The following is a 144179-nucleotide window of genomic DNA, read 5'->3' as shown; positions in this document are numbered from 1 at the left end:
TTAAATTAATCTCACAAATATTAAACAGGCACAAACCATCACCAACTCATGACTACCAGGCGTAAGTACCCCAGGAATCACCCTGCCATACAAACCTAACTGAAATAATCATAGACGGCCCCAAGCATACGTCATATACCCCACACGTATTAATATTTATAGTGGTGTCACCCACGATATTAACCTAGCCGACATGACGCAAGAGTAACCTAGGCATCCCCAAATTACTCAAGAGGGGAAAATAATATTCTTAAAGAGGACTTAAAATATATTCTCATGACATCCCTCTTGCTTGAGTTTGCAATTGCCCTCAATTGCAGGTTTGTTGGGTTTGAAAAGAACGAAGGATCTCAGGATAAGCTCGGAAAAATTTCTCGGGCATCCATTTTGCATCTTCTTGAGGATGGTTTTTGAATATCAAAAGATATTTGATGTATTGGTTCCCAGTTCTTGTTGTCGTCGTCTCTTGATCAATAATAGCATCAGTTACTAAGACTTCTTCCTCTCCTTCAACAAGAGGTGGTTCCTCATAAATTGGGTGAGAAAGAAGTGTTCCGCGAAAGGGTTTCGAGATGAATATGGAAAGAGTTGTGGATATTCCAATTAGATGGCAACTCTAGTCTATAGGCCACATCGTTAATCTTTTCAATAATTTTAAATGGTCCATAGTATCTAGGTGCAAGTTTAACTGTAGGGAATTTTTCCACACTCTTTAATCGTCTCTTTTCAATTCTCAAAAGTACATAATCACCTTCTTGAAATGAAAAATCTTTACGCTTCCTATTTGCTTGAAATGTATACTTCTCTTGAGCTCTTGCAATACAATCACGCACTTCAGATAAAATGCGATCAAAGTCTCGAGTATATTGGTTAGCAGCTTCAATCTTATGGGAGAGTCTAGTAGCCGGAATAGGCAAAGCTCTACCATAGATAATCTCAAATGGTGCTCGACCAGTAGCAGAATGAGGAGTATTATTATAAGCAAATTGGAGTAGATGTATGTACTTATCCCATGAACTAGGTTGCTGGGAAACATAGGCTCTAAGCATATCCAAGATAGTGCTATTCGTAACTTCGGTTTGTCCATTTGATTCAGGATGAAAAGCCGTAGAAAAATCTAACTTAGTGCCTAAGTTTGAGAAAAGAGCAATCCAAAAGTGACTACAAAATTTAGAATCTCTATCAAAAACTATCACTTTGGGTAGACCATGATGAACAAAGATTTGCTTGACAAATATGGTCGCAGCTTGCTGAGAAGTCAGTGTCTTTTTACATGAAATGAAATAGGCTTGCTTACTAAACCTGTCCACTATTGTCCAAATCATGTCATGATGACTGGAAGTAGTAGGAAAGCCTGTAATGAAGTCCATAGACACTTGTTTCCCATGGTCGGTTTGGAATGGGTAAAGGCATAAGCAATCCCAAAGCTTTGCCTTTGTAGCTTTTAATTGCTTGACAAATGTTACACTTAGCTACAAATTTTGCTACATCATTTTTCAAATGAGGCCGAAAGAATTCTCGAGAAACTACTTGAAGTGTTGCGGAAACTCCTCTATGTCCCATGAATGGTGGTTGGTGCATCTCTTCCAAGACAAGTTGTCTATAGGGTTGAGTAACACATAATCTTTTCTCAAAGAAAAGATAGCCATCATTATGAGAATAATTTCCTTGAGGTGTCCAATTGTTTTCACGCAATTTGATCCATATCTCAGAAAAATCTGGATCTACTTCATAAGTACAAATGGTTCACTTTCAATAGCGAAAATGTTGTTGATATGTGGCTTCTACTTAAAGCATCGGCAACAACATTTTCCTTTCCAGGTTGGTATTGAATCATGGGTTGGAAACTTTGTATGAAAGATGCCCATTTGATGTGCCTATCTGAAATAAGGGGTTGCGAAAGCAAATGCCTAATGCTTTGATCAGTCTTGATAAGAAATTCGGAACCCATTAGGTAATGCTTCCAAATCTTCAAGGCATGCACAACTGCTGCTAATTCCTTGTCATATGTACTATAATTTGTTTCAGTAGGTTTTAGCTTTCGACTTTCATAGGCAATAGGATGGTTGTCTTGCATAAGCATAGCACCAAAACCTTTGCCACTAGCATCAGTTACTACCACAAAGAATGGTCTTTGAAAGTCAGGTAGTGTAAGAACCGGTGCATGAGTTAATGCATCCTTGAGTAGTAGAAAAGATTTATCTTGACTTTCGGTCCAATGAAAAAATGTAGTTTTCTTGAGAAGTTCCGTCAAAGGATGTGCAATATAAGCGAAATTCTTGACAAACTTCCTATAGTAACTACATAGACCTAGAAAAGATCTAAGGTCATGAATGTCTCGAGGTGTAGGCCAAGAGGCTATACACTCAATCTTCTTAGGATCCACACGGATTCCTTCAGCTGACACTATATGGCCTAAGTATTCAATCTCTTTTTAAAAGAAAGAACTCTTTTCAAGATTGACATACAATTCATTTTCTCTCAAAAGGTTAAACACTTGCTCCAAGTGTTGCTCATGCTCTTGACGATTCTCGCTGAAAACAAGAATATCATCAAAGAACACCACAACAAAGCTTTGAAACTTTAGGAAAATGCGATTCATCATACGACTGAATGTAGCTGGAGCATTGGTCAAACCAAATGGCATAACCAAAAACTCATAATGGCCAGTCTGGGTTTTAAATGTAGTTTTGAATATGTCTGACTCAGTCATGCATACTTGATGATAACCAGACTTTAAGTCAATTTTGCTAAAGACCTTTGAACCTCTAAGCTTATAAGGTAAGTCATCTACCCTAGGGATAGGGTATCTGTTCTTGACAGTGATTTTGTTCAATGCTTGGTAGTCAACACACATTCGGAAAGTTCCATTCTTCTTCTTAACAAGAAGGACTGGAGCTCCAAAGGGTGAACTACTAGGTCTAATAAGGTCTCTTTCTAACAAATCCTCGATTTGTTTTTGGATTTCTTTTTGCTCTAAATTGTTGACTCTATAAGGAGCTTTACAAGGTGGAGAGTTGCCTGGCAATAAGTCAATACTATGGTCTTCAGGCCTAGACTTAGGTAATCCTGGAGGTAAATCTTCCATAAAACAATCCCTGAATTTGGGGATATAAGGATCAAGTTGTGTTAAACTCAGCGCTAAGCTGGTTAACCCAAACCATATAAGTCTTCTCCCTTTTCCTAAGAGCTCGCTTTGCTTGAGTATGACTCAATAAAGGGCTCATCTCTCCTTTGACTGGAGGAAAATATTTTCATTGTCCTTCCTTACACAAATTCTATGTGTATCATAGTCTATAATAGGGTTGTACATATGTCTCCAAGGCATACCCAATATTACATCTACGCCTTGTAAAGGTGCAACTAAGAAATCCTTTTTTTCTGTTAAGGAATTGATGCTTAAAGTTAAACCTTTCACCTCTTGCATGCAATTATGCTTGGTTCCAGTAAATGCAGCTTTGACTCTATAATGTGTAGGTGACTCTAATTGTCTTTTCAGAAATAAAGTCATGAGTGCTACCATCGTCATGCAAAACAATAACTTCATGCTCATTAATTTTTCCTTTTATTTTGAGTAGCGAATGAGCTTGAGGATTACCTTCTGCTTCTGAATAGTCGGGGTCAGAGTTACCCTCTTGCTTGAGCGATTCATCTTCATTGTCGTCCCCTTCAAGCATATTGACTCATGCCGCAGGTGTCGGATTCTTTGCACATTCTGGGCAATTTGGTGCTATATGTTCTTCTTTATGACATCGAAAACATTTGATTGGAGGACCTTTGCCACCGTTGACTTTCTTTGAATTTGATTCGCCTTTGACCATCTCGTTGCCTTTGTCAAACCCTGGCTTATGAAAATTTCTTGAAGCATGAAAAGGTTTAGAAAAAGGTTTAGAGTGGTTACTCTCAAATGACTTGGCTTCTCTAGGAAAACCATTTTTGCGTTCGGAATTTGTTACCAAAGATATAGCTGTAGAAAGTGAATGAGGTCTAAACATATTCACATCGGCCCTAATTGTAGACTTAAGGCCCGAAATGAATTTCCTCTTTTGGTCCTTCTCATTGACTTTCTCCACAACCTGTACCTGTAGTAATGTATTCCAAAACTTCTCCACATACTGAGACATGCTTTCTTTTTCAAGTTGATGCAATGTATCCCATTGATGCCTAGCTTTAGATTTAAATTGTGAAGGTAAGAAATGCTTTTTCACTAGCCTTTGAAACCTTTTCCATGAATCCGGTTTGTCACGTCCTTGCTTGATGACGCTCCACCACATAAAGCTGCGCTATCCACCATGTGATTAGCCGCACATTTGATCTTGTCCTTCTCGAAAAATTTCTCCCCCGAAAAGTAATCCAATTGACTAAGCCATGCCAAAAGGACTTGAGCATCTTTCTTGCCATCATAATTCTGAAATGAAAAAGCTTTACGACGACTGATTTTAGAATCTTTCCGTGAATTTTGTGCTTGAAGTGTAGCATTGACAGCTCTTTGGATGATGTCGTCTTCGTCATCATAAGATGACAGAGTCATGCTTACGCCTTCGACTCGTGAGCTGTCGCTCCAATTCAATTCGCATCTCTCTCTCTTCTACAATTTGTTGTTGTAGAGATTGGAGTTGCTCTTGAATTGAAGGTAAAATAGAAAAATTTGCCATAGTGCTCATGCATGTAAATAAGTAAAATTGATATTATTTGATGTATGTAAATAAAGCAAATGATTGTACTTATCTCAATTCTCCCGTAATTCGATTTGTGTTGAAACTAAACAAAGACTTTGGTTCAATGGTTGGGTCGAATTCCATTCGTTTCGCACAAGTCCCGAGGAATTCCGAGTGATTTAGGAGACTTGGGCAAATCGAAATGCTGAAGAAATAATTTTCTACATCTTGAACACTGCTCAAACAATTCTAAAAACTTGACCAAACCTCTGTAATAATTTTTGAGAATTTTTAGAATTTTTTAGAAATTATTTTAGAATTTTTTGGCATTTATTTGGCCTTTTTACCTCTTTGAGTCCTGAAAAATAAATTTTCTGCACCCAAAAATCTGAAAAATGCAATTCTTTGGAATTTTCCTTGAAATAGGAAAATAGATAGTGTGAAAGCTCCAAAAGTTGATGTGACATGCATTGGGCTTGGGAAAAGTAGAATTGGGTTAAGTTGAGGATTTGGCTTAATTGAGATTAAGTAATTAGTAGCAATTGATTTTTGGTGGTCTTCTTCTCACGTTTTTTCGCCCGTGAGGCTGCAAATCGGCACATCGCTTTGGCTTCTTTTTTATTAATTTACAAAGCTAGTTGCTCACAAACATGCAGACCGCCAATTATAGGATTTTTGCAGCTTAAACCTCTTCTAATTCTGAGCAGGGCAGGTGAGGTTTTTGGCCATGGGGAATCCATCTGTACGATCAGATTTGAAATTCATGGAGCCTTGAGCAAAACCACTTTTTGATGAAGAAGAATGGTTTTGGGAAGAGGTTAGTGGGTTTGAGAAGTAGAGCTAGTTTGAGAATTTGAATTTTTGGTTAAAGACCACAAACCCTTCTTTTCCCACCGGTTAAAAGCCTGCAACTTTCTTAAGAGTTGTGTTGATGAAGTCCTTTCCCACCTTTCCACAAATCTCCTAGCCCAAGCTCTGATACCACTAAAAACGGAATCGTTCTCTAGGATAGCTTGTGGAACACTTGAGAAATTCAACACATAAATTCAACCATGAAAACACATGCTTTACAGGTTTCAACAAAATCAAATAAATTGAACAAAAACATAGTAAACATAATACTTAGCTCCAAGACAAATACGCTGGGTGCAATCTTCCCCCCCCCCCCTTGTGCGTGGCCTTCCCCCACACAAGAGTATTTTTATTAGCTTTCAACCAAAAAATAGGCCATAGCCCCAAAAATATACAAAGTGTGCTTTTAGAGAGCATGACACTCTTCCACAACAAAAATAGAGTGTCCCAAAAATTGGGGCTAGGGTAAAGCCTTTAGGCTTTAATAAATTCAACATTATAAATGTATTTTTTCCAATGTATCAAAATGGAAAAATCAACTACTAAGGTTACAAGCTACGCTTGTAAAAATAAATATGAGGCGCATAAAAAACATTTTCCTCGACATTATTCATCAATCCTCGTAATCTTCATCACCTGAAAATATAAGCTCAATTAATAATTAAATTAATCCCATAAATATTAAACAGGCACAAACCATCACCAACTCATGACTACCAGGCGGCGTAAGTACCCCAGGAATCACCGTGTCATACAAACCTAACTGAAATAATCATAGACGGCCCCAAGCATACGTCATATACCGCACGTATTAATATTTATAGTGGTGTCACCCACGATATTAACCTAGCCGGCATGACGCAAGAGTAACCTAGGCGTCCCCAAATTACTCAAGAGGGAAAAATAATATTCTTAAAGAGGACTTAAAATATATTCTCATGACACATACATGTGAAGATGTTATTGTTGAGAGGGTTGATCACTTTATCGAAGAGGATGGGTTGTCAAATAGAATGGAAATGGAACCATTAATGACAACATTGGTGCATGTACCTATTAAGGGAATTTAGGTTGATTGGTCATACCATGAACTGGAATTTCACCCAACATGGTCCCCCCATCCAAAGATGTACGTAGATTTTTGTTAATGATGAGGATGTTCGATTTTGGCAACCATATGATTGAATTACCATCATAGTAACCTTGTTGTTGAAGCACATTGACAGGCACCCATCTTTGATGAACATTGTAAATCGGTGGCCGATGTGCTTGGTGTTGAGGCTTTCTTATTTGTGTAAGCTTAGGGGACTTTGTGATGCGCTTGGGCGGCTTTGGTATTTCTTTGGTAGTACCCTTGTGTGTGCAGTATTGCTTTTGGTACCCACACTTGTTGCATTGGTGGAGTTCTTTGAGGAACTCACATAGGCTTTTGTGGACGGTGTTGTGGAGTACTTTTCTTTTTCCTTGGCCTCTGAGTGTTGCGTGAGCAAGAAGAGGTTTTGAGTGTCGAGGCACCCAAATTTGATTGGCACCTTCATAGTAGCCTTGAGCTACAAGTAGCTGTGCTTCTCCACCCACATTTTGATACTATTAAGATATCGTGATTGTGGTAGTCTTGGTGGAGTTTTCTTTTGGGTTGATGTGAAAGGTTTGGGACCCTCCTTGACTTTGGTTTGGCACTGAGGTTGTAAGTTTGAGACTCATGGGCATTGTTGATGATGATGAGATTAGAGTCTCTTGTGGAGTGGCTATTGATGAGACGAGGCCTTTGAGCATGTGGTTGTCTCCTTTGGTGAGGTTTGTCGATGAAGATGCATAGGTTCTAGGGTCTTTCCTTTGAGTTCCTTGTTAGAGATAGATGGCGTGGCTGTGGGAACTTCTTCTGGAATAACTGCTAATTGCGAGGTTTTGGCATCGAATTTCATAGGTGAGGATGGGGTTGAAGGAGTAGATGCTTTATCGGAGTCGGTTGACGACGTAGATGGTAGGTCATTGTGTAGAGGGGCTTTTGTGGAAAGGCGTGTATCCTTTTGCATTCAGCATCATAGATGTCCATTAAAGTTGGATCCTCTTTCTTGCAGTATGGTATTGTCAACTTTTTGTCATTGACCATCATGATGACTCTATCACTAGAGCAAAGCACAGTGGTGCTTAGGCAGCAATAGTCCATTTATGCCCCAAGATCAAATCTGCTTCCAACACATACTCAACCACAAAAAACTTGCAAGTAAGGGGGTTAGTTTCAATATACATTGTATGTTCAAAGTACCCTAAACATGGCATGTTCAAGTCTTGTGTAAAGGTAATCCTTTCAGGATGGGCCGTGAGTGTTGTTGACCTAACAAATCCCATAGCTCTAGGGTCATGAGATTGTGTTCTCGTGTTGGATAAAGCTGTGCTTGAGCTGTGGTGATTTTATTTACAATTTCCAATCCAACCAAAATCCTAGGGGTCTTTTCAGTAAGATACGTTGGAAGTTCCAGCTTTGGCAAGGTTTCTTCCTCCCGTTAATAGCAATTGTACATTGCCTGCTCTGCAGGAGTGTTCAAGGTGACTGTTTGCATGGATTCATCTAGTGAATACAACGATTCACCTATCTAAGTTCCGCCAAGGATGACATCATACTCAAGGGAATCTAGGGTAACATGGAATGTAAATTCCATATCGCCATATTAAATCTGATTTTTTTTTTTAAAAAACCGTGAAACCTTAGGTTTTCATGCCGTGAAACGTTAAATAGTTTACGTCATGAACTGGACTTCACGGAATATTAAATCCGATTATTAAAAAAAACGCTATGAAACCTTAAGGTTTCACGCTGTGAAAGCAGTCTTCATGGAATATTAAATTTGATTTTGTTTTTCACGTCTGACTTTTCACACGGCCTGAACTTTCACGTCCGGACTTTTTCATGACCTGAGCTTTCACGTTCTAAACTTTCACGGCCGGACTTTCACGTCGAACTTTTTCACACCAGAATTTTTCACGGCCTGAGCTTTCACGGCCTGGACTTTCACGGTCGATCGGACTTTCACGGCCTGGCTTTTCACAACCTGGCTTTTTACGGTCCACCCTTTTTTTTTGGGAGTCTAGTGAGAAATACGAATTTTTCTTTTTTGGGGGAAATATTTTTGAATTTAAAATGAAAGGGGTATGGGAATTTCCCCAAAAAAGTAAGTGGGAATAAAAAAAGTCAACCTTTTAAAATGACACCCCTTACACCCTTCATAATGACCCCCAAAATGGACAATTTTGACAACTCATGAGCATCTACTCATTGAATGCTCTCATTAGCCTTAATGAGTTATATAAAAAAAGGATTAAAGATTAATCCTTTCACTAATCTTTCTCTCTTTTACACTAATCAAGGACTCTAATTAACCACTAATGCCTAATTAATTCACACAATTGAGCACATCATTGGATAGGGCAAGGGAATGCTAATCTTTGTATATCAAAAATTGTGTAAATTAATCTAAAATAGGAGATTAATTAGACTCTTAATTATGGTCTCCTCTTTTAAGGTAAAATTAAGCAAAGAGAGTCAAATTTCTCCAATTGATGAAAAATTAATGTGATTAGGTATTTTGGCCTAAATTTTTGGCCATTTGAACAAGATTAATCACCCGTAATGACAAAAACCAGTCCATTAAGAGAAATTAGTCAAATTCAAGGTTTTTTTGATGGTTTAAATTTTTTTTGAAAGATTAAGCTACTCCTAATGCTTGCTAACACTCTATTCCAAACAATTTCAACAACAAATACATAATTAAACTAAAATTAATGATCTTAATTCTATGTTTAACACTAAAGAGAGCTAACATTCACTAAAAATTATATTCTCTTACATTGTTTGATGTACTGGATGCAAACTAAGCCTAATACAAACTATGTGTAAGCCCTAAGAACATGAAAAAACCACAAAAGCAACAAAAACAATAAATTAATCTAAAAGTTAAGCAAAAAACATTCTTTTCAAAAATAAAAAAGAGAGCTATTCTACATCAAATCTCACACAAATCACCATCAAATCCACATCTTTTTCATGGGAAACCGTTAATCAAGATAATGGGCAATGGGTTATGCGTAGATTAGAGGCAAAACGATGGAAAAAGCTAAGGGATGGCTCCCCGACAACGGTGCAAAAAATGTTATGGCTCACCCTAACCCTCCTTGAAACACATCCAAAAAGAGATTACCTGGTGAACCTGTCATGAGGATCTTTCCAATGGCCGAGCTCATAACCCTTGAGGTCTCCAAGCTCTACAACTCCTTGAGAAGCAATTCCACAGTGTCTCCCACGAGTGTTGTCACACAGTCACGTTGCACTACGGGTCCTCGTCCCTCCTCTCACCTCACTTCACTCACACACACTAGTACTTGGATTGAAGCCTTTAAAAGCCTTTAATGTACTTGGATTGAAGCCTTTAAAAGCCTTTAATGTACTTGGATTGAAGCCTTTAAAAGCCTTTTAATAACCTTAAATAAGGTTAATTAAACTCAATGAAGCCTTTTAATAACCTTAAATAAGGTTAATTAAACTCAATGAAGCAAGATCATTACACCTATCTTGAAGTCACAAGGCCAGATCTAAGAAGACAAAGCCTAGGCAAGTAGTGACAGATATTCAAAGGTGATGCCCACGAGACGTGGATGGCATGGACGATCATAATGCGCTTTCTAGAAGGCTCCAAAGTAGAAGGCTCCATCACATGTGTATGCATGAAGGGGTGGGCAAGTGTGTGTGTGTGTGCATGAGTGGTTAGGCAAGTGCCAGTGTATGAGAGCATGTGTGGGGAAATCGACAAACATGTGTGTGAGTGTGTGTATGCATGAATGAGTGAGCAAGTGCGTGTGTGTGTGTGTGTGTGTGTGTGTGTGTGTGTGTGTGTGTGTGTGAGAGAGAGAGAGAGAGAGAGAGAGAGAGAGAGAGAGAGAGAGGTAGAGTGGGGTGTGTGTGTGTGTGTGTGTGAGAGAGAGAGAGAGAGAGAGAGAGAGAAAGTATGTGTACACGCATGCATGTGGACACATACGTGTGTGTGGATGAGTGGACAAATAATTATGCATGTGTGATCGGGTGTAACCATGTGTGTGTGGGTGCGGGCAAGTGTGTGTGGGCACAGGCAATAGGTGCATGCAACTGAGTGTGTGGTATACATATGGCCTTTTTTTGTTAAAGTTATAAATTCCTTTTCAAAAAAATTTGTTTGAAAATAAAATAAAATATTATAATTAATTAATAATAAATATTAATAATGATAAATAAAAGAAAAAATGAGCTTGGGTTTTTTTAAAGCGAGTTTTAGGAGGGTAGGGAGGGAGGGGATTATTGATTAACTAAGGATAGATGAGGGGTTTAAAAATGGGGAGTAAGGGCCACTTGGGTTAAGGAAAAGGAGCTCACGGGTAGGCTGAGAAGTGGGGTTAGATAGAAATAGGGGGTTGGGTGAAAAAGTGGGGCACTAAAAGCAAGGAAAAAATTGGACCACATGGGGCTAAAAAATAGCAAGGGATTAAGAATTTGGGGGGGGGGGGGGATGGTGGGAATGGAAAGAGGTTTAAATATGAGGAGAGGGGTTAAAAATAGGAGATAGGGGAAAATTTTAAAAAGGGGTTAGAGGGGATTAGTGAGAGGGTGCCTGAGCATGAGTGCAACAAGTGTGTAGACAGCCCCTATCTTTTTAAATTTAGATAGGGGTGTGTGTGTGCGGTTTTATGTGGTTTTATGTGTGTGTGTGTGTGCATGTGTGGACATAGAGAGAGGTTTTATTTTGATTCCCAAGTATAAGTATGTATAGTTGATAGGGATTGCTATGTTGCATACGTATAAATAAGGCTATGGCTTCTGTGATTACCATGTGAGCTCATTGAGCAAGGGTTGAACATTACTTGCTCTTCAATGACGAAGGCCGCCAACTTTATTGGTACACTTGGTCGTGAACCTTGGCTTGGTAAGTTGGTGTTGCTTGGCTTGGTAATTTGGTGTTTCACAAAGGTGTTGTGGGACCTTGGTGATCCCTTTATGCCTTAAGTTTTCATGGTGGTCACATAAGGAAGTTGGTGCATAGATCTCTTGGGGGTTTAGAACCATGAGTGGCTCTTCTTTGATGAAAGTGAAAAAAGGTAGGGCCACTGCACATGCACTTGGTGTTTCCTCTTGTTTCTTTGTGTCTAGAGGATCTTTCAACTTATTTGGAGGTGGTGTTGGCTCATGTGAGTAGAGGTTAGCCCACTACTTGGTGTGTCCAGGGGATCTTTCAACTTCTTTAGAGGGCGATGATGGCTAATGAGTAGAGGGTAGCCCACTACTTGGTGTCTAGGGGATCTTTCAACTTCTTTGGAGGTGGTGTAGAGGCGGTTAGCCATTACTCTCCACTCTTTTTTAGGATTTGGGGATGACGTTGGTGCAGAGGATTTGTGGTGTGGGTTCTTTTAACCTTGGGACCAAAATGTAGGGGTTCCCTTTATAGAAGCCTTGAGCTTCTAGCGCTTGACTTTCTTTAGCTTAGGATATTGGACTTCTTTCACTCACTCCCTTTCTGGTTGGGATACTCTTTTAGTTTTTGAGGGAGTTAGTGTTATTCGGTGTCTTCTCTTCATGAAGAGCTAGCTTGAGCAATAGACAAATTTTGCAAGAGAGGTAACATTGGAGCTCTCGTTCAAACTACTTTCTATGGTCACATGACATCATTGTCCTTGACAGTTGATCATACATTGTTGTGCTCTTTGATGTCTTCTTCTTTTGGATAGTTGATCATACATTGTTGTGCTCTTTGATGCCTTCTTCTTTTGGATAGTTGATCGTACATTGTTATGCTCTTTGATGTATTCTTTTTTTGGACCTCTATTTCTTGTCCTTTAGCCTTTTTACGGGCTACACTAGCCTTTGGGGCTCACACCTCTAGATTCTTAGCTACTTGCTTCAAGGTTGAAGCATGATCTTTTTGCTTGCGCAGCCTTGAATGTTCCCTTGGTTGTTTCCTTGTAATGGCATTAACGGCGGGGAATTAGTCCTCCCTATACACTCAACAAATTAAGACTCATTTGGAATGGTTTTTTGCTCCTATTAGTACACACTCTCTTTTCCTACCTATATTTTCAGGAGAATTCTACGAATAGGATTCATGGCGGCTAACTTCAAAATGTTCAAGTGATGCTTTTGTCACACTGGGGAAATTGTCATCATTGTCTTGGGACAATACTTGTAAGCATGCTCGAATCTACACTTGAGCATGTGCCACTATAAGGAATGACAATCTTGACATGTAGCATGTGTCACTATAAGGAATGACATTGGGATTGAGATGGGTTAGGTACAAGATTCGAAGTGATGTGGGTTTGGTAACCTCCCTTCCCCTTTCAAACGATATTAGCCCCATGCTTAGATAGGGTTGGTGAACAATTACTAAGAATAATTAGGCCTTAATGCTCAATATTAAAAATGACAAGAAATATCCTTAGAAAATGAGGTAGGTATATATTTTATGAAAAGAAAATCTTCTGGGAACATGGGTATGACCTTACAAATCTTCAAGGTAGTTTAATTCGCTCATTATAATATTAGGTGCAACAACCCTTAGGCTCATGTCACATCTCGTAGGTTTCTCATGTTGCATCTCTGGCTTATGTCCTAAGGCTAGGGACGTAGGTGAGGGTGGTGCCAAATATCTTCAAGAACTAGAGCTTTCATTACCTATGTCAAAATATGTGTCATTGGGATCTTTGCAAAATGTAACTCCTTGATGTGGGTGAGCTAGCCCATCCTTCACATCCTCACTTTGTTGTCACACTAGAATGCTCCATCACCATTTGTGTGGAGAAGGAGATCTATCCACCTAGATGGATGCAAAGTGAAGATCCCTACACTATGAAGATCCCCACACTATGGATGAATCTCCCAAGGGGTGAATAGAGGGAAGAAGCTCAAGCGAGAGAGATCCTTCAATCAAACCTACCTATGCATGTACCATCTAGCTATGGAAGGATTTAATAAACACAAGCAAGAGAGTAGGGAGAGATCATAAGTATTCTATCTCGCAAGGGCATGATTGTGTATCACTTAAAGTGTCATAATTATAAATGACTAATGTTTACACTTGATGGTCTATGGCCACTATTTGTAGCCTTAAGCAAGTATATACATGAAGTTTATGACTTCCCTATTTAGCATTAAGCACGGGGTAAGGACACTTCATAGATTCCAGTGCCATCTTACAAAGAATACGTTTTGATTACATGTGGGTAAGCGCCTTACGTAGGACAGGTGGGCGAAACCATGTGGGTAAGATGGTGAAGCACCTTACAGTAGGACGGGTGGGTAAGCGCCTTACGTAGGACAGGTGGGCGAAACCATGTGGGTAAGATGGTGAAGCACCTTACAGTAGGACGGGTGGGCGAAACCATGTTAATTGGCAGAGTGGTTAACAATATTCTACTTATAACCTATCGGTACATTAGTGTAGCTACTCTCATGTGTGGCAATGCCACTTGCCCCTTTATTGATCATGTTAACAATACGTCTTATTGTGGCTTGTTATTTTATGAATCAAGTTACAATATATCTTGTTGTGACTTCTTGCCATTTTATGAAACACTTAAAACTATGTAGTGCCCCTATATTGACCAGGTTAATAATATGTCTTATTGTGACTTATCATTTTATGAATCTCATGGCATTCTCAAGAATTTGGAATTACAGATGCACCATTCCTGAAGTTGGATGCAAGTTGTCAAGGATAAATTATACTATTACAAGTGTCATGATAATAAATAGACACTCAAATATAATGCTCTATAGATGGTGAGACAAGGCTTTTGAATAATGAGTGAATACTATGAAGCTATAATTCTTGGATGTGTGATGATATGAGGGTAAGATAGAGGCAGGGAAGGAAACATTGGAAAGAACTCAAAGGAGGCTGAAATGATAGGGAAGAAAGTATAAATGTGAGAAAATAAAATCTTGTTAAGCTTAGTAATAATTACACTTGAGTACGAATGGTAGAATGACTAGATAAATGATGGTTTTAAAAGTAAGATGTAATGATTCATGTAATAGTCCAAAAAGGTTTTCTCTTACATAAGGTGAGCCCATCAAACAATATGAAAAATTGGTTAAAAAGTTTGTGTGAATGATATAAGTTTACAAGATTATCTCTCTCTCTCTCTCTCTCTCTCTCTCTCTCTCTCTCTCTACTTGGAGTAAGCATATATCATTTCAATTTGGTGACTTGAAACATAAGAACTAATAGCCCACTAGCATAAATAAGAAAGATAATCATTTTCTTTCATGTGATGTGTTCTTAAGGATTAGTACCTTGTGCTTAAGGATTAGTAATAATGAGAAAGAGCCTTTACTTCCCATCTACAATTGCTAGGGACAAATTTTCATCATAATGAAAAAGGAACTTTTCCTAAGAATGATGTAACATTCTTCTCCCTTTTGTTAGGAAGAGATCTACACCCAATACTTTTTTAATTTTTATACACATAAAACACCCTTTTTTTTTAATGTACTGTTTTAGATCTAACATTGCATCAGGCTGCTACACTTTCATTTGATCAACAATAACACTGTCAAGGGTTGGCCCTTGATGTGATGGACCCTTTGTGCACATGAAATGCTTTCTACCAACTACTTATCAAGAAGGACAAACCTTTGGGTGTGATGGAGAGCCTTCTTTGTGTGGGGGAAAGGGTGGGGTGGGTGTTGGTGACCATATTGCCATGCAGTTAAAAGCAAAATAAAAAACATGATGCAAGGAAATTTGAATTGAATTTTAAACTTTTCAGGTATGTGATTCAAACATGTATACCCAACAAGTTTGTTCGCATAAAGCTTGATGAAATAATAATATACAAAATTTTATGGGTCACAAACTTCACGTTTCCTACCCTACCTCGAGTAAGGAGAGCTGATTAACAAAATCCCATTAAGTGTACACTATAAACCTTTATAAAAAGGGAAATAATCTAGGTTATCTTCTTCTTCTTCTTTTGTTTCTTCTTACTTTGTCTGTGTGTGTGTGTGTGTGTGTGTGTGTGTGTGCACGGATGCACGCATGATCCTGCACACATGTACAAGGGGAAAGGGGGGTCCCCTTGGATATGTTGTTGCAAAATGAAGGATGTGATGGGGAACCCTATGTTGTGCACATGAAATGCTTTCTAGTAACTTATCTCACAAGGAAAAATATTTGATCTTATAGAGAACCTTCTTTGCGTGGGTGAAATGGTGGGGTGACAATAATGCTATGAGATTAAAAGCAAAATACAAAACATGGTGTAAGGAGGTGGGAGTTGATTTTTAAATTTTTGCGTTATATAATTCAAGAATGTATTCCAACAAACAACCCTTTTGACAAAAAGCTCGATTGATCAGTAGCACACAAAATTCAATGGATCAAAGTTTGCCGTTCCTATCATATCTTGGAGATGGAAATTTATTTATTTATTTATCTACAAAATTGGTCCCATCAAGTGTAAACTATAAAACCTATATAAAAAGGGAGAAGAAGTGAGGTTGGATATGTCCATCTTCTTCTTTCTTGACTTGAGCACGTGCCTCCCATCCCCTCTTCCCCCTCCTCTATGTGCACTTGCATGCAAGGGAGAGGAGACCCCAAGGACAACCTTGTTAAATGCAATGTGTTGCGAAGAATAAGGATTTAGTAGTAGATGCTTTTCATGACACACTCATTTTATGTGATCATATTGCATTTAACAAGGTCTCATTCATCTTTTTGAATGGGGAATAATTAGCTATGCTTGCAAAGTCATGTAAGAGATCCCTAGTAAAAGGAGCCAATTATGTGGCACTTTTGGTGCTATCCCCTAGCTAAATTCACATGTTTATCGTTTCAACAAATAGGAGATTATGGCCCGAATGAGTTGAAATTTGGTGGGTTGGTAGGAATAGCAACTTGAGTCTCTCTCTCTCTCTCTCTCTCTCTCTCTCTCTCTCTCTCATGCACAACACACACACACACCGTGTTTATGTCTCTCACGCACATGCTGTGTGTGTGCGCACTTACATACACACACACTTTTACTTGCTTCTTGGTAAAACATGCTCTCTCTTTGTCCCTCCCTCTCTTTATCAATCACTTTGACAGAAACTTCCTTTCTCTTTTTGTCCCATGCTATCCTTTTTTTAAAAGTTATGTTAGTATATTTAGATGCTAGTAGGGCTTCCACTGGTATGTGAGCAATAACTTCCTTGCAAAGGAAGAAGAAGATACAATCCACATAGTAGTACATAAAAAAGCAGGACTATAATGATAAAAGCACAATAGGACCGTTTGGAATACAATGATAAAAGCACAAAAAAAGGACCATTTAAGGCCATGGAATATTACATTATTAAAGGCTTCTAGAAGCGTCGAAAAGAATCAAGGTCATCACTTAGCTGAACGACCACTAACTTGGCGGGACCTCTAGATTTGGGGTCCTGCGATCCTGGGAAATTTCAAAAGGACGTCGATGCCAAAATTAGCAAAGGCAATATTCTATTCATGAACAAGGATGGCTTAATATAGCCGGCATCGTGGAAAGAGCGTGAGATTAGAGGTGATTGGCTGCGTTTAACGATTAACTTGAGTTTAAAACCATGCGTTTGTGAAGGTCAGTTTATTAATTTGGGTGTAATTTTTGGATTTGGAAAAAGCAACCAGGTCACCGGTATAATTAATATATAAAAATATATATATACATGCAGCATTGAGAATAGAAAGCTGGAGAACAGTGCATGAAGTCTCTCTCATGCTGTTGTGCGTGTGAGTACGCGCGCGCGCACGCGTGTGCTTGTGTGTAACATCTACCCACCGCATTCCTGCAAGCTGCGGGCAGTCCGAACACCACGCACAGAGAGTAGAAAGCACAGGTCCTTGTAGCTGGCCTTCAAATTTGCAGTCCCAAGAAGGGCGCAGGGTTTCAAAATCCAGCCAGCCTTGGCCATGGCTCTCCTCACCACTCTCCCGACGGAGATTCTCATCCCCATCGCAGCTCTCATCGGCATCGCCTTTGCGCTCTTCCAGTGGTACCTCGTATCATTCGTATCCGTCTCCCCTTACAAGAGTAATAGCAGCGACAATGGGCATGGCGACTACCTCCTCCACCAGGATGATGAAGACAACGAAGAAGGCGTGGATGCAGTCCAAGTGGTTTCCAAGTGCGCCGAGATACAGCAGGCCATCTCTGTTGGTAGGTCTCTTCCTCCCTTAATACCCATTTTTGTCTTCCGCGCGCGCGCGCGTGTGATAGATAATAACTCTTAAGACTTCATTTCTCAATCACGACTAGCGATTGGGTTTATTTAGGATTATGATAATTAACTTATTCATATTTCCACACGACCTTATGCTCAATACCACGCAAAGAAAGGTAATCGCTCGGTGATCTACGCTTCCTTACTTCCTGAAGTGCAAGCTACCACCCCTTCAGTAAAGGGTGGTGCTGTCTCCCTTTGATATTTTGCGATCCTTAACATTGGATAATGACGTCTTTTAGATGTTAATGATCTAGGTGTTGGCGTGAAACACCTTGCTAGGCTGCTGGTCGCTCTGTCTTGTGGAAAAGTTTGCCTTTTCCGTGTCTACATTTGCCTTGGGACATGTTCTTGCATATTCTTCCACGCTACTTTGTGGTAATTTTTGTTTTGCTGCATGTCTGTTCCTCAGATCTAACGCCTGCTTTTGTTGCAGGTGCCAGTTCGTTTCTTTTGACAGAATACAAGTACCTTGGTATCTTCTTGGGAATTTTTGCTGTTATCATCTTCTTGTTTCTGGGATCCGTTGAGAATTTCAGTCTGTCTTCACAGCCTTGTGAATACGATTCAACACAGCAATGTACTCCGGCCCTTATCACTGCTGCATTCACAACGGCTGCCTTTGTTCTCGGAGTCTTGACATCTGTGTTGTCTGGATTCCTTGGAATGAAAATTGCCACTTACGCTAATGCACGGACTACTTTAGAGGCCAGGAAGGGGGTCGGCAAGGCTTTTATCACTGCATTCAGATCTGGATCAGTCATGGGCTTCTTGCTTGCTGCTAATGGGCTCTTGGTTCTCTACATTGCTATCAACCTGTTCAAAGTGTACTACCAGACTGAGTGGGAAGGTCTTTTTGAAGCAATCACTGGTTACGGGCTCGGTGGATCTTCAGTTGCCCTCTTTGGAAGAGTGGGTGGAGGAATCTATACAAAGGCTGCCGATGTGGGTGCAGATCTGGTTGGAAAGGTGGAGAGGAACATTCCGGAAGACGACCCTAGAAATCCGGCGGTATGGATTACACGTTTTCTTTGCATCCTCTTAGTTGGGGTTGATTTAAATTTTGATGTTGTCGTTGATTTTTCTTAGTTGGGGTTGATTTTTCTTGATCATGCAGGTTATTGCTGACAATGTAGGTGACAATGTTGGAGACATTGCAGGAATGGGTTCTGACCTGTTTGGCTCATTTGCTGAGTCTTCTTGTGCAGCTCTGGTTGTAGCTTCCATCTCGTCCTTTGGGACCAATCATGATTTCACGGCTATGTGCTTTCCTCTACTCATCAGCTCCATGGGCATTATTGTCTGCTTGATCACCACTTTGTTTGCTACTGACTTCTTTGAGATTACTGATGTCAAGCAAATTGAGCCTGCATTAAAGAAACAGCTAATTATCTCAACTGTTCTGATGACACTCGGCATCCTCCTTATTTGCTGGCTTGCACTTCCAACTTCATTCCACATTTATGACTTGGGCGGCACTCCCAAGCTGGTGCAGTGGTGGTAATGTTTCATTATCTTTTTCCTTAAATCATCAAATATCGTGTTGGAAATTCACGAGAAATGTAATGCGATGTTTTTCCTTGCGGTTGTTGATTTCAGGCAACTGTTTTTCTGTGTTGGTGTTGGACTCTGGGCTGGCTTGATCATTGGCTACACGACGGAATACTTCACAAGTAATGCATACAGGTACTGCTAATTGTGGTCCTTTTGTGTAGGAAAGATTAAGATGTTCATATCCGCATTGTAATACAATGGTTTTTGGGGTGCTTGCAGACCTGTGCAAGATGTGGCAGATTCCTGCAGAACAGGAGCGGCCACTAATGTTATTTTTGGACTAGCCTTGGGCTATAAGTCTGTTATCATTCCCATTTTTGCAATAGCAGTTGCTATCTATGTGAGCTATGCATTGGCTGTCTTTTATGGAATCGCAGTAGCAGCGCTTGGTATGCTCAGCACTATTGCTACAGGCCTTGCGATTGACGCATATGGCCCAATAAGCGATAATGCTGGTGGCATAGCTGAGATGGCTGGTATGAGCCATAAAATTCGTGAGAGAACTGATGCTCTTGATGCTGCTGGCAACACTACTGCTGCTATTGGAAAGGTATGTATTGGTATAGCCGCTTACACCTTTTAGTTTGCCAGTCTTCCTGTCAGGGCCAAACCCAGTTGAATCACCTAATCATAGAGCCCCTCAGGCTCACCCCCGAGCTGGAGATCTAGAGGCATCTAGAGACAACTCACACATTAGCCCTAGCATCTCATGAGGATGTCATCACACCGAGCAGTCCCTTGGGGTGTGTTGCATGGAGCAGTCTCTGCTGGGCTTCACGAGTCCACGATGGAATGTTTGATTCTCATAACTGAGCCTTAGACTGACTTATATAGTCACCCGATGACTAGGTGCTAAAGTCAACTTAATTCCTCTATTAATGACAACCTCCCCTTTGAGATGCCTTAACCCAGCTCTTAGGTTAACTGGTTCCCACACTAAATACCACACTAAAGATCTAACCCTTCCTTCCGCATTAATCTTGGCAATCCGACAATTTGCATATGCTGTATTGTGCAGGGATTCGCAATTGGGTCAGCTGCACTTGTCTCCTTGGCATTGTTCGGAGCCTATGTAAGCCGTGCTTCCCTCTCCACAGTGGACGTTTTGTCAGCTAGAGTTTTTATTGGTCTGCTTGTGGGGGGAATGTTACCCTATTGGTTTTCTGCTATGACAATGAAAAGTGTGGGCAAGGCAGCTTTGAGTATGGTGGAGGAGGTGCGGAGGCAGTTCAACACGATTCCTGGCCTCATGGAGGGTCTGACCAAGCCTGATTATGCAACTTGTGTAAAGATATCGACGGATGCTTCCATCAAGGAGATGATTCCTCCTGGGGCACTGGTCATGCTGACACCACTGATTGTGGGCATTCTGTTTGGAGTAGAAACTCTTGCAGGACTTTTGGCTGGTGCCTTAATCTCAGGCGTGCAGGTACCAATTGCTGCCTATAATGTTTTTCCCTTATGTTTTGGATCCTGTTTATCTGAAAGGTTCATTGCATTGTAGGTGGCTATTTCTGCATCAAACACTGGAGGTGCATGGGACAATGCAAAGAAGTACATTGAGGTCGGTTCTTGTTTTAGCGTTGTTTTTAGCGTTGTTTTTAGCGTTGTTTCCTTTGGCATAAAGTACATCCACGTGATGATGCATACTTCCATGCTTGGCATTTGTGAATGCAGGCAGGGGCTTCAGATCATGCAAGGTCCCTAGGTCCGAAGGGCTCAGATGCACACAAAGCTGCGGTGATTGGAGACACGGTGGGTGACCCTCTCAAGGACACGTCCGGACCGTCCCTCAACATCCTCATCAAGCTTATGGCTGTGGAGTCCCTTGTATTTGCTCCTTTCTTTGCTGCTCACGGTGGCTTGCTCTTTAAGATCTAGATTCCCCCCCCCCCCCCCCCCCCCCCCCCCCCGCGCCCGCCCCTTTACCCCTCTTCTCGCATCTCCAACTTAGACCAGATTTACTGTGCTCTAGGTAGTTTTCAGTAGGCATTACATGAGGATGAAACAATCAAAGATGTTTTTTTTTTTTTTGGATATGAGGTGGGAGCAGTCTTCCCCAAAAGGTGTATGTTGCCAGTAATTTAATGGTACATGTTTGTACGGAAATTTAATCAAGCAAAAAATAATAATTTTATTCAAGTGCCACATCATTTCTCTCGTATGGCTTACTTGATTCATCAAGAGTTGGGTTACCTGGGCTTTGAGATCGGGCATGATGCCTCCTGCTTCAGCGTGTGCCTGTATGAAGCTTTCCCTGCTGGGCGCCCACTTCTTCTGTTCTCACCGACCTAAAAAAACTCCAGCCTCTTGTTGCTGAAGAGATTGGTGACGCAGAGCTGCTGCATGAGCCTCCAATAGGAGTTGGGCGGGGGGGAACATGATGGCTGTGCAGCCGCTGGTGAGGTGAATTGCCGCAGCTTTTCTTCTAGTAAGCTTTTCTCTTTTTTGGCAATCATTGGACTTCCGAATTTGAGGGGATTATGCAGGGGGGAGATGGGGGTTTTTGAGTGCCCTGGGGTTTATTGGTGGCTTCGTCACCTTATGTCCTCATGAGAGATCCCAGGTTGACAGTGTTCATCCCCTCTGACATCTGATCGATTTTCTATAAGATTTCCTCCCCTCCTGTTGTAGTTGGCACCTGCGCAACTCCATGATGCCTAAGTTTTTTTTTTTTTTTTTTTTGCTTCTTGAGTGGTGGCTCCTCCGCTCTCTAGGAGTCCTTGCGAGGGGGTGGGATCTCTGGCCATTCTCAGCAGGATAGTAAAGAACCTTTGTGAGGATTTGCTAGCTCGGGCCTCTGAATGCTCATGCTCATTGTCTTAGCAGGGTCCAAGACTTCTTGCACGCGTGGCCTTATGGTTTTGTATTGTTTGTAGGGGGCGTTGACTTTTGGAAAATTGAGGGCTTCCCTGATAAGGTCATGTCCCAGCTTCACTTTGACCTCTTCATTATTGGGCCCCTTAATGGTTTTCGTGTCGAAAGAGGTGATATACTGAGCAATGAACACATCTTGCCAAATTTGTGCTGACACAAAAAAATCAAAAAATTGTTTTGAGATGTGATGTAAGAGTAAGTCATTTATAAAATTAACTAGAATTTTTGGGTAGCTTTATCCACTTGTACAAGTGCACAAGTGTGCGCGAACAAACATGAAGTTGAATTCATATTAACATAGAACATTCAAAGATAAAGCGTCGTTCAAAATCAATAAATCTTTTCTCAAATTTTAAAACGGACATTTCCTTGGTAGTTTCCATGTTAGAAGGGAAAAAGAAAAGAAAAAACAACAGTTTCAACAGAGATCAACAAATTCAGATCAATTGGAAGGTAGGCCATTATATTTAAATGTTGCAATGCGCTATGTTAATGTTGCAACATCACGCAATTGTATCGAAAACGAACTCGTGGTTGTCGGATGTATATAATGCTCTTTGTTTTGAAGGCTTCACTAAATTTTGTTGCAGTGATAGTTCACTATGTGTCTTCGCTTCTGTCATTAGCTGAAATGGGTCATCTTGTTCGTGGTTCTTGATGATGTTGGTTACAGCATCTCGCAAACGTACACAAGCCCAGCCTTGCATGAGCACGTTCTGTGAGTGTGTTGTACTTCTTTATAATTGAATTGTTCAACATTATATTATATGTAAGTATGCTTGCAACTGGTTCGGAGGCCAAGTCTTTTGATATGCGAGCCTCGTCAAAATCAATCAACCAATAGATTAGGGGGTTGCCTCTTGAGATGGCATTCATTGTGGAAGTGACGTTCATTGACACAACTATGATGCTAAGAAGTTGAGAATGGAGTTGGTTGCCTATTTAGCAGTCAAAGAATGTAATCTGGACGTAGGGGCGCTATACTTGCTTGCCTAGTCATATTCTTTTGGCACTTGTACCAAGCACACCAGTGTACTTTTAACACTGTATTTGTTTGCAACATCCAATGATAGTGCACTTGCTAGCTTCACATTATCGTCCGAATTTCACTTTCAGTACGATGTCGTCTTCTCAGAAATGAACACATGCCACATCTAGGACATAGTGCAATGTTGCTGGCAATAATATCACGCTTAGAACGTCATTGCTCATATAACATCTCCACGTTATACCACGTGGAAGCGTTTGGCATCACCAGTTCTTTTCTTTTCCTGGAAGTCCTAATTTTTGCAACACGTCTCCATGTTACCTATAGCAAATTTTTTTGTGGTTTTGATTGACATATCTCGTAGGCAAAGTTCAAAATTAAGAAACATATAGCCGTACAATTTTACTTATAAATATCTTGAAGTGATCGAACAAACATGAATCTGTAAACAACTTGGAAAGGGTGCTAGAGGCATGCCCGCTATCAATCAACTGCATGCTTACGCGTATGATCGATGGAGATCTACGTCGTTAAAAAAGGATAATTACAAATTGGTTAGTACATCTGAATTTGAGTTACACGACGTCGTTCAAGTCATACGAATTTTGTGTGAGTGAAAAAAAAAACCACATAAAGTATGGCGGGAAGTTGGCACAGTCCTCTCCAAAATTTTATACACATAAGGGAACGTGCCCTTCCCTAATTTCCCAAATAATACTCTCGGTATTGAAAGTAAATCAAAGATACATCTTCAGTGTTGAAAGTGGCATTAGTTTGCTTGAATATAAAAGAGACAAAAATAGGAATACCTTTGTCAGTCTACGATATTGAAGTCAATGATGTGACAACGTGTGATATTGTTTCACGAACGTTGATTAATGTAGAGCTATAACCGTAATCCGATGTGCATGAGTTATCTTCGACCTGGTAACCAAAGCCGCAATCTGCAGAAAAAAAACGTTCAAATCAAGAACCAAATTAAGATGCAGGCAAAGTTTCTCCTACAAGTGGTTATCGAGGCAACTTGATTAAACTTTTCACTACCATGTTAAGTGCCAGTGATTCTAAAAATGGACACCTCTGTTCTTTGTGATATTCATTGTAGGTTGATCTCTTTTAAGGTCGTGGGCTTTCATGCTTGATGAAAGAACTTTGGATAAGCCTATCTTCTACTATATTTTGTAAAGGGCTCAAGTCCTTTATGAACTTGACAGCCAGCTCTTGTGTTTGGTGGTTAGAGAGAACTCAAAAGCCCGCTCCTACACGTGATCGTACATTCTTCACAACTGCATGGGCCCTTGAGAGCATGACCTTACTATCCCTTTTCTAAGAATTGAAGAAGATAATAAAGCAAGCGAAATTGTACTCGTAGCCTAGCAAGTACTAGATTATGGGGTTGAGAAGGTGAATTGGGTAACATAGCACATTTTTTTTTTTGGAACATGTGAAAGTTGAGACTCTTTAACAAAGTGGAGCGTTGTTGTTTGTGGCGGAGGATTTGAAGTTGAGTAGGAGGTGTTGGTGGGGAGCTTGAGCTTGCTGTCGATGGTGGGCGGAGCTACGGGGCAGGCAGGCTTTCGGATGCTATCGGACGGAGGATGACGATGGCTTTGGCGTCGGCAATCTTCTTTGCGAGGTCACTATTAATGGGCTTCTCTCCTTCTTATGGGGTTCGGATGGCCGGCCGTGTTCTGTCCGGCGTCGCCCGTGAGCCTTGCCCTCATGATTGCCCCTGTCTACTCCGCCGAGCTTTCGCGGTGCTGCCGGAATCACACTACACTTTTATTTATAGTGTAGTACTATCTAACACTATAGTACTCAATCTTGTCTTGTTACATAGTACTAAATAGAGAGAGAGAGAGAGAGAGAGAGAGAGAATGCATTGATGTCCAAGCGCTAATAGTACTCACAGTACTATTAGTTTTAATAGTGCTCATAGTAATATTAGTACTAAATAGTGCAATTATATTATCGATAGTACTAATAGCACTAAGAGTACTACTAATTATAGTCTTAATAGTACTCACAGTACTATTAGTGCTAATGCTACTCACAGTACTATTAGTAATATTAGTACTAAATAGTGCAATTACAGTACATATGGTACTACATTATACTATGTAACTAGTACTAAATAGTGTTGCATAGTATTGGACAGTATTGATGCTTTGAGATAGTAGTACATAACACTATAGTAATCTGGACAGTACAGATAGTACTCATAGCACTGGGAGTATTAATAGTACTAATCGAACTCATACTACTAATAATTCTCATAGTGTTGTTAGTACTAATAGTACTCATAGTGCTATTAGTCCTCATTATGATTCATACTACTTGATATATGGCTATGAAAGTCTTGAGGTGCTCTAAGAATTGTGGAATGATGACGGATGGAGTTGTTTCCTTGTATAAGAGTTTTATCCTCTGCTTCCATTTGTGAAAGTCATAAGAGTTTTATCCTCTGCTTCCATTTGTGAAAGTCATAAGAGTTTTATCCTCTCCTTGAAAGCCATTCCCCATCTGCTTCCAGTAGCATATATGAATCAAGATGCTATCAAGATACAACTGATGGCGTGGTATCAGTTGTAGACTTCACTAAAAATTGTACATTTAAAGTACAGATGGAATCCAATCAATGTGTTGGCATAATGACCAATGTAGCATCTTGATTCAACATTTTCGCTACTGAAAGTGAACCATTTGTACTTATGAAAGAAACTTATGAAGTAGATCCAGATTTTTCTGAGATATGGATCAAATTGCGTGAAAACAATTGGACACCTCAAGGAAATTATTCTCATAATGATGGCTATCTTTTCTTTGAGAAAAGATTATGTGTTACTCAACCCTATAGACAACTTGTCTTGGAAGAGATGCACCAACCACCATTCATGGGACATAGAGGAGTTTCCGCAACACTTCAAGTAGTTTCTCGAGAATTCTTTTGGCCTCATTTGAAAAATGATGTAGCAAAATTTGTAGCTAAGTGTAACATTTGTCAAGCAATTAAAAGCTACAAAGGCAAAGCTTTGGGATTGCTTATACCTTTACTCATTCCAGACCGCCCATGGGAACAAGTGTCTATGGACTTCATTACAGGCTTTCCTACTACTTCCAATCATCATGACATGATTTGGACAATAGTGGACAGGTTTAGTAAGCAAGCCTATTTCATTCCATGTAAAAAGTGGACAATAGTGGACAGGTTTAGTAAGCAAGCCTATTTCATTCCATGTAAAAAGACACTGACTTCTCAGCAAGCTGCGACCATATTTGTCAAGCAAATCTTTATCATGGTCTACCCAAAGTGATAGTTTCTGATAGAGATTCCAAATTTTGTAGTCACTTTTGGATTGCTCTTTTCTCAAACTTAGGCACTAAGTTAGATTTTTCTACGGCTTTTCATCCTGAATCAAATGGACAGACCGAAGTCACGAATAGCACTATCTTGGATATGCTTAGAGCCTATGTTTCCCCCAGCAACCTAGTTCATGGGATAAGTACATACATCTACTCCAATTTGCTTATAATAATACTCCTCATTCTGCTACTGTGGTCGAGCACCATTTGAGATTATCTATGGTAGAGCTTTGCCTATTCCGGCTACTAGACCAATATACTCGAGACTTTGATCGTATTGCAAGAGCTCAAGAGAAGTATACATTTTAAGCAAATAAGAAGCGTAAAGATTTTTCATTCCAAGAAGGTGATTATGTACTTTTGAGAATTGAGAAGAGACGATTGAAGAGTGTGGAAAAATTCCCTACAGTTAAACATGCACCTAGATACTATGGACCATTTAAAATTATTGAAAAGATTAACGATATGGCCTATAGACTAGAGTTGCCATCTAATTGGAATATCCACAACTCTTTCCATATTCATCTCTTGAAACCCTTTCGAGGAACACTTCCTTCTCACCCAATTTATGAGGAACCACCTCTTGTTGAAGGAGAGGAAGAAGTCTTAGTTCCTGATGCTATTATTGATCAAGAGACGACAACAACAAGAACTGGAAACCAATACATCAAATATCTTTTGACATTCAAAAACCATCCTCAAGAAGATGCAAAATGGATGCCCGAGAAATTTTTCCGAGCTTATCCTGAGATCCTTCGTTCTTTTCAAACCCAGCAAACCCGCAATTGAGGGCAATTGCAAACTCAAGCAAGAGGGATGTCATGAGAATATATTTTAAGTCCTCTTTAAGAATATTATTTTTCCCTCGAGTAATTTGGGGACGCCTAGGTTACTCTTGCGTCATGCCGGCTAGGTTAATATCGTGGGGACACCACTATAAATATTAATACGTGCGGTATATGACGTATGCTTGGGGCCGTCTATGATTATTTTAGTTGGATTTGTATGGCAGGGTGATTCCTGGGATACTTACACCTGGTAGTCATGAGTTGGTGATGGTTTGTGCTTGTTTAATATTTGCGGGATTAATTTAATTATTAATTGGGCTTATATTTTCAGGTGATGAAGATTACGAGGATTGATGAATAATGTCGAGGAGAATGTTTCTTATGCGCATCATATTTAGTAACCTTAGTAGTTGATTTTTTCATTTTGATACATTGGGAAAAATACATTTATAATGTTGAATTTATTAAAGCCTAAAGGCTTTACCCTAGCCCCAATTTTGGGACACTCTATTTTTGTTTGTGGAAGAGTGTCGTGCTCTCTAAAAAGCACACTTTGTATATTTTTGGGGGCTATGGCCTATTTTTGATAAAAAGCTAATAAAAATACTCTTGTGTGGGAAAGGCCACGCACAAGGGGGGGAAAGATTGCACCCAGCATGTTTGTCTTGGAGCTAAGTATTATGTTTGCTATGCTTTTGTTCAATTTATTTGATTTTATTGAAACTTGCAAAGCATGTGTTTTCATGGTTGAATTTATGTGTTGAATTTCTCAAATGTTCCACAAGCTATCCTAGAGAACGATTCCGTTTTCATTCGTGGTCCTTAACCAAGCTAAAACCCATTAGTGGCCAAGATGGCACACCCATTGAGCAAGATGATGTAATGTACTAGGATGATAAGGAGCAACTTGCTGACATGGTTGAGATGGGGGGCCACTTTTCTATTATCATTGCACCCATAAATGTAGATAATTAAGACTACTATGTGGTACTCTGTAAGAAACCAAAAATAGTCCCATCGAAGGAGGTGAAAGATGGCTAGGTAATGTGTTCTCAGCATCGGTAATGAAGTGCTATATGGTGTATATTGTGAAAAACTCTGGCTGGGTAATGTGTTCTCAGCATTGGTAATGAAGTGCTATATGGTGTATATTGTGAAAAACTCTTTTTAGGCACAAGCAGTTATGTCCTTTTAAAGGATGCACCAACTGCTATAGTGCATGCTGATGTAGTGGCGATAAAATTTCCAATTCTACGTGGTGAAGGGATACAAAACTATGTTCCGTGTGTTAAGGATCTTGGAGGGCATTTCATTTCCCCATTTAATCCCATGCTCAAGAGCATAATTGCTTACTTAGATTTGAAGAAAGGAGAGAGAGTAAGGTTTTGAATATTGCTGCTAATATGATCAAGAAAGACATAGCTTTATGCTGATTTTAACTTACCAGTTGTAAATCTTCCACTTTAATTAACATAACTTCTCTTCTTTGCATTTAAAAAACTTTTTAGAGTAATGTTCCTTTTCAATAACTTCGCACAATGTTCCTTTTGAATAATAGATTACAAGTTTCCAAGCTTCATGGTGGGGCTATTCAACTGAAAATGTACACAAAGAAAGTCTACTACTACTGTTTCTAAGCAGATAAACATGGTATAGATAAACATAGTAACAAATGCCTTTAATTGACTATATGGTCCAATGTAAAAAGTGCCAAATATATATTTACTAACATAGCATACATATTTTTTGCTGATGTCCCTTAGTATAATGTACCATTAACAACAATTTCAAATTATCTAAGAGTAGTGTAGTAGGAATGAGCTCTAGTTATAATTATTTATAGTGCATGTGAAGGATGTTGAAAGATGGTATGTCTAAGGGTAGTGTAGAATGAACTCTGGTTATAATTATTTAGAGGACATGCAAAGGATGCTAAGAGATGCAATCTTCGTTCACGACATTGTCTTTGTGTACAAAGAGAAAAGAGAGGAGCTTAGGGCTTCTGGAATGGTGGTAGAGAAGAGCTTAGAGCATTCACAATGACGGTAGATTCAAGGTCCCCTATGCTAGAGAGCATACTACTGCACATAGGCATGGCAGAGTCCAGGTTTACATGCATCCCCCTCCTTGACATAGATGGTCGCACCACGTGTATTTGCTTATAGTTCTTCAGCTTTAAAATTGAATTATAGAACAAAAATTAGGATTGGTAAATCAATCGACTTGTGGTATTCCAAATCAGTGGAGCCTTGCACATTTGGATTAAAACTAATGGATTATAGGTCATCATGGATATCTCATCTAGCTCTTCTGTTATCATGATTTTTTGGCATCTACTATGTAGCGATATTATTATTATTTATGATACAAAGGTTACATGGTTACATAGATAAGCATTTTTTTTAATGACCTCCTCTCAAATTTGTAGTCAAAGGTTGCGACCATATGTGTTTTTCACGTCCTTAGCCATAAACCTATATTCTACCTATATCACCTTATCCTAGGTATATTTTTTCTTTAATTCTATGCAAAACATCAAGTTTTATGGCAAAGTTGATGTTTTGCATAAAATCGATGTAAAACATCAACTTTTTCATAAAACTTAATGTTTTGCATCAACTCGATGCACAACATCGAGTTGTGTGGAAATGTTGATATTTTGCATCGAGTTGATGCAAAACATCAATTTTTCCACACAACTCGATGTTGTGCATCGAGTTGATGCAAAACATCAACTTTTCCACACAACTCAATGTTTTGCATCAAAGGTGATGCAAAACATTAATTTTTTCACACAACTCGATGTTTTGCATCAAAGTTGATGCAAAACATTAACTCTACCACAAAACTTGATGTTTTGCATCAAGTTTCAGATGCTTCGGAGAAAAAAGTTAGAGGATCGAAGGTTGATTTTCACAAACGGCCCTTTTTAGCGATTCTGTCCGCGATGACATGCTCAGAAGACCTATTCCACAAATTTTGAGTATGAACACAACTATGTTTCGATGCGATTTACAGACGTCACAAAGCGACTTGCTGATGCAGCAAGTGACTGTGACATCTGCAAATCGCGACTGTGACATCTGCAAATCGCATCAAAACATAGTCGTTATCTGAGCATGCTAGCGTAAACGGAACGCTAAAATAGACCGTTTGTGAAAATCGATCTCCGATCCTTCAACTTTCTTCTCTCCGGAGCATCTGAAACTTGATGCAAAATATCAAGTTTTGTGGTAGAGTTGATGTTTTGCATCAATTTGATGCAAAACATCGAGTTGTATGAAAAAGTTGATGTTTTGCATTTACTTTGATGCAAAACATCGAGTTGTGTGGAAAAGTTGATGTTGTGCATCAACTCGATGTTTTGCAAAACATCAAGTTTTATGGAAAAGTTGATGTTTATGAAAAAGTTGATATTTAACATCGATTTTATGCAAAACATCAACTTTTGATGTTTTGCATCAAAGTTGATATAAAACATCACGTTTTGTGGGAAGTCGATGTTTTGTATAATGTTGATACAAAACATCAAGTATTGTAAAAAAGTTGATCTTTTGCATAGAAAGTTAATGTTTTGAATATAAAGTTAATGTTTTACATCAACTTGATGCAAAATATCAAATTTTCATAAAAGTTGATGTTTTGTATCAAGTTGATGGAAAACATCAACTCTTAACTAAGAAGTTCTTAGCATTAAATTGGCCGCAAATGTTATAGGTAAAACATCCTTACTATGTGTAGTAACCAGTAGGATTCGAACCTAAGTCCCTGCTTGATATTTTACAAAAAAGTATTTTGAAAAGTATAAACTTTTATTTTTTAAGGAGACATTTTTCATACAAGTTCTAAACTCATTTAATAACTAAAATTACCATTTAACCCTTTTTTGTCACATCAAGGACATCTTCTTTAAAAATGAGTGTGGAATTATTTTTTAAAATTAGACAACTTTTAAATAGCTTATTCATGATATTTTAAAATTCATATGTACGTAACGAACTCTTTTTAAAAAAGTATATATTATTAATTAAGAAATTGTGATACTTAAGAGCTTCAAAATGGATTTTAATACTACTCTCATCGAGAGCCAAAATAGGATTTTACAAATTAAGATAATAATTGTATCAAGATAACACTTTTGTCATATAATTATACAAATAGTTTTTTATAGTTGCACTCTGTAGCTCATCCTCAATCATGCTAACATGGTAGATGACCCAAGGAGTCTAAGCTTCAAGTGTACACATAGAAGAAAAAAATTGTATTTGTGGATAGTGAAGAAGAGGATGCCTCGTCTACCTTCTCAGCAGGGAAAGGCACATCGACTAGTGATGGTGTAGCAATGATTATGAGGAACCATACCTATGCCATAAGCTATATGTTTAGAAAATGGCTTCTTTTACAGTTGTATCATTTTTTAAATGGATTGAAGATGGAAATAATAAACATTGTCTCTATTTTGGCATGTTTTTTGAAAACTTATTATTTTTTTATTATAATCTCAAAAAGTAAGCAAAATGAAGTCTTTTTTTTCATGTCAATTTTTGTAAGAAACATGTAAAGTGCCCAAAATATTATCGTTTTTTGGCAGTGTTGTACGCATGCATAGACCACTTTTTAAAAAGAGGTAAAAAACTGAACTTTTTTTATGGAATCTTTGAAAGATGCTAAATGTTTCTCGTTTTCAAGAAATATTACCTATTTTGTCTCGCAACAGTGTTTTACTTAGAGTTGAAGAAAGGAGAGAGAGTAAGGTTTTGAATATTACTGCTAATATGATCAAGAGAGACATAGCTTTATGCTAATTTTGACTAGCCAGTCGTAAATCTTTCACTTTTATTAATATTACTTCTCTTCTTTGCATTTAAAAAACTTTAGAGCAATTTTTCTTTTTAGTAACTTCACACAATGTTCCTTTTGAATAATAGATTACAAGCTTCCAAGCTTCATGGGGCTATTCAACTGAAGATGTACACAAAGAAAGTCTACTACTATTGTTTCTAATAAGTAGATAAACATAGTAACAAACACCTTTAATTGATTGTATGGTACAATGTAAAAAAGTTCCAAATATATATTTACCAACATAGCATACATCTTGCTGATGTCCCTTAGTACAATGTGCCAATAACAACAATTTCATATCTTCACATTTACAAAAGATGTGAAATTTCAATGCGGAGACTCATAAACATGGTACAGATAAACATAATAATAAATTCCTTTAATTGACTAACAGACATTTAAAGAAAGAAAGTTGGTACAAAGATACATAGTAAATGTTGAGCAAAGGAGATATCCTTCATTACAAATAGAACATGCACAATGTTTGATTATTACATAACATCTCATCAGAAACTATATACTGGTGGACACTTGAGATACCTATTGAGAAAAAGGACTTCCTGAGGGTTTCATTTGGCATGTAAAACCAGTTAGTTTTTTCATGGTGGCTATGAATATGTGAGATATTTAAAACCAGTTAGTTTTTTCATGGTGGCATGTAAAACCAGTTAGTTTTTTCATGGTGGCTATGAATATGTGAGATATTTAAGACAAAAATTTCTTGCCCAAATGGAAAACGTTGTTTCTCAAAAGGATGTAAATGGCAAAGTTTGGTCATTTTCCCCTTGATTAGATGAGGTTAATTGGGTGTGAAGTATCAAACTACTTTTTCACGTCAAACAAAAATGAGATACTCAAGGTCTATATTGGGTTCTTCCTCCACTTTTCTCTTACCCTTGTCATTGATGGGGATTATCTTAATGGCTTTGGGCCCCTTCAAGCTTCTTCTAAATTGTCTAGCAGTTTTGTCAATGGAGCAAGGTGGCATTTACATTTTCTTCCTCTAGACTAGTGTTTATGTCCTATTTGTAGTCTTTGCACTTTTGTCAATGGAGCAAGGTGGCATTTACATTTTCTTCCTCTAGACTAGTGTTTATGTCCTATTTGTAGTCACCTTCCCCTTGTTGTTGGTCTCGGTTTCCTCATTCTATTACGGCTTGAACCTTGGCATCCTTGTGTTCTTGACCTTCATACTTTTGAAAGCTATGGAGTAATTTGAAGTAATTTGGAGTACTTTGGACTACCTTTTAGTACTATTTTGAAGCTCTTGGCACTACTAAAAGGTATTCACCTTACTGAAAAGCACTTGACCTCGTAAATGATTTGATAGTACTCTTTTAAAGTACGTAATATTACTCAAAGGTAGAAAAAATGTACTTGACCTTGCAAATGTACTTTTGATAGTTTAAAAAATGATTTAGCAATACTCTTTCAAAGTACCTAGCAGTACTCAAAGGTATTGTTAAGTACTTTGGAGTTCTTTAGTATAATCTTTTGTAGTACTTAAACAATGTTGAAGGTACTTTTAAGCATCTTTTAGATTACTTAGTAGTGTTGAAGGTACAATTAATTATCTTTAATAGAATTGAAGGTATAATTAAGTCTCTTTTAGAGTACTTAACAGCACTAAAGCATAGCTAAGTATCTTTTCAGTACTTAGTAGTGTTGAAGGTATAATTAAGATCTTTTGGAGTACTTAACAATATTGAAGGTAAAATTAAGTATCTTTTTAGATTACTTAATAGTACTAAAGGTACATATAAGTATCTTTTAATTACTGTCAAGTTTTTCTACTCTTTGTAAAGTTCTTGACAGTACTGAAAAGAACTTCACCTTACTATAAGGTATTTGCTAGTACTGTGAAAAGGACTTGACCCATCTACAAGGTACATGATAGAACAAAAAATGTAGTCACATTAGTGGGCTTTGTAGTGCTTGAAGTTCAATGAACTTAAAAAGAGTGGCATGTGCAAAACCTAAGGCTCATTAAGTAGATGTATCGGATGTTTTTTTACGAAAGCTCTTTCTACCTATCCTCTTTTAATATATATCTTTTTTGTTTGGGGATGCCCGAGTCTCTGATGCCCAGAAGACAAAGACAAGGTCTCCGATCTCAATTGTGATGATGTTACTTTGAGGTGGCAGTCTTTGGCACGCATAAAAGGACAAGACTTCATCATCCTCTTTGGCCTATAGTAGGCAAGCAAGGATTTGCTACTACAGTGAGTTTTCTCCTATGGATATCCAACATCTTTGAAAATTTAGAATACCTTACATGCTTTGATGTGTCACCATCACCATTCACTAGCATCATTAAAGATGATATCTTTAGGAAAAGCTCATCTGTCGAGCAAGGCACCTTCACTTGGGTCAATGTAGTGCGAATGTTGGAGATGAGAAATATTTCAATGTCTAATGTTGCAGGTTGTATTTCACTAAAAGTTGGATGGAGGAGGAGGAGTTCAAATATCTTCTTTTGATTTCTTATGTTCATACCCTGTGTGTTCTTGCGCACCAACACAGCCACAGGTCTGCAATCTTCTTTCTTTTAGTTTCATTAACCAGAGTATTCTCTCCCAACCTGTGCGTTGCTTTTTATTTTCTTCTTTTCTCTGTTTTCTTTGAAGTCTAGTATTCCCTCATATGCCATTTGACTTTGTGAAATGAATATGAACCGCATTAACCTCCACATCCACATTCTCATTGGTGTAACTTGAAATATTCATTCAAAAAACAAAGAACTCAAAATCCATCCATTGAGAGAGAGAGAGAGAGAGAGATGAACAAACAGCTCCCTATAGTGCAAATAGTAAAGAGAAGAACACATGAAGAAAAAGGGAGGAAAGAGAAAAGGCAGGCTCACATGAGAGAGAGAGAGAGAGAGAGAGAGAGAGAGAGAGAGAGAGAGAGAGAGAGAGAGGCAAAGTTGTGCGCAACTCTATGTTGATTCCTTCAACTTGCAGCTTAGCTTGTAACTCCATCCTTGTACACGCACGCGCACGCGCGCGCACACACACACACACACAGAGCAATGTCATGACTCAAGAGAGAGAGCAGTCCACACATGATGGCATCTCCCAAATTTGGTTACCAAAACGAAGAAGGGATTTACAGCTCCATCTTGGGGGAGAGAGAGAGAGAGAGAAAGAGAGAGAGAGAGAGAGAGAGAGAGAGAGAGAGAGAGAGAGAGAGAGAGAGCAATGTCATGATTCTAGAGAGAGGGGATCACACACGATGGCGTCTCCAAGATTCAGTTTTACGATGAAAAGGTTCTTTTGGTAAACAAAATTAAAAAGGGATTTAATTCTTTTCCAACTCTTTTTGAAACAATTGGAAAGGAATGTCAAAGACAATGCTTCTTGTACCACTAATCCATGCTTACCCCTTGACTACTTCTCCCACATTGGCTCTTTCATGCTTGAATGATTTAGGTTGCACTTTGTGAAGAAGTGTTTCCTTAAGTTCATCTTTTTGGCTAGGTTCGTACTATTTCTCTTCCATGCATTGTTCATCTTTTCTTAATACATAAGAAAAGATATATTTTTGTTTTTTTAACATCATAGTTAACTTTTTGGAGATCTAAAAGTGACAACATTCAATATATGAACATGTTAGGGTGGAGACAAATAGATACATGGATGTAGCAAGCAAGCAGAAATAGAGAGAAACACAAAACTCAAAGTAGATTGATGAGAATGAGTAAAGTACAGGTGAAGTAACAAGATAAGCTCACGTACACACACTCATAAGAGTGTATATACACACGTTTAGGGGGGGGAACTCCTGAGGAAAAAAGCACCTTAGCCCATTATTAGCTTATGTCTACACATCATTGCCATTTAAATGGCTACAAATTCCCCTCGTAGTGACAATGTAAAGATAGGCTAATCTCTCATGTAATGAGCCTCTTCCTAACATAATGATAATGCATCTTAATGTGCTTTGTGTAAGCATGAAACATTGGGTTTATCAAAAATGGCCAATGTACTTTGGCTGTTAGTGAAGATGGAGGTGAATGACTATTTGTCCAACACCAAGATCTGCCCTAAAAGGCATGTGTGAGCTATACACACACAGTAATTACCATAAAAGGTGCCCTATACTAAGCTTCACAACTTGGCCTCACCAATAATGCTTCTTCTTTTGTTGATCCATGATATACATGAATCACCAAAATGAAAGAAAAGGGCACTAATGTTATGAGAAGATAAATGCATACTCGCGTGTCATCATCTATCCCAATTGGAATCATTGAAAGCATGCAACTAAACATCCCCCCCCTTACCATTAAATAGCCCAAGGTCCTGAGTGTCCTATAAGTATCAAAATAATCTCTTGGAGCAACCGAGCAATGCTTACTTCTAGAACTCTATATAAACCTAGTCAACTAGGAGACCCCAAATTGAATGTCTGTCCTAGTAGTGCATAGATAGATGAGGTACCCAATAGCCTGGTGGTAAAGAGATATATTAAATGGTGCACTTGTAACTTGGAGATTGAGCCTAGCTTTATTAGCATAGACAACAAGCTTACAGTCTTTAAGACCAAACCATGTAAGTAGCCTCTGTATGTAGTTTGACTGCAACATCACATTACCATCATCACACTGCAACAAGCTTACAATCTTCAAGACCAAACCATGTAAGTAGCCTTTGTATTTTCTTTGACTGGCAACATTACAATATCATTATCATGCTGTATAAAATTATATGCCCAAATAATAATGCAATGATACCAAAACTGTTATATTAAATGGCACATATAATTCCACCTTTCAAATGGGTTAAAATGTTCTCCTCATTAGGACATGTGAGAGTAGCATGTCATCAATGTATAAAAATAATAATTCTTACTACTCTTTTTTACATGGATATTTACACAGAGGGTACTCTTAGTTGGGCTGTTAGTTAAACTGTCTCCTCACACCACGTTATGGGAGCCTACTTAAGGCCAAAAAAATACTTTTCTTAATCTGCATAGTTTAGACTCATGTCCCTCTGAATAAAACCAAGAGGTCCAGATAGACAAACCTCCTCATGCAAATCATCATTCAAGAAGGCAGCCTTGATATCCACCACAGCTTATGTATATTCCATCCATTATGCCTTGTCCCAATACAATAATGCACTAGATTATAGTCATCACAATCAATGTCCTTCTTCTGAGCAAAACCCTTTGCAACAAGACTTGCCTTGTAGCGGTTATCACTATCATTAGCTTTATGCTTAAGATTATAAACCCACTTGTACCAATGGTATTTTTACAATAAGAAAAATCTATCAATGGCCTTTTTACTAAAAGGTAAATCTGCCAAATACCAAATGTCAGTTTTGAGGATTTAGTCATACTCATCCTACATGGAGTCAGTATCCAATGGTCATTTTCATGTGCTTCCTCAAAGAAAATAAGGTCCTCTTCGTTACATATGCTGTCAATGAGTGACAGCATGATCCATAAAATAATAAGATGCATGATGAGAATCTACATGTGTCTTGCTAGGAAGAAAAGTAGGTAATTGCTATCCTGCAATGTCTACACTAGCCATTTTGGCATACTCTTGGGACACCCGTATGGGTGCCCTTTCCTCACCTTTCCTCATCCTCCACTACATCATCCACAATAACCTCATCTCAATAGGCTGATCTATGGGCTGAAATTCAAGTTGATTTTTAGCACCGGTATGGGCTCATTTGTGACACCTTATTTTGTGAGCATTTATCATTTGATCCACATATAATTGTCCACCATCATTGCATAAATGTAGGACTATATCAAAGATGTCCTGTGAAGATTTTGTTGTTTTTTGCATAACAGCATGGAATGCACTAAGTTCTTAACAAAGATAACATCTCTACTTACCAAGATTTACCTTGTGGCTGGATGGTAGAGTCTATACCCTTTGCTTTTGGAGCTATATCCCACAAAAATGTATTTTACTACCTTATCATATTTAGTGTATTATCGTGTTGCCCAAGCATAAGAGCATAAGCAAGATAACCAAAAAAAATGCAAATGAGCCATAGAGAGCTTTGTGCCATTCCAAGCTTCATAATAAGGGGTAATTGTTGCAAGGCCTTGGTGGGGCATTTGTTTAGCACATAAGTGGCACACATGACTACCTCCAACCAAATAACATGAGGCAAATCTAGTCCTTTAACCATGTAATGTGCCATATCCATGAGAGATCTATTATTCCTCTCAACCACAAGGTGTGTAAGGCTCTATGCATTAATGTTTTATGCCTCTTTCACCCATATATACATGAAACTCCTTTGACATATACTCCCCCCCTTAATCTATATGAAGGGTGCCAACTTTACATGTAGACACATTTTTAACCATAGAAGGGTGCCAACTTTACATGTAGACACATTTTTAACCATAGAAACAAAGACTTAGTGCCTAAACCATGCAAATTAAAAACCTATAACTTTTCTTTCAATCGATACACCCAGATATGCTTAGACATCAAAAAAAATCATAAAGTAGAGATATCCGCAAATCGATGGTGTCCTTGATGGATTTCTAGATAACCCTTAGTGATCCATATTTTAGGAATGATGCTGGTTATATCTTTGCCAAAATTCACCCCTCACATACATGTTTGACATGGGCCTTAAGCTTTGAAATCTTTGACATCATCTCTTGCCTTTTAAGGCGTAACAAGCGGGCATGTCATAGCTCCTCCACGTCACTCATAGCACACGTGTGGCAGTAATAACTAAACCAAAACTCAAGTAACCAAAGTGGGCATGCCATAACTCCTCCATATCTCTCATAGCACATGTGTGGCAATCTCTCATACATGTCCTACCTATAAAGCCCATGTGTGGCAGTAATTGTGTGCCAATCTCTCATAGCACATGTGTGGTAATCTCTCATAGCACATGTGTGGCAGTAATTGTGTGCCAATCTCTCATAGCACATGTGTGGCAATCTCTCATACATGTCCTACCTATAAAGCCCATGACTTAGAGTACTAAATACTAAGTGATGGTGATGTCTCCACATTACTTTGGTCCACCCATGACTTAGAGTACTAAATACTAGAGTGATGGTGATGTATCCACATTACTTTGGTCCACCATGAATTGTACACCAGTCAATAAATTTGACTAATAGTCCTACCCTAGCAATGGTAGAGGCTGCAAGCAGGCATAAATTGACTTCTAAGAGAGTGATTATCCCATGATTAGCAATAGTGAGCACAACCATACCAACTCCTTACATTGGATATGAGGAGTTATTTGCACATGTGATTGTGCCTCCTTAAGAGTAGAATCAAGGGAGGAGAATAAATCACATTGCTTGCTAGTGCCATTAACATGTATACATCATGGAAAAAGGGTCATAATTATAGTGCATAAGGAATTCCCAATCATCATGTGCATAGTTCTTTCACTCCTTTTCACCACTTAGTGTGAGGTCCCTATCCCCACTGCGCAACGAATTCAGGGGTGCTAGCAGTGGAAGTAGCACTTCTTGCATGGGGCAGGGTCCCACACTCGGGGCCTCGCCCACGGATATCCAGACAAGAGACTAATCCATCAATTCTTCCAAAACCGAACCCGGAAAGACTTCCCTTGCCTTGAAAGCACGGGTGATTCCTCCAGGATAACGTTTCTCTAACGTAGTCAAAATCCTTAACTAACTGAACTGATTTGACCGAACCCGTAAGTCCCATAGTCAGATCAGGGAAAAGATTATACTTGGATCATAGAGACCAATGCTTTTTTCCTCATTGAGAGAGGCACAGCCGTTGATTCTTTTCCATAGAACAAATTTTATCTGGGATTTACTTCATCTATCGAACTAGAACAGAATTGAGTCTCAATTTAGGGATCCATCAGTCCAGACTAACCCCATCCAGTCCCATGGGTTAGCCAACCGCCCAACCACTGTAGTGATGGGATTCAATTATGAATTTGGTTAGGTTGTCCCGGGTACCAGGGAAAAGTTTCCAGGCCCCCTAGCCGGATATTCATGCAAACTTAAAACTAGTCACACCACTTACACACCCAATATGAAATTACCTTTTTCACAGATTCAACAGTCTTTAAAACAATCATTTAATGAAACCATAGTGTCACTGATCATAATCCTCTAATTATCCAATTGAATCCTAATTTCCAATTCATTCCTTCATCGGTGTACCTATGGCATCATTGGCAACCAGAACGCTCACCCCCTGTCCACTCAGGGGCCTTTTCGATAGTTCCTCGCTCATAGTAACCAGCAAGTATTCACTTTAACAAAAATGGAGTCTCCGTTTGAAGATCAGTAAGATCAACCAACAGATCCATATAAAAGAGCCATGGACTCATCCGTTGAGGACCAGCAAGGTCAATCAACCAGATCCATGCCCGAATTCAGAAAACAACTCTTACTCCTTGTTCCAATATCTTTCCCGACGTATGTGTGGGTATCTTTGGTGACCCAGAGCCCGAGCACCATATGGTCAGCACCCTCTAGGATCCTTCGCAGGTCACCTAGCGCTTCACTCATAGGCCGCTTCCTTGGTCCCTCATCCACTGTACCGGAAGCTCACCATTTAAATCAAACTAAGGCTGGTCAAGACCTCAGCCGACCTTGCTATGCGAGACGTCCTCCGTTGACTCTCCGTCAGCAGTTGCAACTTTAATAGATAGGTCTCCACGACCTCATTCACAAGACAGTCAAAATGCTTCCCCAGCATTCTTGACATAAAACAGTCATTTAAAAATAGATTTCACATACAAATACAGTTCCAACAATATTTCCATCTTTTCTCATCACTCCACATTCTTTCACATTATTCCCCATCTTTTCTCATCTTCCCACAATTTTTTTTTCTTCATCGATCCCTATCACATCACATCATTTCCACATCAAATCACATCCAATCGCATCATCCACACATCAATCCACATCATCCATACATCCATCCACATCATCCATACATCCATCCACATCAATCCATATCATCCATACATCCATCCATATCAATCCACATTATCCACACATCCATCCACATCATCCATACATCCATTCATGTCAATCCACATTATCCACACATCAACCCACATCATCCATACATCCATCCACATCATCCACATCAATCCACATCATCCATACATCCATCGACATCAATCCACTTTATCCACACATCCATCCACATCTTTCATACATCCATTCACATCAATCCACACGTCAATCCACATCATCCACACATTCATCCACATCAATCCACATTATCCACATCATCTATACATCCATTCACGTCAATCCACATTATCCACACATCAACCCACATCATCCATACATCCATTCACGTCAATCCACATTATCCACAAATCAATCCACATCATCCATACATCCATTCATGTCAATCCACATTATCCACACATCAATCCACATCATCCATACATCCATCCACATCATCCACATCATCCATACATCCATCGACATCAATCCACCTTATCCACATCAATCCACCTTATCCACACATCCATCCACATCTTCCACATCATCCACATCATCCATACATCCATCGACATCAATCCACCTTATCCACATCAATCCACCTTATCCACACATCCATCCACATCTTCCATACATCCAGCCACATTCAAAAAACAAAGAACTCAAAATCCATCCATTGAGAGAGAGAGAGAGAGAGAGAGAGAGAGATGAACAAACAGCTCCCTATAGTGCAAACAGTAAAGAGAAGAACACATGAAGAAAAAGGGAGGAAAGAGAAAAGGCAGGCTCACATGAGAGAGAGAGAGAGAGAGAGAGAGAGAGAGAGAGAGAGAGGCAAAGTTGTGCGCAACTCTATGTTGATTCCTTCAACTTGCAGCTTAGCTTGTAACTCCATCCTTGTACACACACACGCACGCGCACACACACACACAACAATGTCGTGACTCAAGAGAGAGAGCAGTCCACACATGATAACATCTCCCAAATTTGGTTACCAAGACTAAGAAGGGATTTACAGCTCCATCCTGGGAGAGAGAGAGAGAGAGAGAGAGAGAGAGAGAGAGAGAGAGAGAGAGAGAGAGAGAGAGAGAGAGAGAGAGAGAGAGAGAGAGAGGGGATCACACACGATGGCATCTCCAAGATTCAGTTTTATGATGAAAAGGTTCTTTTGGTAAACAAAATTAAAAAGGGATTTAATTCTTTTCCCACTCTTGAAAGGAATGTCAAAGACAATGCTTCTTGTACCACTAATCCATGCCTACACCCTTGACTACTTCTCCCACATTGGCTCTTTCATGCTTGAATGATTTACGTTGCACTTTGTGAAGAAGTGTTTCCTTAAGTTCATCTTTCTGGCTAGGTTAATACTATTTCTCTTCCATGCATTGTTCATCTTTTCTTAATACATAAGAAAAGATATATTTTTGTTTTTTTAACATCATAGTTAACTTTTTGGAGATCTAAAAGTGACAACATTCAATATATGAACATGTTAGGGTGGAGACAAATAGATACACGGATGTAGCAAGCAAGCAAAAATAGAGAGAAGCACAAAACTCAAAGTAGATTGATGAGAATGAGTAAAGTACAGGTGAAGTAACAAGATAAGCTCACGTACACACACTCAGAAGAGTGTATATACACACGTTTAGGGGGGGGAATTCCTGAGGAAAAAAGCACCTTAGCCCATTATTACCTTATGTCTACACATCATTGCCATTTAAATGGCTACAAATTCCCCTCGTAGTGATGATGTAAAGATAGGCTAATCTCTCATGTAATGAGCCTCTTCCTAACATAATGATAATGCATCTTAATGTGCTTTGTGTAAGCATGAAACATTGGGTTTGTCAAAAATGGCCAATGTACTTTGGCTGTTAGTGAAGATGGAGGTGAATGACTATTTGTCCAACGCCAAGATCTGCCCTAAAAGGCATGTGTGAGCTATACACACACAATAATTACCATAAAAGGTGCCCTATACTAAGCTTCACAACTTGGCCTCACCAATAATGCTTTTTCTTTTGTTGATCCATGATATACATGAATCACCAAAATGAAAGAAAAGGGCACTAATGTTATGAGAAGATAAATGCATACTCGCGTGTCATCATCTATCCCAATTAGAATAATTGAAAGAATGCAACTAAACATCACCCACCTTACCATAAAATAGCCCAAGGTCTTGAGTGTCCTATAAGTCAAAATAATCTCTTGGAGCAACCGAGCAATGCTTACTTCTAGAACTCTATATAAACCTAGTCAACTAGGAGACCCCAAATTGAATGTCTATCCTAGAAGTGCATAGATAGATGAGGTACCCAATAGCCTGGTGGTAAAGAGATATATTAAATGGTGCACTTGTAACTTGGAGATTGAGCCTAGCTTTATTAGCGTAGACAACAAGCTTACAGTCTTTAAGACCAAACCATGTAAGTAGCCTCTGTATGTAGTTTGACTGCAACATCACATTACCATCATCACACTGCAACAAGCTTACAATCTTCAAGACCAAACCATGTAAGTAGCCTTTGTATTTTCTTTGATTGGCAACATTACAATATCATTATCATGCTATATAAAATTATATGCCCAAATAATAATGCAATGATACCAAAACTGTTATCTCAAATGGCACATATAATTCCACCTTTAAAATGGGCTAAAATGTTCTCCTCATTAGGACATGTGAGAGTAGCATGTCATCAATGTATAAAAATAATAATTCTTACTACTCTTTTTTACATGAATCTTTACACAGAGGGTACTCTTAGTTGGGCTGTTAGTTAAACTGTCTCCTCACACCACGTTATGGGAGCCTACTTAAGGCCAAAAAAATACTTTTCTTAATCTGCATAGTTTAGACTCATGTCCCTCTGAATAAAACCAAGAAGTCGAGATAGACAAACCTCCTCATGCAAATCATCATTCAAGAAGGCAGCCTTGATATCCACCAGCTTATGTATATTCCATCCATTATGCCTTGTCCCAATACAATAATGCACTAGATTATAGTCATCACAATCAATGTCCTTCTTCTGAGCAAAACCCTTTGCAACAAGACTTGCCTTGTAGCGGTTATCACTATCATTAGCTTTATGCTTAAGATTATAAACCCACTTGTACCAATGGTATTTTAACAATAAGAAAAATCTATCAATGGCCTTTTTACTAAAAGGTAAATCTGCCAAATACCAAATGTCAATTTTGAGGATTTAGTCATACTCATCCTACATGGAGTCGGTATCCAATGGTCATTTTCATGTGCTTCCTCAAAGAAAATAAGGTCCTCTTCGTTACATATGCTGTCAATGATAGCATGATCCATAAAATAATAAGATGCATGATGAGAATCTACATGTGTCTTGCTAGGAAAAAAAGTAGCTAATTGCTATCCTGCAATGTCTACACTAGCCATTTTGGCATACTCTTGGGACACCTGTATGGGTGCCCTTTCCTCACCTTTCCTCATCCTCCACTACATCATCCACAATAACCTCATCAATAGGCTGATCTATGGGCTGAAATTCAAGTTGATTTTTAGCACCGGTATGGACTCATTTGTGACACCTTATTTTGTGAGCATTTATCATTTGATCCACATATAATTGTCCACCATCATTGCATAAATGTAGGACTATATCAAAGATGTCCTGTGAAGATTTTGTTGTTTTTTGCATAACAGCATGGAATGCACTAAGTTCTTAACAAAGATAACATCTCTACTTACCAAGATTTACCTTGTGGCTGGATGGTAGAGTCTATACCCTTTGCTTTTGGAGCTATATCCCACAAAAATGTATTTTACTACCTTATCATATTTAGTGTATTATCGTGTTGCCCAAGCATAAGAGCATAAGCAAGATAACCAAAAAAAATGCAAATGAGCCATAGAGAGCTTTGTGCCATTCCAAGCTTCATAATAAGGGGTAATTGTTGCAAGGCCTTGGTGGGGCATTTGTTTAGCACATAAGTGGCACACATGACTACCTCCAACCAAATAACATGAGGCAAATCTAGTCCTTTAACCATGTAATGTGCCATATCCATGAGAGATCTATTATTCCTCTCAACCACAAGGTGTGTAAGGCTCTATGCATTAATGTTTTATGCCTCTTTCACCCATATATACATGAAACTCCTTTGACATATACTCCCCCCCTTAATCTATATGAAGGGTGCCAACTTTACATGTAGACACATTTTTAACCATAGAAGGGTGCCAACTTTACATGTAGACACATTTTTAACCATAGAAACAAAGACTTAGTGCCTAAACCATGCAAATTAAAAACCTATAACTTTTCTTTCAATCGATACACCCAGATATGCTTAGACATCAAAAAAAATCATAAAGTAGAGATATCCGCAAATCGATGGTGTCCTTGATGGATTTCTAGATAACCCTTAGTGATCCATATTTTAGGAATGATGCTGGTTATATCTTTGCCAAAATTCACCCCTCACATACATGTTTGACATGGGCCTTAAGCTTTGAAATCTTTGACATCATCTCTTGCCTTTTAAGGCGTAACAAGCGGGCATGTCATAGCTCCTCCACGTCACTCATAGCACACGTGTGGCAGTAATAACTGAACCAAAACTCAAGTAACCAAAGTGGGCATGCCATAACTCCTCCATATCTCTCATAGCACATGTGTGGCAATCTCTCATACATGTCCTACCTATAAAGCCCATGTGTGGCAGTAATTGTGTGCCAATCTCTCATAGCACATGTGTGGTAATCTCTCATAGCACATGTGTGGCAGTAATTGTGTGCCAATCTCTCATAGCACATGTGTGGCAATCTCTCATACATGTCCTACCTATAAAGCCCATGACTTAGAGTACTAAATACTAAGTGATGGTGATGTCTCCACATTACTTTGGTCCACCCATGACTTAGAGTACTAAATACTAGAGTGATGGTGATGTCTCCACATTACTTTGGTCCACCATGAATTGTACACCAGTCAATAAATTTGACTAATAGTCCTACCCTAGCAATGGTAGAGGCTGCAAGCAGGCATAAATTGACTTCTAAGAGAGTGATTATCCCATGATTGGCAATAGCAAGCACAACCATACCAACTCCTTACATTGGGTATGAGGAGTTATTTGCACATGTGATTGTGCCTCCTTAAGAGCAGAATCAAGGGAGGAAAATAAATCACATTGCTTGCTAACGCCATTAGCATGTAAACATCATGGAAAAAGGGTCATAATTATAGTGCATAAGGAATTCCCAATCATTATGTGCATAGTTCTTTCACTCCTTTTCACCACTTAGTGTGAGGTCCCTATCCCCACTGCGCAACGAATTCAGGGGTGCTAGCAGCGGAAGTAGCACTTCTTGCACGGATATCGAGACAAGAGACTAATCCATCAATTCTTCCAAAACCGAACCCGGAAAAACTTCCCTTGCCTTGAAAGCACGGGCGATTCCTCTAGGATTCTCTAACGTAGTCAAAATCCTTAACTAACTGGAACTGATCTAATCGAACCCATAAGTCCCATAGTCAGATCAGGGAAAGATTGTACTTGGATCATAGAGACCAATGGTTTTTTCCTCATTGTTGAGAGGCACAGCCATTGATTCTTTTCCATAGAACAATTTTTGTCCGGGATTTACTTCATCTATCGAACTAGAACAGAATTGAGTCTCAATTTAGGGATCCATCAGTCCAGCCTAACCCCATCCAGTCCCATGGGTTAGCCAACCGCCCAACCACTGTAGTGATGGGATCCAATTATGAATTTGGTTAGGTTGTCCCGGGTACCAGGGAAAAGTTCCCAGGCCCCCTAGCCGGATATTCATGCAAACTTAAAACTAGTCACACCACTTACACACCCAATATGAAATTGCCTTTTTTACAGATTCAACAGTCTTTAAAACAATCATTTAATGAAACCATAGTGTCACTGATCATAATCCTCTAATTATCCAGTTGAATCCTAATTTCCAATTCATTCCTTCATCCATACATCCATCCACATCTCCACATCAATCCACATCATCCATACATCCATTCACATCATCCACATCATCCATACATCCATTCACGTCAATCCACAGTATCCACACATCAACCCACATCATCCATCCATCCATCCACATCATCCACATCATCCATACATCCATCGACATCAATCCACCTTATCCACATCAATCCACCTTATCCACACATCTATCCACATCTTCCATACATCCATCCACATCAATCCACACGTCAATCCACATCATCCATACATCTATCCATATCAATCCACATTATCCACACATCAATCCACATCATCCATACATCCATTCACATCAATCCACATTATCCACACATCAATCCACATCATCCATACATCCATTCACATCAATCCACATTATCCACACATCAATCCACATCATCCATACATCCATTCACGTCAATCCACATTATCCACAAATCAACCCACATCATCCATACATCTATTCACGTCAATCCACATTACCCACACATCAATCCACATCATCCATACATCCATTCACGTCAATCCACATTCATTTCATAAGTATTCCCATTCTCATCACATCTTTTTCTATCTCATCACTTATTTCCTCATTTATCCTCATCACATCTCATCCACTTGCATCTACCCATACATCTCATCACTTCACATACATTAACATCTATCCAGTTTACAACGCATCTTATCACATCCATTTCACATCACATCTCATTCATTCACATCCCGATTCACATGCTAACACATTCATTCACATCCTAATTCACATGCTAACACATTCATTCACGTCCCTTATCGTTCATTCACATCCTGATTCACATCACACCACATCCATTCATATCCCTTATCATTCATTCACATCCTATATCATTCATTCACATCCCGATTCACATGCCAACACATTCATTCACATCTTATATCATTCATTCGCATGCCGATTCACATGCTAACACATTCATTCACATCCTATATCATTCATTCACATCCTGATTCACATGCTAACACATTCATTCACATCTTATATCATTCATTCACTTCCCGATTCACATGCTAACAAATTCATTCACATCCTATATCATTCATTTACATCCCGATTCACATGCTAACACATTTATTCACATCCTATATCATTCATTTACATCCTGATTCACATGACATCACATCTCATCTATTCATTCACATTTATCTGATTCACATCACATCTCATCACATCTATTTACCTCTCATTCTCATCACATCATTCCCATCTATCTGATTCGCATTACATCTCATCACATCTATTTACCTTACATTCTCGTCACTCCTATTCTCATCGCATCCATCTATCCATTCATTCCCATCTATCTGATTCGCATCACATATCATCACATCTATTTACCTCTCATTCTCATCACATCCATTCTCTATTCATTCTCATCTATCTGATTCATATCACATCTATTTATAGAATGTAAGAGAATTCTTATTTTTTATATAAAGATTCTTTACGCATCTATTTATGCATAAGAACAACTTCAGTGGGAAATAACACTTTTATAAAAATCCATTTATGTTGCCATATATATAGGCGGTGATGTGTGTGAACACACTTAGGACCGTCGGGGCACTTTTTCCCTCTTTAGGAGGTTTTTTCCCCCTAGCTTGTATATATGCCCATCATTCTAGGGCTAACTTATCTTTTGTACATTGACACAATCTAATACATTGTGTGTTGTGTGCATTGACACAATCTAATACATTGACACAATCTAATACATTGTGTGTTGTGTGCATTCTTACTTCTTCTCCTCCAAGCTTTGTGTGCTTTCCTGCAACCCTAATTCCAACAATTGGTATCAGAGCAGGCATCAGCTCCCAGGGCTACGCCGTCGGCACCCTCCGACTCACGTTCTCCGATTGAGGTGAGCTTTCACGAGCGCTTGCAAGTCCCTATACTCTACAAATCAGCTCGTAGGGATATAAATTCTCAGAAATCGCATCTGAGGTCGTTTCGGGCTCCGTTTTTGCATTGCAAGTTCTGCACAGGTGTTTTCGCCATTTTCTGCAGAAATTTTGACAGTGTAATTTTCTGCAAAACAGGCATACGTATTCTATTATGGACCATGCTACATAGCACGAGTTATTCTCTGTTCAGTCTTTGCTTCATTATAAGTAGCTTTTACATCAGTTTCAGTCAGTGGCCATGGCTGATAATAGCAATGATGTATTTCGCATGTTGTCTGCTAATGACAAATTAGATGGAGACAGCAACTACCCACTTTAGGCATACATGATACAGCATGTTTTGGTTGCAAAAGGAGTGTGGAACATTGTGTAAGGTATGGATGTACGTCCAGGTTCTGTGGATGTAGGATCTGTTGAGGATGTTGCAGGTTCTAGCAGCTCTACTGTTGCTGCTATTTTACCCACTACTGAACAAGCTCGTTGGGATGGTAAAGATGCGCAGGCTCATGCCTTGATTGCACTTTCTGTCAAACGTAACATCACCCCACATATTCGTTCAGCTAAAATAGCAAAACAGGCTTGGGATATTCTAGCTGGTTTATATGCATGTCTTTATATGCAGGTCGTTAACAAGGCAAAAATCTCTTACCTGCGTAAAGAGCTAGAATCGAAGATTATGCAGGAAGATGATGACATGAATGTTTTTCTTGCTAAGATTAAATATCTCAAGGAATAGTTGATTTTTGCAAGTGAGATTATTCCTGATCATTCTCTTGTGCAGGCTGTTCTTGATGCTTTATCTGAGTCATATCAGACTTTTACTTCCACGTGGAGACTTATTACTAAGGACAGACCTGATGTTGTCAAGTATGATACTTTAGTCACAACAAGCTCTTGCAAGAAGCATAGTCCAGGCAAAACAGGGCTAGGCAGCGTGCAGTTGATCAGGCATTTGTTGCTGCCCAACAGAGAAGAAGTGGTAAGGCAGCCCCTTCCACTGTTTCTTCTCCTATTAGTAGGTCTGCAACTTCTTCTCCTTCCACAGGTAGTAGTAACAATAGGTCTGAGAAGGCTCTTGATAAAGGCAAGAAAAAAATGAGGTGCAACTATTGTAAGGCAAGTGATCATGTCATTAAGAATTGCCCTAAGCTAAAGGCTAAAGAGGCAAAGAAGAAAGAGTCAAAAGCGGATGCTTCTACAAATGCAAATTCTGCAAATGTTGTGCAGCAGGATACAGAATGGGCGTTTAGCGTGTATTGCCAGTATGACCCATCTGTACTACATGATGCATGTTTGGCAGTTTCTGTTGACTCTGATGTTTGGTATTTTGACAGTGGTGCTACAAAGCACATTACCTCGCATCGTGATATGTTCACTTGTCTTGAGGCAGGTTGTCCCTAATGGGAATACTGTCACATGTGCCAATAATACTTCTTATCCATTGAAGGGCATTGGTAAAATTATGCTTACTGCTGCAAATGGCAACGCTTTCACACTTTCAAATGCTTTGTATGTGCCAGGGATAAAGAAGAATCTATTGTCTGTCTCTGCCCTTGCTAGACTTGGACTTGTAGTCAAATTTATGGATGACAGATGTACTGTTCATGATTTGACTTATGGTGATACGATTATTATATCTGGCACCTTGTTTCGTGGGCTGTATAGGCTTAATTCTTATGACAAGTGTGTGGAAGATTCAGCAGATGCAGTTTCTGATGAAAAGGCAGTTTCAGATGCAAAACTATGGCATGCTCGTTTTGGTCATATGACTCAATTCTTATAATTCATGTAAATTTTCTTCATAAGAGCACTTAAATATACATAAAAACATAAAAAGCACATGGACAGAAGAAGACAGGAACAAGTCCTTCTCAACAACATTTGACAAGAGTCCTGCCACACAAAGGGACATCATCAAAAGCCAATTACTTCAGAATATGAATGTCACTTCAATTAATCAAATGAGGAACTGAATAATCACCATCTCGTTCCTGATGATTAAGTCTACGTTCCTCCGGATTCTTCCCTCTCTTCTCACCCATTATTAACATCTCTTAGTGTCCCCACTAACAAAAATCAAATGTGATGATTTCCAAAAACATATTGAGCAAAAAAAACAGATTAAAAAAAGAAGAAAAAAACAAAAAAAGAAGCTCACACAAATATAAAAATGCAATCATTTGCAATTAGGAGCTAACACCAAACATTCTAAAATTAGCGTTAAAATGTAACTTTATGGGTTAAGTATGGAAGATAATGAGGGCATATCTAGTATTCTAAATAGGCTTAAGAGCCTTATGACATAATTAGTGTATGTTAAATCACCTATTCGAGAGGAAGATGCCATAGAAATCTTACTCAAAAACATGCCTCCCACTTTTTCTCAAATTGTGACCATTCTAAAGGAGAAGGAGCCCATCCCTTCTTTTGAAAGTATTATTAACTCTTTGCAGGAAGAAGAGAAGAAGGCTTCACACATCCTAGAAGGTGCATATGTTGTGTCCTACTCCAACAAGAAGAAATATGCTCATTGTGGAAAGACCAATCACTAATCCAAATACTTATTCATAAACAATCCATGCTCTCATTGTGGGAAAACCAACCACCCATATAGCAAGTGTTACCTCAAGGAAAAGAAAGATAAGAAGAATGATAAGGCTCACATTGTCAAGGCAGAGGAGAGCCACTTTGTGGCAACAAGTGGCATTGAAGACTTTGATGATTCTTATGCATTTTAGCTCTTTTGTACACTCTTTTTTTTGGGATTTAAGCCTTTTTTTAACTCCATTCCCTTGATAATTGTAAGAGAAGATTACACACACCTATTTTTATAAAAAGTGGGGGGGGGCTCTTTCTCATTGTTTTAAGGAGGATAGTTGTAGAATAAGTCCATGTATTGAGTGCCTCTCAAGTTTGGCTTAAGGGGGGGTTTGTTAGCAATAAGCCCAACTTGTAGTCCCTAGCCTTTTCAATTATCTTACATAGGATATCTTTTAGCCTAAGATCAAAGAAGTAATCCAACACCAAATGCCATAAGCAATGATGTCATCCTAGCAATGTATCCAATCATATTGAGTGTACCTCTCATGGCCATATAAGCACTATATATAAGATCATTTAAAACAATGCAATCATATCCTTTTTATTATGAATGCCTCACTTGTATTCGCATCTTAAATTACAACAGTCACACAAGCGTGTAAACCACTAGTGGCATATCACCAATGTTCTCACAACCATGGCAATGGCATAAGTGAAAAGGTGTCATCCATATCCGCACTAATGGATCTGAATATCTCAATAACTTGCCCACCTACTCACGTGTAAACATATACCCCCACTCATGCATGCACACACATAAACACTTACCCACCCCAACCCAACACAACCCCTTCATGTCTCTCCTCCTCCCCCCCTCCCCCCCCAACACACTCCTGCCCACCCTAAGCCCACTACTTGGTTACCTCTAGTGACCCCACACCCCGTTGCCCACAAAAACCCACTCATGCCTACACATATACACTATATATGGTGGGCATTTCTCATACTCCCTCATGTGTCTAGACCATTGTTGCCACCAATTCCCTAACAACGCCACACTCCAAACACACCCACTCATGCCCCGACACACACTAATTTTTATGGACATCACCCATACCATCTCACACGTCCAAACCACCTGTAGTGTATACTTTCTTGACCACCTATGTTACTCCTTTTTTTGTACACTTTTTGTAGTCCCCACCCTAGCTTAGATATTTTATATTACATATGGTCAAGGTCCTACATTTGTAATGGAAGCTGGCTTAGATATTTTACATTACATATGGCCAGGGGTCCATCTTTGTAATGGAAGCTGGCCATATAAGCAAGAGATATATGTAAAGAGAACATATTTTAGGCACCCCCATGTAGGTGGGAATAGGGTTACAAGTAGAGGCAAGAATCATGCCCTCATTACATTATTTTAAAAGAGAGTATCTTACTCTTGATTTCCTTACTTGGAAGTATCTTCATTCTCATTCTTTGTAGTCATGTTTGCTTTGGCTCAGAGTCAATGCCAATAGTCCTTTGCTATATGTCCATTCTTACCACAATGGGTGATACTTCATCTTGATCTTGCTTCTCGCTCCTAGTCTTGATTCTAGTCCTTTGTGGAAGAATGCTTGTTCGCCTGTTGCAGTAGGTGCAATTTTGGCTTCCATCCTTTGGTCTTCCTCCATAAGTGCAACTTCTATGCCTTCAATCTTTGCATCAAGAAGATTCTTCAAGGTGTCCACCACCATTGGCCCAAACTCTTCAGTTGGCATGCTTTTCAATAGGATGGCAATGACATCTTCTTCTTCTTCTTCTACGAGGGAGCTTATACTTACTAATTATTTCATCATGCTCTTCATTTTATTAGCATGTGAAGAAAAATAACCATCTACTTTCATGTCTAAACAAAAAAAAGAATTTAAAGGATGATTCCCCCTTTGGAGTATGAATACATTACTCAATTCTAATGCCATAATGGGTAAAGCTTTTTCAATGTTAAGAGTAAGGGGGAGTGTTATGTGAACCTTAAATGAAGTGATATTGGGTAAATGTTAGGAGCAAGGGGGAGTGTTGTGTGATCCTCAAATGAAGCAACAAATGTATTACTCACATAGGACTAAGGTTCAAAGGCCCAAAATAGGTTTGAATATGAAGGAGAATGTGGAATGTCCAAGCGTGCCCAAAAGAAGATGCCTAGAATTAGGTGAGAAGAAGCCCCAAGTGGGTGCTCACCTAGGAGTTGGTCCTCAAATCTAGGCAAGATTAGGGGATGGCTTAATCAAGTTTACATATCACAATTAGTGGAGCTAATGGAGATGTACTCAATCTTATATAAAGGCCCCTATCTAATGTAATGATACATGAGTTTTTTGCTAAATCTCTTACCTTGTAATTATGCCATAGCTTTGTCATTTTTCCCTAATCACATTCTTGCATTATTATCATGTTAAAATGTTAATGTTAATCCATTTCTACACACCTTAATCCTCTCTAGGCATGAAGGAGGGAAGAAGGAGAGGATGAAGGAGAAGGAGAGAAGAAGAAAAAGATGGCTCAAAGTGGTGGCTCACGACAAGGTGGATCCATCTTGTTTGAAAAAGCATTTTCACCAACCACACAAATTTAGAAGGTTGGCCATGAATGTCAAGAAAGGGGGAGTCATGCAAAATTCTCAAAATAAGCGATGTTTCTTTGTCACCTTGAGGGATAGCTCTCAATCCTAGAAGCATGGGAATACACTAATACCAAGCAATGATAAATTTGGGTAAGCAAAAGCCTCCAAAGCACATGAAACCACGGTTCAAGCTCCCAAAATTCAAAGAACCCTAAAAAATCTTCAAGATGCATCAAAACATGGTTTAATTTGCCTCTTCTCACACCGATATGCCTACACGACTTGCAAATTTAATTTTTTTACTCTCTTTTTTTTAATCAATCCCGCTAGGCTTGAAACATATGCTTGAAATAGGTGATGACACCAGTACTTTATTCTTTCTCTTATCACTAACACTTGGTGTTTCTACTACACAATAGCCTCCTCTTAAACTCTTCAAGTTGGTTCTATATTTCAAAAATCTTCTCTTCTAAAACCCATTTCACTTCACCTTGTTTTTACTCTTATGCTTTTATAGAGACTTTATTTTTGCTTAAATTACCCAAAGATTTCAAAAGCTAATCAACAAAACATGCATCAAGATGTGACTCATGGTTTTTCTCAAACATGGTCACTCGCTACATGCCAAAGTATAACAAATTGTGTATATACCCTAACCTCATCATTAACAAAAATCTACATACATCTTTGGATGGGGGGACCATGTTGGGTGAAATTCCAGTTCATGGTATGACCAATCAACCTAAATTCCCTTAATAGGTACATGCACCAATGTTGTCATCAATGGTTCCATTTCCATTCTATTTGACAACCCATCCTCTTTGATAAAGTGATCAACCAACAATAACATCTTCACATGTATGCCCCTCAAATCTTCACATGTGTGCTCCTCAAATCTTCTCTCAAGCAAAGTGAAAAATAGTGCCACCCCCTCAAATCTTCACATATGTGCCCCTCAAATCTTCTCTTAAGCAAGTGAAAAATGTCAAGGAAAGAAAAAAAGAGAGTCAAAGAAAGAAGTGAGTTGGAGGACATATCATGAAGTGGAGGAGAACACCCATGGGCATAGTTTCATCCCACACAACACATGTAATAAATTTTTTTTAAAAGAGAATCAAATTAGGGAGTTGGAGGATATATCAAAAAGTGGAGGAGAACACACATGGGCACACCTACAACCACCCACACAACTTATGCAAAACACCTATAATAATTACTAAGGATTCCACACTTTACATATACATTTTCATGTACATCTTGCATGAATAGGCACTCATAATAGCTAGAACTTTCACCAAGCCTTGTCCAATCATTGATAACCATCTAGGTATATCTTTGGGGATTGGGATTGGGTGGCCATAGTGGGTAAAAGCATATTCCATGGTACGACCCATTGCCTAGATCCCCTCCTAACTCTTCAAGAATATAGATCCTTACCTTCTTCAAGAATATAGATCCTTACCTTCTTCATTGTCCATGGTATAACTCATTTCCTAGATCCCCTCCTAACTCTTTAATAATATAGCTCTTGCCTTCTTCATTGTTCTCTTCCTTTATTTTATAAATAACATAACAAAAAACCTCACCATCTAGATCACCTCCTAATTCTTCAAGAATACAACTCTTACCTTCTTCATTGTTCTCTTCCTTTATTCACATAGATCCCATCCTAAATATTCAAGAATATAGCTCTTACTGTCTTCATTATTCTCTTCCTTTATTTACAAACAACATAACAAAATGGTCACCACCTACGATGTAACAAGCAATGAAGAAGCCTAATCTCTAGTGTCATCTCCTAAGATTTGGGAACCATACATTGCCACGCCAAAGAGTTTTAGACGACCATCATGCATAGCCAATCAAATGAAAGTAGTCTTGGTGCATGAATCTTCAAATAAAATCCATGGTCCCTCTTTCATTATCTCTCTTTCATTATAATGGCTGCCCAAACCACTTACAACCTTAAAGATGAGGCCTTACATCAAGCATTTCTAGGTCAATACTACACCACCTCAACAAACTTCCTACCTCAAAGTGCCAACAAATATTATCTCCAACAAATCCCAAAAGCACATGGATTGGTCTCATGCTAAAATTCACTAGATAACTTCACTCATTTCTAACCATCCATACTTCTCCGAATTTGGCAACATCTTCACTAACCAAGTATGGTAATGTAAGGAAGGGGTATGTTAATTTCTCTGGTAGGGTTAACATAGTTTTGTTCACCCATCCTACCATAAGGCACTAATATCTTCACCAGTTGGGCATCGTAATATGAGGAAGGGGGTATGTTAACCACTTTAACATAGTTTCACTTGCCCGTCCTACCATAAGGGTGAATGTAACCTCTCCCTCAAGGCCTACATGGCTTTGCCTACCCATCCTAATGTAAGGTGCTTTGCCATCTTAGCTACATGTAATAGAAGTGCCGTTGCTTGTTCAAGGCCCAACACTTCAGTGGTTCTAGACCACCTAGCTAGCATCATCTAGCTAGGTGGTCTAGGCCCAACACTTCAGTGGTTCTAGACCACCTAGCTAGCATCATCTAGCTAGGTGCTTTTCCATCTTAGCTACATGTAATAGAAGTGTCATTGTTTGTTCAAGGTCCAACACTTCAGTGGTTCTAGACCACCTAGCTAGCATCATCTAGCTAGGATATCTATTTGTGCCTAATGCCAACACCAATTTTGAAGGTTAGTCTAATGAGCTAGAGAAAACAGAGGCTTAAAGGCTTCCAAAAAGGAGTTAAGAGAGTATATATGAGCCAGAGAATGATCGTGAAGGCTTTTAGATAGGACTTAGGAGAGCCTACTGTTATTCATAGCGTAATGAAGACTTAGCTATGTGAATTACAATTCTCCTTTGCATGCCCACAACAATGCATGAGTGAAATCTCTAAGCATTAAATTGCATTACATAAGATATATACGGTCACACTTTGTATGCCACATAGATAAACTTCAATACAATGATGATCTATATGTATTCAATAAAGATATAATCCATTACTTACAAGACTCATCTTCTTAAAATGGCAACATGCCACCACTCAGCCACCCACAGTCACAGAAAATTTATTATTACATCCTATAAGATATCAAGGTGAATCTCCTTCCCTAGTATCCGAGGATGGGAATCTATTTCCTTTTCTTGGCCACTGTGGTCCACGGTCTCACCTTGTTCTCCCATGCCCTCGATCATTGACATTATGCTCGCCATCCTCAATAACCACATTATCTTACTCTTCATTAGTAAGGGTCTCGATATGTTCCACGACTAAGTGATCCAAAGGATTGGCTTTGTCTTGTGGGTTTACATTTGTCAATGTCCCTAGATTAAGGGATGCCTTGATGTATTTCTTACACTCTTGTTCCTAGAGGTAGCCTCTTGAATTATAGTGTTGCTAGATGGGCATGAGCACAACCCATAGCTGAGTATGTCATTTGCATGTATGTGTCTGAGTATGTTAGTTTATGGTTATGTATACATAGCTAAGTATGTCATGTGCAAAGCAAAAAATTACGATATATCTAGTACCTTTCACAAGGGTTCCCTTTTTAGGCACCTTCATTGTGGGAACATGGCCACCTGCCAACAACCATCCATACATGTTAGATTACATGTATGATAGTTTTGATTATGTGTGTATGTGAGTGTGACTACATGTAATACAAAGTGTTACAAAGCATGTATTTATAGGCTTTTGAGTTGCATGAACAAAGTAGAGAGTCATGGCAACCATCCCTCTTCCTAGGAATGCCTGCTATGGTTATGTATGCATAGCTGAGTGTCATTTGCAAAGAAAAAAATTTGTGTCCAATTATATGAGTGTATGTGTCTGAGTATGTTAGTTTATGGTTATGTATGCATAGCTGAGTATGTCATTTGCAAAGAAAAAAATGTGTCCAATTATATGAGTGTATGTGTCTAAGTATGTTAGTTTATGGTTATGTATACATAGCTAAGTATGTCATGTGCAAAGCAAAAAAATTACAATATATCTAGTACCTTTCACAAGGGTTCCCTTTTTAGGCACCTTCATTGTGGGAACATGGCCACTTGCCAACAACCATCCATACATGTTAGATTACATGTATGATAGTTTTGATTATGTGTGTATGTGAGTGTGACTACATGTAATACAAAGTGTTACAAAGCATGTATTTATAGGCTTTTGAGTTGCATGAACAAAGTACAGAGTCATGGCAACCATCCCTCTTCCTACTAGGAATGCCTACTATCGAGATATTTTCTATTCTAATACTTATGCTCTACTTACTAAGGTTTACAAGTTGGTATATGTGTATAAGTTATCAATAAATGTGATAGCACTCAGAGAGAAACCCTTCAGTTTCATTTGTTTAAAACACTTTATGACATTACCACCATGTCTGTGTTTAACACATCTTTCCATTAGTGTGGTCCACATGATTGTCTCGAATAGAGAGCTTGTCAAACACATGCTACCATCGTAATAAGCAAACCACATATAAAATAAATATCCACCAATGTGCTACCAAGTGACATTTTATGTCCTTGTCTATAGCTCCTATGTTTCCACAAACTTAAGTTACAAACAATTGTAACATCTAGAGAGAGATTCTCAAGTTGTGGCTATTAAAAAAATTAGAGTGTGCTTCACCATGGCTATGTTTAGCATACCTTACTTTTGTTGTCCCACATGACTTCAAGTTGTCAAAAAATATGATAGCATTTGATGATACATTTGTGTTGCATCTACCCTAAACACAATGCTTCCTTACATACAGACACCCAAACATCCACATGAATATACAAACATACACATCCCATATTCAAACCCACACATAAATAACCATTTAAATATAGACTAAGATGTTGAAAACCATATTTAACATACATATCAATGTATCCTTGCTATTGGAATGGTGGATATATATGCCAAATTCAAAACCTCCTAATAATACCCTTGAAGGACTTCTAAAGGACATGGGACACCCACCTATGTAAACCCCTCCCTAATTCAAGGCTGTTAACAATTCATGTTGTTCATGTGCATACATAGACACACACACATGGATATACAAATATACAAACATTGCATGCCATTGGCTAACCTCCACAATCATCATGAATGATGTGATTATACATGTCTGAGGAGATGGACATAAGTACCTCAGTGATGATGATGGAGTGCCAGGCTAGTAGCCTCCACAATCATCATTGATAGCCTCCACAATCATCGTTGATAATGATTACACACATGCTTGAGGAGATGAACATATACACCTCACTGATTATTTCATTCTTCATCCATTGAATGCATGTCATCATGATACCCATTCTCGAGTATATAGTCATTTTTGCTCATGAGTGTAGGGCACTTGATCAAGTCCCCACATACATCATTCCATGCAAGCAATGTTTTCCTTTCTCACCATCGGCGGTTTGCTGGTTGGATTGGTCCCTCTCACCGTCTGGCTGCAGCTACAATGGTTGTGGCTAGGCTAACACCTTCTGTAGATCAGGTCTATGATGCCTAGAGACTCTTAGTCTCCATGATGGCTAGTGCCAACTTATTTTTTTCTTGTTATTTAGTTGTTTTTAGTGATAAACTATAAGCTTTTGTTTATTGTATTTACATGCAATTGATAAACTATAAGTTTTTGTTTACTTGATTTCCATGAGTTGTTCAATTTGCCCCCACAATGATGATGGTTGTATTTTATGATATAAAATATGTGATTCCTTGTAGTGAGTGCTTGCAAATCTGAAGTATGCTTTTGTTGCAAATGAAATGTGTAAAATGCCTGATAGTTCGATTCCCAAACTGGCTATTGGATGGCCGATTCCATCCCTCTTGCCTGTTGTTCTTTTCATGGTTGTCGCTTGTCTGTTTACATGGTTGTCTGTATGCATATGAAACCCTTAAAATTAGCATGCCTTGACTTCATTGCATCTGAATCCTCAAGTTCTAAGTGTTTGCTTTACTTGCATGTGACAACCCTAGCCAATTTATGATTTCTTTGTATGTTGCTACCCTAGCCAGCTAGGTTAGAGACCACTCCTTGTGCTACCTAGATTGCTGCAATTCTTGATGGCTGCCAACCAATTAATGGTTGGTAATTTTTCCCAGCAACCAGCACAACCACAATGTCATTTGGTGTACAGAGCACACTAGCTATGGCAAGAGGATTGGGTTCGACTCCTAGTGGGGCTTTATGAGTATTAACAAACAGTTGTAGCAAATTTTCACTCAATAGTGCATGCATACATCATTTCATACCTGGTATACATTATCTCTGATATGTATACATCATCTTTCTACAATTTTATTAACCTTAAGCCATGGATGCCTTGCTTGCATCAATATTCACTTGCATACATCAAGATTTGCATCAAAATATCTAGTATTGCAAGGATTTTGCTATCTTGCAGATTTGCACTTTCTTGCACTCTAGCACACCAAGATTCACTTCTCTCCCCACTTCTTGTGCATTTATGGCTAAATAAAACTTGATAAAATGAAGTTTTCTTGCTGTACAAAATGTAAAGATCTTGTATAAATTTCAAGAAAACTAACTTTAGGGAAAGATTAGGATTTAGAGTAACTCAATGGCTCCATTTCTTGCACTAAATTTGAAGAAATTCGAACTTCTGTACTTTTCTTGAAAATCTACACCAAACTTTTGCACACTTTCTTGAAACTGCATTGAATTTCTGCACTTTCTTGAAAATTTGTACCAAGTGCACATAAAATCTTAAAATTTGCAGCAACTGCACTTTCTTGAAAATTTGTACCAACTGCACATAAAATCTTGAAATTTGCAATAATTTTGCACAACTCTGCAATGTAACCTTGATTCTTTGCACAACAATCTTCTTCTTGCAATCTTTCTCCAAGAATTCAAAGATTTGGCAATCTAGGGTTTGATCTTGAAGAAATAAGAGCTTAAAGGATTGATATTTGAAACTGTAGGCTCTCTAAGCAAAGTAATGCAAGGAAATCCCTCATTATTGGTTACTAAAATATCTACAAACCCTAATTTCAAAAATCAAGAAAATTTCAAGAAAATCAAGATAAAGACGATTAAGAAGCTCAAGAAACAATAAAGTGGATTAGGGTTCTGAAAATAATGATTAATACAAATTCAAAAGTGATTAACATAAATTTCATTGCTAATCTTGTCAAAACAAGAAATTAGCAAATCTAAAAACTGTGTAAAAATCAATTTCAAAAATGATTAACACTAATCATAATCAAGATAATGCATTTTGAAAAAACTAGATTAATAATAATCCAAAAATGATTATCACTAATCAAAATCAAGAAAATGCATTCTAAAAATTAGATTAAGTATAATCCAAAAATTATTATCACTAATTACTCCCTAAGCAAGGGTCTAAGCCAAGGGATCTGATACCAATTGAAATGGAGTGATCATAAAGCTCATATTAGGGACAAATCATCATGGATTAATACAAGATTAAGGATAATCTCATACAATGGCCATGATGCCTAAGTGAGTAACCTCCCACCAAGAGGATGGCTATCAAGCTTGCCATGAGCCCTAGACCATGAAAGGCCATCTCCAAGAAAGGAGTCAAGATGTCAAATGGTTTCAAAAGGTAGAAAGGTAAAAAGTGGTAAAAGGTACAATGATAGTCCATGAGCCCCCTTTTATACTTGATCCCATGACCAAGGTCCTAGACCTAAAATAAAGGTGTTGCTTCATTACATGTGTGTACACACTTTTATGAGTGTGTGTAAGTGATCTTATCATGTTAGTTCACTTGTACTTCACTTATTCTCGTCAATCTACTTTGAGTGTTATACTTCTCTCGATCTCTACTTTCTTGCTACATCTATGTGTATGTCACTACCTCGGAACCATCACTCTTCAAGACATATCACGTGCGTTTAAGCCCCTATATATAAACCCCCTTTTTACTTTTTTTTTAAAGGATCCCCTATTGTATACAAACTCCTTTTTATAAAAGGGTCTAATATATGTATACATGTATCCTTCTATATTTTTTATAGTGTCACTCCCTATTTATAAATACTACAAAAGGAATCCTATAAATATACCCCTTCTCATCATTAACTCATGTAATATCATACATTTCTAAAGAGTGACCACCATAGGGTTATGACCTTTGTCTCCACTCCAACAATTGGTATTAGAGCAAGTTATCTTGGCCCTCACCGCCTTGTCATCTTTTGTTTGAGCTACTCTTTTAATTATCTCAAATTGAGCTATCCTCTTAGGCACAGAAGGCATACCCTATAGTGTTTTATAGAGTTTTGTGCATTTTGAGGCTCGTTCATATGCTGTAAGGTTTTTGCAGACATCTCGAGGGAGTGTTAGTTCAAATTATCTCTGTTTGATTTTGGATTTTCTGCACTGTAACAACATTTGGTATGTAGACACAAGGTCGTCATCATCTTCGACATCACATCTTCAAGCTCATCATTAACATCTTTGATATCATTGTCATCATTATCACATCATTTTTTGCATTCTTACTAGTACCATTTTAGCACTCTGCCATTTTTTAAATACTTTGCAGGTTCCTTTAGCATCAATGATCTACTAACAGCCATGTCAATTGCATTTAGTGGGCATTGACGATACTTGTTGGCAAATTGGAATATTTTCATTTTGTGTGAGAGATTTATTACTTACAGGCTGCAAGGTGAAATGGTAAAGCAGTGATGTATTTGAGATGCTTTCCACCACTGAAGATAAATGGGACCAACTACCTCTGTTGTGATTTTATATGATGTATTATGTATTAGTTACTAAAGGGCTATGAAATATTGTTACTGGCATTAAGGCATGACCTATCTTGCTAGCATAGGATAGTATATGTACTTTGAATGGTGACACCAATTTAGATGTAACTGTGGCATCCACCCTATCTCGTACAACATAATATGCTAGGTGGGCCTGTACCTTGAATAGTGTAGCATCTAATAACTCATCAACAACATTGATTGGTGCTTCACCATTAGGTATGCATGATAGATGATCTACCATGACATGTTTCTTACCAGGCCTCACAATTATCGTAAAATCGAACTCAAGAAGAATCAACAACCACCTTGTGATCCTTCCCATGGAGCATGCATTAGGGAAAAAGGGAGCTCATTTTGGGGCCCTGTAAGAAATTCACTATTTTTTTATTTATTTCTCTCCTAAAAGACCTCAAAAAAAATAGTAAAATATGGAAACATAGCTCAGAACTATCAGTAAGGACTACAGAACTGTCAGTTTAGAAAGGAATAAGATAATCTTTTGTCTAACTAACACGATTTTGCATTAAATATCTCCTTAGTTTTTTTTTTGTTTCCCGAAGATTTTGCATCTCTTTTGACAACGTGTGCAGGCCTCTCATAAAGAATTCATCACTGAACTTGATGATTGCACTTTTTCAAAATATTTACATGGATACCGCCACACTTCCACGATTCATGTTACAAAAATACTATGAGATTGACAAGCAAACTTCGCAACTCAGAAGCACAGAAAATGGCCGATACTAGTGAGTCACAATCTCAGAAGAAGCGATTACACCATCTTCACATTGACTTAGAAGAACAATATGCTCCAGCAGCACAAAAAAGACAAAAGGATACGGTGCTGAATGCTCAACAACGGGAAAATATGAGAAGAGAAGGGCTTCAACATATTGACTTATGGTGCGATGGAAGCATATATCCAAAATGTCTAGTAAAAAACTCTACACCTCCATTTGTCAATCCAACCACACTACTGAGGTTTGCGGGCGATGGACAAAATGGACTTCTTGGTTATATTTCAGCGCAGTCTGCATTTGTAGAAACGTATAAAATGATGTACCTACAAGAAAAGGGGGCCAGGATGCAAGAGATAGCCATTCGTGCAAAATTGGAGCAGCAGTTGTTGCAGAATGAAATTGAGGAGCATTCAAAGAGTAAAAAAGAGTTGACAAGAGCAAGAAGGAAGAGAACCGTGCTTGGAGACAGACTACGAAGCAGGAAGATTAAAAACATTGCAAATTTGAAGGTTGGGACTGGTGGATGCAAGGGAAGAATTCAGGAAGCAAGGCTAGTTTGAAAATTTTCATTTTGTATACTCAAAAAGGCTCTTAAATGACTATATCTATTTCGTCCATTAACGCAAAACAAGAATGGAGGTGTTGAATGATATAAGCATATTGTGTTGTTACTATAGGAAACTATTGGAGCCTGCAAAAGAAAATATGGATCCCAAGCTTCTTCCTGTTAAACAAATGAAAGGATTGCTTTCTTGTGGTGTAACAAAAGGTTTGATTGAAGAAAAAAAATACAAAACAATCAAACGCAATGTTGTAGAGGACTTTATATCCAATAATCAAGTTGATGGCACTACAATATCCAAGAGGCTCTTAATGTTAGTGGAGTTAGCAGGAAGGGATATAGTTTGATTTTCCATGCGATATCCTCAACTTTGAAAGATCAAAGGATTAAACGAGTTTTATTGCCAAATCCAGCAACCATGGTGGAGGATAAGAGGTCATTTGAATGAAAGTATAGATGAGTTTATTGGGCAATATATCCATATTGAAGAAATATTTCATGGTAGTAAAGGAACCACTGTGTATGACCCTTGGAACAATATATTTGTAGATCTACAACAACTTCAAAGAAGAATGGTCGAGTTTTATGGAATAACATTTGAGGAGTGCAAAGGCATTTTGAAATTTGTTATCAAACTAGATGAGTGTGAGGTTGTAAAGGAAAAGAAAATGGAAAGGATTACTATTACATTGATGAATGGAGCACTTGATACATCATTGACTGAAGCGAGTTTGAAGTATTTTAGTGTGCAGTCAGAGAAACACATATGGTGGTTAGGCTCGTTCCAGGTATGATCATTTTTTGTTTCATACTTGATTTTAGTCATTGTTTTCAAATCTTTTATAGTAAGACTTTTGTTTTCTATAATCACAGGTGAAGACAAAAGACCATGAAACACTAGATTGGGTGTTTCACCACACGGAAATACCAAGAATAATTAAAAGACAAGTGCAAGGAGAGAATCTCCATGTTGCAGGAAAAGGTGATTTTCAAGTAGAGTGGCACATGGCGGGGGATCTTAAAACACTTAAGTGCATGTATAACGTTAGTAAAGGAGGCAACTCAAAGTCTCCTTGTCTTTACTGCAAAGAATCGGCTCAAGTAATGGATTCCAAATGGTGGAAGAGAGCACCTAATAGAGATAAAGTTGACCCTGAATTCAAGGCCATTCTTGACATTCCACTATGTAATGTTCACATATGCACATTGCATGGTCTATGTCGAATTATTGAGAAATTGGTATTTTTGTATATTGGATTTGCTTGGAAACTCCGTCCCGAAAAAAATAGAAAGGATGCTCTTCAAGCATTGAAAAAAGTGTTATCCGATATAGGTCTGCATGGAGGTGATGTTCATATCACAAAGGATTTTAAAAAGTCTACCAATGGCAAGGAGGTACCAATCAAGCCCTCTATGGTGGTGTTAAGGCAAGAAGATTCTTGTCTCGACCCAAACACAGTAGTAAGCAAGTAAGGCAAGGTAGAACAGTTTCAAGGATTAATTATGGATTGTGGAAGAGCAAGTCCATAATGCCGTGAAAGATCATGAGGCAGATGGGGAAGCACGAAGTGTGAAGGCAAAGGTGTGGAGGTCTCTTGATCAACTCTTCATGTTCTGTGACAATGTAACATGGACAAAGAGTGATTACAAGAACTTTGAAGAGGCAATTAAACATTTTGGGAAGTCAATGAAAGACGCATGGACAGCCTGCAATATAACTCACTACATGGTAAGGTTCTATCTTCTTCTTTTACTTAAGTGTGATCCTCTTTTTTTTTATAACTTACTATGCATTCTTATGTCTCTGTGAAAACATCATATCATCTACAACCACCTTCCCTATTTTGTCAAAAAGTATGGATGCCCAGCAATTTGGTCTACCCAAGGCATGGAGAAGTCTCACTACATGGCACGTAATGCATTTTTCAGACACACACAACACTACGGAGGGAGTCAAAAGGCAAATAGTCTGAAGGAAGTCTTCCAATGGTTTTACCGAGGCATACCACAGAGGCTGCATGCTAAAAGAAAAGTTGCTAGCTCCAAAGTCAAGCTTGCTTTTATTCTAGCCCAAAAGCAAAGACGAAGACAAACTTTGGACAATTCAATGGCAACAGAGAGACATAGACAATGGAGGGATTCGAAGATATTTAGAAACCATAAATGGATAAGTAAACATGAATAGCAGTTTGTAACTTATTGGTGTTATGTCCACATGTTTTCAAACTCAATCAATAGAATTTTTTTTTGTGGAACAAGTGACTCTTGGTGTTATGCCTATATGTTTTGAGACTCCATCAAAAGTATTTCTTTTGTGAAACATGTGATCTATACTAACAAGTATCAAAACATCCATGAGCTACACACAAAAAATTCAATCAATACTACTTAATTATGCTAGACACACTATTGATCCTTACCAATAAGGTACTGAGTGTCAAACGCTTTTAGAAGCTACTGAGTGTGGGAAGAGTACTGAAGTGTCGTACGGTGATGGGACAAATGTCAACATAATGTTTGTGCTATATTTGATGACTAAATCCTATTGCTCCCAGGGCCTACCAATCGAAACTCTCTTTTTGATCTTGATTGGACTCTTTTTCTTCCTTGTTGGCTTGATGTCGACTGTCTGTTTATCAATGCTTGCCTCTGTTGCTTGTCTGGGAGGGGTATCCTTGTCTTCAGCTATCTCCACGTGTTCATCTTCTTGGATTGTGTCGCCTGATGCAATCATGGGTGGCTCTCGGAACCTTATGAGCTTGTGTTTTCCATAGCCCTCTAGACATTTGGGCTTCTTAACACCACATGCTAATGCATAAGAAGTGTAAGACAAAAAGTAAGAGGCCCTAGAGGCTTGCTTATTCACATAATCCCCAAATATATCTATGGCAGACAACCTCTCTATCAAAATGATCTTTTTCTTTTGCCATGAAAGATCATGTCCACCTAAAACCCTAGACAAACATTTAAAGAAGTAAATAATGGCTTCTCCATTGTTGCTCAACTGCCTATGGTAAATCAAGATCTTAGCACTGCCTAGATCATGAATATAATGAGCTAGGCTTGACAGTTTGCGAAACCCAGCCAGCCTGCTTCCACTTGTTCTCTAGAGGAATGTGTCATCCTCAATTTGTAGCCGCCACATATCAAAAGGTTGGAGTGAGATAATACTACACAACCTACAAAACATTTAAACACAAGATAAAGTATTTGATTTGAAGTAACAAGATCATACCTTCTCATTTTCATTAGCAACAAGTAGTTCATCTTTCCAAAGATTTATTCCTCTCCCCTCCAGTCCAGCCTCTTCTTTAAGCTTTCCCTTGTATAGTGCTGAGAGATTCATAGCTTCCTTTGTGAGCTGGAAGGCAGCTTCATCTGGCTCTTGGAACTTTTCAGCCTCTTTGAAACAAATAGTAAGGACCTCTGCAGGATCAAAAGTTGTTTCCAAAGCCAGTAGTGAATGGTCATCCTCTATGCCAACCTCCTTGTCAAGCCTTGAAGCCTGGGCAATAAGGGAAATGGCATAGTCCTCCCTCAAATTGAACATACACTCTATATCATGGAGGAAAACATAATCTTTACCACCAATCAAGACACCTGGAAGCATGGGCACTGCATAGTTGCTGCTCTGAACATCAAAATCTTCAACTGGCTATGCTGCCCCCCTAAGAGCTTCAGTCCTCAGTTGAACAAGGTCAAGAGCAGCCACTTGCAGCCCCTCATCCTGGAGGTTGATATCTTCTTCCTGCTCTGCCATTTCTGTTGCCATAGAAACATCCTCTTTTTCCTCTGCTTCAGATGTGTCTTCTTCTTCAGCCTCCTGCCCTTGTTCTTCTAGAGAGTCCTGAGACTGAAGACAATGTACATAAGGAATGCCATGGTTTCCTCAAGCACTTTCTGGTGTGTGCAAGTTACAGTTGAATTTATATTCCTCAGGCAGGCTGTCAAATCTTCTATTCAATTGGTACCTCAGCCTGTCAATGGAGACAATATGATTTATATGCACAAAAACCTTTTCACCTTCCACAATTCTTCCTGCCTCTGTCAGTTGTTTGAAGGTATCCCAATGGTCTGAAAGAAAATCTCTGTGATGCTCCAGTACAGAGCTCATAGTGAACTCCCTGTTGAAAATACTATGGTATATGTGGAAGTTCCTCTGAGCCTTGCATTTGTGAAGAAACTCAAATAGGAGCAAATCTGGAGATTTGTCCTCTTCTGGTTCCTTTTGTTTTGAGAGGGAAGACTCAGCTTTCTGCTCTCCAGTCTCTTCCGTTTGCCTGAACCAAAATTTATATATCATGAATTCTATATGCTGACATATGCAATCAGGGAATGTATAGGATATCACCAAACAATTCCCTTCATGAGCACTCATGACTCACCTGGTGATTACTGTGGTCTAATTATAGCAACAGAAAAGTCCAGCTTCCTCTTGAAAGGAGGGGCCCGAGAATCAACTGTTCCAACGCAAAAACTTTTCTCATCATCATCAAGGAAGAAATCCAAAGGGCCAAAGACAGCAAAACAATGAGAAAGAAGTGAAAACCAAAAGGGACACAGGAATTTGCAGGAAAACGCGATGTAGGGCCATTTGGAAAATGTCAAGCACTCTCCTCGCATTTTGTTGCAAATTTTCCATTTCTGTTGATATCCATCTCCAATCAAATGCTAGGATCATCTCACAGATTCTTGGACAGTAGGCAACTGTGAGATGATCCTAGCATCAAGGAAGAATTCCCCAGGGCCAAAGAAAGCAAAACAATGAAGAAGAAGTGAAAACCAAAAGGGACACAGGAATTTGCAGGAAAACGCGATGTGGGGTGATTAGAGATATGTAAACCACTCTCCTCGCATATTGTTGCAAATATCTGGGATGTTCTATGAGATTATTGGACAGCAGGACTGGGACATGTGACAAAAAATGCTGGAGCTTAGTGGTGGAAATGTGGGATATGGGATGTGGTGGATGGGAATTACCCAGATATCTGGACATCAAGAAGTCTATGGATGGAAGAAATATATATCAAAAAACATTGAAAAGAATCTAGAACTCTGACCTTTCTTTTCCTTTTCCATGCTGTTGGAGTTGCATTGGTGAATCTTCTGCTCTTTCCCAAACTTGAGCTACAGCCTAGGTAAACTGGAGATCTGGCAGTGGTAGTAGTCTTCAAGCAAGTTGCAGTCTAGATGGAGTGTGTTGGGTAGGAAGGGATCAGAGAGGGAAGGAAAAGGATGATGGGAGGGTGCTGGTGGCAGGGATGAAAGATTGGGAGGCAGGGGAGGGAAGAGTGGTTATGGAACTGATTATGAAATCATGATTGGCACAAGGCAAAAAGTGTCCCATTCACATGTGCCAAGTTTCAAACTCCAAGAGATCTGGGTCCCATCCACACGTGTGAAAAAACAACTCCATTCCACATGCGTGGGATTTAGTAGCTGCCTTGTTTGTATTTTGCACTAATCTTTTTTCTCCTGTTTAATCTCTCCTGTCTCGGCCCTCCCGTCTCAGCTCTCTTGCCTCCCTACCTCCCTACTCTGCACCATCAACATCCTGACTAGTAGCATAGGTTCATCCCCAACACAGGGTACTCATCAGCAGCACATCACACCCACAGATAGCGTCCAGGTCAGTAGGACTCTCTATATCCTTATCTTCTTGTTTAATAGTATAACACACATACCTTTGGGATGTGATGCAGCTTAGATATTAGGATAAATATTATGGGCATTCCTTAGCTTTTTCCACTGCAACCACAAGCAGGAAGACTTTTGAATTGGGCTGGTTGAGTGAGAGATTGATCATCTTTAAAGATTTAGCAATGTTTACAGATCTTAAAGTGTGATAATTTCATTTAAAGGTAAAATTTTATTTATGGGTTCTTCCTTCAGTCTGTGCACTCTTCTTGCCTTCCATAGACTCAATCCATCCTGCATCAAGTTGCAAACACAGTGAAATGACTGAAGGCATGTTCCAACATGCTGCCTCATGAATTTGCAGGAAAACGCGAGGAGAAGGCTTTAGGAATTTCAAACAGCCAAAATCGCGTTTTGTTGTTGCAAATATTGAACTGTTGCTTCATCCACCCTTGTCATTGTGGTTTTGTGTCTTTCCAAGTTGTCCATGGCTGTACTCTCCTTGCATAGACTCAATCCATATTGTGTTTAGTTGTAAAGCAGAGAAATCACTGTAGGAATGTACCAGCATGTTACTTCAGGTATTTGCAGGAAAACACGAGAGTGAGCTGTTAGGAATTTCAAACTGTCGAAATCACGTTTTGTTGCAAATTTATAAATGTTGCTTCATCCACCCTTGTCATTGTCTTTTTGTGTCATTCCATGTTCTCCATGGCTGTAATCTCTTTCCATTGCTTTGTATGCAGCTTGTCAGAGTGATGGCAAGAACCAAGGCAACTGCAAGGAGTGCTGGCAAAGGGCCAGGGCTTGCAACAGTAGCAGAGCTGGGATAGGTACCAAGGAATTCTACATGTAAGATTGGCACCCTGTGTGTACTGATCAAGGGAAACTATATGTCTAAGGAGTTTCATGCATACATGGTTGATAATGGGATAAAATACCAATGTATTGTGCCCTATACACCTCAGCAAAACAGTGTAGCTGAACGTAAAACCAAGTCTCTCATGGAGATGACACATTGTATGATCAAAAGTCACGAGTTACCTCATGGTTTCTGTCTAAAAGCAGTCGTGTGCAACATATGTTTTGAATAGGTGTCCTATAAAGGCTTTGTATACAATTATGCCTTTTGAAGCTTGGAATGGCAGAAAGTGCTCTGTGGTCTGTGGCTCATTTACGCATTTTTGGTTGTCTTGCTTATGCACTTGTGCTTGAGAAACTTTGTAGCAAGCTTGATTATAAGGCTGTTAAGTGTATTTTTGTGGGATACAGCTCGAAAAGTAAGGGTTACCATCTCTATCATCCTGCTACCAAGCGGATTCTTATGAGTAGAGATGTTATATTTGTGGAAGATGCAATTCAACCCTTGCTTTCATGTAAAAAATGACAAAATGTATGTTCACATAACATATTGGATACTCTCCTTCCATTGTTCAATGCATGACACATTGATATAGAGCATTTGGGTAATCCAAAGAATGCTGAAAATCAACCCACACATGTTACAAATCAGCATGTTTTTCAGCTCACATATCAGCCTATTAATGAGGCAAATGTGGATGATGTAGTTGATGAGGATAGAAGGGAAATTGTGGAGTCTCAAAGTATGCCAAAATGGCTGGTGCAAACACTACATGACATCAAATTGGCCATTTGCCAATGAAAACACGTGCAAGATCTCACCATGCATCTCTTGTTATGTAATTTATGCTCTTATTGTCTTTTTATGCGGTGAAGAGAAACCTATCTCCTTTGGTGAAGCAAAGGAATCTGAAAATTGGATGAGTGCTATGCAATTTGAGTATGATTCGATACTAAAAAATGATACATGGGATTTGGTAGACTTGCCTCTTGGCAAGAAGGCCATTGGTATAAAATGGGTTTACAAGCTCAAACATAAAGTGGATGACAGTGTTGAGCAATACAAAGCTAGGCTTGTTGTTGGAAATGGTTATGCACAAGAGAAGGGCATTGACTATGGTGAAACCTTTGCACCCACATGTTATATGACTACCATGTAAACTATTATTGCATTTGTAGCACATAAAGGTTGGAATGTATATCATTTGGATATCAAAACTGCTTTCTTGAATGGAGATTTACATGAGGAGGTCTATGTATCTCAGCCTCATGGTTTTGTTCAGAAAAGTCAGGAACCAAAAGTATATAGATTGAAGAAAGCTTTATATAGTCTTAAAGCAGGCTCCCAGAGCATGGTATGAAAAGATACATGCATACTTGGTTGTATAGGGTTTTTGCAACAGCCCAACTGACAGTACTCTCTATATTAAGGAGACGAAGGATGTTTTATTGGTCATCGTGTTATACATCAATGACATGTTGCTCACACAGGCCCTAATAATGATCATATTTCAACTTTTATAAAGTCTTTTGAGATGTCAGATCTTGAACCATTGCACTATTACTTGGGCATTGAGTTTTGGCAGCGTAATGATGTCATTGTTATGTTATAGAGGAAATACTTATATGCATTGTTAAAGAGGTTCAATCTTGAAGATTATAAACATGTGGCTACACCTATGGAGCCTGGTTTATGACTAAGTCTTAAAGATGCAGGTGACTCTTTTGATGATGGCTTGTATCATGAAGCTGTTGGATGCCTTATCTTTTTGTGTAACACGAGGCTTGACATTCATTATGTGGTCTCAATATTGAGACGATTTATGCATAGCCCAGGCACAAAGCATTGGGTGGCAGTCTGTCAAACGGGTGTTTCGTTACTTAAAGGGCACTAGCCCTTTGGTTTATTTTATCCCAAGGAGGAAAAATCATAGCTGCATGCATTTACAGACTCAGACTGGGCTGGATGTTATGACACACGAGTGTCTACAAGTGGTTTTTACTTTTGCCTTGGTGATTCATGTATATCATGGCTCAGCAAACAAGAAGCAACCCATTGTGGCCACTTCTAGCTGTGAAGCTGAGTATAAGGCAGCGTTTATAGCTACAGTTGAGTGTGTTTTGCTCAGGCACCCTATTTTGCTAATTTGAGTATTGGCGAGTCCTTAGCCACTACCATCTTTACTGACAGTCAAAGTGCTATGGCAATTGCAAGGAATCTAGTTTTTCATGCTTACACAAAGCACATTGAGGTGCACTATCATTATGTCAGGGAGAGATGCTCTATAGGGGAAATTAACTTGGCTTATGTGCCAACACATTCAACAACTTGGAAGATTTGTTCACGAAGGCTCTCCCACAAGAGAAGTTTGAAGCTTTTCGCAAAGCTTTAAACTTACTTCCCTTTAGGGAAGTGACTAGCTTGGGTTCCCTATCACAATCCAAAGTGACTGGCACATCTCTGTACTTCTAGTGACAGCTTACCACTTGTTCACATCATCACTCCCACAGGGAGGATTTGTAGCCATATCTGGTAGTGATGTGTGTGCACACACTAGGACCAGCCAGGGCACTTTTTCCCTCTTTAGGAGGTTTTTTTCCTTGTGCTAGTATACACCCATCCTTGGGTATACTTATCTTCCTTGTACAGCACACATTCATTATCTATCTATCATCTCATTGTGTGCCCTCTTGAGCTTCTCCAATGTGTGTGTGTGTGTGTGTGTGTGTGTGTGTAACCTTATTTCCAACACTCTCCATCTTTTTTTTGAGTTTTTCCACCTTTAGGTGTTCTTTCTCTACAATTGGATTTGAATATTGAGCCAACTTTTTGGCTAGCTCCTTACGATTCTCTTCTAGGCTTCCTCCTTTGACAACTTTGTAATATAAGGCTTAGGACGTGGAAGGTAGTACTCCTCTAGATGAGGAATCATATCCCTCTTGAATCTTTACTTTTTGTCCTTACGATCTTCAATAGTGACTACTTTCCTTTTCTTCTTACTTACTTGTTCGTTGGAAGCCTCTAAATCATGAGAACCTTTGTTCCCCTTCACATGGACATCTTTAGCATGTGATCTCATCATGACCGCATTGATGGGAGTGAGAACTGGTTTGTCAACTTTTTGGTTCCTCAAAACACCCAGCATGTTTAGAGCTATAATCGATCCTCCATGTGGTCCTAGTTATCATGGCCATCTTTAAGCAAATGGTCAACACCGCACCCCAAACAGGGTTGACCACTATGGGAGAATCCTTGTAATCTTTGTTAAGGGATTCCACTTTTATGTGAGGCCCTCCACAAGCATAACAAGGGAGTGGGGCTCTCCTAATCAAAGAGCTTATGTCCTTTCCTTGAGTCGATGTTGCAATATGCATCATCAAAGAATTGTATTTCTCTAATGCGCTTGGTGGCATGACAAACTAATGCACTTGGTGGCATGACAAACTACTCATGGGTAACTAAGCTTTCTGATCATAAGTAGACTCATAAGAATATCTTGGTACAAAGATTTTTGATGTGTTTCCCTCTTCTACTCCCACATCGAAGTGACTCTTAGTGTAGTAGTAAAACAAATGCAGAGGCATTTAAACAAGTCTGACTCCTCCCCCCATAGTTGTTAGACTTGTAGTTTCACATAGCTAGAGGTGCAAGTAAATAAAGTGTCCTAAGGAGCAGGTAAAGCAAGTGGCCTTGAGGATCAAGTAAAGGCCGATGCTCTTGATTCTCCCAATTCACACTTTAGAGCATGGTTGAACCTATTGCAATAGCTAGTGTCATGATTTCCCACCATTCAAGTATAGTAGCCACACAACAAATTTGGTCTTAGTTTTAAGTTTGCACGCATATGATTAGACTTACAATATGTGCATTAAACCATATCTCTGCTTGGGTAGACACTTGGAGCATGATTGAACCTATAGCAATGGCTAGTGTCATGATTTCCCACAATAGCCACACTACAAATATGGTCTTAGTTTTAAATGTCCATGCTCATCAATTTTGGTATATGATTAAACTTGCAACATCCACACTACAAATATGGTCTTAGTTTTAAATGTCCATGCTCATCAATTTTGGTATATGATTAAACTTGCAACATCCACACTAAACCATATCTCTCCTTTTGGGTAGAGATGTATCCATGCCCATCTCTTTAGAAGTGATCTTAAACTCATCTCTTTCAGAGGAATCTTAAATTCATCCTTCAATTATTTCATTAGAATGGCCAATGAGAGATGGGGGTGTCTGTCTCTTTAGGAGTGTGTTACGGTAATTAATTTATTGGGAGATCCAATAAGTAAAAAGAATATCTTGGGTGACCCAAGTGTGATTAATTTGGTTGTGAGTGAATCCAACCAAGTGTGACATGTGTGACGCATGTAAGAAATGTGTGATTTTGATTATGAGTGAGTCCGATCAACTCTAAGACACGTGTGACACGTGTAAAGGTTTTGTGAATTCGATCGTGAGTGAGTCCGATCAACTCTTTTGAAATAATTCTTGATGAGGGTGACCCTAGTTGGTTGTGAGTGAGTCCACCAACCAGTTGTGACACGTGTGGGACATGTGGTATACGTTTTGAATACGTGTGATGCGTATGAAAACATTTTGAGTGAATCCAATGTACGAGTTTGATTGTGAGTGAATCCAATCAACTCTTTTGAATTAATGCGGGTGACCCTAGTTGGTTGTAAGTGAGTCCAACTAGCTGTGACACGTGTGAGACGTGGGGTATACTTTTTGAATATGTGTGATGCGTATGAAAACATTGTGAGTGAATCCAATGTACGAGTTTGATTGTGAGTGAATCCAATGTACGAGTTTGATTGTTGTGAGTGAATCCAATCAACTCTTTTGAATTAACTTGGGTGTGTAAGTAAGTCCAACCAACTGTGACACGTGTGAGACGTGTGGTATACTTTCCGGACGCGTATGAAAACATTGTGAGTGAATCCAATGTGTGACTTTGATTGTGGGTGAGTCCGATCAACTCTAAGGCATGTGTGATGTGTGTGAGGATATGTGGGAGTTTTAAATACATAATGACATACTTTGTGAATACGTGTGATGCGTATGAAAACATTGTGAGTGAATCCAATGTGGGAACAATTAATATGTTTAATCACTCGCGTGTGTTGATAGTTACAACCGAGGATAGTTACAATCGAGGACAGTTGTCTTCTCAAATGGGAGGACTATCACGAGAGAGAGAGATTTTTCAGAATATTTTTTCATGGGAGTGAATCCAATTAATTATGTGTGATGCATGGTTCATGTGTGCTGTGAAGCATGGTAGTGAATGATTTCCATTTATTATGATTATTTTTGTAAGTGATTCCAAAGTAATTGTGATCTAACATTGTGGACTATGTTGAGTATAGATCATGAGTTCTAGACAACCAAGGTGGACATTGGACGAGATTATTTAGCCAAGCACATGTGTGCTAAATATTTAATTTTGTATGGTTTGGCCCATTGTACATATGTTGGGCAAGGTTTGTTTTTTTATGAGATGCTTTAAAAGCATTAGATTAAGGTTCAATTTTGTAAAAGCCCAATTTTGTAAAAGCTATGCTATTTATGGCTCCAAGGGCTAAATTTATTAATATGATTTAAATACCGCGTGTGGGAGTGGAGCCACACATGTCAGGAGGGGAGATTACACCCAGTCTTATGTTCTTTGATTTATGCTCTTAATTTATGCTATGATATTATGGTTAAGTTCTTTTATTATTAAATTTGTGGAATAATCTAATCTCCATGTACCATGGTCCTATAACAAAGTGATCTTAAACTCATCCTTTAATTGTTTCATCAAACAGTCAATTTAGTGACTATTTGAGAGGGCATGGGATAAAGAGGTTGTCTACATGTAAGTACATCCCACAAAATGGTGTGCTTGTATTCCCATTGCTTGAAATGTCCCCCTTTTATATGAGGAGAGTACAACTTGGCTTCTCTTGCATGTGGGATAACTCTCTAGCTCTCATGTCACCTCAAATCTCAACAACATTACCTTTTGGATTTACCTTATCTTAATGAATGCCGTTATGTAGAGACGAATAATGTTTTGAAGGCACAAATTAGAAGAAGGCATTTGATGCAAAACTAAAGATAAAATTGTTTAAGAAGAGTGACATTATGAAGTAGTTTAATTCCCATCATGAAAAGAGGGTTGACAACAAGAAGTTTTACCACGATGGCCCATACCATGTGAAGAAGGAACAATATGATAATGGCACCTATGAACTGGGGGATCTTGATGGGGCATATTCACAATGGGTAAATTAGGATAAGTTGACTTAATTTCATGCATGTGGATCTTGATAAGATACAGTCGAACTTAGAGGATTGAGCTCCATTTTGGTCCAAGGGAGGTGCAATACCAAAATTTCCTTTTGTTGAGCCTTATTTATGCTCTCCCGTAAGGTATAAAGCAGCCAATGAGGCACAACTCTATCCTCTTCCATTGATGTCACGTCCACCTATACATCCTCTAGACAAGGATCTCCTCATGCTTCTTGCACCTCTTTGTGTATAAAATGCCTAGTCCCTTGCATGCCCACTACTACTTGATGATGTACCTAATCCAAGCTTCAAATCATCACAATAAGCAATGAAATCAACTCTTCAAAGTCTAGAGGATCCCCACTTCTCACAATGATAGAAGTGTAAAATGATTTTTACTCCTTGCCTAAACCTTTCAATATAATAGTAACTAGATAATAATGGTGCATTGATAGATGCCAATGTATCTGCACATGCTTTGATCTTCTACACATAATCGTGCACACTCTTATTGTTCTGTATTATATTGTGTATCTTTTGTTTCAAATGGACCTTCCTTGTCTTTGTGCTCGTGTCATACTTCTTTACCAATATATCCCATGCATCTTTGGGATTATCTGTATCCTATATATGATATAACATTACATTTGTCACACAAATCAAAAAATAACACAACACCTTGAATGCTCTTTCTGTCCAATTCTTATGTGCTGTAAGTTATGTCGGAGTTACATTAACTATGGGAACCCTTGGCTCCGTTTCTTCACCTGTCACACACTAGATTGTAAAGCCCTTTTCCTTTCAAGAAGTTTATCATGTGGTACTTCAAAATTTGGAAGTTGTTCCTATCAAGATTTTTACCAACAATTTTATCTGGACCATCACTCATCTTGGCCAAACACAATGCTTCAATAAGCACACTCAACCAATCAATGTAACCAATATGGTACAATGCCAACTCCTAATATATATACATGCACAAATCTTATCAATATAGTGTCAAAACCACTTGTACATTCACTTGATCAATGCAAAAGCATTCCATGAATCATTCTCAAACCATGTACATGTCCACATTGCACTCCCATGTGCTCATTTGTTCCATACATACACATATAGTTACATTAGGTATCAAGTAGAAGCCTAAAAATTATCATGCCAAACTTTTATAAGCTCCAAATCAATCCCCTCTTGTAACAACCTATAAATCAGCTTCTCAAATCCCCTCTTGTAATAACAACCTATAAATCAACTTCTTAAGATCTTTCTATACAATATAGCAATAGCAAATGCTTTTACCAATAATCAATCATAATACTTTTACCATATAGTAATAGCAAATGCTTTCACCAATAATCACAATCACAATGCTTTTACCAATCTCAATCATGATACTTTTACCAATCATAATGCAAACATTCTAATTTGTCAAGTTCAGCCTATAACATACATCAAGCTTCAACCAAGCTTATGGGCAAACTTCACATACATCAACACTTCAACTAAATGTTGTAGTTGGCATCCCAAATCTACACCCTTATCTTATTCCATTCATAACTTGAGCTACATAATTTCAAATCCAATGTTTGAGTAGTTTAAAAACATCTACGTAAAACAAGCTTTCTGTCTATCATAGTACAGTCAGATTCTGAGAAGCATAGTGAAAGTTATCATTGTTCAAGAAAATTATGGTTTTTCTCCTCATATGTTTGCAAATCAACACATTTCATTTCTATACATTTCCACTTGCAAGATTCAATGGACAGCTTCAATTTTGCTTGCTTCCAAATACCTGCAATCCACAAGGGAAGGGTTTGTTTAAATCACCTCTTGGCCAAAGCTCTATGATTTGCTTATGATTTTTCCACTCGAATGGTGCGTTACACCTTCAATGGCGACCTTCATAGCTTCAATCTCCAATCATTTCAAGTTTAGGGTTTTCACTTAATGTGATAGAAACCTATGCTCTGATACCATGAAAAGAGAATAGATGACACTAAAGGAGACACAGACAAACCCTAAATGCTCTTATTAATCCTTTACCAAAATTAACACATTTTACAAGTGATAAGTTCACATATAACATAACCTAGTACTAATGTCTACACACACTTGGCCAGTTGGGCATGACCATTATTGTCCACATACCATTAGACTACTATCCACACATTTAATGCTATCCACTAACTGTCAATGAGGTTGCATTCTTAACAGTTGCCTTAAATACTAAAAGTAGCAATCATAGGCACTTAGTGGACTAGTCTACGGGTCTATTTTAAGACCCGTAGACTAGTCTACGGGTCTATTTTAAGACCCGTAGACTAGTCTACGGGTCTATTTTAAGACCTAGGTGTGAGGCAGGTAGAGGCATAATGTTAGATTCTTATGTGTCATGTGGTGGTACTACAAATGTAAAAATTCAGGTAGAACAATCTTTTATAATGCATGTTTTAGCACGTCACTCCTTTTGTGTGGATGGAGATAATGGCTCAAAGTAGAGCCTTAATATAAGGATTTTGGGATACCAATTGTTGTTACACCTGGTATACAAAGAGCCAAAGAAATGTTGAGAACACTTGATAGTAATCCAATCCAGGTGTACGTAGGTATGTATGTAGGTATACTAGAGTTAGATATCCAGTGTGTATAGGTTGATATATGATGGGTATATAACTCATCATTATGCATATATGGTCAAAGCTATACAAGAGGTAGAGCCCACACATTTTGCAAGCACTTAGACATAAGAATTAGGAAGATGCCATGGATGAAGAGAAGGTTGCATGATGCTAGCGAGACATGAGATTCAATGCCTTGTTATGTAAGGAAAAGAAGTCAATTAGATGTAAAATGTTGGTCTACAAAGTGAAGCATAATTTAGATGGTTTTGTTATCAAGTACATGGCAAGATTAGTTGCCAAGGGATATCCACATACATAACTCATTGATTATGAGAAGACATTAGCCCGATTACTAGTAGAATGGCAAATGTGAGAGCAATCATTACTATGGATACAGCTAAGGGATGGTCTTTACATTAGATGGATGTAAAAAATGCATTTTTACATGCGACTTATAGGAAGAAGTATACATGGTGCAGCCACCAAGATATGAGGCTTTGTCTGTAGGTTGCACAAAGCACACACCTAGAGTATGTTTAAACAATATAGAGAAGTATCTTGTCACTATTAGATCAATATTGATTTCTCACTTCAAGATTGACAAGGGGATTGTGCTATTGATCATCTATGTTGATGACTTGATTGTTATAGGTGATAGTGATGATGACATTCATGAGGTAAAGATGCTTCTTAAGAAGAAGTTTAAAATGGAAGATTTAGGTGAGTTGTGATATAGACGTGATTAGATCCTCATGGGATGGAATTTGGTTTTTGTAGAGGCAATATGCTTTGGACATGCTACCCAAGTATGGGATGACATGGTGTAAGCCAATCTCAGTGTTGTTGGAGTAAAACACGAGGTTGCCTTCACATGTATATGACCTTGTGGAGGATCGTACTATGAACATGCACATATTAGGTAGTTTGATTTATATGACTATCATTAGGCTAGATTTGAGCTATTCAGTTGGTTTGTTGAGTTGGTTTATGCAGGGCTCAAGAAAGCTACATTTAGATGTGGTTAGTAAGATACTCAGGTACATAAAGTCCATAATACATTATGGACTTCACTATGAAATTGGGATACGGGTATAATAGATTGGGCAATTAGTGTCTCCAATAGGCGATTTACTAATTCTCTTTTGTGAGTGCTGTTATTAGTTGGAGCAGTAAGCCGCTAAATGGGTGCTTTCTCGTGTGTAGAGAGGATGAGTATAGGGGTGCTGTTATGGCTACATGTGAGGTAGCTTGGTTATAAAAGCTATTTGTAAATATGGGTGAGCCTATGGATAGGATAGTTGTCATTTATTATGACAACGCGAGCATGATAGTTGGCCCAATCACCTAGTGTATCATGCTAAGATGAAGCACATTGAGATGTATTATCTTTTTATGAGGGATAATGTTCTAGTAGGATGTGGATTTAGTTTATGTCAACACATATAGAGGATGATCAGGTGGCTCACATCTTTATGAAGGCATTAGGTATAGAGAAGCTTCACATGTTTAGAACCTTACTTGGAGTGCATGGCATGGAGTTGAGCTCAAGGGGGAATGTTGAGATATATGAATGACACGCTAGGATGACACCTCCTCACTTATGACATTGGCATAGTTGGCGAGATTATGGTTGATATGTTTCCAATGGTTTACAAGAGTATGAAAACCACTTTGGTTTACTAGAGTTATGACATAGTTATAGCGTTAGCTTATATAGTCAGGTTCACACTATGGGCCTTGTATGTTATGACATCCTCTAGTGACATAGAGTGGCTATGCCTCAAGTACTGCCTTGAGTAGTGGACATTTTCCTCTCCATGTATGATGTCTCAGAGATGAGGACATGAAGAGCACCACTGGTCATATTAACCTTTTTATTGTGCACATAGAGCTCACATAGTATATGCAAGTCTATTTTTCTTTGGCACTTTTTTTCTCCATGTTTATGATCTTCAATTTATACATGAAACTTTTGACCTTTTTCATTGTGCACGTAGAGCTCATGTAGTAGCATATGCAAGTCCATTTTTCTTTGGCACTTTTTTTCTCCATCTTTATGATGTTCAATTTACACATGGAACTTTGAAATAATTTTTGGTCTTATAGACCCATTGGGTCTTTAGTAGATGCTAATAAAAAATCTCCGTGTGTGTGTGTGTGTGTGTGTGTGTGTGAGAGAGAGAGAGAGAGAGAGAGAGAGAGAGAGAGAGAGAGGAATTTCGATTATTGCTCAATTATACATTGTGCTCAATTATACATTGTTGAGAAATAATCTTTATTAGTGGGCTCTAGGATGTAGCCTTTAACTCCTTGACTTTAAGCTCTCCTGTCATTTTGAAGATTTAGGCACGGAATTTCCTATGTTTATTATTATTACATCTCATACATGTCATATGATCTTGGCTTCCTGGACCCTGCCACACTAGGTCACATTTTGCCACACTTGGTCACATTTTGCCATGTCCATTGATAATTTTCAATGGATTACAAAATGCATTCGATAATTCACCAAACTCAAGTGTCATGGTAGGTCAGATGAATGTTTCTTAAAACTTTGAAGTCATAATTTTAAGATGACAAATGGATCGTTTTATATCCATTTATAAATTGTGAAAATATTATTTATGATTTTTTAAATGAAATATGAAGCTTTAAGAAATAAAATCTAAAAAACCACAAAAGATATAAATAAAAATCAAAATTGACAATGGTGCTCATGTGCATTGTTTTTGGTTTTTTTTGGGTACTCTTAACACATCATAGCTCAATTATCTTTTGTGCATTGTTTTTAGTTTTTTTTGGGGTACTCTTAGCATATCAGTAGTACTCAACCCGCGTGGTGCTGCGGTAGGTAAAAGACATTAAGAAGCAAAACACAGGAATGGAAGCTGGAATACGAAGGGTCAAAAACAACAACAGCACATGCTGATAGATAATAGCAATCTAAGGGATTTTTCTTTTTATTTTTTAGAAATCTAGGATTTCTCTTATGTGTCCTTTCCTTGTGCCTTGGTTGTCTATGGTTAATAGATAGATAGATTTTCTTTTTATTTTTTAGAAATCCAGGATTTCTCTTATGTGTCCTTTCGTTGTGCCTTGGTTGTCCATGGTTAATAGATAGATAGATAGATAGCTCAATTATTTTTTATTTTTTTATGCTTCTAAGTTGAGGTTTAGTCTTTTTAGTTATTACGACCAATTAAAAGATCAAATAGTATTTTCTCTTTGACGCTTTTATGGTCGCACGCAATTCTTTCCGACGCACGCAGGAATGGCCAAAGTTGCGAGTACGGAAGATCAGCCCAGCTGGTTCACACCGGCCAGGTTATCTTTTGTGTCTCTTGTTTCTTAGCATAAGCAAGATACAAATGAGTATTCTAGTACTACTATCAAGTAACACAAGAAATGAGTTTTTCCCTGTTTTCCATGAGAGCTTCTTTTCAATCGTACCATCAAGCAACATGACACACATACACGCATACATCTGTATATCTATTTGCTTATGTATCTATGTGTATGGACATAGATACATAAACGAAACTGCACTCAAGAACAGTTGAATCATACACCAAGAACCGTTGAATCACACACACACACACACACACACACACACACACACACATACGCATACACACATACACATGTACATGTATATACATACATACATGTATAGTCCTGTACAGACATGGATAGACAATCTTGATATTTGTCATAAAAAACTGCAAAAAGACTTATCAGATGTACCTATACATGTGTATACATCCTGGCATCCATCGCCTCCTTTGAAGGGAAACTGCAAAGGATGATCATGTTATAGAGTGAATAATGCCCTCTATTGATTAGGTTGTTTTAGTGTTGCACAAATGTCTTTGTAACCCATGCTTTCATTGGCAGAATGCTCGTTGTTTTGTGTCTTGTGAATCTGCTAAATTATGTGGATCGTGGCGTTATTGCAAGCAATGGTGTGAATGGGTCTGCGGGTGACACCACATGCAATCCCTTAGAAACTTGTCAAGGAGGCAGTGGAATACAGTAAGTTTTTTATTCCTTTGGAAATGTTGGATAATGTATGCTCTTCATTTGCGGTGGTAACCTTTTGCGGTTTCTTGTTCTGCAGGGGAGAATTCGGCTTAAGTAATTTTCAAGATGGAGTTTTGTCTTCAGTCTTCTTGGTTGGACTCCTCATAGCATCTCCAATCTTTGCGTATATGGCAAAGACGTATGTATTGCTCTCTGTTTGTTTGTTATAGTTTTGAGGTAGGCCTGCGTATGCAATCACATTATTATAAATATATTGAGAGAGAGAGAGAGAAAGAAAGAAAGAAAGATGTATTAAGTGTCTACTAAAGACCCAATGGGCCTATGAGACCAAAGTGATACAATAATATCCATGGCATATCTCATCATGGAATGGAAAATAAAATAGAAAGAAAACATAGCTATCTCACTGGGGTGATACAAAACTGTCGAGAGAGAGAGAGAGAGAGAGAGAGAGAGAGAGAGAGAGAGAGATTGTTATAAAAGATCCAAAGGGTCTATGAGATTGCGCGAAACTAATACCAATATCTAGTATCTGAATCAAACTGATGATCTCATATACTCACTTGCATCTCTTCACCAAATCCAGACAAAGGGAATCCAAAGGGCACACACGGTGGTGGATGCTGATAGAACAAAAGGTAGTTCAATACGGCAGTGGCTGAGTGTGTGGTTGCTGATGACTGAATGGCAAAAGGAGGCAGTGCAGAGCCGCAATCTTTAGGTGACAATAAGCCGAACAAGGCGTTGCACAAGGTGGCGGCGACCATTCTATTGAAGACGGCGGCTGAGGAGTTACTGATGTGACTTAGGCAAGCACTAGCAGTTGTTACGCAGAGTGTGCGGGCAACTGATGCTCTGGCGCTACTGGCAGCACTAGGGTTACTACCTGTTGGTTGAGTGGCTATGCAGGCGGCTATAGGAGAGGCCAGGCGGGTGAGCACTGACAGAGGTAGGTGGAGCAGCCGGCAGAGGGTGAACCTGTTGAAATAGAGCGGCGGACTGTTGCACAGAGGTGGTAGCGCAGAGGGCGGCAGATGGAGGCATAGGCGGTAGAGCTGGCGGTGCACAGCTGAAGGCGGCAGCGTTGTGGGTGATGGCGCAAGGTGGTGGAGAGGATGATGATGAATCTCCACAAGTTCTCCTTCAAGTTCTCCACGAGTTATTTTTCTACATCTCACCAAGAGGGTACAGGCTACTTATATACTTGATGGGGGGTCCATGCTTTTGCCTTGCCTTGCTTTTGCTTTGCCTCTTTGCTTTTGTTTTATTTTTCTTGCTTTTGCTTTGCCTGTTTGCTTTTTCTTTATTAAATATTAATAATAGTCAAAGTTCTTGATTTGTGCTTTTACAATCTTCAGAGCCTTGTTTTTTGGCCCTGGAGCTGCTTTTTGAAAAAGCGGCATTTAGCTTTTTGATCCAGTTCGATGTCCTCTTTCCAATGGCGCCCTTAGCTTTTGGTCAACATAGTTTGACTTTTTGCTTTTTCTTGCTTTTTGACAAAAGTTGGTGCTTTTTCTTGTGCCAAACTAAGGATTCTTGTTCCCATGTGTCCATCAACTTGTCCAAGTGTCCGGGCATGAGTTCCATCATGTGAAAAGAGCTCGGAGGACCAAACAGTTACATTCTCTCCCTCTTATATCATAGTTGTTCTCAATTGTGGGGTGCAAATATTCCATATAATCGTGGTACTAGCCCCATCTAGTGCTCTTGTGCATCTGGTCTTTTCTCATATATGTGGTGCCTTCTGTCCCTATGGCAACATCTTTATGCCTTTCTTTGACCGATTAATGGTACATGTTTTTCATAGCGTGTGACATGGTTTAGATAGATATAATAAATGCATACTCACGTTCTGCAAAAACTAGATGCAAGCTAATCAACAAACAAGTATGTATCATTCGCGTCTAGTGGGCATTCTAGGTACTGGCTAGGTAGTCTGGAGCCCAGTGGACTATCACATGCTATAAATCCAAGCATTGTCCACACATCAAAAACAACACACAAAGTCAAAGAATTTCAAACATACATCAGTATGCAATGCACAAGTAATGATCCTCCTGTTTGGTTTCATCGAAACCATGCTGAGCCATCTGGTTTTCGAGGTAAACCTCTCATACTATCCTCAAGGCCATCTGGTCAATAGGACTGCCTGAGAAGACTTCCATAGTCATCTGGGCCATGTGGTCGCATTGACCGCCCGACTATGAGATCCAATACAGTCATATGGGCCATCTGGTCGCAATGATTGCCCGATTGCAAAATCCAATATAGTCATTTGGGCCATCTGGTCGCTATGACCGCTCGTTTGCGAAATCCAATCCAATCATTTGGGCCATTTGGTCGCAATGACTGCCCGACTGCGAAGTCCAAAATATCTGGCATTGTTGCCGTCCAATGGATCTTCTAGCATCGTTGCCTCCCATATACAAATGTTGCTCCTTGGGCTTTCGGGCATCGTTGCCACCCAAACGAGAGCATATCCAATCAAGATCATTATATATACAAGATAATGATCAATTCCATTTCAGTATAAATATATACAATGAAGAGGGCTAGACGAACAATCCCTCCTTAAATTTGTCTTGATCAGAAGACGACGCTTCAAGCCTGTACTTCAAATATACCTGGACCAACTGCTTCTTCATAAGCTCGAAGAATATTTGGATAGTCCTTGAAGTACTCTTCTGGCATCCATTTCGCATCCATAGGCGAATAGTTCTTAAACTTCAAGAGGAATCTTCTGATCACTATCCTTCCTCTTTTTCTCACGGAATGGAATACAATCTGTTCCGGCTATAAGATTTCTTCTTGTTCTTCCACTTCTGGTGGATCCTCCAATACATGCTTCTCTGGGGGTAATCTTGTATATGGCTTCAATAAGCTAACATGGAAGGCATTATGTATCCTTCAATGATCTGGGAGATTCAATCGATAACACACATTGTTGATCTTCTTGGTAACCTGAAAAGGTCCATAATATTTGGGGGCAACCTTGGGTTCTTTGTGCTCCCTAGCTTTTGACTTCCTAAGTCGTGCTTTTTCAAATCGCAATAAGACCCAATGCCCTTCTTCAAAAGTGACCTTCCTTTTGTGCTTATCTGCAACTTTCTTTTCCTTGGCTTGAGATGTCTCAATAGCCTTTCAAACCTGGGCAAAGGCCGTATCCAAATCTCGAACAAACTCGTCCGCATGGAAGATCTCTTTCTTCGTCTTTAAAATAGGCAATAACAATGGTTTGCTATAGATAATCTCAAAAGGGGCTTTGCCTGTCGAAGAGTGAACAATGTTGTTATAGGCAAACTCAACCAATGGCAAGTACTTCTTCCATTGATCCTTTGCTTCGAGAGCATAACACTTTAGCATATCCAAAATAGTGAGGTTGCAATCTCACTTTGCCCATCTGTTTGAGGATGATAAGCCAAAGAGAAATTCAGCTTTGTTCCCATGTTGTCAAAAAGTGCTCTTCAAAAGAAACTGGTAATCCGAGGATCTCTATCTCCTACAATGGATTTGGGTAATCCATGATGCTTGAAAATCTGTTGAATAAACAACCTCGCCATATGATCTGTGCGGATGGTCTTCTTCAATGGAATGAAGTGGGCTTGCTTACTGAACTTGTCAATAATAGTCTTGTAACATATAGCAGAAGTATTCGTAATTTGAGGATCCTGTCACACAAATGCTCACACTGTCTTCTGTATCCTGAGTTTCGCGAGTTTAGCAATCCACTTTAAGACTCCAAACTTTAAGAGATTTGAGAGAGAGAGAGAGAAATGAAATGAAATGATATATTAACGTCTTCAGAAGGCCAAAATGACCTATGAGACCAAAAAGGTTACAACAATTGGTGGATCTGATACAATGTCTGTGTAAGAAAAGCTAAAAACAACTAAACAACTAACTGAAGGGCCCCCTATCCCATTACCGGGATAGTATTTGCTTTATTTCTTTGAAGAGACTGACGGTGGACTGACGATAAGCCAAACGCAAGATCTCGGAGGACCAAGAGTTGGGCTGAATTGTACACAACTGTACACGGCTGTAGAAGCAGCAATGATGACCAATCTCGAGCCAGGCTGAGAGAAGGGGCTGATTGGGACTGTTCTAGGCTATGTATCAATGCTGAGTTTTACCTTCACCAAGTGGCTGTAGCAAAACGATGCATATAAGGATGCTGAAAACTGTATGAATGCTGAAAATGCAAGAGGATCTGTAGGCTGAATGCTGTAGATGCTGCGTTTTACTGAATAAAGGTTGAATTGCTCAGGCATTGATGCTCCTATATGCTGATGGGGAAAACGCTGAAGGTTGAAGTGCTGAATTCTGCAATCGCTTATGCTCCTTGTGTTGAAGGCTCCAAGCGTTGAGGTTGTAAAATCCCCATAGGATCACCTCGTAGAAGTTCGAAACCTGCAAAACAAACCAAGCAAACGTGAAGGGAGTGCAGGCCTGACTCACCTCCCAACCTTGACAGCCGTGGGCAAGCCCACAAGTCTTGGCTGTCCCCACCGAGCCACGAGCTGAGCTAACAAGATGGACGTGCCGACCAATCTCTACCTCGTGACGTCCCATACCGCCACGAAGCTACCCTCGTGGGCCTCGAGACTGCTGCCGGCCTTGGCTGCATAAAGCAAGTGCACGTCTGCACTAGATCCAGGCTCTTGACCATAGAGCTCTAACAAAGACATGCGAGACTCTGAACTATTGACTAACCTTGGCCACCCTTTTATAGGCTCTTGGCCGGTCACTGAGCGTCCACACTTGGGCGCCCGTCCGTCCATACTTGGGTGCCCGCCTGTTAGTCTATCCCTAGCCCTGCTCGCCAATCGGCTTGCCTAACTCCAAGCTTTTCCAAGCCTCGAAGCTAGTCTTGTGTGTGTGTAGCACAGGGGGTAGATACACACTGTGCACATGACATACTCCCCTTCCTTTAAGAGCTCACTAAAAACCCAGGGTAATCCCTCTGAAGGGTAGTCAATGTCTCCCATGTAGCGTCCTCCTCAACACGATTCTTCCACTTGAACCACTCCTCTGTGAGTGCCTCCTGAATGTCATCCCTCATAATCAGCCCCCCTCTGAAGTGACTCAGCCTCTCCACCTGGATCTCCTCTGGGAGACTGCAGAAGGCCTGCCAGTCTCCAAAACTACGTGCTGGGCCTGCCGCCAATGGTCCCCAGGCTAGACGAGGCCGAGAACCCAGCATATGACCCTGCTCTGTGCGTACCGCTGGGCTCCAAATGAGCGGCTGTCTGGCCCGCTCCTCATCACAAGAAGGTCTCTGAGAGAGCCCCGGTCTCAGCAACTCCCAAGCTCACAGGATGCTCAAGGCAAATCTGTCCTCCCATCCTCTACTGAGGCTTGTCCTCCTCATCTCTATGAAGATCCATCGTATCTCTGGTGCCCAAGTGCCCCCTGCTGGGGGAGCCCTAGCCTGCAGTCGCTGAAAAAGAAGCTCTTTCCAAGGCTCAGCGCCTGGAAGCAGCCCCTCAACAATAAGCTTCCCCAATAAGGCTCTACTCTGATCAACTGGATCTATAATGCCCAAGCCCCCCTGGGCCAGCGGAAGAGTAATAACTGCCCAAGCAACCTTAGCCCGGGCTGGCTGACCATCCCGCCCAGACCAAAGAAAGTTCTTGATCAGCCTCTGTACGTGGCTGATGCAAGAGCTCGAGAAGATCCAGCAAGACGTGATGTACCACATGGTCGCTAAAAGCACCTGATTTGCCACCACCACCCTCCCAGCCAAGGATAGCCGAGGTGTACTCCAATACAAAAGCTTCTTCCGAATGCTTAGAAGAAGCGGGGCGATCTGCTGCTCAGGCGACAAATCTAGTCCAATCTGGCATCCCAAATACCGCATTGCTGTGCCAGGAGGAATCCATCTAAAACCCGGGTCTAGGCTCCATGCCGGAGTGGGAGCGCTACTGATCCAAAAGGCCACTGTCTTGCACCAATTGATCAATGCTTCCGAAGCTGCACTAAAAACCTGAAGCGACTGCTCTGCCCTCTGAAGATTGGCCTCCTGGCCATGCAAAAACAAACCCGTGTCATCAGCAAACTCAGAAACGAGCAGGTCCTCACCCCGGACTGGGAGCTGGAGTCCTCTCAAATCAACCTCCTCTGCCGTCAGATACATGCTCATATCCTCAGCAAAGAAGAGAAAAAGAAACGGGGCGAGAGGACACCCCTGACGGACTGATCTGGTCAACTCAAAACTCGGCCCTCGTCCTCCTGCCATCAGCACTTTGGCTACGAGCTGTGGAATATAGAGCCGCCACTCCTCGAATCCAAACTGGCTCAAAGCCCAGGCGAAGCATAGTGCCCTCTAAGAAACCCCAATTGACTCTATCGTATGCCTTCTCAAAATCGAGAAGCATCACGACCAGGTCCTCACCGAGAAATCTAGCTCGGGCCGTTGCCTCCCAGAAGGTGAAAATGTTGTCAAGGATACTGCGCTTCTTGACGAATCCTGTCTGGGTAGCATGAATCAACTCCCCAAGGAAGGGCTAGATCCTCAAACTCAAGGCCTTTGCTAAGACCTTGTAGACAGTATTGAGGATCGTAATAGGTCTCCAATGCCGAATATCATCTGACCCTCCCTCCCCCTTGGGGATAAGAAAGATCAAGCCCTTTGAAAAGCTCTGTGGCATCTCCCCAGTGTCCAAAACATACTGAAAGCCCCATGCGGAGGCCTGGCCCCAAAAGGTCCCAATAGCGCATAAAAAAGGCAGGCGTCAATCCGTCCTCCCCAGTGTCCAAAACATACTGAAAGCCCCTGCGGAGGCCTGGCCCCAAAAGGTCCCAATAGCGCATAAAAAAGGCAGGCGTCAATCCGTCCTCCCCAGGGCAACTATGGCGCGGAAGGACCCTCAAAGCCTCAGCAAGCTCAACCTCTGAAAGAGGCTCACCCAGAACTGTGCACATACGATCTGTGACCATCCTCTGCACATGGGCCCACACAGTCTGTCTGCAAACATCCCGAGCCTTCGTGGCTGGCTCCGCTGAAAGCAGGTCTCTATAGAACTCAGTGGCAATGGCTCTGATCTCCCCGGGCTCAGTGGCTACTGATCCGTCCTGCCTCCTGAGCTGGCGTACTCCTGCTCGAGCATGGCGGGGTCCAGTAATCTCAAAAAACTCCCCAGTCACTCTATCACCAAGCTGCGTCCACTGAGAGGCCTAGCGACGATAATAGAACTCATGTCTCTGCTCCTGTGCCTCTTTAACCTCCTGGCGTGCCTGGCTGGACGCCGCCCACTCACATGTAGGCTGCTCCTCCTGAAGGCGCTGGAGCGAAGCAAGGCTACGTCTCAACCGACGCTCCTGCTCTCGAGTCTCTCCCAGCCGTGTCAAGGCTACAGCGTGCGAAAAAGAGCTGAGCTCGATGAGTCCCTAGGCACACTGGCCTGCTGCATCCTGGTCAGAGCTCTGGCTATCATGCCATATCCTCTCAATGTCCTCAGAAAGACTAGGATCTGTAAGTACCCTCTCTGGGATCCTCAACTGCAAGCTGGTCTCCCGTGTCCTCTCCTCAAGTGTCAAAATAACTGGCGCATGGTCTGAAAAAGAGGTGCCAGCGAGAATGCCAACGGAGCCCCCACGCTCCCCGAACCTGTCGCCCACATAGAAGCGATCAATCTGTGATAGATTAGTCCCTCCCTGTCGGCGATCCGATCGAGAAAAACTAAGACTGTCCTGAGAGCGGGAGAAAGCCTCATGCTGCCATGCATCAATGATCCGCAGTGTCATGCAAAATCGCTCCCAAGCTGCAAGCTCCGTGCCATGCACTGTAACATGATTGCCTCCCACCCTATCGGCCGGGTCCTCAGGCATGTTGAAGTCTCCGCCGACACACCAATGTGCGGCCTCTGGCAATGCATCCGTAACAAGAGTCCAGAACTCTGCTCTGGCACTAGCATGGTTGGGCGCATAGACATTGAGCACGCCAAAGAGCTCATCATGCATCCTCAGAATGACATACTGTGCTCTACCAGGCACAATGACCCCGCGATCCACAACGGCCTGCCGCCATACATCCGCAATGACCATACATACTCCTCCCTGCCCACCCAAGGGGCCAAACCCTGCAAACCAAAATGTGTCCCATCTACCAGGCATCACCGAACCGTATCTCCGGATCCTGCTCTCACCCAAATGGTGCTCCTGCATCATCAGAATATCAATACTGCCCCCAACCAGGCATCTCTGAAGCTCCTGCCTCAAGCAACCACGATAATGTACAAAGTGTGCGCCGCCAAGGGCCTGTACATTCCATGAGATGATCCTCATGGATGACCTGCTGAGGTGGAGGCTGTCTCAGGCTTGGATGGAGAATAGTCCCCATCCGAGCGGCTACGAATCTGCCCACCCGGTGTGCTGCAAGAATCTCGGATCAGGCGCCAGTGGCTGTGTCGCATGGCGACTGCCTCCCGCTCAGAGAGAGCAACCTCGTGTATGCATACATAACCAGGGTCGCGTGCTAAGTCTGCCACTATGCGAACCACCAAATGTCGAATCCCGGAGGCATCCACACTCCCGGTATCAAAGAAAAAATGAGCCAACTCCCAGAGTTGGCCTATCACGTCTGTCACCTCCAGATCGCTCACATGGTGAGAAAACTCAACTGCCTGAGTCTTCAAAATGCTAAGAGCGAGATCCAGAGTCCACTCCCGGTCGCTAGGGCCACAGAGAGGGAAGGAGAAGGCCACCGCTGAATCAAGTGCCTCCTCCCCTCGGGCCGGAGGTATCACTACATGAACTTTGATGGGTGCTGGCTCATGGGGGCCCTCCACTCCAAAAAGCCGTGTGAAGGAGTAGTCAAAAGCCTCCGAGCGCCGTCTAGTGTCGAGACGACTCAGCCGATTGCGGATAGAGGATATCCGTGAAGCCCGAATCGGCATGGTAAGTCTCCTCTGCGGTGCTTGAGCAAGGTCAGTGTTCAGTGCCCGCCCGACTGTAGGTGAGCGCCAGGGAACTGCCAGGGCCTCCCGGGGAGCTGAGGCGAGCGGAGGGGGAGGAGGGGGGGGGGGGAGAAGGGGGTGGAGAAGGAGCCGTTGCCAAAACCGGAGCGGGAACGGGAGGAAGCGAAGGTGGAAGCGAGGCGGGAGGGGGGGGTGGGGGCGAAGGAGGGGGTGCTGGCATCTCCTGGTCCTCAGTCGGCGCTGGGGTCTCCTCCTGGAGGGGAGCAAAGCTGTTCCTCACGGGAACCTAGTGATGCTGAGACTGTGGCTGCTGCTGCATCGGTCTCTGGGCGTGCTGCTGCGGTTGTCTCCCTCTACGGCGCCCCTGTCCAGGCTGCCACTCCGAGGTCTCTGTGGGCTGAGCAGGTGTCCCGGAGGCTGCCTGCCGAGCCGCATCTGTGGGCGGGCCATCGGGGGCCTGCTGCTGCTGTGAAGGTTGGGGTCTCCTGCGAGGGCAGCCATGTGGCCGACCTACCTGCATATAAAACACTGGTTCGGGAGCCCCGAAAACTCCACTCTCTGATCAATCCATCCCCCCCTATCCTAGGTAGCTGAATGACCTTTGGAAGGGAGATGTCAGGAACCAAAACTCTGACCGAATGTAGCCCAGCTGCTCTAGCCACCACTGAAGCTACTGTGGGGCCAGTCTCAAGCACCGAGCCCACCAATGCTCCTAGCCTAGAAAGGAGCGGAAGGTACTCGCGGCGGAGTCCAGGGGAGCAAACTGTAACATGGAATAGGCGCTCTCCCTGCTCGGCCACTGCTGGGTCAAAGCCATGCTGCCAAGGTCTGAAGAATGCCCGAGCGCCCCTGATGTCAAGGGGACTCATGGCTAGGACTTGGGCTGTCTCGAACTCAATCTGGTAGTGTCCACGGCCCAGTAACTGAATGTCCAGGATCTTGCCCACATCTGCAAGAAGGCGGGCCTGGAGAAGATCCCGGATCTCCCCTCTGCTCGGGCGAGTGCCGACTATACGGCAGATGGTGGAATGTGCCTGGAGGCGTTCCACCTCTACGGCGAGGCTCGCTTCCTCTTCTGGCGAAAGAGAAAGCCTGATGGGGGTATCCTCAGGGGCGGGCGAGGGGGCTGTGGAAGAGTCCCTTTGAGGTGGGGCGGGAGGAGCCTCCATCAGTGTCTGATGCTAGGTTGAAGGCGAAGCGAATGCGGAGAGTCCTGCAAGAACCGAGCTGCACAAAAGGCGGAAGGCAAAGAAAAACAGAGGGGGCGGAAAAAAACAGAAAGAAGGGGAGGGGCGTAAGGCGGCAGCGTAAAAAGCAGGGGGTGGAGGCAACGCGAAAGGGGGTGGGGGGGAGAGAGGGCGGAGGCTGGCGGAGGGGTGGGTCGTTGAAGAAGGGGAGAATCAGGGGGGCGCGAAGGAGAGGAGCAGGGGGCGGCGGGCGCTACAGAGCTGGGGCGGGGGGCGCAAGAAGACCAGGCGGGGGGGGGGAGCAAACGCGAGGGCGGCAAAAAACAGGGCAGGCAGGGGGAATAGACGCGAGGGCGGGGAGGGGGGAGTGCGTGCAGGCTGCAGCGCGAGCAGGGAGGGGAGCGGAAGCTTCAGCGGGACATTGTAGTTCTTGCATTCGTGCGAAGTAGAATAGGGAGTCTTTTCCGAAGCAGGCTAGGCGGGCTTCGAAACCACTGGAGTAGGTACACACTGACTTGTGTGGACCTATGCAAACCCAATCTTTTGGAGGATCCTTGTATTTCATGTTGCTTGTGGATGATTCTAGTAGGTTCACATGGGTGTGTATTTTCTTTCAAGGACTAGTATGCCTTGGTGGAAAAGGAGTTTGGATTGCAGGCGAGGACTCTTCAGGCTGACAAAGGGGGGGAGTTTTCTTCTAATGCTTTTGTGTGGAGCATGGCATCAAGCGGGAGCTGGCCAATACAGGGTCGCCTTTAGAGAATGGAGTAGTTGACGGACTGTGGAGGACGATGTTGGAGCATCGAGACCTTCCTTGTCCGCTTTGGGGAGAGGATGTGGCCATGGCTGTCCATATCCTCAACCGTTCTCCGACGACTTCAGTGCCTAAGATGACTCCGTTTGAGGCTTATTTTGGCAGGAAACCAGATGTCTCCAATTTTCGTGTTTTTGGGAGTGATGCCTATGTTCACATACCAAAGAAGCAGAGAGGGAAGCTTGACTCAAAGTCCGAGAAGCTTGTTTTTGTGGGATATAACTCTCTTTACAAAGGCTACAGGTTATATGACTTGGAGCGGAATGAGGTTGTTGCCAGCAGAGATGTTGTCGTTGATAGCATGTTCCAGCTTCCACTGTTGAGGAGCCACCACTCCTTGGAGAGCTAGATGTGTATGAGGATGAGTCCCAGGCTATTGTTCTAGCTAGCTAGCGTCAGTCATTTGTAGATGAAGCCTCTACCTCAGCAGATGCTCCGTCAGCACTCCAGCTCATTGGGGTTGGTTCCACATCCAGGAGCTAAGAGGGGATGTTAGTAGTCATCTCGTGATTGTACCATATTACTGATAGAATGTGCAGTGGAAGAAGGGAAAGTGGAAACACAGGAGAGAGAGTGAGAGAGAGAGATGGAGAGGAAACACAGGTGAGAACCTGCTCTCAATATCATCAACCAAGAATACATGTCCTGAGCAAGAGGGGAAAAAACCTCGTATGCGAGGGACTGCAACAAGCAATGCTAAGCAAGCAGTGAAGAATGAGGGAGGCAAGCTAGCTATGTATATGCCAACATGAAGGCAGCCGACTAGGGAAAAGATCCTCCACGACTAGGGAAAAGTGCCCTAAGAGTCCATAAAATGGGGATAAAATATGGGTAAAATAAGTGAGGGGTGACCAGCCCCTCAAGCTAACATGGTTAGCCCTAGAGGCTAAAATAGGACACCAAACATGAAGCCAGCAACAAGGAGATGATGTCTAACGATTACACAGTAGGGAGTGAGGGCCAGTGTTATGGGTGTGCCTGCCCGGTGTGAGTGTTTCTCCATTTTTCCCAGTTTTCCAATCGTGGGGGTGCTGTCTTTTCCCTGTCAGCCGGTAGGTTTGGCTGCTCAGGTGGGCCCCACTATTTTTCTGCTGTGGCCGATTGTTGCTGGTTGATTGGTTTTCTGTTGGCTGACTTTGTTTTTTGCTGGCCGACTGGATAGTGGGCTTTGTTGGGGTTGTCGGCCAGCAGCCCCAGCCCATATATAGTGTGGGCCTTGCCCCCCCCACTTGCCTTGTACCGGATTTCGTGTATATAGCAGAGTTTATACATCGCTTCTCTCTCCAGCTCTTCTGCGTTTCTGTTTTGCTTTGTTTTTGTCTCATTTCTGCTGTGCATTTTGCCCCTTTCTCCATCTCCTTCTCTGTGGCCACTAAATCTTCTTGCAGTTTGTTTTTAGGCTTTCAACCTCCAAAGCAAGGGCCACACTACTCTCACATTAGCAGGAGGGCGGGTGGAGGTGGTGAGCTCTTATGTTTACCTTGGCATCACATTTACTAGCTCAGCTGGACGCTTCTCCATGGCTCAGGCAGTCTGAGACAGAGTGACCCGGGGGTATGCAGCTCTTGCTGGCCTTGAGCGTCAGTGTCATCAGGCACATTTTCAGGAACCCCGCACGAAGGGGTGGCTCTTTGATACATTAGTGACACCAGCCTTGATGTATGCAGCAGCGGTTTGGGCACCAGGGCTTGCAGCCTCCACATGGGTACAGCTGGAGAGACCACAGATCTTGATGCTCTCGAGGATGATACGCAGCAAACCATTTGTCCCGCACGACATTGTTCGAGCTGAGTTTGCTGCACCACCTATGGCAGTGGAGGCATTGTTCCAGACGATCGCCTTTATATACAGGATGAGGGAGATGCCCACGGAGAGATTATCCCGCCGAGCTTTTGAGGCATCCAAACAGCTGGCCGAGGCTGGACACACTGGATCTTGGTATGCATAGATGCTACAGTGGTTCTCACATCATGGGATAGACATTGAGCGGTTGCCACCTTTTCAGTACGATCAGTCTGGTCCACGGGGTTACCTCTCTCTCAATGAGAGGAACAGAGTGATGAGACAGGACATATGGCGGCACTACATACAGGAGACATGGACAGCACCAGAGAGCCCACTACCACCGAAGATGCGGTATTACAGAGACCATTTTATGAGCATCTCAGGGGATGGGTTTATACATCGACCGTGGTACATGGATGTATACATGCCACATAGCTCTCGCGTTGCTATTGGACAGCTACGAGTCTCATCACATCAGCTAGAGATAGAGGCTGGGAGAGCGGCACGAGTTCCCAGAGCTGAGCGGATATGTAGATTGAGGAGGTGGAGACTGAGGATCACTTTGTATGTAGATGTAGAGCCCACCAGGGGGTCAGAGATAGATATGCAGGATTGTTTGAGGAGCACTCTTCACTACATCAGTTGATGGAGGCCTCGAACCAGCGACAGCATGGCAGACTACTACTAGAGCTTCATAGTTCTTGAGAGAGACTCCTCCAGACACCCGCTCCCACTAGAGGTGGGAGACAGTCCCAGCTCACAGATTTCTTCCAGAGAGCTATGCCAGTGCCAGCTGATGTACCACGTGGGGTGACCGCAAAGAGAGCAGAGGAATTGAGAGCCAGGAGGAGACCTAGACAGACTAGACATAGAGCACCCCGACTCCGTCACCGAGAGATAGCAGCTATCCGAATGAGACACTAGATGGAGACACAGGAGAGGCTAGCTCGCTTTCATTCAGACTCAGGGTACATGTTCACGCCATTCACAGCCTCAGCATCGGCGATGTATGATATCTTATATCCCTCTTGTACTACCCCTTCAGCAGATAGAGATGCATCTTGCCTTAGCACTCCATCCACATCCACACCCCCCCTTATATTGTTTGTATATGGGCTCCACCGATCCACCATGATGATTCACAGTTGTATCCAGACACATGCACACTTTTTCTTTTCTTTCTTTTCTTCCGATGACCGGAAGAACACAGTTGTATTATTTTTGTCTCATAGGCCGACTTTGGCCTCTCGTAGACGTTAATATATCTTTCATCTTTCTTTCTTCTCTCTCTCTCTCTCTCTCTCTCTCTCTCTCTCTCTCTCTCTCTTAGGCGCACAGAGAGCCAGACTCAGAGGCACATTACTGACTTCTTTAGTCCCGCCATCACTGCGCCAGATGGACCACAGCAGCAGCAGGACATGGATACCGCCCACACCAGGGGTACACTGATTGATCGTGCGATTGAGCTTGGGTGGTCCAGACGCCCACGACTACGGAGGAGGGCATCCCAGCATAGACGGAGGTTGCAGCGGCAGATTCGGATTATTCTTGCGAGGCATGCGAGACACCCAGTCAGGGTGCTGACCACAGAGGATATTGAGGAGATCCGCCAGTGTCCGATGCGGCACATATTATGAGATGGAGGTACCTCCATAGTGTACCTTCCAGTTCCAGTTTCATTTTCTAGGTGCCAGTAGTATCATCTTTATTTTTCATTTTCTGGGGTTTTTTATCCAGACATTGTATCAGATCCACCATGATGTAACTTTTGGTCTCATAGGTCATTATGGCCTTTTGAAGACGTTAATATAACATTTCATTTCATTTCATTTCTCTCTCTTCACACTCCTCAACCATGGAGAGATTTCATCCTCCATAGCTCCATGATTGATCATCATGTGAGTGCCAACATGCTATTAGAGCCATGATTCTCAATGTTTATCGTTGCTTATCATCTACTCCACTCTCCTTTAGTTTGATTAGGTTTAGCTTATCAATTAAACTCATCATGATTAGTAGCTAATCTTTTTTTTTTTCATCATTTCTTCTGGTTTGGTCATCTCGTACACTACCCATAGACATTGGAGCATGGATCTCTTGTTGGAAATAAGTGCACACTAGGTGTACTATTTCTAGTCTAGTTTCACTTAAGTCTTTGTGTCTTGAGTCTAGTGCCATGTGGCACCTCTACATTTATCCCATAAGTCAGTCTACTCAATCTTGTACTTCTCACCTATATATTGTAGGTGTCACATCAATGAAAGTATCAATCTTGTGTCTTGTCTACACTCATCTCAAGGTAACTCTTTGTATTTCATTTGCTCTTGTTTTATTTCTAGTTTTGCACTTGCTTTTATATTACCTACATGGTATCAGAGCTAGGTTGCCTGCCATAGCTTCTCCCTAGCTGCGCTCAGCCTGTAGGACCAGCCGGTTCCACTCATCTCATAGCTGCGCCAACCTGAATCTGCTGTCCACCCTGCGCTGGCTCCATTTATCTCAAGGCTGCGCTGACCTGAATCTACTGTCCACCCTGCGCCGGCCTGATTTCAGTAGCTGCTGCATACTTCTGTTGCTTTCGTGAAGCTGCTACTGCTCTCTCACTTGGAGCTGCTGCTGCCCGCCATACTGTTGCAGCCCATCTTTGGCTGCCTTCTTCATCAACTCAAGGGTGTGTATCATCTCAAGGAAGCTGCAGATCGACTGTCCTCCTAAACGAGCTATTTTTTTGCTGCATTCAGTTCTGCCATTGCTTCCTCTTGAAGAGTCTACAAGGTAATTGTGCATTGTCTCCATCAGTTTGCTGATTAGTCCTTTTTTATCTACAAACTGCTAGTTCCTCATGCTTCGATAGGCTGTCAAATGCTATGGCCTTGACAAGTGGTGAGAGAGCCGGCTTCTAAAAACAGTTTGGATCTCTTCTTTCATTCATTTCTGCAATCTTGTAAGGGAATAGACACTGCCCTTGCATTTTAGCAAGAGGTAAGACCTTCCCACATGGCCTCTTCTACTCATTCTCTCATGTCTATCGACAAATTCAATGGCTCCAACTTTCATACTTGGCAAATCAAAATCAAGTGCCATCTTATGAAAGAAGGTCTCTGGGACATTGTTCACCATGCTGCTCCCGAAGATTCCGACATTGAGCAAGTTATCACTTATGCTCCCACTGCTAAGAATGACAAAGCCTATGCTATCATCCTGCTCGGTCTTGGAGATGATTACATTCATCACATCTCCGACATACAGTCTGCTTCTCGAGCATGGATCACTTTGGATACCCTCTTTGGACCCCGCTCTAAAAATTCTAAGATTGCACTTATGATCTCATTCTTTGATCTATATATGCAGGAGGGAGCTACTATAGCCTCTCATGTCAATTATTTTCGCAGTCTTATGGTTCAGCTTGCTTCAGTGAAGTCCCCCATCTCCGAAGATATTGCTATTGCTGTGCTTCTCAAAAGCTTACCTGATACCTATGCTACTCTTGTCACTACCTTCAAGTATCACAATAATCCTACTCTTGAAGGTATCATCAATGCTCTCCAAGAGGAGGAAAGAACAAAACAACAAAAGGTAACTGACACTGCATTTTTAGCAAAGAAAGGAGGATCTAAGGTAAGAAAGCCTTGCACCCATTGTGGAAAAACTAATCATTTGGAGAAGGACTGCTTCAAGGCTCATCCATGCACCATTTGTGGCCGTGATAATCACCGGGAAAAGGACTGCTACTCTAAAACCTCTACATCAGCCCCTGCATCTGCCTCAGCACATGTTGCTGCAGCATCTACAACAGCAGATCTTGCTGTTCATTCCTCACATGATGAGGAATGGGCTTTCTGATTACTTCACCTTTCTTGTCTACCACTTTGACCACCGATGATGTAGGTCAAGGGGTTCTAGTGTCTTACTCATTATGCTTTTTGACCTCTCTCTTGTCCCTACCCAAGAGGCAGCGATTACCCTTGAGGAGGGGTTGTCTTCAAGGTCCATCTGCTTGTCTACAGTCAGTCATCTGTCTATCTATCTGTTGTCTGTCTATCTATCTGTTGTCTGTCTAGTCTTGTCTGTCTATCTATCTATTGTCTGTCTATCTGTCTATCAATCTGACTGTGTCTTGTTTTAGATCCATCTTGTCCCTACCCTTGTGGACCCATATGAGGATATCACTTGAGGAGGGGTGTCTCAGGATCTTCTTGTCTCTCATGTCTTGTCTCTCAGTCTATCAGTCTTTATGTCTATCTTCTAGTCTTGTCTTTTTTGTCTTCCTCCTAGTGTCCACTTAAGGAGGGTGTTGGAAATAAGTGCACACTAGGTGTACTATTTCTAGTCTAGTTTCACTTAAGTCTTTGTGTCTTGAGTCTAGTGCCATGTGGCACCTCTACATTTATCCCATAAGTCAGTCTACTCAATCTTGTACTTCTCACCTATATATTGTAGGTGTCACATCAATGAAAGTATCAATCTTGTGTCTTGTCTACACTCATCTCAAGGTAACTCTTTGTATTTCATTTGCTCTTGTTTTATTTCTAGTTTTGCACTTGCTTTTATATTACCTACATCTCTCTCCCCACACCTAACCATCGACCAAGCCACTTATTGGAGGTTCTTCCTAGTTCAAGGGCACAGCCGCTAGGTATCTCAATCAACCGGAATCGTGTAGATTATCATCAGCAAGAAGCGATTACGAAAACGCAAGTTTTTTGGATAAAAATGCTCCAGCACCTCAACACAGACGAATTGGTGCGATTCCTCATGGCTCCAAGGGCTTTCAAGAGCGGCGAACACGCTGGTGTAGTCTGTTGTGCGAATGATTGTCTATAGAAGCCGCTACAGCCTTGGGCACTCCTCTAATAGTCACTTTGGTTTAAAGGTGATTAAGGCAACAATTTTAAGGTTAATCTTGTGGTTAGTGGTTCAAGACTCATGCTAATCTATTGCTCTAAGTGCCCCTTGAAGCTTGTTTGAAGAATATTTGTGAAAGACTTTCAATTTGACACTTGAAGTTGCCCCTTCTTCTGTACTACAAACAGAAAATTGCCTTTTTTAATCAGTGATTAATCGACAATAATCCTAGTATTTTTGGACCATTGAGGGTTCAACCCTACCATTGGGGACTTGCTACAGCTTGACAAAGCTTCATCTTGAAAAAGCCCCTTGATTTGCCCCTCTAACGGTGCTCTACAAATCAGGGTATTTTTTGCTCAATTAAAAGAAAATATATCTTGATTAGAGCTGATCATTTGAGGTTTTTAAGGCCATTAGTGGTTCATATCTCACAATCAAGTGTTGCTAAACCTCTGTAAAGCATCAAATCAGATTTGCCCCTTGATTTGAGTGATCAATTTGTTAATCCAAAACTGGGTATAAATCATTATTAGCATTGTTTGGGACATTGGATTTTTGAGCTTATATGCTTCGTGTAATTCATCAATCATGCAATTGTACGAGGGCAAGACACTGGCCATTGATAAGGCTAAGACCCGCTTAAGCAGATTTAACACATTATCATCTGAACAGGATATGCATCATCATCATGGGAGGCTTCATGAACACACTGAGAACATGATCCATCTTTGCCTACATGGATTTTATTACACAATGAAATCAAGGATGAAGAAGACCAAGAGCTACATCTATATCAAGATCTACATTTGTCATGCGCAAGACATGTGCAAGCTAATCCTAGGACTAATTCTAAAGGGGCAACAAGATGAAGAACTAGATTAGAACCTGATTTTGGAGCTAGTGCAGCTTGTATGAGCAGGGAACACTTTGCTGGAGGAGTCAGGAGGCTGTTGGCCAGTGTATGGAGGAGATGCTTTTGTCGCCTATAGCTTTTATGGATTTATTGTCCATGGACTTGGCTGACAGCTGGTCGGCTAGTCCAGGAAGTGGTCCAAGGCCTATATAAGGCACCCATAGCTCATTAGTTAGATCATTCAATCTCTCCTTGGGATTGGGTCATAGATTTGGGACTAGACTAGGTATATCTACCTTTGATGAGAGCCTATGGCTGCAAGACATGTCCTCTCTCTACTATCGCCCAATAAGACTGTAGTGCCATGTATGGTATCCGTGACGAATCCATCACCAATGTACTTTGTATGTAAGTGACAGCAGTCGGGAATAAGGCCTCTACCACCATAGGTGCTGTAGCAAACTCTGCTAGAATGATATGGTGAGGGACAGATGGTTTGTTGTGTATCAATCTGGATAGCATCAAAATGAGAGAGAGAAATGAAATGATATATTAACGTCTCTAAAAGGCCATGATGATGGCCTATGAGACCAATACTGAGAGTAAATCTGAAGTTGGTGTCTCATCAAAGAGAACAACCAAATGAAACTGAAAAGTACAATAAACTGACTATCGTACAGCCATAAGAACTGTAAGTAAGACCCCTAGATGATATTGAGTAGAAAATACTGGAAAATGTATATCAAGTAGATCCATGTAGGCTGATTAGTTGTGTTGCTCTCTCCTCAGATCAATTATCTCCGCCATGGGGTTGTCTAGAATGGAGAGGCCGCAGAAGCGAGGTGGGCGCCTCCGATGCCGAGCAATAATGGCTCTGATTTGGCGATGGTGAGGATTCCATGGTTGGGATCCTGGTGGGCGTGGTCGACGAGCACGACATTAGACGATTGCTCTATCAATGGTGACTCCTTGGGAGCGTGATCAGGAAGTGTGTGGGCTGGGCTGGGCTGTTGGTGCTGGTGCTGGTGCTGGTGCTGGTGCTGGTGCTGGTGCTGGTGCTGGTGCTGGTGCTGGTGCTGGTGCTGGTGCTGGTGCTGAAGAAATCTGTCAGGATCCTCTGTCTAGGTACATCATGGCTCGGTCTCCTGTGTGCCAAGAGGGTCTCTCTGTGTCTCTTGAGCCCAAGTAGGAACAATCTCAGGCATCTCTGATCCTCAAACTCCATGACCCTGCGTAACGGCCCAAAACCCTCTCAGAAGAGGTAGTGATATCTCCCTCGGATCTCATAATAGACTGTACATCGGCAAATGTAGTGCTCCTCTGACTGTGTCTCCTGGTAGCATAGCTGACAAATGTGGTCATCCGAGATCTAATGCACATATTGCCCTGTTTCAATCTGCAGCTGGTGTGATGAGGTCCGGATCTGTCCAATGGCACAACGTATCCCATGTGATAGGTGTACATCCATGTACGCCGGGCGGGTGATAAAACCATCTGGTGAGAGGTGCAGAAAATGGCTCTTGTAATGAGCCATTTTCGTGCCTAAGGGCTCAAGGGGACTGGTCCATGTCCTCTTTGTGTCCACTCTAACGATATCCATCCTAATCACGCGGTTCTACTCTGAGCGGGTGAGATCCAAAAATGGACAATCCAAGCTGTAATGAAAGGGTGGGAGTGCCTCTATCCGCAAACCATGTAGGTCAAACCATGATCTCATCTGAGCATACTAGCAATGAGTATCTCCATCCTCTACCAACTGTATGGATGAGGTCAATGCGAATGGGGAGTACCTCGGTTGAGGGAGCTCCCATAGCCGCTGTAAAAAGGTAACTGCCTGGAATAGGGCCTCGCTCACTACTGGTGTGGCACCCAACTCAGCGCGAACAATCTCATGTGGTACCGATGATTTGCTCCGAATCATGCGGGCAGTCATCATAATCAGTGGTCTCTCCATATGCCTCCATTCCTCATCCGTCCCCCTTCGAGATCTGTGATGTATGCTGGGCCCCCAAACTGGAGCTCCATACAGGAGGGTCGGTGTGACAAGTGTATCAAATAGCCACAATTTGGTGCACGGCTCCTGAAACTGTATGTGTGCACACTGCCTCTCAAGTGCCCCCAAGGCTACATGCCCTCGAGCTAATCTAGCTGCTGTTGCTGCCTCCTTCAGGGAGAAACGTGGTCTTGTGAAAGTAACTCCCAAATAGACATATGACCTGACGTACTCAACCGGCTCCCCTCGGAAAGTGAACCGAGGCTCTGATCTCGTCACCCATGCCTGTGTGGTGTTAAACACCATGACCTTGGTTTTCCCAAGGTTCACTGTCAGATCTCTATCCGCACAGAATGCTTGTAATGCATCTAGATGTCTCTGTAATCCCTCCGGAGAGTTTGAGATTAGAACAATATCATCAGCATATAACAAGATGGGTATCAACACCCCTGCCAGGCATGCCCCTGGGCCTCCCAATCTGTCTACATAATCGGAGACCACATCAATGTGCAGTCTAGAGAGGGTGGGTGATAGCGGGGATCCCTGCTTCACTCCTATCGTGCTGGTCACCATATCAGATAGTCCGCTTGGAGCTCGGCTCTGCCTGTCTCACAGACTCATACAAAGCATATATCCCCCAGTGCATATCCTCATGTACCTCAATGTCATGCAATCTGTGCATAAGCCTGGCACGTGGTACGGTATCGAAGGCTTTGCGGAAGTCCACAAAGCAGCAGTATATCCTTCTCTTTTGTGCCCTGCCCTCTTCAATAAGTGCCCGAAGTGTTAGTATGTGATCCAAGGTAGTAAATCCTCTCCTGAAGCCGGCCTCTCCTTGTGCCCAATGACCATGCCTCTCTGCACAACGGCTCAGCTCAGACTCCAATATAGAGCCATATAGTTTGGCCAAGTAATGACCAATCATGAGCGTCCTGTAGTTGCCTGGTACCATGGGGTTCCCACTCTTACATAGTGGTACAATGGTATGCTCTGTCCAGCTTGCCGGGAAACCCTCACAAATGGCACGATTAAACACATGTACAATCAGTGGAGCCAAAGTATCATGCGCATATGAGAAATGCTCTTCAACTAGCCCTTAATGATCGTGTGCCTTTCCATTTTGTAACCTGTCTATCGCATCTAGCACCATCCGCTTAGTAAAAAAAGGTGTTGCTAGCCGGTCTAGCTCCCAGTCGAGGGGGGGTGGAGGGCTGTCTTGGTGCATCATATAGCTCTCTAGCATAAGCATGCCATGCCTCCGGTGCAATAATCAGAGTACCAGGCTGTCTCTCCTGAAACATCTTCCATGCCCTCTTGCTATCCTTCCCCAGGAAGAGTTGGTAGATCTCCTCCTCTACTTACCTAGGTAGGCTTGTTTCTTCCTCATCTTGGCCTATCTATGTGTGTGAGTCCCAATGGCAATCTCACGCTGTAGCTATGCCCGTGTCTCACGACACTCATCATCATACCAACTGTTCTGTGGGGCAGTGCTGCGGGGGGGCCGCTTGGGGTGGGGGTGGGGGGTCGCTGGGGGGGATCATAGTGCAGGGAAACACATATGAGGCGGATGCATGTAGTACACTTGCCAATCCTCTCGTAATCTCGTCTAGAGGGCTATGCGGGAAGATTATGTCGCTTCCTTGCACGTGCCGCGGGGGGGGGGGGGGGGGGGGGGGGGATTATGTTGCTTCCTTGGGGGCTTGAGCAAGGGTGGGTGGGAAAATGTAGCTAGAAGTCCGCGTGCAGTGCCCATAGAGCAGAGCACCTATGCGCGCGGGTGGGTGAGGAAAGGCAGGTGGAAGGCCGCGCGCCGCACGCACAGAGCAGAGTGCCTATGCGCAGCCAGAACAGAGCGTGAGTGCGTCGATGAAATCTCGTCATGGATGAAATAAGAAAAAGCAACAGTAAACTAAAACTGAAAACTGAAAGCTAAGATCTTAGACTCTGAGATTATACAAGATGAAAAATATAGATCCTACTATGCCATGTATAGGGTACAATAAGTGATGGGTTACGTAACCATGAATAATCTAATATGTAACCATGTGCTTTTTTGCAAGTATCATTGTTAGTTCAGTAGTCAATGATAGAATGACCTTATCGCTTGGATTCGGTTGATGGACATGACAAGGATGAAGCCACATGAATGTATTCCCTCATAATGTGCTGGCTTGTGGTGATTGTAATTGTAATTTTATTCTCTATGGAAATGCGTGCAGACACAACTCTTTCAAGCTCATGGGAGTGGGCTTATCTGTGTGGACATTTGCAACAGCAATGTGTGGCTTTTCTTTCGACTTCTGGTCAATTACAGTTGCTCGCATGTAAGTAATAATTCATTTGGTTTTCTGTTGTGTGTGTGTGTGTGTGTGTGTTTGCATGAGGCTTTTCTTAGTGAAATTACAGTTTGCTTGAGTTCTGAGCACTGTTGGATGCAAACTATCACGTGTATCCCGCACTTGGATGCCATGTGGACATATCTATATAGCAAGTGCAGGACCTCGAGTGGTAACTAGTCCCTTGTGAGCCCCAGTTTGGGACGAGTCAGCCAAGGTTCCACTCTAAGCGTCCATAGTTAGGTGTACAAGTCCCGTACATGGTCTTGGTCAGGTGTGCAAGTCCCGCACGTAGAGCAGTCTGTATAGTGAGTCACCCTCAGGAATGATGTAGAGGTGTCCGAGGCTGTGCCTGGGACATCGGTCGTAGGATTAGATGTCTTATGGCATACCTTTTGGGTACGTGGGCCGGTGGGCAAAGGGGCAGCCCTGTGGGCCACCCCTCAATGCCCTTACCTACTTGTAGGGTAGCCTTGAGGGCCACCCTAGGGGCCAAAGAGGCCCCATGGCCAAGCCCAACAGCCTATGAAGGGCTGGGCATGCTGTCAGCCAGGCCTCCAATGCCTGGGCAGCAAGGTGGCCAGCCAAAGAGGGCTGTAGCTCAGTCGGCCAGCCCTTAGAGGGCCTTCACAGCAATCAGCCAGCCCTTGTGGAGCCATACCACGGGTGGCTAGCACTTGGGTGGCCACATATGAAAAGGCGCCTCCTTTGGTGCATATGAAAACAAGTCGTGGAGCAATAGTCTGCTGGCTGACTCCCTTGTAGCAAACCGACCAGCAGCCAGATGTGCCTATAAAAGCCAAGGCTTCTCAAGGGTTTTCACCATCTCTTAATTAAGTGCTGAAGTGCTCCAAGGGCAAGGACAGCCAAGGGAAGTCTAAGCAAGGTGAACTTGAAGGTCAAGAGTCAGGTTACTACAGGCTGCAGATTTACATTCAAGGTGGACCAAATACACCAGTGGTCCATGAATGTGTGTATAACAGCATGCCTTATGAAGTTTAGAGCAAGCCAGATACTTTGTATCTTCAGAGAGTATTTGGGACCCAATCGGGTGTACTTTGTCTTTGTTCTCCTTCTCTCTCCCCCTCTCTTGCACTCCCATCTCTGCTACATTGTGCAAATCTTCAAGAACCAAGGTGTTGAATATTCATTATCTAAGAATAATCTTGTCTGTAAGCTTCCGCATGCTATAGTGGTATCAGAGCTTTGCCTTTTGGTGAAGAGATTCACAGCCAAGAAAAAAGAGATTTTTTGTTCCGCTTATGTGGTTGGTTTTCAGATGTTGGCTACACTCCCATTCCGGTGTGACGCCTGTCCCTCGAAGGATGGTTGGTTTATACCCTACGGAAGCGATTGGGAATGTCTCCCACACACATAGTGGATTGTTTTATTACGGTTAGGAAAAAAATTGACCACTCCCACTATGGCGAATTCCAATGATGAGAGAGAACACCAGACCCCTGCAGAAACTTTTTCTTTGACGACGAAGCCAAGTCATCAGTGGTGATACAAATGCCATGTTTTAGAAATTTATGTGCATCATAGTGCAACTAGGGGAAGACGCGGTCGTTCACTACTTCTATATAGGCCTTGGAGAAACATATACCTCTTCATGACACCTCAATACCCATCCACGGCCAAACAACCCCCCCCCCTCCCCTTTTCCCCTCCTCCGCCGTCATCACCGAGATCCCTTCCTAGACCCCTTTCCATAACCACGGCTTCTATATAGACCTTGGAGAAACAGATACCTCTTTATGGCACCTCGATACCAATCCCCCCTCCGCCCCCCCCCCCCCCCTCTTTTCCCCTCCTCTGCTGTCACACCGAGATCCCTTCCTAGACCCCTTTCCATAACCTTGCTTCGGCTATCTCCCTTGCAGAGTTAACACAGCAGTCCTGTGCGCTACATGATTCATAGGTATGGGAGGTAGAGCTTCGAACACAGGCGGCAGCCCGCGTTGCCGCAGAGGAGGAACAATGATGGCACGTGGAGCACGAGTGATACCTCACCTTCATAAAAGGTGGTTTTTTAGTAAGCGGTGGGTACTGTGCTTATAGCTCTCGATGCAAGGACAATACCCGCTAGTTATTCGATTCACCTTCATGAAAGGTTGTTTTTTAGTAAGTATAATGGCAAACTCGACCCCACAACTTTGTATTCTTGGATTCATCAGTTAGACCTCTTTTTGTTGCTGGTAGGAAGTCACATCGACGAAGGGGAAGCCATCTCTTGGTGGACTTATTCGGCGTAGGCAAATTCCAATTATGGCGTTGCTGTTTACGAGTGGGACCAATTTGTCACGGACCTCAAGAAGCGGTTTCTTCCGCCTCATTGTTTTCTACTGCCTCATTATCTTGATCGACTCGAGGATGAGTATCGGGGACTGCACCAGAATGCGCAACCAGTCCTCCAGCTTGCAAATAAAGTCACTCACCTAGCTTTACAATTGCAAAAATCAAAGAAGGACAAACGAGGTCAATTCCTCTATGGCTTATACACGCAAATCTAGTGGGATGTGTGCATGTTTGAACCACAGACTTTTGATCGGCCACTATCGCTTGCGCAAAGTGTCGATGAAATACAATAATGGAAAACCAAAGACCTCTCTGTTAGGAGTAGCCAAGGCAGCTACTACCAATGGCAAGCGCTAGAACCAGATCCAGTCAGGGTCTACCCTAGGAGCCTCTGGCTCCAAGAACTCGAACAATGAACCTCGCCTTACTCTAGACCAAAAGGTTGTGGTTGACAAGACGGGTGATAAGCTCAGTCCCGAAGAGCATGAACAATATAAGGAGGGGGGGCGATGCTTCTTGTCATACAAAAGGACATACTTCTAAGGCATGCCCTAAGAAGATCCTTGCTCAGACCACCACCTCGTCCTTGATAGCTTTTGTGGTGAGCCACCCCCACATTGACCCCTAGGTTGTCGCTAGTCCTCCAACTCCCACTCTATGGTGGTAAGCTCAGTCCCGAAGAGCATGAATAATATAAGGAAGGGGGGCGATGGTTCTTTGGTCATACAAAATGACATACTTCTAAGGCATGCCCTAAGAAGACCCCTACCCAGACCACCACCTCGGCCTCGACAGCTTTTGTGGTGGTGAGCCAGCCTGCCACACTGACCCCCGAGGTCGCTAGTCCTCTAGCTCCCACTCCTACGGTTGGCGCCATTGTCAGCCGAGAGCTCAAAGATAAGGAGAAGGGCAACCATTGTCATATAGACCCTGCACTAGAGTGCTATGTGATACACTGGCTCTACATCAGTGCAACATTTATTAGCAGGATTTACCTTTTTAGGAATATTTTGTCGTATGCCATGGCCCCATTGTAAGCCCTAGTCCGGGACATGTTAGGCAAGAGCTACGTAGGTTAGTGTCCACAGCCATAGAGAGTTTGCATGTGTCAGTCCTTTTGCCCACTTGGAGAATTCATCAGTTAGGGCATGTAGAATGTTAGTTCCCTAGCTTAGGTCTTGTAGCAGTTGCATGTAGATGCATTGATAGGTCTATGGGCTAGCCAAAGGCCAGCCCATAAGGGCAATACTTTGGCCATAGAGGGCATAGGCAGCTAGTTGGCAGCCTACATGTGCCCCCTATCACAGTCGGCTAGCATTGGAGGCCTAGAGGTAGTAGTCGACCATCACCTACCACCAGTCGGCCATCATATGTTGAGTCGGCTAGCAAAATACAGCAGTAGTAGCAAGTCGTGGATAGTACTATAGTCGGCCAGCATTAATTGGTAGATTTATTTTCCATTGGCTAAGCTTTCAGATCCACAAGATCGAGTCCACCTGGCAGCACCTCACCTTTCCGGGGAAGCGGTCACTTGGTGGCAGCATTGGTCGAGTCTACATGTAGACCCGTTCATAGGGGCTCCATAGTATATATGGGACACCTTTGTGTCCGACCTAAAGGAAAGGTTTCTCTCTCCACAGTACATGACCAACCTTGAGGATGAGTTCTACAAGCTCTCCCAAAATGGGTCGCCCATGCTTACTTCCTCTGATAAAGTAATCACGTCAGTACAACAGTTAGGTATATCCGAGGAGGATAAATTGAAACAATTCATTAGAGGTCTGGATACTAACATTAGGTTTATTGTACATAATTTTGAGCCACAGTCGTATGACAGGGTTCTCACTCTTGCTCAGAATCAGGAAATGATGCTGAACGGGTAAAGTTCGAGCAACCCCAGACTAGCTCCAAACCCCAACAACAATCATCCACAACCCAACAGTCACCATCTCAGGGGGGGAAGAGGGCTCAGAATAGCAAAGATAGTAAGAAAGAATCCCATAGCACGTTAGGAGGCAAGAAGGATAAAACCTTCGTGCCTAAGAAAACACTTGAGGAAAAGGCCAAGGAGGGCATCACTGGTGGATATCTCCAACTAGAAGAGCAAATGCGGTATAAGGGGGAGACCACATGTTTCTTCTGCCACACCATGGGGCATGGTAAGAAAGATTGTACCAAGTGGTAGGCTGCGCAAGCCGCCAAAGCCTTTGCCTCCACAGTAGCCACTGCAACAGCTACAACTACACCTCTCGCATCGGCCACCAATGCAATCCAACTCTTGCTTGCCTTAAATGCTACCCACATTGGTATTTGACGATGAGCAGGAGGGCGAGGTTGAGGAGCAAAAGAAAGCCCTCATTCATGCTTATGGCACAGCAAAGGGACAACAATTTATTGTTCTCTTTGATATGGGCAGCTTTGAGGATGCCATTTCTCCTCAGTTGGCTAAAAAGATGAGTTGTACACTTGTATCCCATCATCTGGAGATCGACGGGTTCACACTGGGTCTTCACGCATCCATCTCTCATAAAGCTCAACAATTCTCATTCATGGTTCAAAAGGCCACATTTCAACGATATTTCATTGTCTCACCTCTTTTGGGGTGTGATATGATTCTCCGCATTCAGTGGTTTAGGGAGTATGCACCCATTCCTAATTGGAGGCAGGATACTTTCAAGATTGTTGATGGCGTTCTTGAGCCTATCCTAATTTGTGGGGATAGGAGCATTCCAGGTATTCCCCTAATCTCACACATCCAGGCCCAACGAGCTATCAAAAAAGGAGCCGAATGTGCATTAATATATGTCCGTCACTCACTAGCAGTCTGCTGTTTAGTCTCAGTAACCCCATTAAAGCTAAAGTTGGAATGTCTCCTAGCACAGTTTCAGGACATCATGCTAAAGGATGATCTTCCACCGCAGCTCCCACCCAGTCATCCTCAGGATCATTGCATTGAGATGGTCCTCGAGACAGAACCACACTGTAAGTTCTCCTATCGCCTTTCTAAGGCACTGGAGAGCAAACTGGAGCAACAACTTTCCGAGCTACTCCGCGTTGGATTTATCCGGCCGTCATCCTCGCCCTTTGCTGTACCTATCTTGTTTGTGCAGAAGAAAGACAAGTGTGCACGATTATGCGTGGACTAGATGGCTCTTAACAAGCTCACAGTGAAGAATAGGTTCCCAATGCCTAGGATGGAGTGTATCCTTGAGCGACTGAACGGTGCAAAGGTCTTTTCGAAGATGGATCTCAGAAGTGGCTATCATCAAGTTCGGATCTTTACGGTTGACATTCCAAAAACAGCCTTCAGGATTGAACGTGGCCATTACCAGTTTGTGGTGATGTCTTACCAATGCACTTGCGATGTTTAACAAGATGATGTCTTGGGTATTTGTGGAGCTCATAGGAAAGTCTGTGTTTATCTTTTTAGATGATATACTCATTTTTTTTGCAACTGCAGAGTAGCATGTGCAGGATGTTGACAAGATCTTGTAACTTTTGCGAGACAATGCGCTCTACATTAATGCAAAGAAGAGTGAATTTGGAGTAGAAGAAATCCATTACTTGGGATATGTTATCACTGCAGATGGGATTAGCCTTGACCAAAGGTAAGGGCAATTCTCGAATGGGATGTTCACAAGAATGTGCAAGAGATCCTCTCTTTTGTGGATCTCTACCAAGCATACAGTACCCATATGGACAAATTTTTTTACCTTAACAGCACCTCTGACAAATCTGCTAAGGGCGTGAAGACGCGTCGACAGAAGGTGTCCGTTATGGGCAAAGCACTGGAGGCATTTCATGCAATGAAAAAGGTGGCCTCTGAGTCTCCGGTTCTCAAATCGGCTTCATGGGATGATCCTTTCGAGGTAACCGATGCCAACAATTTAGCCATAGGAGTTGTCCTCCAATAGGAAGGGCACCCAACGGCTTATTATAGCCGGAAATTAAATGGTGGAGAAAAGAATTATTCTGTGTATGACAAAGAGCTATTGGGGGAAATAAAAGCACTTAAATATTGGAAACACTTCCTTTATGGAAGAGAGTTTATTGTTAAGACAGATCACTAGGCACTGAAATGGTTACAAACCATGCTTAGTGTCCAATGGAGTGACAAACAAGCTAGATGGAGTCAAATCTTCCAACAGTTTGGAGGTATGATTGAATACATCCCTGGCTCAAATAACCTCGTTGCCGATGTTCTCGGTTGAAAAGGCAATTCGTTGGAATTCGGGACTCAATTTAGATTGGTCCTGTAGTTAGAACTGGGTCACTACACCATTCATGATGGTTGGTTATTTTACAAGAACTGGCTGTGCATTCTCAGGGAAAAGCGACAAGCACTTCTCCATGATGCTCATGACACTCTTGTTGGAGTTCATCGTGGTATCAACAGTACACGGGAAACGAAACATTTTCAGAGATCATTGAGTTTGCCAAAGAGCACCTTGCTAGAACACATGAAGCATACACCAGGCAAGCCAACAAATCAAGAAGAGATGTCAACTTCAAAGAAGGGGACTAGGTATATCTCAGGATTATGAAGCAAAGACTGAAGCAAGTGGGCAAGCATTGTCCAAAACTCTCCTTTCACAGCTTTGTACCCTTTCCTATCATTAAAAAGATAAATAATGTTACATGCATCCTGCATTGGAGTGCTATGTGACACACTGGCTCTACACCAATGCAACATTTATCAGTAGGATTTACCTTTTTAGGAATATTTTGTCGTATGCCGTGGCCCCGTTGTGAGCCCTAGTCCGGGACATGTCAAGCACGAGCTACGGAGGTCAGTCTCCACAGCCATAGAGAATATGCATGTGTCAGTCTTCTTACCCACTTGGAGAATTCATCAGTCAGGGCATGTAGATTGTCAGGGCATGTAAATTGTTAGTCTTCTTACCCACTTGGAGAATTCATCAGTCAGGGCATGTAGATTGTCAATTCCCTAGCTTAGGTCTTGTAGTAGTTGCATGTAGATGTATTGATAGGTCTATGGGCTAGCCAAAGGCCAGCCCATAAGGGCAATGCTTTGGCCATAGAGGGCAAAGGCAGCCAGTTGACAGCCCAAAGGTGCCCCCTATCACAATTGGCCAGCACTAGAGGCCCACAGGCAGTAGTCGGCCATCACGTAGCACCAATCGGCCAACATTAATTGGCAGATTTTAATATCATGTGCAACATTAAATGCTAGCAAATAGGATATTATTTGTCCATAAAAACAGGCCGACAGCATGTAGCCCACCGACCAGCAGCAAATAAACATATAAAAGCAGCGCTTTATTCCTCATTTAATCATTCATCATCAGCAAAGTTCAGCAACATCCCTAAGTCTTCCACGAAGAGCATCTTCAGCATTCAGCTAGCATATGTGCATCCCTCAATTTTGGGATTGCATAGTGGTCATTGAAGAGCAATTCAACGGAGCTTGGATAGCATCTGGATCAGCCTGGAGTTTGGTCTACATCATCCTTGCGTTTGGCAGTCCTCAGTCATCATTCATTTTCATTGTAGGTTCTCCAAAGAAATATAAGCAAATACTCTTGCTTGGGGGGGGGGGGGGGGGAGCTTTAGTGGGTAAATTGGGACCCAATATTGTGTCGACTCCTATCTGCTTTCTCTCTCTCTCTCTTCTATTCTCTCTCTAAGTGGAATTGCACAAACTCACGGGTATATAAAAAAAGGCTTTGTTGCGTGTTACGACAATCAACCTACTGCATGCTACAACCATGACCACGAGTATGAATTGCTCAAGACATTTGGCTACATCTATAGGTGGGCCAGAGAGTCGTCGTCCTGTTTGACAGCGGGAGTATAGAGGATGTGGTCACGGAACAAGCCGCTCAACGAGCTTATTTCTCGTTGACGTTGGTAGATAAGAAAGTGGAGAGATTTAGCACATGCATGACAACGAGCATCACGTTTGAATCTCGTCGTACTAAATTAGTTATCCAGGGCCTAGAATTTGTGCGTGATTTCATGGTTTCCACTCTTGTAGGTGCAGACATTATCTTAGGGATCCAGTGGTTTCACAAGTTCACCCCAGACGTTGACTGGGAGCAGCACATGTTTCGGATTATCCGAAATGTGTCAAAGGCTCGCATGATCATAACTTGCTTATTGTGGAAGCTATCTATGTGGCGCTTGCATGTAAGATTACGCATATGGCTTATGTTCAATTCTTTTGGTACCAAGCACAAGGAGCCTGCTTCAGGCCATATAGTGCTTTATGTAAGCAGCATACCTTGTGTTCTGTACCCTTTTGAACAGAGCTAGGAGGCTGAGATACATACACTTCCTCCTGTAAATCACCATTCAAGAAGGCGGTTTTGACATCCAATTGATGTACATGCCATCCTCTTTGTGCAGCCAATGCTATAATTGTACGTATGGTGGTCATACGTGAAGTGGGAGCAAAAGTCTCCTCGTAGTCAATGCCCTCACGCTGGGCATACCCTTTGGCAACCAATCTAGCCTTATGGCAATCAACAGAACCATGAAGCTTACGCTTCAGCTTGAAGACCCATTTTGTGCCAATGGCACGCTTGCCAGGAGGCAAGTCACATAACTCCCATGTACCGTTCCTGTCAATAGAGTCTAACTCCAACTGCATGGCTGCAACCCAATTGTCATCCTCCAATGCATCAACATGAGAAAGAGGCTCCTCATTACATGCGGTGGCAACAAGAGCTGTATGTGTACTAAATGTGCATGGTGAGAGGCAACACGTGTACGACTTGGCATAAAAGAAGACCATTTGCTATCACGCAAAGTCTCAACCAGCCATCTAGGAACAATCTTTGACTTCCTAGTATTTGCACATCTCCCAACATATTGTGATCAATTTGAGGCATTTCAGGATCAATTTGGGGCAAATTTGGCTGCTGATTTTGCTGATTTTCAGCAAGCATAGGTGGTTGTAAATGAGCTGAAACTGGCTCTGCATTATCCACATTTGAATTGAATAAAGGCAACAATGTATTAAATGCATCATCTGGCCCAATTGATGGCTGTTTTGTGATGAAAGAAGGGGCTGAGATGCATACTCATCAAAGATGACATCCCTAGATACAATGATCTTACCTGTAGCAGGCACATAGAGTCGGTATCCCTTGCTGTCACTGCTATAGCCAACAAAAATGCATTTGATTGCCTCTACATCAAGTTTATGTCTTTGTTGTGTGGGCACATGCACATATGCCAAACACCCAAAGACTCTCATATGAGTCACCATTGGAATCCTGCCATTCCATGCCTCATAGGCAGTCATAGATTTCAAGGCTTTGATGGGGCAACGGTTAAGCACATAATTTGCACACATAACCGCTTCAAGCCAAAACTTACTAGGTAGATCCTTGCTCATGAGCATGCAACGTGCCATCTCCATAAGTGCACGATTACGTCTCTCTGCAACTCCATTTTATTGAGGAGTACAGGGGGTAGTACACTAATGGGAAATACCATGTAACTGCATGTAAGATGTGAACTCATTTGACAAATATTCCCCCCCTCGATCTGCACGAAATGTGACAAGCTTGTGTCCACAAGCATTTTCAGCCATGGGATGGAAATCTTTGAAAGATGCAAATGCACCTGACTTCACTTCAAACCATACACCCAACAGAAACGAGTGTAATTGTCAATGAAAGTAATGAAATACAGATGTCCTCCAAAAGATGGAGCACTCATAGGGCCACAAAGATCACTATGAATGAGCTGTAATGGGCGGACAGCCCTCATATTGTAGGAAAGGAATTCCTGTGCATCTTTCCAAGAATGCATCCCTCACATACATGCTTGATTGGAACTTACATAGGAGGAAGCTCATGCACCATATTTTGCTTCTACAAGCGTACAAGAGATGGGAAATTCAAGTGACCAACACATGTCACTCAACACATGTGAAGTGGAAGCAACCATAGCATCATGAGAGTGTGTACTCCTGTCATACATATCAAGCTTATACAACCCACTGCCCAATGTCCCAGAAAGTGCAAGAGAATATGTCTCTTTTGTCATACACTGAGCAACAATGGTCTAAGAATTGAACTTTAAACCCAGATAATGTAAGAGCTGAACACAGAGATAAGATTCTTCTTAATTCCTGGCACATATAAAGTGTCACAGAGAGTAAAACTGTCTCCATTACAAGCTGTTAGCTCCACATTGCCGATGCCTTTAATGGCATAAGAGGCATCATTGGCACACATGACTATGCCACCTGAAGGAGAATATTGCAATGTAGCAAATAGTGATCTGCATGAAGTGATGTGCTTGGAAGCACCACTGTCAAAGTACCAATCACCAGCTGAAATAGACATACAAGAAGCAGGCAAACTGCATGTGACAACCAATGCATATCCCTCATGGGCAAAGTTTGCCTCTTCCTTAGTGTCCACTGTAGTAGCCAAGACGTGCTGTTGCTTCTTCTTCTCACTCTCAATCCTCTTTCTGCACTCATCAATAAGATGACTAGGCTTATTGCAATAGTTGCATCTCTTCTTCTTCTTGGTGTCACTCTCCTTGGAGGAGGTAGAATTTGAATGGACTGGTGGTTTGTCCTTAGGCTTACCACTGGATGAAGCCCCAGATTTACCTTTATGGCGATCAAAGGCACTGAAATGCTTGATCCGCAGAAAATATAGTAGATCTGTTTGATTGAGACTGCTCTTCCTGCAGTAAGAGAGTCACTAACTCGTCTCGCAGGTGTACAAATTTGGATTACCCTTCATGAGTAGACGAAGAGTGGTGGCAAATCCTTGGTAGGACTAACAACCCTTGAAGTACACTAGATACAAGTGAACTATCTGGAATGATCTCATCAATGTTGATGAGCTGCCCCTTGAGATCCTTGATGCGGGTGAGAGATCTGTCCATAGAATCACTCTCATCCATATGCTCAGTATCAATCTTCTTTCGAAGATAGGCCACACAAGCCTCATTGTGAACCTGATACAACGAAGCAAGTACATCCCATGCACCTTTTGCAGAAGTGCATTAACGGATATGTGGTATAACTTGCCTCTTGCAAGAGAGGGCAATCAATGCATGAGCTTGAGCATCCTTTGCATCCCACTTGAGTTGTTCTTGTGTAGGTGGCAAGGGTGCTGAAGTGACACCACCACCTGAAGATGCAACATCACATGCATCCACAACCTGAAACTCTTGCAACTTTTGCGAGACAATGGGCTCTACATCAATGAGAAGAAGAGCGCATTTGGACTATTAGAAGTCCATTACTTGGGATATATTATCAATGCTTCCGGTATTCGCCTTGACCTTGAAAAGGTGCAAGCTATACTGGATTGGGAAATTTCAAAGACTGCTCAGGAATCATGTCATTTGTGGGTTTTTTCAAAGCCTACAACACAACGATTGGACAAGTTTTCCAACCTTGTGGCACCTCTCACAGATATGCTCAAAGGAGTGAAGACGCGTCACTAGAAAGTGTCCTTGATGGGCAAGGCTCTTGAGGCATTTTATGCATTGAAGAAGGTGGCCTCTGAAGCACCGATTCTTAAACTGGTATCATGGGATGACCCGTTCGAGGTTATTATGACACTAGTAATCTTGCTATTTGAGTTGTTTTACAACAAGATGGCAGCCCAGTGGCTTATTATAGCCGGAAGTTGAATGTTGCCAAAAAAACTATTTAGTGTATAACAAGGAGCTATTGGGGGTGATCACAACACTCAGGCATTGGAAACCTTTACTTTATGGGAGGGAATTTAGATTAAAGATGGATCACCAGGCACTTTAATAGACCATGCCTAGTGTCCATTGAGAGAGAGAGAAAGAAAGAAAGAAAGATATATTAACGTCCTGTCGAGGCCAAAGCTGACCTATAGGACAGATCAGAATACATCTTTGGTTACAATCCACTTCGGGGTATCGGTTAAAGAAAAGTGCATGTGGGATCAAAAAGAAACTAACTTCAAAGCTCTCATGACTCATGAGAGTTACATGTGTCCATTGAGAGAGAGAGAGAGAGAGAGAGAGCTGTTGTAGATATTTTCATGTGGTTGCTTCATATGTACACTCTTGCAGCTATATATCTTTTTGTCAAACTCTAATGTGAGTGTCTTAGGTAACATTCTTGAGATGGTTTTCCTGTAGGTTGGTAGGTGTGGGAGAAGCATCCTTCATCAGTTTGGCGTCTCCATTCATTGTTGACAATGCTCCACATGGCAAGGTTGTTTTTAGGTCTTTCTGCTCATTGAGATGCTTGTCCTGGAGTTTCTGATGCAACTGTTAGTTTCTTTAGCAATGTGTTGACATGCAAAGAAACTGATATGATTGTTTCATGCTGTAGAAAGCAAGTTGGCTATCATATTTCTACATGTGTATACCAGTTGGGATGGCTTTGGGTTATGTATACGGAGGGGTGGTAAGAGAACTCACACGATACTGTGTAAGTGCCATTCTTGTGTGGGTATTGATACCACTTTAAGGGTTGAATTGAGCTGTCAAGTTGGTGTGTGCAGGTTGGAAGTTTCTTTACCTGGCGGGTGGCTTTCTGGGGGGAAGCTGTGTTAATGCTACCTTGTGCATTGATTGGTTTTGCTTCTGGGTACGTTCAGCTTAAAGGTAGGTTTTAACCATCAATAGTGATCATTGTAAATTTGGTTTTTTTTTTTTTGGGATTTTGTGTGTGGATTCTCTTGTAGATTCTCTTAGGTACTTATATTTGCTGCACTTCCATGCTACTCACCAAGGTGAAGAGGGCCTGGAGAAGTGTGGGCTGGAGCTCAAAGAACAAGAATGAGGAGAAAGGGAGCTGGGGGTCTTATTTGTAGGGCCCAAGGCCCCCTTTTGCTGGCCAGACTGTTGGTCGACCTGCTTACAATTAGCAGTAGAGGCATATTTGTGGCCACACTTGGTGCCCTTCCCTGGATGCTGCTGAACTGCCCACACAGCCTGCCCACGTGTCAAAACCACCTACTCATGTCTTGGTCCGCTGCCCGGGCTGAGCCCTGGCTGTGTCCACATGTTAAATGCCTTTGTTCTGAGTCGTTGTCTGCTGAATGGTACCCAAAAATCTAATTGGAAGTAAATGTGGAATAATGACCTAACCTATAATGATACCATAAAAACTGACAGCGCATCTTGAACGTCACTAAATAGCCTTTTAATATGTTCATGTACTGAAGACAAAGAGGATTTTTCTTTTTCCAGAGCTATCTACAAGAGAGGAGCTTGGGGATGCTTTGGGTCTGGAAAAAAATTCTTCTTCGAGTATTGAAGGTACTTCTTAAAGGCATAAATATGGATGATTGTAGAGCATAATAACAGGAAATGGCCATGTGGAAACACATTTTTCCTGTTTCCTATTCTCCTCTCAAGATATCCTTACTAGTTTTGCACAGCAAATCTTGATTTTACCCAAATTTCCTCCAAACTATCCTCGTTGTCAATGTTTTCCTCATTTCAAACTTATTCCCAATCTATAATACTGTATAATGTTAAAGACCTGCTATTGAGGTCAATCCGTTTCCATTCCACAGACGTCATCAGTTTCCATGTGACTGTGGTCCGAAGGAAGTAATTCTTTAATTATTGTCTTACACCCTGACATGTTGGTTTGCTTAACTTAGATGATAAGAAAATGGTACATCTCTCAGATCGAACAGAGCAGGATGAAGGGGGAAGCACAGCAGATTCCAAACCTGTCTTCTATGTTGCCAATAGCTTCAGCATGCACTTCAGTGCATTCTGCGAAGATATCAAGACACTGTTTCGGAGTAGGGTTTACACAATCAATGTGGCAGGTATGCAGGTCTCTTCTAAGAGGATAAAATTTGTAAGGGTTCTTACCTTCTTAATCTTAGATTAGGAAAGCTACTGGATTTCTGTATGGGGTTGTTGAGTGTTTTATGTGTTGAGATGGAGTAATTTTTGAGCAGGCTCTGTAGCTTACAATGCTGTGCTTGGTGCTTATTCTTACTGGGGTCCCAGGGCGGGTTATGCTATCTTCAACCTGGTAAGTTTGCTTTTTTAAACAAGGTCTGCATGTATTCTTACAGATGCATGACCCCCTTTTAATGATGCTGTTTTGTTGAAAGCAGATGAATGCAGATCTTGTTTTTGGATGCATGACTGTAGTCTGCGGCATTGTTGGGACTGTTGCTGGAGGGGTCATTCTGGACAAAATTGGGGCAACTATTTCCAATGGTTTTAAGGTTTGTAAGACTAATGTTTCCTTAATTTGGTGAAGGCTGAGGAGGATTAGGGCTGTGCACTACTCATAAGATTCTTTTGTATTTGCATGATGGGAATGACGCTTGATTTGATGCTCTGTGCTTGATTGCTTGCAGCTTCTTACCATCTCCACATTTATCGGAGGTGCAGCCTGCTTTGTTTCCTTTATATCAGGGACACTATCTTGCTTTATTCCTTTGTTTGCATTGGGAGAACTGTTCCTCTTTGCCACACAGGTTAGTGTCTTGCCAAGACCCCAATGGCTTCTATGGCTTCTGAACTTCATGAACGATCATCATCAATCTGGAAGTTCTCGTGGAATGCTGATACTAAGTGTGTGGCTTTTAGGGGCCTGTCAACACCTTGATCTTGGGGAGTGCTTCAGAAAAATTGCGGCCGCTTGCTACGGCAGTGTCCACTATTTGTATCCATGTGTTTGGAGATGTGCCATCGTCACCTCTAGTGGGAGCGTTACAGGTTTTTGCAGAGTTCTTTGTTTCTGTAGTAGTTAAAGTTGTCTTACGCTCTTTAAGCTCTTGAAGTTGCTTGATCCTCACTACTAGACAATCCATGTACACAGGACTATTTTAATGATTGGCGTCTTACCACACTGATACTAATAACCATACTGGACAATCCATGTATGCAGGACTATTTGAATGATTGGCGTCTTACCACACTGATATTAACAACCATCTTTTTCCTGGCAGCATTTATCTGGTCCTTAGGTAAAGATCTTTTACCTTCTCTCTCTCTCACACACACACACACGCACGCACGCACGCACGCACTGTTGTGTATGTGCATGCCACATTCACGTCTCTCTGTAACCTCTCTCTCTCTCTCTCACACACACACACACACACACACACACACATGCACGCACGCACGCGCTGTGTATGTGCATGCCACATACACGTTTCTCTGTAACACGTGTGTATGTGCATGCCACATACACGTGTCTCTGTAACACCTCTCCCTCTCTCTCTCTCTCTCTGACACAAAGCTTCCTATGATTCTGGTTTACGTGGTTTTGCGTCTTTATTTTGTGCAATTGTAATTATGAGAATTCTAGAGGTCACATCTAAAAGGGTGTTTGCATTACGCAGGGGTCTTCTTATCCACACCATGTCAAGCAGTGTCATATGAATGTGCTGACATTGAAGCAAACCAAGAAAAGGTTCCTTTACTTGTGGATAGTTAAGAGGTTGTGGATACATGGTTGGAGCCATGGGGGGTGCAAACATTTTTCTCATTTCTTCTTCATGCCTGATTGAATGAGCATCAACTGTAGCTTATGCAGCAAGGCTACCACATGCTTTATAATTTGTGCAGACTGGACAGATTGAAAAGTCACTTTGTACAGCAGTTATGCCTGACCATGCCAATTACCCTGGCTGTATATATAATTTAAATATGCCAATTACCCTGGCTGCATATACAGGTTTGATGTGGGGAACTGGAGACAAGTTCAGCAGCCTGTATGCTCAGACAATGTAAGTACGAAATGTTGTACTGTGTCTCATGGTGTAGTGCATTGTATATGAGATTATTTTCTCACCTTGAACCTTTGTTGGGGATAGACACTGGTGCTGATAATTGTATATAAGTGCTACAAGAATATACGAGTTTTTATGGTTCCGAACTGGTTAAACTAATTGATAAGTTTACGAAAGTCCAACGGGTGGTCAACATAAGAAAGGATTGTCAATTTTCTTACATATCAAAGGCTTTGAAATAGAGGTTAACCCACATTCTGAAGGTACTGCACTTGGAACTACAGGTTATAGCACCCATTTTAATCAAATGAAATGAGAAATAAGCTGAAATAACACGGTCTTTGAGAAAAACAGTAATGGTGATGGTCAAGTTTACTGCCAAAGTTACTTCATGGAGAAATAAGTCCACGAAGCACTTAAAATGAATTCTTATTATGGGAAAACTTAGAGAGCCCTTCCTAGAAAAAATAACTAAGAATCTGGTCCTGATTTGTGATGTGTTCATTTAGTATGCGCAACATCCAAGGAAAAGGATGCTTTATAAGTATCTATTTTGTGCGGATAGTCTCAATTTAGTAAACATGAAATTCACCATAAAAGTTTTTGGTAGTGCATTTGGAAGATCAAGGTCAATTTCCTTACGAAGGTTAGGCACTTGATGATGAACATCTAGAATTGGGAGAAGAGTCAAGCAAGGGAATTGCTAGTTCTTCTACTCACATAGTTGATATTGTTCATGCAAAAGTTTTACAGGTAGGCATCACTTGGTGGCACATTAAAGCTCACGAAAGATGAATTCAAGACTAGACATCTAGCGCTTGAAAAGCGAGGAGGCTCTAGCCCCTATCATTTTGTGTACATTGAAGCTCATTGAAGGCATGCATTAGCTCAAAATCAACTTGATGGAGTGAATAGACGTTGTCAATGGATTTTAACCAAAAGTGGTTATAACAATTGACAAGCCATATTATAGACAATCTTTGGCTCTTTAGAGAGGATTTTACGCTCTCTTCAAGTAGCCCAACAAAGGTCTTTTATCAAGAGTAGAAGTAGAGATAACACTAGCTCGATTGAATTTATGGATAATTGTCCCTTTACAAACATGAGAAATTGACTTTTATGCTTTGTAAGCCTTTTCTCACTAGGCCGCCCGGGAGTAAGTGACCCAAGGCACATATGACCAAATTCACTTGTAGGATTAGTTAGAGTTTGATGTCATTATTGGAAATGCTATTCTTGGATATAATGTGTCCCAAGACCACTCCATGCTTAACCACAAAATGACATTTAGGCAAGGCATGTGAGCAAGTTTAATGAGATGTGGTGTAGTCTACACATCTCAAAGACTTTTTTGAGACAAACTAGATGCTCTCTCCACTTAAAGTTGAAAAGGAGAGGTCATCCATGAATACCTCAAGGAACTTATAAAGATAGTCCTTGTAGTTAGTGCACATTAACCTCTCTAGAAAGTCACAGGGTGGTGGTTAATGCCAAATGGCATAACATGTGCAACTATTACAAGAGTTCATCCCTCTTCTTGATGGGTACACATGGATTCTTTGTGACAGTCTATTGATACTAATTGTACCTCGCCTTTGCATTTATCTTTAAGATATGATGCATTCAGCATCCATGTAGGAATTTGCAAGGGTAGCCTTAACTATCTATGTGTTGTATTTACATGCATATGCCCTTTTGTGGTAGGAAATAAGCATATGCCCTTGCCTTTAGTTGGTAAAGGGACTGTGCAAAACCTATGGACATCAACAAAGGAGTGGGATGAGATCAAGAGAGGTTGTAGAACTATATGATGTGTATGCATAATCCAAGTTGAATGTGAAGTTTGGTTTCTATCCAATCCACCAACCCTACTTATGTTGCATAAGTTCTAATGTCCTTGTATCAAAAGGTAGATATGCACATAGTCGATTCCAAATCCAAAGATACAAATTTTAGAGCATATTTTTTATAGGGTTGATTCCCTTACATTACCATTCATCTTCATACATTCTCAAAGTTTGCCCACTTGACAACATGATGTATATATAACTCAAGAGCAACAAGCATTTTAACCAACACATATATAAAACGTAATCAAGTTGATTTTGTCCTCCCGGATTTTTGGAAACAAAGATGAACGAATTCTTAGAGCTAACCCAGGGGAGAAGAACTATTGAAGTATATCACCAAGTGTTCGCTCTCCTCCTCAAATACTCGCCATCGTTGAATGAAGAACAGCTGATGGGGCCAGGTTCATTCGGGGACTAAATGAACCTTTGAATATTTTGGTGAAGAACGCCAAGCTAGTTTCCATGGGGTCTCTTTGGATTTTTGGAGTCCTGCTAAAAGTCTTATATTTAATCATGGACGCCTCAAGTCACTTACTCTTAGCCTAGTGAGAAAAGGCTTACAAAGTATAAAAGGCTTACTCCCGCATACGTCGTCGTAAGCGGCTCCCCACATCTAACATCCAATAAGTGACAAATCTCATCACTCACTCACTCAATAATCCTAGAGCACTTGCTAACCCACACTCCCTGAGACTAGGGACTTCATAGCATATGATGTGGCCGCGCCCTGCTACCTCCTCCTAACAAAAAAGCTCAACTTAAACTTGTAACAAATATTCATAAAAATGTTATTAAAATATTTAGAAGTGCAGGACTCATTGGGGTGGCTAGATTGCATCACTAGATGATGATGAAAAATGAAGTTCTAGGTGCAAACAAGGCCCAAAATAGGTTTATAGAAAAGACTTCAGAAATTTTTTCACAACGGGCTCAAAGTGCTCTCATGGTGTGAGGAAGGGTTTCCTCATAGCATGTCCAAACTGTGTATTTGGGCATATGATGGTTTTAACGGAGCATGAGTTCAAAAGTTAAACCTAATGGCTTCGACCTATACATTTCTTGGATGTACACACTTGAGCTATTGAACATCTAGTAGGTGAGTCATACAGTGTGAAGTTTTCTTAGTCATACAATAGATTGAAAGTTTGAATCCGATGGGTTCAAACTCAAACAACTTTGAGAGAATGGTTTTAATAAGATGGGTTTGGGTTTGAATCCATTAAAATTGATCATTTTCATTAGGCACATGTTTGACTGGTAGTAAATAACGGATTTGATGTTGAAAACTATGGGTTCAAACTAAGACGTAAGCAAATATGCATGATAAAGCAAAAGTAAGTCAATACGCATGAGTCAACTTTAAGCTAGTGGTTTCAAAGTTGTTAGCTCATAATGAGTCCAAGTTCATCATGGATTTGTAGGAAGCCCTAGCACCATGGGAAGGGTGCAAGGTGCAACCACATGTCATAGGGCTTTGCCCTTCCGCACTACTCAGGAGCATAATAGCTCAATCGAGAAACCAAAAAATCATGGCCTAGCACACAAATGCACAGTTGGGGTGTGTTACTCACCTCGTGAACGCAGGTCGCCTATGTTCTCATAGGTAGCGTCGTTGCCATGAAGCTGCACCTGAAAGCTTCACTTTACCCTTCTGCGTCACCGCACTCCAATAAAAGCTTGTCCCTCACTCTCTCTCACTCACTCACTCACTCACACAATGGAGCACACAAGATCTTAATACACATGAGAGATAAGCAAGGAAGGAGAGGAAAAGAACACTCACTTAGATTATGCATAAGAGAATGAGTGGTGAGAGTTACATTTTGCCTTTTATGTGTGGCTTCTAGGATTTACACTCTTGGGTGGCCAAAGTTAAAAATACAACTGAGAGAAAATTGGGTCAATCCAGGTGCAATGCAAACATTCTCCAAGTGAACAATGAAAGTAAAAAACTACAAAAGATCTACAGTTGAAGAGAAAGTTTTGAATGAATACACTTGTTTGTTGCTTGTAAGATGGTTGAATGTGGAGATGTGGAAGGTTACATTGATGGAAATATCCTAGCAAACTTGTAAACTTCACTACACACTTTGATGGAAATATCCTAGCAAACTTGTAAACTTCACTACACACTTTGATGACCACACGTAAAAAAAAAAAAAATAAAGAGCAAATCTTATCGTATAAAAGTTCATAGTCGGAAAGATGCAATGCGAATGCAATCTCAGATTCATCAACACTAGGTACCTCATCCTCATGGGATATTCCTAGCTCGTATGCTGCTTGTGGCATACTTGGTAGTTTTCTTAGTGCATCCTCTATATAGAATGGCATTTGGATGATGATAGGCAGGTGAGCCAAACATCTATCCCCATGGAAACTATCAATGAAGGCCCAAAACAGACAAGTACGTCGCGGTCTCTGTGATTTCTATTGCAAAATGTCCACCTACTACCCCTTGGTGTGCTTGTTTCATGATCATCAGGTATTCATCCTCCCGTGGGAAGCATCTACGAATGTTTTCCTTACCTCTTCTATAAAGAGTTCCGGCAATAAGTTGGTAAGGCTCATTCTCTTTAGCAACTTTCTTGCTAAATATTTCCTCAATTACTTTCCTTCTAGAAAACCATTGGCTAAAAAGTTAACAAATTTCTCGCTCCACTCTGGAATAAGAACTCACTTGTCCCAAGCATGGATTTTGAACTGGTTAGGAGAATGTTTGAGTATGAGAACCTTGAACCCATTTAAGAGGTGGAAATTCCAATCTCACTAGCACCCTCATATGGTAGAGAGGTGTACTCTTGAACATCCCCAAGTTGATGGATTTCATGGCTTCAAAATTGAGACCACAATCACTGCACGTCTATGTGAAGACCCTACACTCTTTGTTGTATTGAAAGCTCTTCTTAATGGGGAACTTAATGTTGGGCTACCACCCTTTGTATACATGCATAAACGGCATCCTTCCTATGAGACTACACCAGAGTCTCAAATGTATGAGGAAAACATTAAGTCTACGGTTAAAATACCATTGAACAAACTGGGAAAATACTTTGAGAGTGATGAGACTATAGTGAGCTTGAATCCACATGGGAAGAAGACCCTGATTTGTATACTTCTAACTCTTACATTTCTGGTGAGGAGTCTAAAAATGAGATGGAAATCAATTCAAAGCAAACACAGGTACGGCGTGGAACCAAACCAAGAAAAATTGAGATAAGTGAAATAGAAATAGAATCGGATGAAGAAGGTTCTCACTGAATCAAAAGAACATTAAAGAAACAAAACAAACGAAACTGTTATAAGATAAACATGCATAGGAGGTTGCAAGAAAGAAAAACCATGACCCAATGGCTATAATACATTGGTGTTGTATACGTTCTCATCAAAAGTTTACAAACAATTGGGGAGAAGAGTTACAAAAATTCATGTATTGTACACCACCCTCAACAACTGATATAGCACAAGTGGAAGTCTCTAGCCAACCCAAGCTTAGTCGTTTGGCCCAAAGGAACCAAAATCATGCATTAGCACAAAAGGAACAAGAGGCTAAGCCTAAGTCTATCAAAGTAGCGGAGGAAGAGAAAGAACAAGAACTTGACTCACGCCCGATATCAGAGCATTACAAATCATATACCATAGGGGATCATAAGTTAGTGTTTGAAAATGCAAAAAGAGGACCTACGAGTGAGGCGAGCGGAGTCTATGATGGACCTATTGAAGTGAAGGAGGTAGACTTGGCAGAATTTGGTAAAGATTCTAAGCCACTTTACATTGCTAAATACCTAACCAAGGAAGAGGAGGTTGATCTCGTTGCTCTCCTCAAGGAGAATAGGGATTACTTTGTGTGGACATGAAGGTAGTTCTCGCAGAGGTGGTACAACACACCATCCCCCCATGGTACTCGATTCTAAACTAGTCCAACAGTGACCCTATCTAATGAATCTCGAATATGCAAGCATTGTTAAGGAAGAGATTGATAAATTCAATGAGTGTGGATTCATCTATGATATTGAATACTCAGAATGGGTCTCACCCATTGTGGTTGTGCCCAAGAAGAATGGAAAACTTAGAGTGTGTGTCGATCTCAAGAAAGTGAATATTGCCATGTGCAAGGATCACTACCCCTTGCCATATTTAGAACATGTGCTTAAATAGGTTGTAGCTTTTCGGATGGATACTCAGGTTGAAAGAGTTCATGTCGACTACTACCATCGTCAATTTATTCTTTTCTATGCAGAAATAGCTCGTCCTTTATACAAACTATTGATTGTATTTGTATGGACTGAGGAGTGTCAACAAGCTTATAATTCACTAGAGCAAGCCTTGGTAAGTACTCCAATATTGTGAGCACCTAACCGGGATGTAATCTTTCATGTGCACATTGATGTATCTAATTTTGCAATTGGATGTGTCCTAGCACAGTCAAGAGAACATAAGTTGGACTATCCCATTAGTTTTGTAAGTTGACAATTGGATGAGGCTGAAATAAATTACACCACCACCACTGAGCATGAAGGGTTAGTAATGGTTTCTGCTATAAAGAAATATCGGCATTGCCTTTTTGCTAACAAATGTTTTTTCTATGTCGATCAAGCCTTGTTGTATCTGGTGAACAAACCATTAGGAAAAACGGGAGCTCATTTTGGGGCCTTTTACGGTTTGGAAAAATAAGCTCTCAACCAATCAACAGAGGGCCAACGTAACGTTGGAAATTCACAAAAATAAGAGAAAATAGATAAAAGAAACAATACTATGTAGGTACAAGTGTGCTACATTAATGTGGAGATTGGTTTTTTATTCTCACAAGATCTTTGGACATGAAGATAGAATCTAGTATGACATTTTCTCTGACAAGGGCCTTCTCGCTTCCACCTTCCTTTGAACTTTGAAATGTTGTGCTGCCTTTCCTTCAAAAGGTCTACCATTCTACACCATTGCCTCATTGTGCAATTGCCTCATTGTGCAGCAGCCTCTTCTTTTCCAAAACTGCTCCCTTGATCCTGTTTGGCTTAGAGTAAGATGTTTCTTGTCAACTGTCTGTCTGTCCACTTTCTCTTCCTTGAAACTTCACTTTGTTATCTTGTTTACATTACTTTGCTGTTGTTATAGATTCACAAGGTCTCCATGGTGAATAAAAACTATGGCCGTTCTTGTGGAAGACGCTCTGTGGGGTTGATAATGCTATGAAGGCAGAATTATACCACACATCCTTACCCCGTCGACCTGCTTCTTCTATTTCTTCGGTAGAGAATTCAAGTATAGTCAAAATGGAAGGAACTTGGAAAAGGTTTAGTGTTTCGAAAGGAGCATGGGTGCTCATGCAACCTAGCAAAAGAAAGAGACCCCAGACAAAAAACATTTTCTTGGCGTCATGGAAGGGAAGAGTACGAGATTTTAAAATCACCAGAGGGAAGATATCGGTGAAAGAAGTTTTGATTCAGCATGTGTACATGCATAAAGAACTTGTCTTGTGAGACTATCCAAATGATCTTCCGCAACACAAGCCTAATTGTATATTTTTCTATTGTGGTTTTGTTCTTTATGAGGTGCATGGATTTTTAAGATGAATCTTTCTTTCTTTGCTTATTGACATTCTTGTGTTATTTTATTTCAGATTTATACCCTTCATCGTATGAGACATGGCAAAACATCGATTGTATTCTGGGATTTATAGATGTTTTGCATGGATTGATAGGAGAACAACAATACCAAGGTCGATGTGCAACAGAGCTAGCTCAATCGGAGCTCAATCGGGTATATTTTTTACTGATCATTTTTATCAGTTGGCTGGACAATGCTAACACACATGGTGTGTTAAGAAAACAAGACCTTCCGGCATGGAATTCAGTGGATTGGCCTCTCCCACATTTAGTGTTACAGAGGCATATAGGGCCAAGCTTTTCAAAGAAGTACAGAAAGCTCTGAGGCCCAATATTGCCACAAGGATAATAAAAATTTCTTTATGCATGCCTCTCACAGTTTTTGTAGACTTGTTTAATACCTTTCCAGTGAAGGTTTCAAAAACAATGTTCACAGTTAAAGCAACAAGTCTGGCATGCATGCCACAATTTTTGGATAAAGGTTGGGATAAGAAGACATGTAGTTCAGTGTTTTGTGAGGTTGTCCAACCTTCTATGCAACTGAAGTACATGGTTGCATCAGAAAATTTTATTTTTTCTTTTTATTATAAGCGCAGTCAAATGCTAGGCACAAAACTAGTCCCAATGGATCAAGATGAAGATTCTTTTGGTGCAGAAAATAAACTTCTTGATATTGATGTTGTTGAGAATGGTGATGTGCTAGTCAATATCTCATTAAGACAATGTTGCTCCCTAGCTCAATTGCGCAATGACATTCTGTTTGAGACAGAAGGTTCTATTTCAAAGGACTTTTTATTTATCTACAACAATAAGAAGGTACACCATCTGACTTATCCTAGTCTCATTAAGAACTGCTATTAGTTTACTTTACCCTATTGATTCATATTGCTTTTTTGCAGGTGCTCAAAAGAAGAGAGAGTTCAATAAAATGCAAAGACATTGAAAATTTGAAATTTGAGATAACACAGACTCCATAAACAAAAGGTATTGTATTCAATAAAGTAAAATTTTGTACATAAGTGTTTAATTGTACATGTAGTTACCTACAGCCTGATCTAGAGGCTGCTCTACATGGTCCAAGCTCTCTGTATCATCTTTTTTTGGAGAATCTGTTTTCTGCTGTTCCATCCTATCCTGTACAGTCTCTTGGTGCTACTCCATTGTCTCCTCTACTGCCCTTGGAGCATCTGTTTGCTGCTGCTCCATCTTCTCCTCAACAACATCAGCAAAACAGCAGGTCCTTGTTCCTGTGGCTTCTCCTCATCAGCACTAGGTCCTTGTTCTTGTGGCACCACATCAGCATCATCTGTGTCATCAAGGTGTATGACACCTTCCCGGACTTTAGAGCTCTCACCCAACTTGACAGTAGCTAGTACAATAGGTTTGGGGGAGGCATACTTCAAAAACTTCCAAATTGTATCAGCTTTGAAACTATATACATAGTTCGAGCTGAAGCTATCTTCTCTCATCTGCAATGGCATATGATGATTTAGAACACTTTGTACTAATATCAATTATTTTGAAGCTAAATGAAAATTATTTTTTCTTACAAGGTCTGGCTATCCTATCTCAAAATAGCTTGAAAGTATATATTCGGCACTGATCAGCACTCTCTAGCCCGCAGCTACTTGAATCATCTTGTTGTGGTGTCTGTACAGTTGGAAAGATATGTTAGAAACTGTTAACATCTGAACAAAACAAAGGCATAGCATGAAATAGACATCAGTAGAGGGAATGACTTTTTGCCTCTAAATTTATTGGATCACTTTCGTTCCCTCTACTGAATCCAAAAGATTGACATTAGGAGGACAGTGATCCAATGCATCTAGAAGCCTTCTAATACAACTGCAATACACTATTGTTCCCTCTACTGAATCCAAAAGATTGACATTAGGAGGACAGTGATCCAATGCATCTAGAAGCCTTCTAATACAACTGCAATACATATAATTCAGTTAGTGTGCATTAAATCAAAATAATGAAGTTTGAAGTTAAAAAAAGCACACACACCACTTACAATTTTAGCTCTCTGTGTGTGTTTTTAAGAGAGTTGAATATAAAGCATTGCTTCTGCTGGATGTCAATAGAAGCAAAACTCCAGTGGTCATTGCGTAAGGAAAAAAGCATTAAGAAATCAAAGGCTACAAGAGTTCTCAATCTTAAATAAAAATCCCAAAAGAAGCAGTCACTCACATACCTGTTATGGTATGGAAGTAGCAAAACATCGATAACATCAAAATTGCAGTGTCTGAACCAATTGGAAATACCCATGGGAGTTTCCTTTGCATCTCTTAACTTGGAGGAAATGGTAGGATCAATAATATGAACTGTATGCTGTACAGAGTGGTTAAGCCAGCTTCTCATCATGCTGCATTGGACCAAAAAATAATTAGGGTAGGGTCTAAAGGAGGTACAAGAAGGATTGTTTTGCAAACAAATGTAAAATAATAGACACTTACTAGAGCATTGCAAGAATGATAGTATCTGAGCAATACTCATTCTTATGAGCCACTGCTACCAAGCATGGTTTTGTCAAGTCAAAATCATTCACTGAAGTTTCATCCTTAATATGGACAACTATGTTAGGGCCCAGCTCTTGCAACCTTCTCTGTATCTGCAGCTCCCCCCTCTGTACATTCTCCACATCTATAACAGATTTGGATTCTTTTATTGCTGCTTCAGTGACTCCTCATAAAGCAGCTTTCTCTCTGGTGTTCTTTGAGTGGGTTACTTCAACAACCTTAACCTCATCTACCTTCGACTTTCTTGTAGGTGGAATTAATAATATGTCTCTCATCTTGATGTCCTGCCATTCCACAGGATGGACCAGCTTGTCATATCTCCATCTCACTACTCTGGACAAAGTGTTGAAGTCTTTGGCCATCAGAGTTACCCTGTGAGCATGGGCTGCTACCAACATTACATCTTCAAAATATTTCTCCAAGTAATCCTCTGCCATTTCCTGTAAGAAGGAAAGAATGGCAGTCTTGTTCCTGAAAACAAGGTGCCAACTATCACATATGTCTTTCACTAGTCTCTGAAAAGGTGCCTTGGGGAGATTGCAAAGCCTATAGCTTTCTGTTGCTTCCTGATCTCCTTTAGCACACCTGCACCATGTTTCAATTTCTTGGCCTTTTGCTGGAGCAGGCTCATTGGCTTCCCCTTCCTGCCATGTGCACCTCTTCCCTTTGGAGGCACATTCTTTTCCCAAAAGGGCTCATTGATCCAATTCAAGAAGACAGGTGACTGGGGATGAGGGGTAGGCAACAACATAGGGGGCGAGGAGCGTATGCTCTGATACCAAATGTTGGAAAATAGGGTTGCAAGAATGCGCGCGCGCACACACACACACACACAGAGTAGAGAAGCTCAAGAGAGCACACAATGAGATGATAGATAGATAATGAATGTGTGCTGTACAAGGAAGATAAGTATACTCCAAGATGGGTGTATACTAGCACGGGGGGAAAAACCTCCTAAAGAGGGAAAAAGTGTCCCAGTTTGTCCTAGTGTGTTCACACACATCACTACCAAATATGGCTACAGAGAGTGAATACAAGCAAGTGAAAACTCCAAAACATGTGCTCCACAACACACCTCTTTCCATTATACTCAAATAAAAAAAGTGAAGTCCTCATTATCCTAGACTCTAAGGATGGATATGTTGGCATTTTTGAGGAGGAAAGGAAGATAATAGATAACTCTACAAGAAAGGATGCCATGGTTGAGAACTCTCTCAATGTACTTAGGGAAACACATTGTACCAGACTCTGAGGAAGGATTTGTTGGCATTTTTGAGGAGGAAAGGAAGAGAATAGATTACAAGAAATGTTGCCATGTTGAGAACTTTCTCAACCAGCCTAATTCTCTATATTCTGACTTTTTGACCGTCTCTAATAGATTTAAATGCCTGCACCATTTGGAAACATTTGACTACAAGACATCCTCTGAGGCTAAAAGTCCCATCATTCATTGATGCCACATCACCACATTGGTTTGTAAAGGGAGGAAATGACCTTGACTCTCTTGCAGGGTCATTGGCAACTCTTCTAGGAGGTGGCAATGGGAAATCAGAAGACAAAGAAAATGTGGACCTTTCACGCAATTTTTGATGCTATCTCCTTTTCCTAGGAAAGAGAGAAAAAAACCAAAGGATGTCGATTTGTTGTTGCAAACAATTTTATCAACATCAATGACCTTATATTTAGGAAAATTTTGCAATCTTGCCTTGTGGCAAGATGTAGGAGAGTGGCTTGAGGGAAAAAGACATTATGAGCTTCCTAGTTCTAGCATAAGCATGTCAATCTCATGGATGATTTACCATGAACATAACAATTTCTCATTCTTAAAGTTGTGTTAGCATGAGAAAATATATATAATATTTTACTTACCATTCTATTTTCTTAATTTGTTGGTGATTTTAGATTTCTTTTTTAAGTAATTCATAGTTTCTAAGTATAAGTGATACTATAGAGATAAAATTATTCAATTTAAATAGAAGCTTAACATCAAATAAAACTAGAAAGATAAACTTTACTTTTGCATAAAACTGATCCATAAAAAGAGCTCTTAGTAATGGTGACCTTCACAAACGTATTATTCAATCTTTGTGTTGAGGTGTGTGGCACCTTGATAACCTCATTTGCAAGTAACCTATGGATGGAAAAATACTAGCATGAATTCTGTTTTTAGGTATGGAATATACTTGTATTCATACTAGCATGGATTCTCTTTTTAGGTATGTAGAGTACACCTGTATTCATTCATATCCAAATAAATGATTGCTTTCTCTATTGGGGTAGACACTCAAAAGTTATCTCTAGAAGTTGTCTCTTGCCTTGTTTGCAACATGCTACATCTTGTTATGGAGAGGACTTGAACTCTTTTTTACAATATGTTGCATCTTTTTATAAATATGACTTGCAAAAAGGAAAAATTCTTACCAAGGTTTGAGGAGACATTATTTTATCATGCATATCAAAATGATTACTTTCTCTATTAGGGTAAACACTCAAAAGTTGTCTTTAAAAGTTCTCTTTTTTAAAATGTGGTGCATCTTATTTTAGAGGGGACTTGCACCCTTTTCTACAATGTGGTGCATCTTGTTATACATAGGACTTGCACTCTTGTTTACAATGTTTTGCATATTTTTATAGAGAGGAATTGCAAGGAGAAAATATTATAGCCAAGGTTTGAGCCATATTTTCTATCGTGCTTGCATATAAAATATATGTTCAAGACCACTTATTGCTCCAAGGATGGGACATTGAGTATCTAGCAAATTGTGAAGCATGGAAACACAGAGGAGATAAAATTTAAAGAGAAACATTGTTACTTTCACCTAGGCCCAGCCATAGATGGAGTGAATCCTTTTTAATTTCTCTCCACATCATGTTCCATGTGGCTAATTATATTAGTAGACTACAATGCCCCACCTTAGCCTAATAATAAAGAAATGAGACCTTATCCTTTCACATCTTATCCCTCAGCAAGCTCAAGTTAAATAACATGGATGTGTACATGGCTCCTTTGGTAGAAAAGAGCTTGAAAGATTATGGCATAATGACATTGAAGTTTATAAGAGTCTCTAGCAAGCTAATCACATAAAGATCGTTGATCATTTGATGTGGATGATTACATGATTATCATGTGAATAGTTAAATTACTAAGGTATATTCTTCTCATGAAAGGAACACGATGGCATGCCATTGAAGTTTATATGACAGAAAGAGATTTTATCCATGAAAGGAAGCTTGATGTGAATGATTGCATGATTAGACATATAATGATAATGCACCTCAATGTGCTTTGTGTAAGCATAAAACACTGGGCTCCTCACAATGGCTAATGCACCTTGCTATACTGTCAATAAAGATGGAAGTGGAGGATTGTTTTCCAACACCAAGATTTGTCAAAAGGCATCCGAGCTATCTGTAAAAGCTACCCTATACTTAGATTCATAGCTTTGAGTGGCCATTGTTGGGTGGCTGCTTCTTGCTAACCCATGATATACATGAATCACCGAGGTGAAAGCAAAAGCGACTAGTGGTGGACACTTGCATGCCATAACATCTAGCTCCATCACTCTGAAAGCATGCAATTGAACATCACCCCCCTTAGCATAGAATAAGCCAAGGGACGAAGGGCTTTATAAGTATCTCAATACACTTACTTGGCAACCTACCAATGCTTACTTCCAGGAGTGTGTATAAACTTGCTCAATTGTTGGGAGACCCAATGTAGCCACCATGGGTGCCCACAATGGGCCAATTTAGCAGAACCAACTGGAAGCAGCATGCAAGCATTAGCATTACAGGCGCCGCTCACTAACACTTCAATGACCAAGGCCGCTCGCTGCACTATCACTCAAGTTAACCCAATGGCATCTACTAAGGATAGGAGATTCTTATGATATCGTCGCACTGAGGGAATATTCTAGAGATATTGGGGATGCTGTCTACTTAACCGGGGATATATGGCCCCTCGAGGGATCCTGAGCCCCCTCATCTTGTTTAAGTCTACAACATTATCCTGCACACCCTTCCTCTTACCTTGTAGTCTATGTCTACAGACACTTGGCTAGCTTGAATAGTCACTTATCTTTGCCTTGATCTATACGTCGTCCTCTCTACTATGACCTCTGCTGAGTGTGCGTGTGGCACAATGGTGGCAGACTTGTATCAGTGTTTCTAGAGTAGTGCAAGTGTTTTGTTGCTCTTGTAGTCTTGTCTCCTTAAGTCATGTTTCATTCTGTCTATCTTCTGTATCCGTCTCGTGTGAGCAATGAGAGACATACTATCTAGAGAGAGAGCCCATCACTTAGTGTGTAGGACCAACCCTGCTATACAAGAACACTAAAATTTGGCACACCTGGTGGGACCCTCGAAACTTGGAGTTCTCATTAGCTCAACCGTATTCTTTGTCCTCTCTGTATGCTTAGCTCATCCTCATTTTTTGTGTCATCTCTGTATGCCCAATACACGCTCCCGTGAAAGTTCTATTAGACCATCTAAGAGTCCTCTCTCCATATGCATCCATAGTTAGAAGAAGGTCAACTACATACCACCTAGGGATTCTCTTCCAACTTTTCCTATGGCAACCAACCTCTGTAACCCCAACCTTGGCAATAATGTTGGAGGCTAAGATAACCTTCCTTCTCCAATCATTCCTCCTGGTGGAGAACCCCTTCCCACAGTGTTGGGTTGGGTCAATGTTAAGCTTCCCACATTCAAAGGAGCATCCACTAAGGATGTGGATGACCACATTCAACACTTTATTTCCATGTGCAAGAGCCAAGGTCTTGAGCACGAGGATGCCTTTTTGGTACTCTTTCCATCCACCCTAAAAGGATCTACAGATAAATGGTTTAGCCAATTTCCAGCTGACCACTTTGCTGAGACTAGACCACCCTGAAGGACACTTTCCTCTGCACCTTCCAACCTAGCAACTATGAGGATCTCATCCTCCAAGAGCTGGAGAAGCTACAACTCCCACTAGGAGAGAGATCATCGGAACTAATGACCTGGACCACAGTGCTGGTGGCCCGTCTTTCGGCTTAAGCTGGCAACTTCATGGTGTGTCAGTGTGGGTGACATAAGCCTTATCCAAACCCACCCAACAAAAGATCCAAGAGTCAGCCCCACACCAACCACACTGTTGGAATTTTAGGAGCTCGCTTCTCAACTTGAGAATATGTGCCTTATGTTTGAAGGTGATGTCAACTCTGCCTGTTAACAGTGACACAACAGTGACACAATCAGACAACCCAGTGCTCAGCTAAAGTGAGAGTTGGAGGCTTTAAGGTGAGCCAGAAAACCTCGAGCAAGGAAAGTACCTTACTTCAACTCAAGAGGGAGATTGAAGAACTAAAGAATCATCAAGAGGCCACGAAGGGCTTGTGGTGCGCTCTATGTTAGTCCCTTGGACACACCGTCCAAGAATACCCCAAGAGGAGGTACTGCTCCTTCTACTATGAGAAGGGAGGACACGATGTCAAAGATTGCTACTACCTCAAAGGATTCCATCACCTCCATCAGTAAACTCCTCATTCCGCCTCGACAGCCCCCAACCTTTCCTAATATGCTTCAGTTGCCATAGCTATTTCCCAACCCTTCCATGTTAGTACTCATACGCCTTGCCAACCTACCCCTCAAGTGACCTACCTCCCACCCCTCATCCCCAATCCTCCTGCACTAGCAGCCCCTATGACCCATCCTCCTCGCCCTCCCCAACCCCGCAATCACCCTGTTCTTTGCTATCAATGCGAGGAATACGGTCATTACGAAAGCCGCCTTCCCTAAAGGTGCTCTACCGCCTTGTTAGACATTGCCTTGATGCCAAAGGTCATTATACCCAAGACTGCCCTTGGCAAAGGGCATCCACTTTCTCTAACTTCACATTTCCAACCCCAACCACCTACTTGTTGGCCACCCTCCATCTGCTTTCCCTCCTCCTCCTCCCACCACCCTTGGTGTGTCCGTCACACCAAGGGTGGTGTGACGGACAACATCCACTCCTGAGGATCCGCCATTTGCCACCCATCATAGTGGAGGAAGCCAAAATCATCTCCCCAGTGCAATAATCTGATGGCTTTCCCCCATGGTCATCTCACCCAAGAAGAAGACCAACAAGATCCATGTTTGTGTGGACTTTAGGTCTCTCAACAAAGCAACCATCAAAGATGGATTTCCCCTTCCTTTCATGGATCGGGTTTTGGAGGATGTCGGGCTTGCCTTGTACAACTTCATGGATGGGTTTAATAGATAAAACCAAGTTGCCATCCACCTAGTTGACCATGCAAAGACAACTTTTGTCACACAATGGGGGACCTATGTCTACAATCAGATGCCCTTTGGGCTATGTAATGCCCCCTTCCAGCTTCCAGCCGCTCGTCACACCACCATCTTTCAGGAGTACCTCCTCAGCTTCCTCCATACTTTCATTGATGACTTTTCTGCTTTCACAGGGACCCACATTGTCTCAAGGATAGAGGCAATTTTCAAACATCTCTCCCAGTTAGCCCTGGTTTTTGCAAAGTGTTGCTCCTTCAAGCTACACATGAATCCTTTCAAGTGTCAATTTTTAGTAGTCTAGGGAACCCTCCTAGGCCACATCATCTCTTCCGATGGATTGGCTCCTGACCTTGATAAAATCCTTGCAATCCTCTGCCTTCTTCCTCTAATTAGCTCGAAAGGCACTCAAGTTTTTATTGGCCACACATGCTATCATCATCGCTTCATTGACATGTATGTGGATGTGGCCCTTCCACTAACTCGCTTAGTTAAGCCATCAACCATCTTCCAATGGTCTGACCCAGCCTCTACCACTTTCTCCTACCTGTAAAAGCACCTCAGCGAAGCCCCCATTCTCATTCGCCGCTGTGACTAGACAATCATCTTTCATGTCCATACCGATGCTAGCCTCATTGTAGTGGGTGCGGTTTTGACTCAGCCCGGTGAGAAATACAAGATGGACCAACCAATCTATTATGCTAGCTGCCTCACACTTGCTAAACAAATTTACTCCACAACTGAGTAGGAAGGCTTGGCTATCGTCTATGCTTGCCAAAAGTTTTGACACTATCTCTTGGGCTCCCACTTCGTCATCATTTCAGACCACCATGCTCTCAAGTATCTCCTCAATAAACCATAAGTGGTTGGTCGTGTCTGGCAATGGTTGTGCTGCTCTTCCAAGAAATTAACTTTGAGGTCCTCCTTAGACTAGGCAAACAACACGTCATGGCAAACCACCTTTCCTGCATTGACACTGCAAACAGGTATTGATGATGACCTTCCTTATAGTGTCCTTTTCAAAGTTGATGTTGCCCCAGATCGGTATGGGAATGTCCTGCTTTGCTTTCCATAGGACAGTTTCCAGTCAGTGCACGATAAGCGTTAGCTTCTGATTAAGAGCCAACCGTTCTAACTCATTTTGCTGGCCAACTATACAAGGCTGGTCATGATGGTCTTTTACGCAAGTGCATTAGTCCGCATGAAGTGCCCCACCTCGTCAAAGATACTCACTCAGGTCGGTGGTGGGTCACTATCCTGGTCACGTCGGGCACTCTTTTGTTTCAGCATGGCATGTGGTGGCCCACTATATTCAAAGATTCCATTCAATTTGCCAAATCCTGTGATACTTGCCAATGGTGTGGACACAAACCCACCTGTCAGAATCACTAACCCCTCCAAATATCCCTCGCTCGGTTTCACCATTTGAGAAATGGTGTCTTGATTTCATGGAGCCCATTGACCTAGTGGTGCATCCAAGCCAATGCAGATATATTCTCATCTGTAAACTAATTATGCGACTAAGTGGGAAGAAGCCCAAGCCACTAAAGATTGCATGGCAAACACGGTGGCCCGGTTCCTCTACGAGCACATCCTTATCCGCTTTAGCTGCCCCTTAGAAATCACCAGTGATACAAAGGCTCCCATTTAGTGAATGAAGTCATCACCACCTTACTCAGCAGCTATAAGATCTTCCACCACAAATCATGTGCTTACTATCCCCAGGCCAATGGAAAGGTAAAAAGCACCAACAAAGTCCTCTTTCGCTTACTCTGCAAGATGTGTCATCAACACGCAAGTCACTAGTCAGAAGCCCTCCTCGGTAATTTGTTGATGACACATCTTACTCTGTAAGATGTGTTGATGACACATCTTACTCTGTAAGATGTGTCATCAACACGCAAGTCACTAGTGAGAAGCCCTCCTCGATAATTTGTGGGCTTACCGAACTGCCTTCAAAGCCACAACATGGTGTAGTCCTTTTCAGCTAGTCCATGGTCCAGAGGTCATTCTGCCCTTCGAATTCAACCAAGGGTCCTACCATGTCGGCAACAATCGTCAAGAAGACCCTCACCACAGTGCTTCACTACTCTGTCTGACCATCTTGGATGAAACTAGGGCATTGGCCAACTAGGCTTTGGAGGTGGAACAAAACAGACAGGAATCTTGGCATGATCGATATCTGCGAAGGCCTGCTTCCAGGACAGATAGCTCATCTTTGTGTACCAACTTGCTATCTAAAATGGGCCAAGAATCTTGTCCCTGCTTGGGAAGTTCCATTCCTCATTCAACAAATCCTTCTGCACGATGCCATACAACTCCACACTCTAGATGGCCTGCTGCTTCCACTGGTTATAATGGATCCAGGCTCATGGCTTATCATCTAGAGGCTATCCCTATATTTTCCACTTCCTCATAGTCGGCCCCTTCCAAACCTTAAACAAGAAGAAGAAGAAGAAGAAGAAGAAGAAGAAAACAAGGGTTTTTGGTTCCACTCCATCTGCCAATAGTCTCCTTCCTCCGCTCATCATCAACAACTGCTTTTCTTCCCTACCATTCCACTCTTGAACATTTCATCGGATATAGCCAGTCTTCTCTGCCTCCACACTTTACATGTAGCACGCATATTCATGCACATTGGGTTGTTATTAGAGGCTTACTTTTCTTTCTTGCAGTTTCCTGTCGGTAGGCTTACTTTTTGTTCTTGCAGTTTCCTGTTGGTAGGCTTCACCGTCTTCTCAAATCTCGGGTCCAAGCGAATGGGAGGGTGGGAGCAACTGCTGCAGTGTATACGGCTGCTATTCTAGAGTACCTAACAGCAGAGGTGTTGGAGTTGGCTGGAAATGCAAGCAAAGACTTAAAAGTAAAGCGGAGAACTCCACGCCACCTTCAACTTGCTATCCGAGGTGATGAGGAGCTGGACACCCTGATTAAAGGCACGATTGCAGGCGGTGGAGTCATACCCCACATACATAAGTCTCTGATAAATAAATCAACCAAAGACTAGATCAGATTAGAGAAAACATAAGATTTGTGGAAAGTGCTGTGTTATGTAGATGGTTGGGAAAGGGGAGGAGATGGGTTGAGGCTAAGAGGGCACATTTACAAACTCACTACTATCGTTGATGAAGATGCTGAATTTGTTGGAACGTGAACTATGTAACAAGACACTGTATTTTACAAAAACGTTTCAAAGTGTGCTTGCTATTTTGTTTGTTTTGTTCAGTGGATGATAAAAATCTAGTCAAATCCTTTGTCTTTGAGCTCTCTGTTTGTCACTTGCCACCCTCCTTGTTTCCCTCACCCACACCATTTTCCTCTTCCACCGATCCTCACCCTTTAGCACCGCAGTATTTGTCAGGCTTATCACCCCCTTTGTTAACATCCTTTCTAGAAGACTGGGCTGATTCTACCTTTGGCTTATAGTTGCCCTGAGAAAAGACTTTGCCTTTACCTTTTGACTGGCACAAATCTCCCACATGCATATTAGTTTGGTTTTGTCAATATTGCTCTTCTTGCAAGAGCACTGTAACCAACTCATCAAAAGTAAGGGCAGTGGGGTTACCCTTCATTTTGAACCGGTGTAGATACAAAGCCCTGGTATGAATCTGGTAGAGTTGTGAGAACATTAGATACCAAAGAACTGTTTGGATAGACCTCATCAATACATGCCAGGTACTCCCTAAGATCTTTAATCCTTATAAGAAACTCATCCATTAAATCTCCCCCCTTATTCATATGCTTAGACTCTAACTGCTTGTTGTGAAAGTAGCCCACTCGTGCCTCGTTATACACCTGGTAAAGCGTAGCAAGCACATCCCAAGCATGCTTTGTAGTTTTACATGATCAAGTATAAGGAATAATGCTCTTGTTCACTGAAAGTGCTGCTAATGCATGTGTGTGTACATCCGCGCCATCCCACTTGGCATATTATGCTACAAGAGGTGCACAGGTAGATACCACAATTACATTAGAACTTATATCACCATCCAAATTACCTGTACTATGCTATTGTGCTGGCAAGATAGGGTGTGGCTAAATGCCAATAACAACATTTTAAATCCCTTGACCAATACATGGCATATCATATCGGACCACAACATGTAGTTGGTTTCTCGTCAAGCTTATTCTTAGTGGAAAGCATCCCAAATACATAACTACTTGCAATTTTTCTTGTAAATAACTTATCTTTGACATAGAATGCAAATATTCCAACTACTTGTAAAGCAAATATTCCTACCTATAAAGCAAGTACTATCAATGCTGCCTCCTGTAGATCACTGATATAACAATCAACACCTGTAAAGTGTATGAAAAATTACAGAGTGTAGAGTGTGAAAATGATACTTAATAGGAATATAGAAATCGATGATAATGTTGATGATAGCTCAATCTGAGACAATCAAAAGAGTAACTTGAGGAGAAGATGACAAGGGGTTAGAGCTAAGAGAACCTGCTCTGATACCAATTGTTGTTAGAGTGGAGATCAATGTAGTAACACACACATAGATGCAATAAGCAAGGAGAGATAGATGGAAGCAAAACACTCAAATTAGATTGATGAGAATAAGTGAAGTACAAGTGAAGTGATATGATAAGGTCACTTACATACTCATAAAAGTGCGTACATATGCTCAGGAAAAAAAAACTCCTAAAGAGGGAAAAAGGACCTTAGCTCATTATTAGCCTACGTCCACACATCACTACCATATAAATGCTACATAGTAGTCATCAATAAAAGTCACAAAGTAGAGATATATCCCTCGGTCGATGGTGTCCTTATGGGACCACAAACATCACTATATATAAGCTATAGTTTCTAGATAGCCCTAAGTGATCCATCTTTTGAGAATAATGCCCATTGTATCTTGCCTAAAATGCATCCCTCACATACATGTTTGACAAGGGCCTCAAGATTTGGTAACTCTGACACCATCTCTCGCCTTTTAAGGCACAATAAATTGCTAAAATTCAAGTGAGCAAAGCAGGCTTTCCATAGCTTTGCATCACCACTCTAGCACAATAAGCATTATGTGCTAATCTCTCATACCTATCAAAAGTGGGCATGCCATCCTCCGCATCACTCATATAAATAAGTGTTATGTGCCAATCTCTCATATATTTCTAACCTATAAAGTCCATAGCTTAGAGACTAGAGTATAAATAATTGTTATGTGCCAATCTCTCATATATTTCTAACCTATAAAGTCCATAGCTTAGAGACTAGAGTATAGATACTATAGTGATGTCTTCATCACTCTGGTCATGAACTGTACACCTATCATCAACAAAGCTGACCACTAGGTCTACCCTAATAATGACAGAGACTAACAACAAGTTCATTTTTATACTTGGCACAAATAAGAAGTAGTGCGAATAACCTTACCAAATCCTTTTACTGGATACGAGGAGTTTTTTGCACATG

The 144179-nt window shown here is 41.2% G+C and overlaps 2 protein-coding genes and 1 pseudogene across 3 annotated transcripts; all 3 read left to right on the top strand.

Moving 5' to 3' along the window:
* The first annotated feature begins 17244 nt into the window (after positions 1–17244).
* On the top strand, positions 17245–21475 carry LOC147642070 (pyrophosphate-energized vacuolar membrane proton pump-like). Its single transcript, XM_086802572.1, has 8 exons — positions 17245–17711; positions 18212–18786; positions 18893–19275; positions 19375–19461; positions 19549–19879; positions 20348–20758; positions 20834–20893; positions 21007–21475. The coding sequence occupies exons 1-8, from the start codon at positions 17465–17467 to the stop codon at positions 21208–21210; spliced, it is 2298 nt and encodes a 765-aa protein (XP_086658698.1). The 5' UTR covers positions 17245–17464; the 3' UTR covers positions 21211–21475.
* Positions 21476–82880: 61405 nt separating this feature from the next.
* On the top strand, positions 82881–122694 carry LOC147642069 (putative sphingolipid transporter spinster homolog 2). Of its 2 annotated transcripts, none has more exons than XM_086802562.1 (15): positions 82881–83066; positions 83637–83774; positions 83860–83961; positions 106401–106505; positions 118932–119007; positions 119128–119202; positions 119300–119402; positions 119991–120059; positions 120437–120583; positions 120719–120795; positions 120881–120994; positions 121130–121249; positions 121362–121490; positions 121663–121741; positions 122123–122694. In XM_086802562.1, the coding sequence occupies exons 1-15, from the start codon at positions 83014–83016 to the stop codon at positions 122215–122217; spliced, it is 1482 nt and encodes a 493-aa protein (XP_086658688.1). In that variant the 5' UTR covers positions 82881–83013; the 3' UTR covers positions 122218–122694. The 2 variants fall into 2 exon arrangements, with proteins under 2 accessions (XP_086658688.1, XP_086658678.1); XM_086802552.1 differs by having other exon boundaries at positions 82884–83066; positions 120410–120583.
* Positions 122695–140796: 18102 nt separating this feature from the next.
* Positions 140797–141844, top strand: LOC147642068 (putative histone H2A variant 3 pseudogene; annotated as a pseudogene).
* The last annotated feature ends 2335 nt before the right edge of the window (positions 141845–144179 follow it).

The sequence above is a fragment of the Cibotium barometz genome, chromosome 1 (genome assembly GCF_041138505.1).
Source record: "Cibotium barometz isolate CiBa-2024 chromosome 1, ASM4113850v1, whole genome shotgun sequence".
NCBI classification, from domain to species: Eukaryota; Viridiplantae; Streptophyta; class Polypodiopsida; order Cyatheales; family Cibotiaceae; genus Cibotium; species Cibotium barometz.
The sequence above is the reverse complement of the archived record's forward strand: the minus strand, read 5'-3'. Positions and strand labels throughout refer to the sequence as shown.

Coding starts and splice junctions, on each gene's coding strand:
- LOC147642069 (XM_086802552.1), top strand. CDS start 83,014: ATGGCCAAAGTTGCGAGTACGGAAGATCAGCCCAGCTGGTTCACACCG. Junction 83,775..83,859: donor CAAGGAGGCAGTGGAATACA/GTAAGTTTTTTA, acceptor CTTGTTCTGCAG/GGGAGAATTCGGCTTAAGTA. Junction 119,008..119,127: donor ACAATGCTCCACATGGCAAG/GTTGTTTTTAGG, acceptor TTCATGCTGTAG/AAAGCAAGTTGGCTATCATA.
- LOC147642070 (XM_086802572.1), top strand. CDS start 17,465: ATGGCTCTCCTCACCACTCTCCCGACGGAGATTCTCATCCCCATCGCA. Junction 19,276..19,374: donor CCCAAGCTGGTGCAGTGGTG/GTAATGTTTCAT, acceptor TGTTGATTTCAG/GCAACTGTTTTTCTGTGTTG. Junction 19,880..20,347: donor CTACTGCTGCTATTGGAAAG/GTATGTATTGGT, acceptor TGTATTGTGCAG/GGATTCGCAATTGGGTCAGC.